General features: G+C 51.4%; 8 protein-coding genes across 35 annotated transcripts in view; 2 read left to right on the forward strand and 6 right to left on the reverse strand.

Annotated features, from left to right (window-relative positions):
- The window catches only part of Sh3gl1 (SH3 domain containing GRB2 like 1, endophilin A2), a 27,464-nt gene extending 14,152 nt beyond the window's left edge, over positions 1-13,312 (reverse strand). The window contains exon 1 of one of the 4 annotated variants that reach the window (XM_063267775.1): positions 13,095-13,312. In XM_063267775.1, coding sequence (XP_063123845.1) covers positions 13,095-13,139 — 45 coding nt within the window. In that variant the 5' untranslated portion in view covers positions 13,140-13,312. The remainder of the gene's footprint in view (positions 1-13,094) is intronic. The other 3 variants (XM_039084253.2, XM_039084254.2, NM_031239.3) reach the window with 3 other exon arrangements.
- Positions 13,313-17,614: 4,302 nt separating this feature from the next.
- Chaf1a (chromatin assembly factor 1 subunit A) lies at positions 17,615-44,215 on the forward strand. Its single transcript, NM_001427323.1, has 14 exons — positions 17,615-17,729; positions 21,114-21,164; positions 22,972-23,783; positions 33,077-33,133; positions 34,458-34,660; positions 35,706-35,766; positions 35,924-35,992; positions 38,823-39,049; positions 39,282-39,450; positions 39,536-39,616; positions 40,046-40,138; positions 40,675-40,930; positions 41,659-42,104; positions 43,598-44,215. The coding sequence occupies exons 1-14, from the start codon at positions 17,690-17,692 to the stop codon at positions 43,754-43,756; spliced, it is 2,724 nt and encodes a 907-aa protein (NP_001414252.1). The 5' UTR covers positions 17,615-17,689; the 3' UTR covers positions 43,757-44,215.
- A 225-nt stretch (positions 44,216-44,440) lies between these two features.
- Positions 44,441-49,611, reverse strand: Ubxn6 (UBX domain protein 6). 4 transcript variants are annotated; one of them, NM_001399141.1, is made up of 11 exons: positions 49,357-49,544; positions 47,975-48,138; positions 47,635-47,699; positions 47,343-47,471; positions 46,922-47,019; positions 46,686-46,761; positions 45,906-45,990; positions 45,611-45,827; positions 45,406-45,536; positions 45,182-45,330; positions 44,441-44,917 (listed from the first exon to the last, which is right to left on the reverse strand). In NM_001399141.1, exons 1-11 carry the CDS (start codon positions 49,437-49,439, stop codon positions 44,789-44,791), a joined length of 1,326 nt encoding a protein of 441 aa, NP_001386070.1. In that variant the 5' UTR covers positions 49,440-49,544; the 3' UTR covers positions 44,441-44,788. The 4 variants fall into 4 exon arrangements, with proteins under 4 accessions (NP_001386070.1, NP_001386069.1, XP_063123551.1 ...); NM_001399140.1 differs by having other exon boundaries at positions 46,922-47,058; XM_063267481.1 differs by lacking the exons at positions 44,441-44,917; positions 45,182-45,330; positions 45,406-45,536; positions 45,611-45,827; positions 45,906-45,990 and adding an exon at positions 46,288-46,460 and having other exon boundaries at positions 49,357-49,611.
- Positions 49,612-53,076: 3,465 nt separating this feature from the next.
- On the forward strand, positions 53,077-72,742 carry Hdgfl2 (HDGF like 2). Of its 8 annotated transcripts, none has more exons than XM_006244289.5 (16): positions 53,077-53,339; positions 55,585-55,661; positions 55,762-55,900; positions 66,483-66,683; positions 68,333-68,446; positions 68,518-68,589; positions 69,143-69,338; positions 69,412-69,487; positions 69,562-69,853; positions 70,186-70,289; positions 70,820-70,893; positions 71,018-71,088; positions 71,310-71,411; positions 71,540-71,750; positions 71,994-72,120; positions 72,482-72,742. In XM_006244289.5, exons 1-16 carry the CDS (start codon positions 53,268-53,270, stop codon positions 72,588-72,590), a joined length of 2,037 nt encoding a protein of 678 aa, XP_006244351.1. In that variant the 5' UTR covers positions 53,077-53,267; the 3' UTR covers positions 72,591-72,742.
- Positions 72,724-81,639, reverse strand: Plin4 (perilipin 4). 9 transcript variants are annotated; one of them, XM_063267952.1, is made up of 9 exons: positions 81,504-81,639; positions 81,311-81,378; positions 81,093-81,225; positions 80,289-80,347; positions 75,573-78,993; positions 75,213-75,326; positions 74,906-75,093; positions 74,512-74,586; positions 72,724-74,127 (listed from the first exon to the last, which is right to left on the reverse strand). In XM_063267952.1, the coding sequence occupies exons 2-9, from the start codon at positions 81,359-81,361 to the stop codon at positions 73,693-73,695; spliced, it is 4,476 nt and encodes a 1,491-aa protein (XP_063124022.1). In that variant the 5' UTR covers positions 81,362-81,378; positions 81,504-81,639; the 3' UTR covers positions 72,724-73,692. The 9 variants fall into 9 exon arrangements, with proteins under 9 accessions (XP_063124022.1, XP_063124023.1, XP_006244436.1 ...); XM_063267953.1 differs by having other exon boundaries at positions 74,512-74,583; positions 81,504-81,638; XM_006244374.5 differs by having other exon boundaries at positions 74,512-74,583; positions 81,462-81,619.
- Positions 81,640-83,299: 1,660 nt separating this feature from the next.
- Plin5 (perilipin 5) lies at positions 83,300-89,742 on the reverse strand. 4 transcript variants are annotated; one of them, XM_039084130.2, is made up of 9 exons: positions 89,633-89,742; positions 89,241-89,355; positions 89,000-89,060; positions 88,379-88,574; positions 87,671-87,753; positions 87,182-87,398; positions 86,137-86,336; positions 84,535-84,594; positions 83,300-84,210 (listed from the first exon to the last, which is right to left on the reverse strand). In XM_039084130.2, exons 2-9 carry the CDS (start codon positions 89,282-89,284, stop codon positions 83,698-83,700), a joined length of 1,374 nt encoding a protein of 457 aa, XP_038940058.1. In that variant the 5' UTR covers positions 89,285-89,355; positions 89,633-89,742; the 3' UTR covers positions 83,300-83,697. The 4 variants fall into 4 exon arrangements, with proteins under 4 accessions (XP_038940058.1, XP_038940059.1, XP_038940057.1 ...); NM_001134637.1 differs by having other exon boundaries at positions 83,302-84,210; positions 84,535-84,648; positions 89,633-89,674; XM_039084131.2 differs by lacking the exon at positions 84,535-84,594.
- Positions 89,743-91,080: 1,338 nt separating this feature from the next.
- Lrg1 (leucine-rich alpha-2-glycoprotein 1) lies at positions 91,081-93,327 on the reverse strand. 2 transcript variants are annotated; one of them, NM_001009717.1, is made up of 2 exons: positions 93,287-93,321; positions 91,081-92,343 (listed from the first exon to the last, which is right to left on the reverse strand). In NM_001009717.1, exons 1-2 carry the CDS (start codon positions 93,310-93,312, stop codon positions 91,371-91,373), a joined length of 999 nt encoding a protein of 332 aa, NP_001009717.1. In that variant the 5' UTR covers positions 93,313-93,321; the 3' UTR covers positions 91,081-91,370. The 2 variants fall into 2 exon arrangements, with proteins under 2 accessions (NP_001009717.1, XP_038939952.1); XM_039084024.2 differs by having other exon boundaries at positions 91,086-92,373; positions 93,287-93,327.
- A 1,165-nt stretch (positions 93,328-94,492) lies between these two features.
- Sema6b (semaphorin 6B) lies at positions 94,493-111,453 on the reverse strand. 3 transcript variants are annotated; one of them, XM_006244349.5, is made up of 17 exons: positions 111,309-111,453; positions 103,797-103,949; positions 103,570-103,693; positions 102,776-102,836; positions 102,578-102,640; positions 102,153-102,254; positions 101,756-101,846; positions 101,059-101,178; positions 100,495-100,583; positions 99,462-99,679; positions 98,699-98,830; positions 98,154-98,303; positions 97,667-97,849; positions 97,432-97,581; positions 96,967-97,044; positions 96,783-96,841; positions 94,494-96,383 (listed from the first exon to the last, which is right to left on the reverse strand). In XM_006244349.5, the coding sequence occupies exons 2-17, from the start codon at positions 103,918-103,920 to the stop codon at positions 95,464-95,466; spliced, it is 2,664 nt and encodes an 887-aa protein (XP_006244411.1). In that variant the 5' UTR covers positions 103,921-103,949; positions 111,309-111,453; the 3' UTR covers positions 94,494-95,463.
- Between the last annotated feature and the right edge of the window lie 10,443 nt (positions 111,454-121,896).

Below are 121,896 nucleotides of genomic sequence, written 5' to 3' on the forward strand. Positions count from 1 at the left end.
GTCACTTGTACCTTCCTACAGAGGCTACCCATCACTGGCCTTGTCAATCAGACAGCACTGTACATATTTGGGATGCTTGGGTATTTGTTAAGATACTGGCTAGTTAGATCCACCCTGTTTAGGTGTTGCTGGCCATACAATAACAATTATTTTTGTCTGTGAGATTCGAGAGGGAAAGGAGGTGACTGACCTAAGCACACACCAGCAGGTCCGTCCATAGGAGGTGCTAGGCAAGGCTGGGAGCCAGGAGCTGGCACCTGTGTGGAAAGAGCCAGACAAGAGGGACACCAGGAGCCAGTCAGAAGAGTGAGAGGAAGTCAGCATGGGACATAGTCCCATTAAAACTGCCAACGCGGGGTTGGGGATTTAGCTCAGTGGTAGAGCGCTTGCCTAGAAAGTGCAAGGCCCTGGGTTCGGTCCTCAGCTCCAAAACAAAACAAAACAAAAAAACCAAACTGCCAACGTGTTCCTCAGGAGAGTCCATGAAACCAGGCTCAGAGGTGCCTACCCTCCTGCAACCCATGCCCTTGGACACTGTGAGCTCCAGAGTCACTACAGGAAGGAATTACTGAGGGTTATGGGGTGTGGAACACCCACAGGGTTAACCTGATGAACTGCGTTTTGTGCTCAAACCTGAACACGTCACCAGCTTCCTGAATGAACACTCAGTAGTGCCTGTGACCCACAGTGATTTATCCTCAGTGTCCAGAAGTCCAGTGTACAGAGCTGAAGGTTGGATCTGCAGAGCATGGCATGAGCAGGGAATCTGAGGGATGAGCAGGGAGCCTTCAGTCAGTAACAAGGACAAGGGCTCAGAATACTGCTGGGATGGTTTGTATATGCTTGGCCCTATGTGTATATGACAGACACTATTAGAAGGTGTGCCCCTGGTGAAGTAGGTGTGTCACTTCTTAGCTTCCTGGAAGCCAGTCTTCCACTAGCAGCCTTCAGATGAAGATGTAGAACTCTCAGCTCCTCTTGTACCATGCCTGCCTGGACACTGCCATGACCTTGATGATCATGGACCGAACCTCTGACCTATAAGCCAGCAACAATTAAATGTTGTCTATGAGTTGTCTTGGTCCTGATGTCACTGCTGTGAACAGAGACAGAAGCTGGCACCAGGTACTGGGGTATTGCTGTGATGGGCCTGACCATCTTTTTGTTTGGAAAAATGTGGATTTGGCAACTTTGGGTTTGAAAAGCCATGGAATGTTTTAAGTGGGGCGTAATAAGCCAACCTGGTAGGAATATGAAAGATTTTGTTACTGAGAGGAATTTGAATTGTGCGGACATGACCCAAGAGATTTTAGTGGAAAATTTCAGTATGTGGCCTAGAGACTGTTTTTGTGGTCTTTGGTGAAGAATGTGGCTGCTTTCGCCCTTGTCTGAGAGTCTGCCTGAGGCTGAGGTGAAGGGATTTGTGATGATCGCATTGACAAGGGAGTCTCTGAAAAGCCCAGCAGAGACTTGGTTCTCTGGTTAGGTCTCATGAAGAACGTTTTGAACAAGTGTAGCAAACTTAGAAAGTTAAAATATAAAATATTTGGTTCAAGTTTGAACCTGGGGCACCAGGAAGTGAAATGGAACTGAATCCTATGTTCTAGGAGATAACAGACAAGGGATTTTGGGGAAAGATCCTACCCAGCTAAGTTTAGATTCAGGCATTGTGGTACACACCTGTAATCCCAGAAGACAAAGTCAAACAGATCTCTAAATTCAAGGTCAGCCTAGGACAAAGCAGGTTCTAGGTGAAGAAAAGCTTAAATTCAGGCATGGTGGTACATGCCCAGCACTCCAGGAGACAGAGCCACACAGATCTCTGGGTTCAAGGTCAATCTACAGAGCCAGTTCCAGAACAGCCATGCTTAGGCAGAAAGGGAGTCAGAAAACAGAAAGCTGGTGATAGAATAAGGGGGGCCATGTTCCAGCCCCAGCAAGCAGCAGAACACGGCTGCTTCAACTCTGTGGCTCTGGCTTTAGAGTCAAGAATAAGAGGGACTATTGGGACAACTGATGCTGGTTAGCTCAGTTAGGAAATTAGCAGTGACTACAAAGAGACCAGCATCGCTGAGGTGAAATCTTCTAGGAAGTGCTTTCTAAGAGCACAAAGATGTGTTCCAGAGATAGCCAAGGTTGTCTGTCCCTTGTGCTTCAGCTGTACTTGGTATTGTGTGAGAGTCACCCAGCGGTGCTAGTTTTGAAGGCATGAAGGGGTCATGAAGAGCAGCTGAGGCTTGGCACTGTGAGAGACCATGGAAGGCCACTGGTGAAGGTGCAGCCTCAGCTGCAGTTAATGGTCTAGGACTGAAGGCGTCATGCAAAGGATTTGAGGCTTGGCACCATGAAGAGAGCCTATGAGAGGCTATTGGTGAAGCCTAGTTGCAGTGGAACCTCAGGGTATTGTAGATGCCAGTACCATGGGATGATCACCAAGAACAGCAGCAGCAGTGGGGTGGATCAACCTGAGCTTAGAGTGCTATAGAGGGTAGAGGTGAAGAAGTGACCCAAGCCCTTTGGAGGAGCCCAGAAGATCATATGTGGATCCCAGACATTGAGACAAGAAGCTGTAACATTGAAGTTATCTTATAGACCCCGTGGGCTATCTGTTGAGGAAAGGTTGGAACCAGCCTAGGAGAAAATAGTTTGTTGCAGTTAACAAAGATAAAAAGGTGTTGAAATCGGAAGACTGCTTTGACATGGGCAATGGAGATGCAGAGTTTGGAGTGTGCCCAGTTAGTTTCCTGTCTTGCTTTGGAGATTACAGTCAAATGATTGGAAGGATCTCAGAGAGACTTTGAACTTTTAACATTGTTGAGACTGCTATAGATTATGGAGACTTTGGAGTAAATGTATTTTGCATTATACTATGTTTAGGTATGCCCCCTCCCCCCCATAGAATTATATGTTTGGACAAGCCTATGGAGGTCAGAGAGTGGAATGTGATGGTTTGTATGTTTGGCCCAGAGAGTGGCACTATTAGGAGGTGTGACCTTGGGGTAGCTGTGTCACTATGGGTGTAGGCTTAAGACCTTTATCCTACCAGGAAGCCAGTCTTCTAGCAGCCTTCAGATGCAGATGTAGAACTCACAGCTCCGCCTGCACCATGCCTGCCTGAATGCTCTTAAGTTCCTGCCTTGATGATATTAGAATGAACCTCTGAATCTGCAAGCCAGCCCCAATTAAGTGCTTTTCTTTATGAGTTGTCTTGGGCATGACATCTGTTCACAGCAGTAAAACCCTAAGACAACTGGCTTTTAGGATCCCCAAAGGAGGAGTTAGAGAAAGGACTGAAGGGATCTGCAACCCCATAAGAAGAACAACAATATCAACCAACCAGACCCCCCAGAGCTCCCAGGGACTAAACCACCATCCCAAGAGAACATAGGGATGGACCTATGCCTCCTGCTGCACATGTAGCAGAGCATGGCTCTGTTAGGCATCAATGGGAGGAGAGGCCCTTGGTCCTGACAAGGCTCGAAGCCCCAGTGTAGGGTGAATGTCAGAGCAGGGAGGTGGGAGAGAGTGGATAGATGGGTGGGGGAGCACCCTCATAGAAGCAGGGGGAGGGGAGATGGGATAGTGGGTTTCTAGAGGGGAAACTGGGAAAAGGGGGTAACATTTGAAATGTAAAAAAAAAAAATCCAATAAAAGGGGGAATAAAAAGACAACTGGCTTCCATTCTTTAAAGGCTTAAAAGCACAGGTACTGGGCCTGGTCCTCAGAGCAATGAATACACCCTTGTTGGGAACAGTAGGCTCCCTAAAGCAAAAAAGTCCCATGGCAGAGACTGGAACCTCCCAATTGAGCCAGAACAAACCTCTCTGGGCAAAACTGCCTCTCCCAGGCACGTGGTTACAGTAACTGAAAGCAGATGACGATGACTTTCAGAGGCCAGGTCACACTTAACATATCTCCCAAGCCACCAGTGCAGGGCCCTTAGTTTGGAATGACACTGGACCCCTTCAGTCATTGCCAACAGTAGCACACCAGCACCCCCAGCTCAGCTTCTCCAGCTTGTGAGGTTTATATTTCCTCATCCCGGGACACAAAAGTGCATGAGCACCATGCTCAGGGGTCAGCACATGCACTGACTGAAGCCTGCCAGTGGGGAGGCTATGAGGCTGCGGTGCCACTTGGTCGGAGGCTTAGGGAGCTGGTACCAGAAGCAGAGTAGCAGCCTTTGACCCCACTAGGAACACAGGTCCAGGTGCCAGCTCTGGCAGAGTGCCTATCCCAGAGATGCAGTAGAACACTACAGAAGGCAAAGGAGCTAGGAAATATAGAGGCTGGGTGACTAGAGTTCAAGTATGGTCATGGCCAAGCACAGGAGACAGATGGGTCTCTGTCTTCAAATTATGGTGATCCTCCTGCCTCTGTCTCCTGAGTGCTAGGACCCATTCTTGGGCCAGCAGCATGTGCTCTCAAAGCACAGGGCTGATCTTATACCTGGGAGCTTCCCAAGCTTTTTGTAGCCCACGGGCACGGACAACACAACAGGGTGGTTGAAATATCACCCTCCACAAGGGCTCAAACACACTGCACCTATGGCTCTGGGCCTGGATAGGGTCACACCGATGGAATAACCTGGCTATTTTCCAGGCTAGGATCACAGATACTGATATGGTCAGAGTAAGCAGGCAGGGCTCTCAGAGGGATCGGCCACATGATGACCATGTACTGCCACTCTGCTAGGACAAATGACAGATCAGATGGTGACAGCATCTGAGCTCACAGACAGCTCATTCACAAAGCAGGTTTCTATCCACCACATATGGACATCTGGGTCTACCTCCTGCCACCTCCTGCTAATATTGCCCCATGCCATCGTGAGGTCCATAACTAACAGGACTCATTCTAGATTTCATCAAAACAGCCTGTGCCTTACACTGAGGAAGGAAGGTGGCCACTGTATCCCACAGTCTTGGAGTACACAGGCCAAGTTGGTTCCTGCTGGCCATGCTGATGTCTGGACACTCCTTAAGGCAGTTGCCAGCAGAAGCTCCCTCCAGGCCCCTGCAACCTCACTGTCTCCAAATCCTCAGGTTTTCAATTGCCTTCAGACTTAATCCTAAACCTAAAGGACTCCAATTTCCCTGAGACCATGGGGCGAACTGTGACGCTGGACACCAGGAAGTTAAGATAAAACTACCAAGGGCCAGGTGATTCCCAGAGGTGATGTAGAGAGGACACTATTCCCATGATCAACTTTTTACAGCTATAGAAGGGCAAGAAAAACTTTTGGGCATGACCGAGTTTTGCATAGTTCTCAAACCTGCCACAATGTGGCACCTACTGTGGATCAGAGAATTTACTCTTCACTCTCTCCCTAGGGTATCTGAAACTCCACTTACCTAACCATGGCAAGCAAAAACACCAAGAATCCCCCTCCTGCCTTTTGTTCCACAGTTCTGGTGATGGAGCCAGGGCCCCTGCCCATACAGGGAGATTCTAAAGGCGGGGCCGCTTTACCCTTAGGTCACATCCCCAGTCCCTCACTGGGAACTTTGTGGGGTTGGGGATGGGGCTCTGCCACTATGTCACACCCTGGAAGAATCTAAAGGTAGATTTAAAATGGAGCTTTAGGCTAGACATGGTGGTGAACAGCTGTGATCTCAGGACTTGGGAAGCTGGAACAGGACCGTGAATTCAAGTTATGCTGGGTTAGATTAAGACTGAGAAGTAAATAACTAAAGCGCTCCTGTGAAGAGCAGTCAGGCTAGGCGTGGAGTGAACAGTCACAGCACAGGCAGCAGGTGAGGTTCCTGAGCTCCTGCAGAGGTCCATGTGAGTGCTGGTGGGCAAGCTAGGGAAAGGGAACTGGATCACACTCAGTGCTGAGATGGGGCGAGGGTGTGGGAGTGGTGGGTGCTGGGAGTAACTCACAGACAGAATGGGAGGTCAGGACCTAGAGGTCAAGGTGGCTGCAGATGCTTTGTAGGGAGCGGCAGGCAGTGTGAGCACAAGCAAGTACAGGAGATGCAGCCAGGCCATCTGGACCAAGGGATTAGGTCTCTGGGCTAGAGGTAGTCTCTAACTTATGGAGACCTGAGCTGGGGTGTGTGGAGACTGGTGTGTCCCAGCATATTGGCCTAGCCCCTCCTGGGAGAAAGGCGGCCTGGCTGATCCCAGGCTGCTCTGCCAGCTCTGGATCACAGTTGCTGCTGTGACACCCTGTAGCCTCCTATAGCCTAGCCTGGCAGGCCTCTCTCCTGGGTCCTGGAGATACATCCTAAGGCCAGAGGCCTATAGCCAGGCTAATTTGTCTGTAAGACCAGTTAGACCTGCTCCTGGCCAAGTTTCAAAGGACCCATGAGCTACCTAGTTCCCTCAAGTACTACCTGATCCCAAGAAGTCAGGCCAGGGAGACTATGGAAGGCCACAGAGCAGAAGCCCCATTCTTAGCTTTGAGCAGAAGGCCACCTTGGTGGTGCCTCTCAGCTGGTGCCAAAGCATGGCTTGGCATAGCCTGCCCCCAGGACCATGCTAGGCAATACCAGAGCACACTGGATGCCATGAGGGTGAGACTGAGGTGCCAGGTGCTCATGGGCAGAGGGCTGCCCTCCAGCAAGCACTGAGACACCACAGAGAGGTAGGGTAGAACATAGCACAGCCTGGGTAGGGTGTGGGCAGAACTGTGCGGACTGCTCTGGGCAGAGATTTGTGAGGTTCGATGCTAGGGGAAACCTAGGCTGGAGCCCAGAAGCCTTGGGACCAATCTGCTTTCTCACTGACATGTCCTTCACCCCAACCTGTTACACAGTTGGGCACATTTTCTGTTCAGCAGGGGAACAGTTTCCACTTGTGACCTAGGACAAGGCAGCAGAGCACCTGTTACTTGTGTCACCCTGAAATGCTGAGTAAGCATACTGGTCCTCAAGGGCCAGCCACCCTTTCCACACATGGGGGTTAGGGGGAGAAACACTCAGGGGTCACCTAACGGGGAAGGAACCCCAGCTATGGGGGTACTCCGGAAAGGTCTGCTGGCAGGTGCTGAGTCAGGGCCGGGGAGGAAGCCACAGCTGTGGTCCAGAAGTGCTTGGGAAGTGTCCCATGACCCCCTTTGCCCAAATCAGCAGGTTTTCTAGGAGCTGAACGGAAAAGGAAGATGAGGCATCCTGAGAGCTGCATGCAAGGCCTGCAGAGGGCAGGAAGAGGGAGCAGAGGCCCCTACCCAGGCAGCAGGGTTAGCACCCAGCAGAAGAGAGGCTGAACAGGGCAGCTGCAGTTTTCCAGGGAGAGCTCAAAAAGGGACCAGACTGTAGGATGTCATACAGGTGAAGGCAGGTACAAGATAGAATGAGGTCTGTCATCGGATGAGAAGGAAGGATGGCTGGAGAAAAGTTTGAGGGAAGAGAAGACTGGAACAGAAAGAGAGCATGGTGGCAGCCTGCCTTGGGAACTGGATGGGTAGAGAGATTGTTGCCAGGCTCAGAGAGAGGCCATTGGTAGTGTGATATGGGCTAGAGCAAAGCAGGTGAGAGGTTTTGCTGACTGAGATGAAGATGTCTACCAGATATCTTGGGGCACTGCGGTGCTGGGCTTAGTGGGGGTAAAAGAAAACTTTTTTTTTTTTAATAATTTTACAGCAACACCAGACGGTGGCAAGTCAGCCCATTATACATCCATACCTGTGATCCCAGCATTCAGAAAGCCAAGAGAGGCAGGAGGATGGCCCTGGCTTGGATTTGCTGTTAGTCTAGGTAATAGAATGAGACTCCATCTCATAAACAAAATCCTTAGAAAACTAAAAATAAGTAAACAGGGAATAGGAAGGCTCAGTTGGTATGGTGCCCACTACATTGATCCTTGGTTCCCATGTGAAAAGCTGGATATAAGCAGACAAGCAATCCCAGTGCTGCTGAACACAGGGGGACCCCTGGGCTACCAGGCTAGTCAAAGTGGTGAGATCCAGGTCCCAGTGTTGGATGGTACCTGAGGGACAACCCCTGAGGTTGACCCCCACAATAAATAAATAAAATGGCCTGCAGTTGGAGCTGGGGATGCCAAGCAGTCAAGCCTAAGCCTGGTTCTACACCCCACCGCCCATAATGCACTCCTGTGGCCTTTCAAATTCCACCAGGGAGATGGGCTATGGAGTGGCAGAGAGGGTGTAGCCGTGTCCTGGGTCCTGGGTCAAAGACTGTGCTTGGTGGAAGGGAATGGACACACATGCAGACACACACAGACATATGCAGGTGCACTGCATGCATGCATGTGAACCAGGGGCCTCTCTGGAAGAGTCCACACTAAAGCACAGAGAGAAGGGACAAAAGAGGTAGGACAACAGGACTATGGTGGCAGGGTTAAAAAAAAGATGTGATAATCTTCATGGACTGCTGTGAAGCCACAGGCTGTATTGTCTAGGTATGGGGTGATGGGATGGGTGTCCAGCATGATTAGTTTTAACTCAGGTGGACTTACAGATTAAGCATGGCCTCGTGTGGAGGAAATCAAAGTAGAGGCTGGGGTATACCCAGCTGTATCCATCTCCAGTGGAGAAGCACCAAACATATCCCCAAATCCACAGTCCCCAGTCTGCAGCGTCCCCACCCCCCCAGCCCTCAGGGCTTATGGGAAGTTAGAACTTCTCCAATAGGCTGGGACATAGGCAGCTTCAGCACAGCTGAAAGCCTTAGGCACTGCAGTGGGGACAGGGCACTCAACAAGCACTTGCCTGATACTTGGTAGGCACTGGGCAGTCTCTAGAAACACACACACACAGTCACTGGAAAATGCAGTTGGTAATTTTTTTTCCTAGTTCTAACCAAACAAACAATCTTTCTTTTCAAATTTTCCTTTTCTGTAAGGCAAAGGAGGCTAAAAAGGAGATGGGGTGGGGGTTGCTTTCCAGGCAGACATGAGCATCATTTTTAGTTATACTCCATCTCCAGGCTGCCACAGAATGATCAGAAAACCAGTCAGCTCAGGCTAGCAATCAAGACACCCAAATAAACTTCTGAGCCTCAGGTCACTTCCATCTGCACTCTGACTTCCTCAGAACCCACACATCAGGGCGAGGTGTCAGAGGGGAACCACAGTAAGAAGACCTGTGCTGCCTGAGCCACCATCCGTCTATTTCCCCACTGCAACAAGTCAAACTTCCAACTTTCCTCACAACCCAAGCTCATTTTATATAAGATTTGTAAAGCTGGGTAATGAGCTGGGGACCTGTGAAGATAGTACTGGGTCCAGGAGGGGGGTGGGGGGACGGGGAGCAGAATAAGTGTACCACAGCCTTACCTGTCGGAGCCCAGTTGCTCATCCAGCTCCATCCATACCTTGCCTTGGCACCCCTGAACCTCTTTCCAGTTCCTCTTTCAGAAATAACCAGTCATTCTGATTCTCGACAATGTGAACTGAGGATTATTTTGCCTTTTCTGAGTCAGGGTCTCATGTAACTCATGCTGGCCTCACACACCATGTAGCTCAACTCCTGATCTTCCTGTCTCTACCTCCAGATGACCAGTGTGTGTGGAGCTGAGGATGGAGCCCAGGGCTTCCTTACAGAATAGATGAGTGTTCTACCTACTGAGCCCCAGTCTCTCTCCTGCATTTTTTTTTAAAGATTTAATCATTTATTATATATAAGTACACTGTAGCTGTCTTCAGACACACCAGAAGAGGGCATCGGATCTCTTTACAGATGGTTGTGAGCCACCATGTGGTTGCTGGGAATTGAACTCAGAACCTCTGGAAGAGCAGTCAGTGCTCTTAACCGCTGAGCCATCTCTCCAGCCCCATTAAAGGGAAGCCACACATCCTCCGGCTGAATTTACCTTGAGCTGTGAATTAGCCCAAATGTAAATATTTTTTTCTTTCTTTCTTTCTTTTTTTTTTTTTTTTTTTCCCCTTGGAGCTGGGGATCGAACCCAGGGCCTTGCGCTTGCTAGGCAAGTGCTCTACCACTGAGCTAAATCCCCAACCCCGCATTTTTTTTTTAAAGACAAGCTTTCACAATGTAGCCCAGGCTGGCCTAGAACCCACAACCCTTCTGACTTTTACACAGGAATTCCAGGCATGCCCTGCCACACTGGCTTGTGGTTTCTCTTTCTTATGAAAAAAGATAATCTGGGGACTCAGGAACCTACCAGAGAGGTGTTTTTAGAGGAAATAAACACAGGAGAGACCCCGGGGAAAAGAGTAGAATGCTGAGAACCTGGAAAACTTCTGCAAGAGGCTGGGCCATTGGCCATCTATGTGCGAGTCTTGAGAGCTAGCTCAGAGTTCTTTGGGACAGGACCTTGGAATGTCCAAACAGTAAATTGATCCTCAGCTGAGCTGAGCTTTCCAGGTCTGTAAGCAGGTTGGATGAGTGGCCCTCCAGTGGACAAGAGTCTGGTGGCTGCCCAGTGAGTCCCTCCTACAGTGCCTGCAGGGAAATCAGCAGGGGAGGGACCTCTAGGAATTCCATTTGTGGTATCTTGGCCACAGGCATTGCGACAGAACCCAGGCTGGCATCACACCCTAAGGAGTTCAGGCACGTGAGGTCTCTTGCCTACTGCATAGGTCCAACCAGCTCTCAACTCCATGTGGGAGTGACTGCTGACAACATTCAACATTCCTGCACTTCCTTCTTTTAGTCCTCTCTACCCCAACTCGAGCCTCCTTCCAAGGTCCATAGACAGAGCTCAGATGTCTTTGTCTTTAGGCTGAGCCACTCCTTCAGCCCTTGGGTGACAGCACCAGCTGACTGCTCCTTCTGCCTGGGCCTCTTAAGACTGTAAGAAGAGCCTTTCTCACAGGCATGGCCCAAGCAATTTCTTACACTGCTGCTCATCTCTCTGTGGAATCTACTAGAGCCAGTTCCACACCCATGATTCTCAGACTGTACTGAACAGCCACAGGATTAGCACATCTGGGGCGTATTGGAACAGACACTGGGCAACAAGCTGCATATTCATAGACCTCCCTGCAGATTCATGGCTTGCATGAGTAAGTGGCAGGCTCTGAACTATTTCGTTTGAGTGGGGTTTTACTACATACCTTTGGAACTAACACTGTACACTAGGCTGGCCCTCAACTTGTAACAAAGCTAGAGCTTCCTGTGTGGTAGGCAAGCACTCTACCAAACTGAGCTACATATCCAGATCATCTGCCATTGTTTTGTGACATGAGAGTTCTTACTTTGAAGCCCAGGCTTGCTCTGAACTCACAGCTAAAATCCTGTCATAGCCTATCAGATAGTGGGGTATAGGCTAAGCCAGGAAGCCCAGGCCCTATTCTGTCCTCTGCATTTTGAGAGTTATTCAGGAGTTCTAGAAGGGGAGCGAAGCCACTCCAACACCCTGGACTTGGGTCTGGCCTGAGCTGAGAGCGGCATTGGAAGGGATACATAGACAGAAGATAGCCTTCTCCAGCATCACTAGCATCAACCCTGGTGATGCCTCTAGGGTATCATAGCAGCCAGGCTGTCTCCATAGGCTTCATTTTGAAACAACTCACAGTGGCTAAAACTCACTTGGCTTTTGATCCTCCTGCCTCAACTGCCAGAGAGTCTGGGGTTACAGGCCTGCCCAGCTTCCCTGTCCCATGTAAAATCCATGTCGAACTGGGGCCATAGCTCAGGGTAGAACTTTTGCTAGTGTGGGTGAGGTCCTGGGTTCCAACCCCAGCACACATCCTTCAAATCAGAGTGATAGGCAGATGGGGGCGGGGGAAGGGGGAAGCAAGCAAAACTGATCAAGCAATCTGAAGGAGGAAAAGGCAGAGAAAAGAAACCAAGATAGACAACAGAAAACTCGATCATGAACTTGGCAATCCACTTCTGGGGAATTTATCTTACAAAACTGATCCGACAGTGAGGCTTGGTGGTTAAGCGTCTGTAAATCAGCACCGGGAGGCAAAGACAGGAGAATAATGAATATGAGGCCACTCTGGCCTGATTGAGACAGAGAAGACAAATGAGAAAACAAGAATTTTCTCAAGTGGAAACCTGGGACAAATAACCTAGTCCCAGCACCAAAGTAGCTGAGGGAGCAGACACGCTTGAGCCCAGGAGTTCAAGGCAATATAAAACCTTCAACACAGGAAGGCATCCTGTTATCCCAGCACCTGAGAGGCATAGGCAGGAGGATGGAAAATTCTGGGCCAGCCTGGACTATGCAGCAAAACTTTTGTCTCAAAAAGCAAACCAAGAAGTTCCAGAGGGATATTACATTACAGGATGTCTGAAGACATCTGTTGTCAAGATGAATGGAGCTCCTGCCCAGGGTAGGGTTCTCAATGTTTATGCAACAGAGGCCAGGTTGCCCACCCTACAGAACTCCTGAATGTCAACACAGCCAGAATGGAGAATTTCAGTTCAGAGTCATGCTCCGATTAAGCACTAAACCCAAACCACTAAGTACCCGGGAGTCCACAGTACAGTATAGCTATATGAATGTACCTTTCAAAGGTTTCTAAATGTTTTAGAAACCTGTCACATTTTGTAACTGCAGAAGCCTGGAAAATTACTTTTCACTGTCTCTTTTCAACTTGGCAGTGTCTACCAAGAGAATTTTCTTTTTTCTTTCATTTTTGACACAGGGTCTCCGTATTACCCTGGCTGGCCTCAAACTCAGAGATCTGCTTACCTGACTCTGCCTCCGGAGTGCTGGGATTAATAATGTGTACCACCTAGTGAATGTTTATTTTTGTGTTTTAGGTTTGCTTTTTTTAATCCATCTTAGAGACACTGGAGGAAAAATGGAACACTGAATATTTTTCTAAGCCCTGTGCAGACTTGGTAAGTGTCCAACCAAGATTTTTTCTTTTTTGGATAACAACCTAGACAAACATTTTCTGTGGCCTGAGGTTATGTGGTGAAGAGTCTTGGACGCATAATCTGGAGACTTGGGGTCTCGCCTTCCATCCTGTAGTCTTGGGAATCCAACTCAGGTCGTAAAAGCCTGGCGGCAAGCCCCTCACGATAAAGCCCTCTCGCCGGCCCTCCAGAGCTTTTGGAGAGCCGCCTAGACGTGCACACCCAATGTCCCCCTTCAAAGCACGGCAACCCGGTCTCCCCTTCCCTGCCAGCCCAGGGGAAGCCAACTCGGCTCGTCCGCGGTCCCCCAAAACCAGGCCCGAGCCCAGATCGCCCGGCCTTGCCTCACCTGGCTCGCCTTGTAGAACTGCTTCTTCAGCCCCGCCACCGACATGCCGCCTGCCACTGTCAGGCTTCCCGCTCGAACTAAGGTTTCCGCCGGCGTCGCCGAACCGATTTCGTTCCTCCGCGCGGGGGTAGGCGCCGCCACCGCCAAATCAACTTGCCAGCTCTGCGCCCCCGCCCCAGAGCCACCTCGGCCCGCGAGCGCGCACGCGCAGCTGAGATATTACGCGGCGGCCGCACTTCCGGTGACGCCCCCATTTCCCCTCACCCCACCCTCCAACGCCGTCTGCGCGCGCTAGGCCTCTCTGCACATGCGCGCCCTCTGTAGGCCGGAGAAAGCATTGCCCCGGAGGAATGACGGAAACCCGCCCACACCAAAGATATGAGGGAGCGCCTAGAAAGGCTTGGAATGTGTGTGCGTGTTCGCTCGCGCGTTGCAGCTCTCTCTAGAGTCCTGGAGTGGATATAAAGTCAGAGTCAGTTTAATTAGTTAGTTATTTTTATTTGTGCGTGGGAAAGCGAAGCGGAATTTGTCAGTGATAGTGTAACAAAGACAAAGCAAGGTAAAATGAAGTATCTTAGGGGCTAGAGGAACGAATGGTTCTCCAGTTAAGAGCCCTTGCTGCCCTGGCGGAGATCCGGAGTTCAGTTTCTCGCACCCACATCAGGCGGTTTGCTCATAGCTGTTTATAACTCCAGCTCCGGGTCAGTCCTCTCCTGGCCTCCTTCAACTGCCCACACAGGGTACACAGGGTCACATATCTTAAAAGGCTCAGCAGTTAAGAGCACTGACTGCTCTTCCTGAGGTCCTGAGTTCAAATCCCAGCAACCACATGGTGACTCACAACCATCTGTAGTGGGATCCGATGCCCTCTTCCGGTGTGCTCATATGAAGACAGCTACAGTGTACTCATAAGAAACTCATAACTCATAAACAAATAATATTTTTTAGAAAAAAGTGAATATGAGGTAGGCCAGTAGTGGTGCTTGCACGCCTTTAATCCCAGCATTCGGGAGGTAGAAGCAGGTGGATCTCGGAGTTCAAGGCCAGCCTGGTCTACAGAATGAGTGCCAGGACAGCTAAAGCTACACAGAGAAACCCTGTCTCGAAAAATGCACACACAAACAAAATGCATATGAAATATTTTTAAAGATAAAAATAAAATAACATAAAAGTTCAATCTAGGGTTTCTCCAGTTCAGAAAGTGTCTTGATCTCTATTCCTGTTGCTTTGAGTAAATAAATGCTCTAAAGCAAAACAAAACAAAATGCTTGAAACAATGAGGGGTTTGTACTGTGGTTCTCCAAGGCTGGAAACTCACAGAGGCAGAAGGCTGAGGTTCAGTCAGGAAACAGAGGGGTGTCTGCTTGATGCTCAGCCCTTTCCTCCTCTTACAGGGAATTCTAGTCATGGGATGGGATGTCCACAGGGGGCAGGTCTACTCCAAGGCACACCCAGAGGCCCCTGCCCAACTGGTTGTAGATTCCATCAAGTTAACAGGTGACACATCACAGAGGTCAGGGAACAGTTAAAGCTGTATCTGACATTTCTGCAGGCACTGCCTGGCCTGGCTTTTGGTCACCCAGATCCTAACACTCCACCAGCCTTCTCTCTGGGGTCCTTCCTTCAGTGTCTCCCTTCTAATGCATCGATGAGGATACAGCCAGAAAGGCAGTCCTTCATTTCCTTCTTCATGCTTTGTTCCATAGCAGACATTGCGTAACACAGGCGTGGCCTCAAACTACTGTGTAGCCACGGGTGACACTGAACTCCTGTCCAAGCTCTTCCACCTCCCAAGTGCTAAATCACAGGTGTGCACTAATGAGCCCCACTAGAAACATATTCTGAGACTGTAGCTCAACCTGCAGCTGTCTCCTGATATCTCCAGTTCCATTGACTCATTCCTATTGTATGCCAGCTATAGGACATCATTGCTTTTTTTTTTTTTTGCACATTAGCCCTGCAGTGAGCTTCCTCTCATCCTTCAGACAGAAAGAGGACTCCAATTGGAATGATATCTATGATGGTTTGTATATGTTCAGCGCAGGAAGTGGCACTATTAGAAGGTGTGGCCCTGTTGGAGTAGGTGTGTCACTGTGGGCATGGGCTTTAAGACCCTCATGCCTGAGGATGTTCAGTCTGTTTCTGGCTTCCTTTGGGTAAAGATGTAAAACTCTCAGCTCCTCCTGCACCTTGCCTACCTGGATGCTGCCATGCTCCTACCTTGATGATAATGGACTGAACCTCTGAACCTGTAAGCCAGCCCCAATTAAATGTTGTTCTTCTAAGAGTTGGGGATTTAGCTCAGTGGTAGAGCGCTTGCCTAGCAAGCGCAAGGCCCTGGGTTCAGTCCCCAGCTCCAGAAAAAAAAAGAGTTGCCTTGGTCATGGTGTCTGTTCACAGCAGTAAAACCCTAACTAAGTCAATATCTCTTCAATGAAGCCTCCTCAGATTGACATATGGACCTTAACCCTTCTAGCAACTGTTACAGATTTCAAAAAGTATATAGACTATACCATATATGGCAGTGCACACAACTTTAACCCCAGCACGTTGAGAAGCAGAGCACATGGATCTCTGTGAGTTCACGGCCAGTCTGGATTATATAACCAGTTACAGACCAGGCTAGCATGACTTAATTATTATTGATAATAAACGGAGGTAATGAGTAAATAGATTTTAAAGCATAAACAGAAGAATGGTTAAGGTTGAAATTGGTGAAAAGTTGGGGTGATTTCATGAATCCAAAGATTTCTAGAAGGTTCCAAATGACTCAAAGGATTGCACTGCAGTAGATCAAAAATATGTATATGCCATCTTTACTGTTCCTGAATACAGGAGTTTTTATAGTTTGGGGTATGAGTAGTTTCTGTTTCATTTGGTTTTTTGGTTTTTTGAGACAGGGTCTCATGTAGCAGAAGCTGGCCTTACCTCTCTTAGTGCTGCAGTAACAGGCCTGGGACACCATGTCTCCTTTCAAAAACAGTACTGGTGGCTATAGCCAGGGATTTCTAGCATGCTCACAAGACTCATTCAAGGGTGTTCTTTATTACATATGTTGTGAGATGGCCAAGGCTGGCTTCAAACTTGGTACTTAGCTTATCATGGCCTTTAACGTCTAATCTTTCTGCCTTCACCTCCCAAATACAGGGCTGACAGGTGCTTGACAGCAAGATTGGCTCCAGGAGACCTACACAATTCAGTCAAATTATATTCTGCAGCAGGTCAAGGATTTGATGAGGTCCTTGACACTAGAGCATTCCTTACCTTTCTTGAGCCCCTGGCCCAAAGCAATTCATATAACTAATTCATTAGCCAAATAACCCACTTACTAGCCACAACTTTAAGAAAAGAACTGTTGCAGGCACCTGAGCTGTTTGCAGGTGAAGAAGGGAAAGGTTTCTTCCTCACCTTACAAAAGTTTTAGAAACTGGTGATTGTGTTCCAGGCCAGCAAGGCTACATAGTGAGATTCTGTCTCAAACAAAACAAAATAAAACAAACAAACAAAAAACAAAACAAATGAAAAACAACAATAACAACAACAAAAACAAAGCCAATTACTTTTTGATACATTGTATCACTGACTGTCTTGCAACTTGCTATGTAGACCAGGATGTCCTTGAACTCAGAGATCTACCTGCTTGTAAATCCCAAGTACTAGGATTAAAAGCACCAGAATCAATAATTTTTCAATTAATATTTCTTCAAAGTAATTCACATGAAAGGAATTTACAGTTCAAAACACTTATAATTTTACAATAGAAAATATTCCTAATTTAAAAATAAAGCAGGGGCTGGAGAGATGGCTCAGCGGTTAAGAGCACCCGACTGCTCTTCCAGAGGTTATGAGTTCAATTCCCAGCAACCACATGGTGGCTCACAACCATCTGTAAAGAGATCCGATGCCCTCTTCTGGTGTATCTGAAGACAGCTACAGTGTGTACTTATATATAATAAATAAATAAAATCTTTAAAAAAATAAAGCAAATCGTTAATTTATTAAAAAGTGGTTCATCATTTCAAAAAAGTAACTTATATTTAAAAGTCTATAGTTAAAAAGGGAATTAATGTAAGATTAAAGGAAGTGATCCTCAACTTTAATTACAGTAGCTACTTTTAACCCTTCACTAATTAGGATACCTTAGCTCCCATTACTCTTCTAATCCCTCATTCAAGTTGTCACTTCCATTCTAGACATAGCCGTCCCACCTCCTTGAACGCATATAGCCAATAAAAGGGGTGTGGGTGTGGCCAAACGCTGATTTTTAGATTGACATTTCTTAGAACCAATAGGAAATGCGGATCTTCTCGGCCACTCCTGAACCGCCGGAAAGGAGCCCTTCTCCATCCGCCTCCCGCGGGATTTTCAGACACAGAAGCCGAAGTTCTCGCGAGGACGTGCTGAGTGTTCCTCTTTTCCTGAGGCTTAACTGTCACGTGATGCAATCTCATCCAATGGGCGCGCGGGCCGCGGTGATTGCCGCGGTTCCCGCCAAATACGAGCGCGGCGGCCGCGGCGGCAGCAGAAGCGACACCGTCGGGAGGCGGAGTGTGCAGCTGGGCCGTCTGACTGAAGCCTGAGCCGCCGCCGCCGGGATGCTGGAGGAGCCGGAGGCCGCGACGCGGAGAGCCGCCGGTGGGTGAAGCTGCGGCCCAGCCGCAGCTTGAAGGAGCGGGCCACGTCCGGGTGGCCTCGGGACGGAGACCGGGAGAAGGGAGAACTCTTATAGAGGAAACTGAGGCCCCAGGGAGGGGGAAGAGTCAGCTTTGCAAGCTCCCAAAGGGATCTTGTGTCGCCTCAATAGCTAGGACTTGGAGCAAATGGGGAAACTGAGGCCCCGGGGGCGGCTTTGATGGGTTCTGAATGCATATGTCCTCTTGAAATCAATTGGATCTTGTAGCAGCAGGTGGGGAAACTGAGGGCAAGGAGAAGGAAAATTAGTTGTTAAGTGCGTTTGTGAGTACCAGAGCAACTCGGACCTTTGCAATGGGCGGAGAAATTGAGGCTAATGGTCACTGAGCTCTGGACATCAGGGTAGCCGACACTGTGCGGGGCAGGGCTAACCAAGGAAGGTCGGTTTGGGTGGTTAAGCATAGCCAGGAACCCTTTCTGGATCCTGAAAGGGGTCCTTTGTGAGTGTGATATGGACCAGTCTGGTATGTATTAGTCTTTGTAGCATGCGGCAGGCTTCCCTAGATGTGGGGTGCCCAGTCCCCACTGCTTGACAATGAATTGTACCCCCAGTGTTGGTTGAATGATTGAGGAACTGGAAGGGATGAGGACTAAGATTTCTCCAGCTGAGCACTACTGACGAGACAGACCTTCTGGGTACATTATACTAGTCTGCGGAGCTTGGATATGAGGAGGATTGGGGATGGCCAGCCTCAGGGACGGTGAGCAGCGTCCTCAGTCTCCATCCACTTCTGGAATAACTCTGGCCCCCTTTTACAATTCTGATCATCAAAGATATGCTCCTCAACACACACACACACTGTGTTGTTCTGACTGGCTTGAATTTTACATGGACATGATTAATATTCATACAACTGCCCGGACTGTCATGGAGAGTTTTTATTTAACCAACGTGGAACGTTTAAAACCAACACTATTTTTATTGCTCTGGCAATAAAGACAAGTTTGGTTTCGTAGTTCATACCTGCAGTTCAGCATCCTAGAAGCCGAGGCAGAAGGATGATGAAGTCCAGGTTGATCTGGCCTCTGACCACCTGAATTGTATCCTGGGTAGAAGAGAATCAATTCCACAAGCCTCTCCAATAAAGTAATTAAAGTAGAATATGAATTTTAAAGAAAAAAATGCCCTTCAGAAAGAAAAAAATACTTTTTTTTTCTTTTTTTCGGAGCTGGGGACCAAACCCAGGGCCTTGCGCTTGCTAGGCAAGCACTCTACCACAAAATACTTTTTTTAAATAGAAAACTGATGATGTTACCTTTCTTCCATTCAAATGAGAAGAAGGGATTGTGTTCTGGGGGTCCAAGTCTCTAAGCTGGTGTGCATGGGCTGTTTCCCCTCTGGGCAGCTGAGGTTGTAGGAAAGCTCAAGTTTGAATTCCATGTAACATTAGCAAAGTGTATGTGAATTCTCCCCAAATTACCAATGGACTTCTTGTCCATCCAAGTCAACTATTTAAAATCATTTACCTAATGACAGGTTCTAATCTGGGTGTGGTGTCACATGCCTTTAATCCCAGCATTCAGGGGCAGAGGCAAGTGGATGTTTGTGAGTTTGGGGCCAACCTGATATATAGATAGCAAGTTCAAGCAAGTTCAGTTCCGGATAGTCAAGGCTATGTAGGAAGCCACTGTCTCAAAACAAACAAAAAGATAGGCTCTATTTATGGTCCGATATATGTGAGTTTGATGTGCTTACATATTCCTGAGGCTTTAAATTTATTTTAGTGGGAAATATTCTCTCTCATGAGGTCTTTAATTTGTTTATTTTTTGTAGTTACTACTTTTAGACCAGGTCCCCATGTAGCCCAGGCAGGCCTCAACCGCCAAGTGTCCTCATGCCCTGGCTTATGCAGGGCTAGGGATGGAACTTAGATCTTCCTAACCCCAGGTTCTTTATTGTGTCTTGACAGAGTGTAGTTTCTGCTCCAAAATATGTTCATTTCATCTATTCAAGAGTATGACGCCTTCACTTAAAAAAAGTTTTTGTTTAAAGATTTATTTTATGTGTCTGTGTGTGTGCACGTGAACTAGGTGCCCATGGAGACCAGAAAGGGCACTGGATCCCTTGGAACTGGACTTTGAGTGGTTGTGAGCTGTTGGATCCAGATGCAGGGACCAGAACAGCAAGTGCTTTTACTTTCTAATCCATTTGTCCAGTCACACTCACTCTGTGTGTGTGTATGTGTGTGAGTGAGTGAGTGAGTGTTTGTGCGTGCGTGCGTGTAGAGAAAGTGGGGGATCACTTATGTGGATCCTGGGGATTGAGTGCAGGTGGTCAGTAGACTTGGAAAGTGCCCCTCCCTACCTACTGAACTATCTCGTCAGCCCTCACTTGACTTTTGGGACACTCTTGGGCAGTTGAGCCTTAACTGACCTAGAAGGGCCATAATTACGTAAGACATACTACAAGTTTTTGAGTGAGGTTCTCAGAGGAACTCAGGAGGGGCTGAACCTAGGGTAGTATTGCTCAGTGTTGCTATTTTAAGCCAAATATTTGTTGTGGGACTGGCTTGTTCACTGTGGACTGTTTATAGGGAGTACCTGTGTGTTAGCTGAAGGTTCCCTAAAGCCTTCCCCACTCATGAAAACTGCCTCTGGGGGCTGATGGGCGGGCACAAGGGTCAGGGCATTTGCTATTATGCCTGACCACTTGGGCTCTGTCATTAGAACCTGCAAGGAGACTGAGAGGACCGATTCCTGCGAGTCTTTCTGTTCTTTGACACACCATGTGTCGATGTGGACTGGCAGGTGTATACACAGCAAATACAAAAATGTAAAATCTGCGGGGAAGGAGAGCAGCTCAGCAGCTAAGAACACCCACTGCTTGTACAAAGGACCAGAGTTCCCATCCCAGCACCTACCTTCAGTGCCTCACAACCGCCTATACCTCCAGATTTGGGGGGAACTGATGCCTCCTGCCTCTGTACACACCATGCACACAAACACACAGGCATACACATAAATAAAAATAAATTGTAGCTGGGCATGGTGGCATATACCTTCATTCCCAACATTTGAGAGGCAGGGGCAAGCAGACCTTTTAAGTTTGGGTTCATCCCTGTTACATACTAACTAATACTTTTAAGTCTATAAAAGCAGGCTGTGGTACTTTGTGCCTGGGATGCTAGCATTTGAGAAGCAGAGTCAGGATTGCCATGAGGTTTTTTTCCTAGGTCAGCCTGTGCTGCATAATTTGACCCTGTCTCAAGCAAAGAGACAGTTCAGGTGGACTAGATAGGGCCACAGGAGCCTGCTTGTGTTTGAGTGCTGTGGACTTTAGCTAGCCAAAACCCTTTGTAACTTCTGCTCTTCTGTCTTTACCTACAGCCATGGATTGCAAAGACAGACCTGGGTTCCCAGTGAAGAGGTTGATACAAGGTAACTTAAGTTCTAAACCTAGTTCCTAAGTTGTTTCCATCGGCTTCTGTGGGGTCCTTAGAAGCCTGTGAGGGGCTGAGTGGAGGGCACTAAATGCTCCCTTCAAACTGTATAGTCTCTCCAAAGTATTGGCCACACAACACTGGAGGTCTGGTGTTTGTCATATCTTGTCTCTTTGGTTTTGGTGCTGGGAACCCAGCCCAGGACCTTATAGGACAGCCAAGCCCTGCACTACTGAGTTGGAACTATCCTGGAGTTTTCTTACTTTGTTAGTATGTGTGTGTGGTGAGATTACATAAACATGGGGCTCACTATGAGTGTGAAATTGAATTATGTTCCATGGATGCTTCGTGCACATGAGCTGAGGGCAATTGTCTTGTTTCCATTTGATGATAACTAGTATGTGCATATTTTAAGAGAAAATCTATTACATGTTTATTTACTGAGACATGTATATAGCCCCTCCTTGTCCCTGGGATGAAATTGTATGACCTGCAGAGGGACTAGGAGGCAGAGCTGCACCCTGGGGCAGGGTTTTCAACTCACTGCTTGATTTGTACACAAATAAATCAAATGCTGATTCGCATGTCTATACATAGGTTTGTATGTATTCTGTGGGTGCATGTGGCAATGAAAAGATAGTTAGGGTTTACTGCTGTGAACAGACACCATGACCAAGGCAAGTCTTATAAGGACAACATTTAATTGGGGCTGGCTTACAGGTTCAGAGGTTCAGTCCGTTATCATCAAGGTGGGAACATGGCAGCATCCAGGCAGATGTACAGCTAGTGGAAGACTGGTTCCAGGTAACTGGGATAAGGGTCTTAAACCCACGCCCACAGTGATACACCTACTCCAACAAGGTCACACTTCCTAATAGTGCCACTCCCTGGGCCAAGATATACAAACCATCACAATAACCTTCCTCCATGAGGGTCCTTGCGTCAGGTTTGGCAGCAAGTGTTTTTATTCACTGAACCATCTTGCCAACCCTTTGGTGTCTGTTCTGGGGTGATGTGCCCTGCAGCCCTGCATGCTGTCTCTGGGACACTGCCTGACTGCTTGAGGCAGGACCCAGATGGAGAGCGCTGCTGGGTAGTGCATGTGTCTCTTATGTCCCTACATTCACAAGCCATGTTCATACCCATAACCCAGGCAGGGTGATTTTGTCAAGGATCAAGGCTCCCATCAATCTGACTGACCCCAAGCAGTTCTCTCTCCATTCAGGACTCCATGGCTAAGCTGGTTTGGGTGGAAGGTATCTGTGGGCAGGAGAAATCAGCGTGAAACTCCAGGGCAGCCATGCTTCATGAGCTGACTGAGTTTGGGGAAAGGCTTGGTTTGGTTTTTGGATTATAAAGAATTAACCAATGGGCACTTTGGCATTTAAATGCATGGAATGGGCCCCTGAGGTCAGGTGAAAGTGCCTGCTGCCAATCCTCACTGTCTGAGTTTGATCTTCCCAAGCCCTCTTACTTTCCTGAGTGTGTTTTTCTTGCATGTATGTCAGTACATCATATGCATGTCTGGTGTCCTGGCAGGTCATGAGAGGGTATCCCCTGAAACTGGAGAAACAGCTGTTGTGAGCTATCATGTGGGTCCTGGGAATTGAACTCAAAATTCTCTGCAAGAATAACCAGTGCCTTTAACTGCTGAACCATCTCTCCAGCCTCCCACAGCTCCATTATTACTTGAAATTTTCATCCCAATCCCGAATAGGGCCAGTAATGCCCAGGCACTTAGAATTTGAGGATGGGTGACAATCCCCCTTTGCTGTCACTAAGGATGTTGCTTCTCTTCATTTCAGCCCGCTTGCCCTTCAAACGCCTGAACCTTGTTCCCAAGGAGAAAGTTGAGGAAGACACATCACCAAAAGCAGCTGTGGAAGGCAAAGTCCCGGATCTACAATTGTCTTTGGGCACTTTTGAAAGCCAGTGTCACACAGGCTCTCATATAGGCTTGAGTACGAAGCTGGTCAGTGGCCAGGGTCCCATTGATAGCTTCTTGAGGGCAACGATCAAGCCAGTACCGAGTATGGTCATTATCGACCTGACTGAGAGCTCCAGTGACGTTCCAGACAGCCCTCAGGGCCACAGTGAACTAAGTCCTGACACTGCCAGTGTGGTCACCACAGTGGAAGGAGCTGCCAAGCAGCAGGCGCACTCTGCAACAGAGCTGTGTCTCCTAGAGACCCCTTCAGACATTACTTGCCACGTGGAAGAGGAGCATGGGAGCCCAGGAGGTCCAAAGAGGATGGGTGACTGTCAGACTGGTTCAGTACAGAGCTGTCCTAAGCTGACCCCAGGTTCTAGGACATGCCCCACAAAGGAGTTATCAAACTGGAGCAAGGCAGGGGATCTCCTGTTTATAGAGAAAGTGCCTATGGTGGTGCTGGAGGACATCCTGGCCACTAAATCTTCCAATGCCTCTCTTCCCATGATGTCCTTGGATAGGAGTGTCACTTCAGAGAGTGAAATGCTGGAGTCCTGCCCCGAGGATGACTCCATACTGAGCCACTCCTCCATCAGCTCCTCTTCTCCAACCAGCTCTCCTGAAGGACTATCTGTACCCCCAGCACATCGAGGTGGGAGCAGTCCTCCCCCCACACCCATCTGCAGAGTGAGTACCCACCCCTCCAGAATCCCAGGGCACTGACAGGGCCTGGACACTTTCCCTTACCACCAGGTTACCATGTGGTTAGTGACATAGGAAGCAGGGCCTTGCACTGGGTAGAGCCCTAGTTTGGAACACTACGTTCCCTCTCAGATACCTAGAAACCTATTATCTCAGCACTGGGGAGGTAGAGACAGGACCCACAAGTCAGGGTGATCTTCAGTTACATAGTAAATTTGAGGCCAGCCGAGGCTGCATGAGACCCTGTCTCAAGTCAATCAAAAAAACCTTATATGTAATCATAGTGTTTGGGAGGCTGATGCAGGAGGATCTCGTATTCAAAGCCAGCCTGGACTGTGCAGGAAGAGTTAGAAAACTGAGGAAAGGTGTCTGGGGATAGTACTCAACAATAAAGTGCTTGCCTAACAGTGTGAAGCCCTGGGTTCAATCTCCATCACCAAAAACAAAACCGTGGAAAACCACCTTTGGTCTCTGTTCGGGAGTGGTGGGCCTGGCTGTGAGTTACTCCACACATCTTTGTCACCTGATTAGTAGTAGGACCTTAGGATGGCCTTGTTGATTGGAGAGGAATGTGAGCTCTGCTGAGCTCTGGTGGTCAGTGTAGGCTGCATCTGGAAAAATGTTCCAGGGCAGTCTGCAGCCAACTGGCTTGTGGCAACATACCACTCATCTTTAAATACTGTATTAAGGGTTGGGTTACATCCAAGCGGGGAGCACCTACCTATCAAGCAAGTCAAGTCTCCCCTCCAGCACCAGGAATTTTTAATTGGTTAATAGGTAAATAAGGAGAAACAGGAGAATGGCAAGCTCAACTTTGAAGACTAGGGGATATGAGCCTGGCCACAGCATGAAGGACCACATTATGGGACCTGGGGAGCCAGGCCTTCTCACACCTCAGCACCCCTTGTCCCAAATGCTCTCCCAGGAGCATTGTTTGTGCATTTTGGAATATTTTTGATATGACATGCAGGTTTTGACCTCTGGAGGAAGGGCCCAAGATTCAAATAATTATTCCCATTCTGTGGGCCTACTTTGGGGTTTGTTGTTTGAAATATAGATTTACTTATTCATGTATGTGAGTACACTGTCACTCTCTTCAGACACACCAAAGAGGGCATTGGAATTCATTACAGAGGGTTGTGAGCCACCCTGTAGTTGTAGGGAATGGAACTCAGGACCTCTGGAAGATCAGTTGGTGTTCTTCTTTTTTTCTTTTTTCTTTTTTTTTTTTTTTTTTTTTTTTCCCGGAGCTGGGGACCGAACCCAGGGCCTTGCGTTTGCTAGGCAAGCGCTCTACCACTGAGTTAAATCCCCAACCCCAGTTGGTGTTCTTAATAACTGAGCCATCTCTTCAGCTTCCTTATTTTGTTCTTTGAGACAGCGTTTCTGTGTAGCCCAGGCCAGTCCTGACCTTAGAGATCTGCCTGCCTTAGCCTCCCAAGTGCTAGGATTACACACCCAGCCTCCTGCATGCAGCCATTTATGCACCCTCAGACAGAACCTGAACTTAATTTCAACTCTTTCTTGGAGCGTTGGTGGCAGTCAAGTGAGTGAGGTCAGGGCTGGGCTTTTACACTGGTGATCATACCTTGGTGCTTAGGGGTCCTGTACTAGGGAGGCCTTGGGTTTCAAATGTGTCATGGGTATCGCTTTTTTTGGCTTCAAATCTGCACAATGGCGAATCTGTCACTTCTCAGCTGTCCTTAGGATCTCATATATATAAAAGCTCATCCAAGCCAGACATGCCTTTAATCCCAGCGTTTGGGATGAGGCAGGAAGATTATGAGTGAGGCCAGCCTGGAGTGTATAGTTGGATAAGAAGCCTTAAAACCAAAGTTGGTTTAGAATTCCAAAATATTCTGGTTGTGTGGCATTTTCATTTGTTTGCAGTAGATTTTTATTTGGTGTGGACCCCCAACAAGGGTGATTTGTTCAGCTGTTCATTTGAGACCATATTGCCAGCCTTGGTAGCTTTGTGACTTGATATATGGGATTACTTCACTTAACTGAGAGCACAGACATCCTGAGGGAACAAGGTGACCTGCTGCCTTGACAAACTGAACTTGGAACTGCCGCATGTCCTCCCTCCAGCCTTGCTACCTGTCCTGTCTGTACATCCCACTACCTTTGTCCAGCTTCATCATTTTGCAGAGCCTTTTTATCTTAAGATACATCAAGGTGAATTCCTGATCCTTGGGAGTCTAGAATTTGATGCCTCTCCACCATATCAGATCTATCTGGGTAGTTTTTGATTTGGGCAGGGGGGGTCTTGCTGTGTACACCATGCTGGCCATAAGCCAGGACATTCTTCCTGAGGTGACAGTTGATGCAGCTAGGCCTGGCTCCTGTCCCTAAATCTTGTCAGTCAAATTTGGTTCCTAAGTCCTACATGTCTAAGTGCTTGGTGGGGGGAGGGGGGGTCACAATAGAGGATCCATTACTTTCCCAGCCAGCCCCTTTCCTGATCAGGTGGTAGCCATTTTCCTAGCTTGCAGGATTGTTCTTGTCTCTTCATTTTTCTTAAATTATTTATTATTTTGCATGCGTTGGTATTTTGCCTGCATGTATGTCTGTGCAAGGGCATTGGATCCCCTGGAACTGGAGTTACAGGCAGCTACGAGCTGCCATGTAGGTGCTGGGAATTGAACCTGGGTCTTCTGGGAAAGTAGCCAATGCTCTTAACCACTGAACCATCTTATTTTGTTTTTTGAAGCTGGGTTCCCACATAACCCTGGCTGTCATGGAACATACAGAGCCCAGGCTGGCCTTGAATTCACAATAATCCACTTGCCTCTACCTCCCAAGTACTGGTACCTGTCTGTTTTGTTGTTGAGAATTATATACACACTTATGATGTTTGGGTCAAATTCACCCCTTTCCAATTCCCTGACCTCCAAATTCTCTACACAAACCCCCTCCTTAACCTTTCCTGTTAACTTTATGAGCTCTTGTTTAAGTAGGGTGGTGGTATCTGTAATATCAGTACTTGGGAGCCAGAAGCAGGCGGATCTCTAAAGTCAGGCCAGTTTGTTCTGCAGAGTGAGTTCCAGGACAGCCAGAGTTACACAAAGAAACTGTCTCCAAAGAAAGAAAAAGTTTTTGATTGAAATAGGATTTTATTTTACATGTCCTACAACCTCAAGTTGATAGTCTCTATGGTTACATACATATATGTTTATGCACAAAGATATGTCTAAATACATCCTGCAGAGTTCGTTTTTGCTGAAGTGAGAGTGGTCTGAGAGCTGACCACTCTTCATTAGACAACAAATAAGGGTCTCACCCCTGGAAGAGCCTATTCCCCTTCTACCAGCAGTCAGTATTTGCCTGTAGTTCCTTTCTAGGATGGGACCATGTGAAAATATCCCCCTTCCATGATCACATGTTCATGTCTTGTTTATGCAGCTGGTGTTGGGGTTAGAATTATTTATTTTGTGTGTATATATGCTGTAGCTGTCTTCAGACACACCAGAGAGGAGCATCCGATTCCATTACAGAGGGCTGTGAGCCACTATGTAGTTGCTGGGGATTGAACTCAGGAGCTCTGGAAGAGCACTTGGTGGCTTTACTTGCTGAGCCGTCTCTCCATGCCTACGTAGCTGTTTCTAGGAAACAGTCTCAACAGACTTCTGATCGAGTATCTCTTACAGTCTTTCTACCCACTCACTCTCTGCCATGTTCCCCGAGGCATAGATGTAGGAACTAGGCTGTAGGTGTGTCCCTGCTGTTAGACTCCCCGTGATCCGATGGTGTCTTCATTGTGTCCAGATGCGTTTGCTCTAAGGATTGGCATCTGTAAGGGAAGGAAGCTGTGCATACCCAGGAAAGGAGGCTTATGCACAGACACTGGCGTTTCCACATCTGGCACTAGGTTTATGGGTTTCCAGGTGGAGCAGGATTGCCTGCTCTTGTTTCTACATCTGCTGTGTTTACTTCATGCTCCTACATGTGCAGGACAGGGACCATCCACTGGGCATGATCCCTGTAGGAAGCTGAGGGATCCTTCCCACTCCTACCAGCCATCCTTCCTCAGTGCTTCCTCAGCTACAGTGGGCATTCATGAGTGTTCCCCATGAATGGATGCAATTATAGCTACTGAGAGTCATATGCAGTGCCAAATATACCACTATTTTACTTGAATGTAGATTTTTATGGAGTTTTCTCTGTTGATGTCTCAAGAAAGAGGCCTCTCTTAGGTTGAGAACTGATTCATTTATGGATGTAAAGCCAAGAACACAGGACACTGGAGAGATGCCTCAGACCTGGAGAATGCCTGCTTGCTTTTTCAGAAGACCCAAGTGCAATTCCCAATACTACAAACATACATGGTGACAGATATGCATGCATGCATACAAAACATGCACACAAGTAAAAGTGCCTTTAAAAGAAACCTGAAGGGAGTGTATTACTATCACCAGTCAGGGCAGTTCTGTTTAAATTTCATGCATGCTTTTGTGTGCTAGGATGCTTCTGTAGTAGTAAATTTGTGTACGACTTTGTCAGAGGCCTTTTTAGTGTTATTTATTCTGCCACATACTCCTGCCTCTCCATCCTGGCCCCACTCCTTTTGACCTTTCTCATCTTGATCATTTATCCCTTCCCTTGAGATGCTCCTTTCTCCAAGGCCCCTTACTGTTTTCCTGCCTTCGGTGGATGTAGACCACATCTTTCTGGACCTGGCTTTCCTCACCCAGGTTAAGTTTCCAAGCTGCTCGCATTTTCCTGCATTTTTTTTTTTTTTGTTTGTTTTTGTTTTTTGTTTTTTTTTTTTTTTTTTTTTTCCCCTTGATTGTTCTAGAGCTCAGAGATCCATCCACTCGTCTCGGCATCATAGTTTCATTTTTCTTAGCAACTGAGTAATACTCCATTAGTTGATGAACAGCTAAGCTGACTCCGTTTCTTTCTGGTATCCTAACCCAGGGTGCAGGATTGCAGCAGAGCTGAAGAGCAGGTGTTTGAGGCCCTAGGTGGGTGTGAACACCTCAGTCATTTTCTTGGGCCTCTACCGTCCATCCCGAGAGGCCTATTATTAACCTTTTTCCATATAACACTTATGTTTTTTTTTTTTTTTTTTTGGTTCTTTTTTTTTTTGGTTCTTTTTTTCGGAGCTGGGGACCGAACCCAGGGCCTTGCGCTTCCTAGGTAAGCGCTCTACCACTGAGCTAAATCCCCAGCCCCTAACACTTATGTTTTTTTAAAGACTTATTTATTATGTATAGCAGTGTTCTGCCTGCATATACGCCTGCACACCGGAAGAGGGTGCCAGATCCTATTACAGGTGGTTGCGAGCCATCAAGTGGTTGCTGGGAATTGAACTCAGGACCTCTGGCAGAGCAGTCAGTGCTCTCACCCTTTGAGCCATCTCTCCAGCCCCTATTAGCTTTTTTGAAAAATGTATTGTGTGTGCCTATACATGCACATGCCAGGCACAATGTGTGCAGAAATAAGAGGACAGAGTTGGGGAGTCAGTTTTCTTGACTGAACTCTGAACTCTTGGTTACAAGTATTTTGACCTGCTGAATTATATCTCCTTGGACCCATTTTATTGATTATTTTTGTTATATAAACCTATCCTTCCTTGACTTCTGTGGCCTAGGTGCTATACCTCAGTATACTTGAAGTCCTCCACTCCGTATGCATGTCTGTGCTTGTGCATGTGTCTTTCTATCTACATTGAAAATATTGGGGGTTGGGGATTTGGCTCAGTGGCAGAGCACTTGCCTAGGAAGCGCAAGGCCCTGGGTTCGGTCCCCAGCTCCGAAAAAAAGAACCAAAAAAAAAAAAAAAAGAAAATATTGTTGACTGTGTATCCCAGACTATAGTGGCAATTGCAGAGCCCTCTTTTGTCTCTTCATTTAAGAGGTCCCACAGTTTTCACAGAAGAACTTGGTGTGCCTTAGTTGCTTGGTGTCCTGGGCTTCCCCTGGAGAAGTCTCTGTAGAGGAATACAACTCCTACATGTTCTATCCCCTCAGAGCCTTGCCACATCACCTCGGGTGCTGTGAGTGGGTAGATTCTCTGGGTAGAATTAACAGGTCAGCCTTGCCTGTCTCTTGACAACATCTCTCTGAAGCCCTGGTTGGCCTCAAACCCAATGGAGATCTGAAAAGCTTGTTGATACTGCCTGGAGCTATGGTGACATGATCATCTCACTCGTTGAAGACAGAACAGCCCATGGTCATTTGTAGGTCTGCAAATGGAGGGCCTGGCCTACCCATGCCCCTATAACCAATGCTGTATCACACTGCCTCTGCCCTGGTCTTTTCAACTAAGGCTTAGCTGCCTGAGTTCTGTCCACCATTGAACTTCTCTCCCAGTCTAAAAGGAACTTGCAGAGTTATTTCTACCCTGCTTGTGTGTATAAACTAGAACCTTGCATGTGCAAGGCTAGCACTGTACTATGAGCCAGGAACCCAGCTCCTAGTTGGTTAGTCTCCACTAAGTTGCAGCCTTACAGAAGGGGAGGGTTCATGGGCCCAGCCAATAAGGGACTCAGTTCTGATGACATGCCTGGAAGGTGCAGGCCCAGGCTTCAGCTCTAGCACCATAAAGAACTCAGGCTCATTTGAACCAGGAAGGACTTCATTTGGACTTTTGCTTAAAAGACTGAATCAAGGGGCCAGCCTGTGAATGTGGTAGAGTAGGATTGGGAGGGGCTAGCTCCCTGCACAGCAGGGCCCTATTCTCCACCCTGTAGGCCCAGTACTTCCCACTTGCTGGCTTCTCTGTTCACAGGCATTCTTTTCTGTGCCCAACTTATCCTGAGTAAGGCCTTTGCACTCTACTTGAAACCTCTGGGGCGGGCTGTCTGCTGGAGAAGACTTCAGTTTCTTGTTTTTGCAACAATGTTTCTGCTTTGTCTCAACACAGAAGGGGAGATTCTGGGTGGGCTCTACCTCACCTGGGGATTCCAAGTGTGGCTTTCATCCTTAAATATATGGGGGGGGGAGATCCATACCCCGCTCCCTTACTAAGGGGAGGGGAGTCTAGGCAGAGGCTCTAAAGATATATAGATATGATATATATCTTATATATAACATATATATATATATACACACTGTCCTCAGAGATGTGAGCCACCATGTGGTTGCTGGAAATTGAACTCAGGACCTCTGGAATAACAATCAGTGTTCTTAACCGCTGAGTCATCTCTCCAGCCCCAGAAGACACTCTTGATTATTGGTCTATAGGCATTGTGCCCCCTTTTCGGGGGCCAGAGCAGTGGGTTTCACTGTTTCTTCCTGGTTGGCCTGGATCTTGCTATATAACCAGGCTGCCTGCCTCTGCCTCCAGTGCTGAAAATAAAGGCATGGCCACATTGGGGCTTCTTGTTCCCCTTTTTGTGTTTGTGTCTGTTGGATATTAAAGGGTCCCAAGGACAGCATCGAAGGGTTTTATCTTCGGCAAATCTTCTGTTTATAACTGTTTGCTATTCTAAGGTGAAAAACCATTGGCTTCTGGTAATTAGTTCTAGCTGGCAGCAGCAGGGTATTAAGAAAAAAAGGCTTAATTGCTAGGGATCTTTTCTCTCTGGCTCAAGAACCTCTATGCTGGCCAGACTTGGAACTCATTAACTTTTGTGAACCAGAAATAAAATCTTTTATACAAACAACACACACACACACACACACACACACACACACACACACACACACACACACTCTCTGCTCTGGCCCAACCACCTGTCCTATCCAGTCCATGAGTATTTGTGCATATTTACATCCATATACCTATAGACATAAGTATATGCATCTGGTGGGTGGAGCAGAGCCCCCCAAGCCACACTTTATTTCTTCTCTCTGGCTTTCTTATACCTTCTTAGACAAAAGTTTTTTGGAAAATTACCTCAGAATTACACTTTACACAGAAGGGCAGTGACAGAAGGATGTGTGAGTTCAAAGCAGGGTTTCATTCCGTAAGCTCATTGTGAGGTCAAAGCAGCAGTTTCCCACGGCCTTGCCTTTGCTTTATCATGGTGCATGCACGCCTCTGGCCTCATCCTGGGACTTGACCTAGGATGAATGTTTTTCCTTGATCACAAATCTGTCCCAAGCCTATTTCTCCTTTTAGTGTAGTCATGAAAACTCTTTGTAATCCTTATTATGCAGCCTTTACTCATGATGAGGGGGCACGTTCTATTACTCCCTCCCCCCTGCCCCGCAAGCTGGGGACTGAACCCAGGGCCTTGCGCTTGCTAGGCAAACGCTCTACCACTGAGCCAAATCCCCAACCCCTACTTTTTTTTTTTTAACTCTATTTAATTTATTTCTTTTTATGTGTGTGAGTTCACTGTCCCTTTCTTCATATACACCAGAAGAGGACATCGAATCCCATTACAGATGGTTGTGAGCCACCATGTGGTCTCTGGGAATTGAACTCAGGACCTCCAGGAGAACAGTCAGTGCTCCTAACCACTGAGCCATCTTTCCAGCCCCCACATTCTATTCTTTTTTTTTTTTTTTTTTTTTTTTTTTTTTTTTTTTTTTTGGTTCTTTTTTTCGGAGCTGGGGACCGAACCCAGGGCCTTGTGCTTCCTAGGCAAGCGCTCTACCACTGAGCTAAATCCTCAACCCCCCCCCCCCCCACATTCTATTCTTGATTCTAAATTTATTACATCTTTTTGGCAACAGAACTAAAACCGTCTTCTAAAACTTTCTTCCTAAAATTATTTGAATCAGATCAGGATTTCTGTAAAGTCACTAATTCATCTAAACGGCATAAATTCATAGAAGTTCATCTTCATGTTGACCTGCAGGGAATCTGCTCACTAGGGTAGGCTGGTGCTCAGGAATCATCCGGCTGCATAATAGTGGCAGGGAAGGCACAGCAGCAGCAAGAAGCAGTCCTGGAACAAAGTCTGGTGTCCTTGCATTTCACAGTTCACCCATTGCAGGCCATGCAAGACAGTGGACTATCTCCAGAAAATCTACCTGCATACCTTAGCCTTTCCTAGGTGACTTCTGACGTATCTGCACCACTTGGGCCTGGGCCAGCTAGTTGGTAGACTGCTAACCAGGGAGCCCTCAGGGATCCTGTTATCTCGTTCCCAATACTGGAATTAAAACTGTCTATCATTACACCTGGCTTTTTTCTGTGTTTGCAGCCTAATCGTGTCCTTGTGCTTCAAGGTAAATAGTCAACTGCTATTGGTGCTTTGGTGGAGCTTATAGACTGCATTCACAATGTCCCCTACAGGTTCCAGGTCCTGTTACCCTTTGTGCAGGGTGGGATGGGGTCCCTGAGAAATGTGACTTATGTTCTTTTGTCTTTCCTTTCAGGTTGACAAGAATCTTGTCAAAGGCTCCACAGAGAAGGGCAAGAGCAAACTACACAGAGTAAGGCCCCCTTCCTCCTAGCTCACCGAATCTCTGCTCCTCTGGGGTATCCTGAGTGCATGAGCCCTGCTTGGGCCTCACCTACCACAAATGGAGGTGGTGGGAAAGCTCCCTTCAAAGGGACATTGAATTCACAGGCAGGTTTACATAGTAAAACCCTATCTCTTTTCTCCTTTTCTTACATTTTTATCATTTTGTTTTGTTTTTGAGATGGGTTTCTCTAGACCTGGCCATACTGAAACTCACCCTATAAACCAGGCTGGCCTTGAACTCAGAGATTTACTTGCCTCGATATCCCAAGTGCTGAGATTAAAGGCATACATCACCATCAGCTGGTGAGACCCTTTCTCAAACAAAACAAAGCCAAACAAAATAGCTTTGTCATAGTGTCACTCTCCTTGGATGGGTGTGAGTTAGACTCATATGGAAGTGGTTTCAGATAGTGCAGAGATGACAGATGCTTGTGACTTCTTACTATGTGACTCACAGTGGGGACATTGTTTCTTAGTGTGGAGAAGTCTAGGCCCTGCTGTGCCTGCTGGATCACATGGCCACTTTGGAGTTAGGAAAGGGTGCCATGGCAGTTGGGATTCCTTAGGCATTCAGTATTGAAGGGTTGAGTGTTTGCATGCTGAACATACTGGTCCTCTACAGCGCACCCCAGTCCTATCTGTTGTATCTGTTTGTTTAGACAGAGGTTCACTGCGTTGCCCAGACTGGCCTAGGTCTCTCTGGTGACAGAATGGCATGCCTGCACCTCCAAATAAGCTCAGTCTGGGTGAGCAGCACATGTGCAAGTACAGTGGCCAGCCTGTTTTCAGGGCTCTGTCTCCTTAGTAACAACCTGGAACAGACGAATCTCTGCAGTACTGTCCAGCCTGTGCCTTCTGCTCAGTTCAGACTGCCTCTTTTTGCCAGAAAGTAGCACTTGAGAGCTATGGCTCAGCACACGTTTGAAAGATATATGCTAGGCTCCCCAGTACCAAGACCTACCACAGGCTTGCTGCAGCAGCTGCCCACATCCTCAGGCTCTAAGTGTGGATGGACCTGCTGGACATTGATTGAGTCTAACCTAAGACTCTGTATAACACTTTCCCACCAGCTCCTGTGCCTCATCCCAGTCAACCACTTCAAAAGAAATCAAGTCACTCGTGTGTATGCTAGAAATCTTGAGTCAACCTTGGCTATATGGAGAACTGTCGCCTGGCAGCCACCACTGACCTACCATTTGTGTCTTAAGTGCTGGGCTAAGCCCTGGGCTCTATGTTCTTGGCAGTTCTTGTCATTGGTCATCTGTGAGGTGCTTTTGCCACTGTCTTCACAGGATAAGGAACAGCAGAGGGAGGAGAAGGAGAAGCTGAGGGAAGAGATCCGACGAGCCAAGGAGGAGGCACGGAGGAAGAAGGAGGAGGAGAAGGAGCTGAAGGAGAAGGAGCGGAGGGAAAAGCGTGAGAAAGATGAGAAAGAGAAGGCGGAGAAGCAGCGGCTCAAGGAGGAAAGACGAAAGGAGCGACAGGAAGCTCTGGAGTGAGTGGCCAGCCCCTATGGGCATTCCACAGCTGTGTTCCCTGATGAGTCCTTTCTGTTTCTCATTCTCACTCTCTGGAGCTTGATTAGAGAGGTGTAGTTGGCTTCTGGCCTATGTTCTGTGGGGCTGTGGGCTTTGGCTGGCTGGTGGCTACCAGGCTGATTGGGATTTTGGTTTTAAATGCTCTAGTCACATCAGGATTTCTTCTTCAGTTTCCTAACTGGACCATTGCCTCAGTGGATAACCACTGTGTCCCGTGAGGTTTTGACTCTGAAAGAAGTTCACAGGAGCTCTGTATCTCATGAGACATTCTCATTTCTATCCAGATAGTACTGTTCATTTGTTTTTCTCTTTTTGGTTTCATTTCATTTGGTTTTCTGAGACAGGTTTTCTCTGTAGCCATGGCTGTCCTGGAACTCACTCTGTAGACTAGGCTGACCTCATACTCAGAGATCAGCCTGCCTCTGCTGGGATTAAAAGCATATGCCACTATGCCCACCAAAAACAACAACAACAACAAAAAATTCTTTGTTCCTTGCAAGTAGGTAGTTGAGATTAATAAATGGCAAGTGATTTTTGAGCAAGTTTGTTGTATTGCTGCAAATTACTTCGGGCTTTTGATCCTCCTGCCTCCATCTGAGTGCTGAGTGTTGACATGTTGGGAATGGACAACAGCCTGGTGCATGACTAGCCACCACTCTACTCATAGAACCCCAGCCCATCAAGAATTTTATATTGATGGGCAGATGTGATGCATGCCTTTAATCCTCACTCTAGCTAATGCATTCTGTGAGTTGGAGCCTAGTCTACATAGTGAGACCCTCTCTCAAAATAATTTTATTTGGAGTCTTGGGATACCAATAACGTTGGCACATTGGCAGAAGCAGGAGGCCTTGGGTTGCCTAACAAGACTGTCTCAGAAGCAAAAAGAAGAACTTTGAGGTTGTGCATTTTCCTTTGTTAGTCCCAGTGCCAGAGCCTTGTAGAAGATCGGATTTGGGAGGGGCTGATTCCCTGGGCTTACAACTCACTTCTGTCTCCCAGGGCTAAACTGGAAGAGAAGAGGAGGAAAGAGGAGGAGAAGCGATTACGGGAAGAAGAAAAGGTAGCCTGGCTCCCTGCCCTCCATACACCCTCAGATCTTATCTGGGCTGCAGTGCCAGAACTGCTTCCTTACTGTGTGGGTCCCTCATCAGTTGGGAGCAGTATGCCTTCTCAGAATGCTTTGGGTAAGTGCCTGTCTGGTCTCCTTCCCACCACAGCGCATTAAGGCAGAGAAGGCAGAGATCACCAGGTTCTTTCAGAAACCGAAGACTCCGCAGGCTCCCAAGGTGAGCGCCGCCTCAGCTCTCTCTGCTCTAGGCCCAGTTGACTCTTGCTGGGTGTTTACTGCTGTGAGTTTGCTCCATCCACTCTGGTTTTTGAGATCATCTCTTGGAGCTTCATACCTACAAATTGTCTGTAGATTGGCTGGCCAGCAAGCAGGAAGAGGGCTCCCTGCTCCCGCTCCAGTGCCAGATCCCCGTGCCGCGCTCCAGGTTTCATGTGGTTGTTATCTTGGATGGCAGCATTGTACTGACAACACACCTCCTTAGCCTTGCTTTAGGACCACTGAATACATTCCTGTCAGGGTTCAAGTCTGAGCTTTTTCTTTGCCATTAGAAGGCCATGGAGCCCAGCAATGCTGCTCTGGGAGCTGACCTGTGGCTGGCATGGCAGCCATAGGAACAGAGAGGCTTGAGGTGCAATAGAAAGTGTGTGGCCTGAGGCTGCCCTTTCACCTAGCCAGCTTCCCTCACTGCCCACTCTCATTTTTCTCTCCTGACATGGTGTGTTGCTCAAATGCTGGTCCCACAGTGGCTTTGGTGGCTTGGGGTATCTTCGATCCTGGCCCTGGCATGTTAGGATCTAGCTCTGTAGGCTTAGGATTATGGCTGTGTAGGCTGAGGTAGTCTTGAGCTCACCATCTTTCTTCAGCCCCTGAATGCTGTAATTTCAGAACTAAGCACATGCCAGGGTCTGAACATGGTCTCAATGTTTGCACAAAATATTTTATTCTCATCACCTGGCCAGTGTGAGACATGCCATAGTGCTGTGGATTCCAGTGGCAATTCTGAGGTTCCCTGTAGAGCCTTGTTTGTGGGGAAGGAAAGCTGTGGTGACCCTGGCCAGCACCACCATGTGGGAACTGAGGTGTTAGGTGGCCCCTCCTAACCTCTGCCACCTCGGCCTGCAGGTGAGTGAAGAAATGACGCTCGCATCAGCTCAGTGAAGGAGTCTGTTTACATGTAGGAATTTGTTCTGTTCCTCCATCAAGTCCCCAGCTAATCACCCTGTGAAGCTGGAAGTTCATCAGCTACAGCCACTTGACCTGTGACCAATACCAGAGCCAGAGCCAGTGACAAGACCCACTTACCTTACAGTGGGAAGAAACACTGGGGAAGGGCTTGGAGTGCCCTGACGATAGCTTGCTGTAGCCTGCACTGTGTATGGTAGCTTGCCACCTCCTGCGCTTTGTCCCTTCCTGTTCTGCTGGCTGTTTTGGTTTTTGCTTGGGAAGTCTTTTTTTTTTTTTTTTTTTCCTTTTCTATTTTTCGGAGCTGGGGACCGAACCCAGGGCCTTGTGCTTGCTAGGCAAGTGCTCTACCACTGAGCTAAATCCCCAACCCCTTGCTTGGGAAGTCTTATGTTCTGTGGCTTTGACTGCAGAATTAGGGAGGGTTGGGGTTTTGAGCTGTGGGATGTGGCATCCAAACTCAGGTCCTCTGAAAGAGCATGAAGTGAATGGTTATAGAGTGAGGGGGTGACTACACATGATGCACATGTGTAGTTAAGAATGAAACTTAAAGGAGTTAGTTCTTACAATGTGTGGGCTCTGTGTGTGGAATCCAGGTCCTTAGGTTTGGCAGCAAGCAACTGAGTGTCTTTTTCTTTATGATTTTTTTCTTGTATCTGTGTATGCAGAGGTCAGAGGACATTTTCTGTAGTCAATGTTTTTCCTCCCATCGCAGACAGGTTCTTAGAGTTGGACTCAGGATACTAGGCATGGGTGATGAGCTTTTGACCTGCTGAGCCACCCTGTTAGCCCTTGTATATTAGATCTGATTCTGCCTGCCTGTCTGGCCTGTACCTTGGTAAAGCACTAGGGATTCAAGTGGTCAGCTGGGCTATGACTATCTTGTATATTCCTAATGCTACAGGAGGCCCAAGCTGCTGCTTCTCTGACTCAGAGCTTCAGAAAGCCCAGGGCATGCTCTGGGATGTACTGGTTGCTCTCCAAGAAGCCCTGAGGCCAGGCTTTGGTAGCATGGTTTTTAGGAGTTGGCAGCCTCTGGTGTGGCCACTAGAGAGAGCACCAGCCAAGCAGCCTGGCTGGATACAAAGTGCAGCCCTAGTGCACACTGACATAGCTGTCAGAGAGAACAACTGGAGAATACACGGCCAATGGTGGGATGAGTGGCCCAGCCGACAGGGCATATGGTTGGACACAATCCCTGTTGGGCACTCTTTATTGTGTTTTCACCCAGAACAAAGGAACTGGCTCTGAACTCTGCCACATGCTGTCCCTGGGGCCTGAGCTGTTCCTTGTCCCTTGTTTCACCCATCCCAGTCAATTCACTAACCATTCAATTCACTCCAGAGCTCAGTGAGTTTGACAAACATTTCTGAAAATGTGGGGACCAAGAGGCACAACACATACACATAACAAAATGAATGGAGGTATTCCTCTTTTCTATAAGATTTTTGATTTTATTGGTATGACTGTTTTGCCTGTGTCCTCTGGAAGAGCAGCATTGCTTCTTAACTACTGAGCCATCTTTCCAGTCCCTAAGTAAATAAACTGTAAAAAAGGAAAAAATAAAAATCTGGAAGACAACTGTGTCAGCCCATGCCTGTCATCTCAGCAGGCTTAGATTTTCTGAGTTTGAGGCTGACCCAGGCTATACATAAGGCTGGGTCTCCATAAATAAGGTTAAAGCTATCAAGGTGGAGGTGGTTCTCAAGTGGCTTTGTTTGGAATGCATTCCTATCACTCCGAAGAAGGAAGACTCTGGAGTCTTCCAGCTTCCACGCAGCTCCCTTTGGCCACCAGGCAGCAGTGCACCTGAGCTAGCATGGCTTCTCACCTACTGGCAGTGCATTAAGTTCTTCCTATTGCAGACCCTGGCTGGCTCCTGTGGTAAGTTTGCCCCCTTTGAAATCAAAGAACACATGGTGTTGGCTCCACGGTGCCGGGCTACCTTGGATCAAGATCTGTGCGATCAGCTGGACCGGCTCCTACACCAGCAGAACGTGGCAAGCTCCTTCCTCAGTGACCTAAAGGGCCGACTGCCCCTGAGATCTGGGCCCACCCAGGTCTGTGGCCATGACACAGACATCATGAACAGGTGAGAGCTGGCACACCAGACCATAGAAGAGTCTGGCATGGAGCCCCATGCTGCCCTATGCTGCTGAGTCCTAGAGTCACCATCTCCCAGAGTGTCTCTCTTTACACGTTCTGGGGCTCTGGGGCACACCTTCCTGCACACCCAGGGTGCAGCAGGAGGAACAGGCCTGAGTAGTTCTGAACAGACAGGTCATGTGCAGCCAGCCATGAACACAGTATGGTCTGATTACCAGGGATGTGGTCATCGTGGAGAGCAGCAAGGTGGATGGTGTGCCTGAAAGGAAGAAGTTTGGCCGAATGAAGCTCCTGCAGTTCTCAGAGAACCACCGGCCAGCATACTGGGGGACATGGAATAAGAAGACAGCAGTCATCCGCCCCCGTAACCCCTGGGTCCAGGACAAAGTGAGCCTTGGGATTGGGGTTCCTCATGGGGGTGGGCTGTTCTGTGCTGTTTCACCATGATGCTCATGCCTTATTCTCTCTCCAGAAGCTTTTAGACTATGAGGTAGACAGTGACGATGAGTGGGAAGAGGAGGAGCCTGGGGAGTCTTTGTCCCACAGTGAGGGGGTAAGTAAACCCATTGAGTATGAATAGCAGCAACTACAGCAACTGCAGGAGAAGCCATCGTACACTCTTATATGGGGTGGGCTGTTGACCCGGTTGTTTTGCTCCTGCTTAGCCTAGTGACTGCTTGCCATCCCGGCGCCCCCAGGCAACATGGCTGTTGGAGCCACACTGAGTCCTACTAGTCCCTGCTTCCTCTGCCCACATGTACTGTTTCTGCCTTGCTCCCCAGCTGCTGACACCAGTGTAGATGCACACAGATTTACTGTGACGCGGAGGCTAAGCTAGGGGACATCCTGAGCCAATGTTGGGCACTAGGCAGGCTCTGTAGCCCCCTTAGCATCTGCATGGATGTATGTGTTTATATGTGGGACTGGACTGGCCTTCAACTCTGATATCTGTGTGCTGTAAGCTCTTGTCTTTCTCTTCAAGGATGAAGATGACGATGTGGGGGAAGATGAAGATGAGGACGATGGGTTCTTTGTGCCCCATGGGTACCTGTCTGAAGATGAAGGCGTAACTGAGGTGAGGGCTCCATTCTGAACTGATTATAGGGTGTTGAGGTGATCAGCTGCTTTGATTTAGGCTCTGGGTGAGCAGGCATGGGCTTTCTCTGCTGCATGGTCTGTAGATTTCCCCTAGAGTTCTAACAAACCACCACAGTTCCAGAAGGTCCTGTGCCCCTGTGAGCTCTCCCATAAGGGGCTGTGGAGAGCTTGAGTGGTATCCGTAGGTCCCAAGCTCCTAGTTGCAGGTTTAGGGAACCTGCATAGGATGACTGAGGTCAGACTGTCTGACCATGATGTTGGGCAGCTCAGGCCCTGCTGGAAGCCACATTGATCGGGGTGTTTCTGGGGTTGGGGATTTGGTCGCCTATTAACCAGGTCAAGAGGCTGTGAGGCTGGACAAAGCAAAACCACTGAAATATCCTGCCTTATCATATGATTAAAGATGTGAACTGACTTCTCAGAGTTGTCCTTCACTGCCACATCCTCTGTAGCTCATGCCACGGTGCCAGGGAGCGTGGGCATTAAACAAGGGTCTGTTCCATATCCTGCCAGGAGTGTGCGGATCCAGAGAACCACAAAGTACGCCAGAAGCTGAAGGCCAAGGAGTGGGATGAGCTCCTAGCCAAGAGCAAGCGCTTTCGCGTGCTGCAGCCTGTGCAGGTGGGATGTGTTTGGGCGGCAGAGGCAGCCAACTGCACAGGTTCCGACTTGAAGCTGCTGCAGCAGTTCACTGCATGCCTGCTGGATGTGACATCCCCTGATGAGCCAGAGCCCAGGGCCTCCAGGAGGGAAAAGAGGGACCAGCATAGTAAGTAGGGTACGGGAGTGTCCGGGAACAGCTCCTATCAGGGTGTCCTTGATGAGGTCACAAGTATGCAGAGCCTGTGTGTGGGTATCCGTCCACATGCAGCTTGTCTGCATGTAAAACTGACAGGGCCTTGGGTGCTGGGTACAAACTCAGGTTGTACATGAACCTGCCAAGTGCTTACCACTCAGCCATACCCCAGTCTTGCTATCCTACCCTTGACTTTTTGGGTTTTGTTGTTGTTGGTTTGGTTTTGGTTTTGGTTTTGGTTTTTTTGAGTCAGTGTCATTGTGACACAAGACAGGTCTTGGTTACCAGATGGCTTGCACTTTTCTTGAACTCATGGTGATTTTTTTGCTTCCAGCTCCTAAGAGCTTGACTTCCAGGTATAAGCCCCTAGGCATGGCTCCCTTGGAAATTTTAGTAGGACCCACAGCAGAATGATATAGTCAGTTTTGAGACCTGGACCAGAGTGCAATGCCACTCCCTCCCTGTCCTAAACCTGGGGACACTGGTGGCTCAGAGTGAGCAGCGACTGCTTAGGAGGAACATGAGGGCACACACAGCTGACCACGGGCATGGCCCAGGGCCACTGGGAAGTAGGCGTGTGGCTTCTTAGCCAACCGATGCCAAGTAGCTTTCTTTGAAGTGTGCCTTGCCAACCTTCCTTGGCAACAGTGAGGATGGATGGGGCCCTCTCATGGCTTCATCTAGCCCATCTCATCCTACAGTCCTGGCCCAGTTGCTTCCTCTGCTACATGGCAATGTGAACGGGAGCAAGGTGATCATCCGTGAATTCCAGGAGCAATGCCGCCGTGGCCTGCTGAGCCTGCCAAGTCCCACCCCACACCTGCAGGTGCCCAACTCAGAAGATGCTGTTACTGTGCCATCCAAGGCCAGGCTGAAGCGCCTTATCTCCGAGAACTCTGCCTATGAGAAGCGTCCCGACTTCCGGATGTGCTGGTATGTGCACCCACAGGTGCTCAGGAGCTTTGGCCAGGAGTGCCTGCCAGTGCCCTGCCAGTGGACCTATGTCACCACCATGCCCTCAGCACCCAGGGAAGACAGTGTTTCCATTGAGGGACCTGGCCAGAGCACACCTATGCCACTCAAGCGGAAGCCAGCGGCCACCATGTGCATCACACAGTTTATGAAGAAGCGGCGCTATGATGGACAGGTAAGCTGAAGAGGGGCATGGGCTCACCTGTGCCTAGAGCAGGCTGTGGACCTGCCACAGTTTATGCCAGGTCAGAGGACAGGTAGGACATTGGTTTCCTCCCACTTTCACATGGGTTTCTGGTGTATAACTGGGATTGCCAGGCTCGTGCAGCAATCACCTTTACCCATTGGACTGTCTACTGCCCGCTGCATCAGATTTAGAGTCACAGCACTGAACAGATGGTTGCATCTGCATGCACATCTTCCTCCAGATGCCGCAGTTAACTGAGGGACTGGCTCTTAGTAACCTAGCTGTCTTGGTAGGTGACCTACCATCATGGTCACCTGGAGTTTCTTACTTCCCCAAGAACTTATGCTCCACCCGTCCTCTCATGCCAGCAGCCATGAATCTATCCATGTCTCTGAATGTCAGTCAGGGTCATAGAACAGCCCCTCAGCCTCCTTGCTCCACAGCTCCTTCCTAGGTCTGAGTGGCACTTTAGGTCTGGAGTGGTACTGGGTTGCATTGGCACAAATGTATGTGACACATCAGAGCCCTGTGCAACCCTGCCCAGTTAGGTGGGGTCAGCATCATTTATTTTTCCCATTGAGATGTTCTTTCTGTTCCTGGAAGCCCAGCTTACTCGTGTGTGCTGTTGTCTCTGGTCGTCTGCCATTTAGACTGGTTTAGGACACTGACTTCAAGTGTTACCTGGTGCTGGCTACCACTGTGGACTTTGTATCCATAACCCTTGGAGAGGCCAGCTGTGGTCTTGAGCATTCTGGATTCATTTAAAGCACAGAGTAGTTCAGCCAATAGGTGAAAGTTATGATCATCCCAGACTATGTATTGTGCAAGGTTTTGAGCCTTGACTTTCCATAGTTTAAGGATTTATCCTGTTTTTATGGGTGTGTATGGATGTGTGCGCATGTGAAGTCTGTGAGAGGGCATCAGATTGTCTGCAGCTGGAGTCAAAAGCAGTTGAGAACTGCCATGTGGGTGCTGGGAACCAAGTCAGTCCTCTGCTAGAGCAGCCAGGGGTTCTTAACCACTAAGCAGCAGCCCAGGCTGGCCACAACTCTTTATCCTGCTTCAGCCTCCATGCATAGACCTAGACAGACATCTATACAAGAGGCATCGAAACTCTGGTATAACAGCTGCCTTCCCCAGTCACAGACCACCAGACTGTTTGCTCACCATTTAGTGTCACCCTAGCTGCATCTGTCTCTTCCCCCAGAAACCCATGAACTGTCCAGGGATTCCAGTAGCAGTCCCAGCTACAGGAGCTGCTGAGACTTAGCCAGTCAAAAGAAATGCCAAGAAAGTGCACATTCAGTTTGTTCTCTGAGTCCAAAGTCCAAAAGCCATTCATGTAGCTGTGGGGTTACTGCTGTTGGCAGCTTTGAGATTGAACATAGCTCAGGGTAGACATTGTCACCAGGAATTATTGTCCAGGACAGTGTGTTCAGAGGTGCATGGCTCAACATGCTGACAGGCTGTATTTTGTGCAGGTTGGGTCTGGGGACATGGACGGCTTCCAGGCAGACACAGAAGAGGATGAAGAGGATGACACAGACTGTATGATCATAGATGTGCCAGATGTTGGGAGTAACATGTCAGAAGCGCCCATACCTGCGCCCACACTTTGCAAGCGACAGGTGTCGAGTTGAAAGACCTGTGGGAAGTTGACCTGGGTGACAGGGAGTTGTCGAGTGTAGGCACCTGAAGTGCAAGGCTGGGAGTAGGCATGTTCTGGGCAGTGGAGGCTATGCTTCCCCTTCAGCCTTGTAGAGCTGCTGAGGGAGATGGAAATGGAGACCAGCAACGACGTGCTCCCTGCAGCACCTGATTATCAACCACCAGACTGAGCCTCTGCTAACTCCCATGAGAGCACTTTGTCCTACGCTCCTAGGTCTGGAGTCTGGACAGCTACTTCCAAATTGTAAAGACCCCAGGTCTGCATGCTAATCTGCCCTTAGTTAAGCATTACCTGATTGACAGATGCCTGCTTGGGCCTTAATCACAGCGCTTGCTGTGGGCAAACACCTGCTATGAATTATGCCAGGGATGATGTGGCTGCTGTGCAGGCCCTGGGCAAATGTAGACATGTATAAACATACTCTACCTAAGCCCTGTATGTCTTGTCTCAACTATACTATTTATTCCACTGGTACATGTCCTTTCATCTGTTCTGGGTCCAGTCCAAGCTTGCTAGGGTACAGGTAGGAAAGGAACACCCAGGGGACTCAGAATGATACTAAACCTAGAGTTGGTTGGTTGACTTGTAGGACAGGATTTATTCTGCCAGCCTTTCAATAGCCATGGTGCTGTGGCTCTGATGAAACACTGGAGGCTGAGTTTAAATAGCCGGTTTATTTAGGGTGTATAACTTAGGAATTATAGCTCCATCCTGCTGGCCACCTCTATCCACACCTGTGAGACTCATGCCCGTACTATACACCTATTCTGCACAGAGGTGTCCATCCCACCTGTAATGCACTCCAAGATGGCACAAGGCTCCACATACCTCAGGCAAGTACAAGCCTTTCCCTTGCAGCCCACAGAGAACTCAGCTCCCGAGATGGGATCTTGTTCCAAACCCTACTACTAGTGCCTCTCCTATTGCTGGGGGCTCAAAGGGAAAGGAACGGGTTTGGGAACAGCATGAAACTGGAGCCACAATGGGCCAAGACTGCATTTATTCAGGAGAGTTGCTCAATGGCTGCAAGCAGCTCAGGCCTCAAGACAGATTTTGCTGGCTCAGCTCCTGCTGCCCTTATATCCTCCAACACTGAAGCATCCCAGGAGAAGGTCAGCAGGGCAGAGGGTACCTGCAAGGGAAGGCAGAATGTCACCTGGGATGTAATACTTCCTATGATGACCTGTCCCCATCCCACCTTCACCACCATACAAATCCCTTCAGTTAGCTCTTTAAAGGTATCCTCCCCATCTTACAGGATGAAAACCGAGGCACAGAAACCAAAGGTGACAGCACCTCCACAAATAACCCTGACAGCCGGAATTCAGTCCAAAATGCTGGACCCTGCCAGGGGCCTTTCTAAGGGAGTGATCCCATGAGCACAGCCCCAGCTCACCAGCCCGCATTCATTCAGGGCCAGGGCCTCGTTCTCCTCCAGCTTCTGCCCACCCGAGGCCCTCAGTTCAAAGGGCAGCCAGTCGTTCTGTAGCGCCTCTCGCACAAACTGGAAGAGCACAGATAGCTTCTCCCGGGCATAGAAGGTCCCTGCAGGGCACAGGGCATGAACTAGAGGTGGTATGGCCAGATCTCTACCCACCCTAGGCTAGGGTAGTCATGCACCTTGCAGTAGACAGCCATCCGGCAGGCGCACACGCAGAAGGGCATAGGTATACTTGCGCAGCTCCCGCTGCTCCTCCTTCTCTCGCATGGCTTTGGTCCTGAGTGAACTCAGCCGTTCTACCGCTTCTGTTCTGTGTGGGGAAGGGCATAGTCAGGCCGCCCAAGCTATCGTCCCACTAACTGCCCCCTCTTCATATGGGCCTACCTGAGCCTTTGCTCACGCTTCACCTCCTCAGCTGTGAGGCTAAAGAAATCTGAGGGGAGCTCAAAATGTGAGGCCAGGGCTGAGGGGCGGAAGACTCGGAGCTGCCGATCCAGAGTGGCCCGCACAGGCTCTGCGCCCAACAGTTGCTGCTTGTGCCGCTCCAAGTTCTGCGGCTGCGCCCGCGCATCCTCACCCAGGACGTAGAACTCCTGACCCTCTGAAAAGGCGTCACAGCTGTCTCCAGGTCCCGCGTGCCACCCTTGCCCCTTCCCTACCTGCCTGGCTGCCTTCTCACCTTGATCTGGCACAGGTAGGGTCACCTTCTTGAAGCCAATGGCTTCAAAGAACTCGTGGCTTCCCTCGAGGCAGTTGATTCGTTCCTGGGGATGAGGACACACAGGTCACAGGAACAGGGCCCACCACCACTGAGGTTGATGCCAAGCATCCCCCACTGGCACCCATTGGTCTTCAACAGGATGAAGGTGAATGGTTCTGGGAATGGTGTCCTCCCATAATGGTTTTGTGGTTGGGAGGCTGCACCCACAAGGCTCATGTCTGCATTTGTAGGATAAAGGTGGAGGGTGACTTCCCAAAAATATTCAAATTAAAGAGAGGCCACTCCAGGGAGCCAGGTCTCCAATTCCAGTGAGTTTCAATCATAGACACAACATGTGGTCTTGAAGGTCAAGATCCTTTACTCAAAAAATTTGAAGAACAGGGCTGGTAAAACGGTTAGGTAAGTAAAGGTGTGCCACCAAGTGTGATGCCTGTTCCAGGACCCACGTGATGGAAGGAGAGCCTACTCCCCAGGTTTCCTTTCCTCCACACAAGCCGTGGCTCACGCACCCACCTGTAAATTCAAGTAGGAAAAGAAAGATGGGTAATGAGTTCCGTGCCTGTGTCTTAGCACTTTGGAAGCTGGGTCACAACTCAGCTGACTCCCAGTACTGGGTCAGGTTGGACTACATAGTGAGACCTGGTCTCAACAACAACCAAAGTAAACCACAAAAATCCAAGCAACACTGCATTACACCCACCCCATGCCCAGTGACCCGAGGACAGCCATTGCAGCTACCTGGAACACCTTGTTCTGCAGTTTGATTTTCTGGTACTTTTCTTCCTCTGGATGCAAATGGATATTGTCCAGGTACCTGGGAGGGAGAAGGGAGAGAGTAACCCAGGGGACCTTACTTCACTGTTTTTACACTCAGATCCTCACATAGCCAGGCTGAGCCTGGTGCACAAAGCACACGGAGCCTACACCATAGCCGCCTCAGTGCTCAGATCTCTTGGGTAAACAGGCTCACTCACTTGGCGATGGTATCCACACCCAGCTTCACTCGATCCCGGTCTCTATTGAATGTATGTATCTTCATGATGGAGGCAGCCACAGGGTCTGTGGAAAAGTGCTGGGGGAGAAGAGGCATGCTGAGGACCCCATAAAACTGCTGAGGAATGGGAAGAGAGACAGCAACTGCAGCCATGTCAGAACCATAGCACCTGGCTGAGGTCCCCATGACTGCCAGTCGTTCAACTCCCAGGTGCTGGGTGAAGCTAAGGCCAAGGTAGCCACAACAGACTAACCCCCTGAAACTAAGCTAGCTCCAATTAAATACTTTCTTTTGTAAGAACTGCCTTGACCATGGTTTCTCTTCATTGTAATAGCAGAATAGTGAATAAGACACCAGGCTTGATGGAAATGCGTCCAGTAGCTAGGGCATAGGCCACTTACTGACAGGATGGCCTGCTTGATGTGGGCATCCCGCTGGTCCCTCCTCAGGGTGACACCTGTGAGCGGACAGATGAAGAACACACCAGGCACTGCCAAATGGGGAGAGATTTCATCTTTGGTCTCAGGTACCTGAAGATAGAAGACAAGAGGCTCTTATAGCTGGACATATAGGCCCATAGCTCTCATCCACACTACCACAGGTATGGCTCATATGTATAAAGCTCTCCCTTCCTAGGCTTCAGCTGCTTCCATACTGGCCCAGAACATTGGGCAGTCCCCAGCAGATCCTTACCGAGTTGGTCCCAGGAGCTCCTGGATTGTTGCTGGAGGTGGCTTCGGCCTGAAGTTCCTTTCTCACTGAGTGTAGGAAGGTGTAATATGAACAGAGTAAGGACTCCAGCCATAACCCAGAGGCTCAGCCATACCCATCATCCTCCAAGGAGTGGGGTGTGTGAGGTGTGTCCGAGAGCTAGCAACCCTCCCTGCCAATGCTCCAGGAAGTAAAGTCTAGTCTCTGTCTTCTCCAGGTCTCCAAGCAAGAACCAATGGTGTCTCCTTCCACATGGGACCCACAGCCACCCTCTGTGGACCCTTTTCAGCCTACCCCAGGTTCCACCTAGAGCAGAACTCACCCTGGTTCCGAATGGAGTCCTGAGATGTAGGGCCCCGGGCTCGGGGTTGCTTCTGTTCCAGCCGGGCCAGGGCAGCAGCGGCAGCCATCTGTGCCTCATCAGTGGGGCCCTGACGGGGCTGCCGGAGGGCCAGCTGTGGTGACTTTCCTTTGGAGGTCTTCTCCCTGGACAGACATGGAGACCCAAATATGCAAAAAGGTGTATAGAGGAATTTTAATCAAGAAACATGGTCACTCTGGCAAGGGATCACATCTGATGATATGTAGGAGGAATGCAGACATGCTACAAATCTTTGATCTCTGGCTAGAATACAGACAGGCCCTTAGTATGTATCTTTAATCCCTAACAGTGTAGGTAAGGTTAGTTTGTAGAAGGAAGAAGTCATGTTTGAAAGTAGAATCTAGGGGTTGGGGATTTAGCTCAGCGGTAGAGCGCTTGCCTAGCGAGCGCAAGGCCCTGGGTTCGGTCCCCAGCTCCGAAAAAAAAAAAGAAAAAAAAAGATTAAAGAAAATGCATTTAAAAAAAAAAGTAGAATCTACCTGAGGGGCAGACAAAATGACAAATCAAGAGAAAGATTTGACAGAATGAGTCAGTCTGAGGACAGGAAAGAGAGGACTTAAGAGGCAGCACAGAGAGTGAGTTGAAGCAGTTCAGTCAGTACAGTTTGGAGGTAGGTTGCTGCTAGAGAATGAGAAGGAACCAGAAGATTAGAAGAGATTGCCAGACTTAGTTTGAGCCCAAGCAGAGCAATTCAGTGAGAAGTTGAGAGAAGCCAGATTGAATTAGTCAGCTTGGTAAATTATACTGTGCTAGAAGCCTCCTGGGATAGTTGTTAGAACATGGGAGGAAATGCTCTGGGCTCAGCCCAAGCAGTGTAATCACACAACTCTCATCTCATCACTTCATCTGAGGAAATAAAAGTGAAATTTACTTTTACAGAGGTGCACAGATCATAGACATTGTACCTCCAGACATTATCCCTTCCAGTACCAGCTCCTGGCCTAAGGATCCTTTGAACCTCCATTTTCCTCATCATGGAAGTTGTCCCACTATTTGTAGCTGTACCCAGGACTAGGAGTCTTATGGCCTTAAACAACGCGGCTTGGACACCACCGCCCATCGGGTCCGCCTATCCGTAATGCCCCGCCCACCCGCTCTAGGCCACCCACTGCCCTCCCTTTCTGCCACGCCCACCGCAGCTACAACGCCCCGCCCTCCTCTTAGGCTCCGCCCTCCTGATTTACACTCTTCGGCCCCGCCCATCTCCACATCCCGCCCTCTCATCTGCTCCGGCTCTGTATAGCTTGGAGAGATCCCTGACACCCAGCGGAAGGCCCTGCCTGGCCCTCGCCCTTTTCCGTCGCCCAACCAGCGTCACACACCCTGCGGAGTCCGTAAGCTTCTGGCCGGGCCCCGCGCTTTTGAACTTGATGTCAGCCTTGATCTCCTGGAAGAACTTCTTCATGGCGGCGGCCCGGCGGCGTGGGCCGCGGGGCGGAGGGCGCAGGGCCCGGGTGGGTGAGGAGCAGGCGGCCAACCACCGGAAAGAAAATATCTCGGCGACGGAAGTCCCGCCCGGCACACGTGACAATCGCCTTGCGGCACCTCGCGGGCGGGGCGCCATCTTCCTGTCTGCGGACGCCGTTGCCAGGACGACAGGCTCTCCCTCAGGACCGCGGCAACCGCCGGGGGGGGGGGGGGGGCAAGAGAGCATCCAGACACCGAACAGCCCTGAAGTGTCTCCAGAGCTACTGGAACCTGGGTTGATGTCAGGCTTTCGAGGCTAGCCTGTACTACAGAGAAAATTAATATGGATATGCTGTGCAGGAGCCTGAAATCCGCTCTGGGAGGGACAAGCCAGAAAGGAGCCGACAGAGATTGGTGCAGGCATGGTCAAAGTTGGCCTGGACTACAATACAGTCCCACAGGACCACAGTTGGTACAGAGCTTTCTCAGCATGCACAAAGCTGAGTTTATTCTCCTGCAACACTTCCATCTCATGTGGTGTGTACACTCAACAAAAAGATGGATGCTTTGGACACGGGCATAGTAGAGCACTATTGTTCATGTGAAAAACAGCCATCATCTACATCAGGGCCACTGTGTCTGTGCAAGAGACGCCCCCAAATCATATACTTCACTATTGATGGTCATTCATTAGGAAGGGGCATCGGATGCTCACCTGAGATTCCAGGAGCTCTCTCCATCACCTCCTGCCTCTGTGCATGTAATTCTGCCCTAATTGCACATTGCATTTTGGTCTTGCTGGACTATGGACAAGTTTTCATCTGTGCTGGTGTGAAATTGTCAGGGATGCAGCAGCTTTGGGGGCTACCCAGGCTGTTAGTAATCTTACTATTTTTTCCAACCATTAGACCCAAGATGCACCAAGCTGAAGGACAGAAGCCCTGGTGACTTCCAAGCCCCATAGCTGAAGGGGAGCAGGGGAGGCATTTGATGAGAACTGTGGAAGACTGGTTTCCAAGAGCTACAGTGAGAGGAGTGGAGCACCATAAGGAAGGCAGTCAGGAAGTGCTCAGTAAATGTTTTGGGACATGATGTTTTAGTCCTTTGGGAAAAAAATTGAGCCAGGCATTGGTGGCACATTCCTTTAATCCCATCACTCAGGAGGTAGAGGCAGGCAGAACCTGGTCTATAGATTGAGTTCCAGGACAGCCAGGACTACAAAAAGAAACCTGCCTGGAAAAGGAAGGGAAAGAGAGATTGTAGATATATGGAGTCAGAGTTTGACTATGGAGACCAAGATGGCCTTGAACTCACAGAGATCTACCTATCTGTCTCTACCTCCTGAGTACCGAGATTAGGTGTGCACCACCAAGTTCCCCAATATATATGTCAATGGGGAGGCAGGCAGAGAACAAAGGAGGAGCTTTATTCCCACGAGGCAGAGTCTCTCCCTGAACCTAGAACTAGGCAGGTAACAAACCCCAGCTAGCCATCCTCCCATCTCCACCTCCCACAAGTCTGGGCAATTCTCCTGCTTCCCCTCCTGAATACAGGATGACAGGCTTGAGTGAGCCAGTTCTCTGTCAACTTTTTAGGTCCTAAGATGTCCCTACATCATAGCCAGCCTCTCCTTTATTAGTTTTCCTTTGAAATCATATATAGATTAAAAAAAGAAGGGGCTGGGGATTTAGCTCAGTGGTAGAGCACTTACCTAGGAAGCGCAAGGCCCTGGGTTCGGTCCCCAGCTCAAAAAAAAAAAAAAAACAAAAAAAAAACAAAAAAAAAAAAACAAAAACAAAAACAAAAAAAAAGAAAGAAAACCACAGGACTACAAACGGTTCTTTATGGTGTGAGTCAGGATTCTAGTGTGGAAGCTCCAGGAGTCCCAAGGACCAGACACAGGTCAAGATAGGGAAATCACTACCCCTCCCTAACCCCATTGGACATATTATATTGTAGACCCTGTTTTACAGCTAGAGAAACTGAGGCACTTGGTATCCAGTGTAATTTTTACTCAGCATGGAACAGTTTGTGACACTAAGTAGAGTAGGTGTTCAATCAACACTTTGTAAATAAGCATGGTGGGAATGGGATCAGAGGGTGAAGAGCTAACCTACTCTAATATGCAAAACACCCAGATTCCATACCCAGGACCCAATAAGCCCTTGGGAAATAGAGTCAGGAGATCAGAAGTTCAAAGTCAGCCTTGGGTACATAGCTATTCAGAAAGTAGCCTAGGCTAAGATCCAGTCATAAAAAAAACAATGATTAAAACTAAGATACAGTATAAAATTAAGTAAATAAAAATGGCTAGTCAAGGATGGCACATCGAATGAATTACTTTCCCCATAAGCCTCAGGTGAGGGAAGAGGACTGGCGAGCTCCACAAAGCTGTCCTCTGACTTCTATACGTACACGGTAGCATGAGCGTGCATGCCCACACATAGCACACAAAGATTTTAAGGCTGGGCCAGGTGGCATACATATTTCATCCAGGACTGGGGAGGCAGAGGCAAGAATACATCTGTTAGTTCGAGGACTGCCTGGTCTATATAGTGCACCCAGTGAGGAGAGGCAGTGGGATCCTGTCTCCAAATAATAAAGTAAGAATAATAAAAATACAAAATGTCGGGCTGGAGAGTTGGCTCAGCGGTTAAGAGCACTGTCTGGGGGTTGGGGATTTAGCTCAGTGGTAGAGCGCTTGCCTAGCAAGCGCAAGGTCCTGGGTTCGGTCCCCAGCTCCAAAAAAGAAAAGGAAAAAAAAAAAAAAAAAGAGCACTGTCTGCTCTTGCAGAGGTCCTGAGTTCAATTCCCAGCAACCACATGGTGGCTCATAACCATCTGAAATGGGATCCGATGCCCTCTTCTGTGTGTCTGAAGACAGCTACAGTGTAGTCATATAAATAAAATAAATCTTTAAAAAAATACAAAATGTCAAAGTATAAAGGTGCTGTGAGTATGAAATGAAAATATGTATTATAGACAGCAAAAAAGAAAAACAACATTTTTAAATAATGGACGTAAACAAGTGAGCTCTGCCCCACCCGTTTCTCAGCCCTGCCCTCTCTTGAGCCCTGCCCCTTCCTCCATCAGCTCCAGGCGGGAGTTTGCTGAATTCTGTTGAACTTGTCTTCATGTCAGCCATTGGTCGAGCTGTAGCCAATGGGCTCCAGTTTCTGTCGTTACTCCGTCTTCTACGCTGATTGGTTATATTTCGTCTGGATAACTCCAATGACCTGTTCTGTACTGTTATGTATCTCCCGCCCTCCGTAGGCCCAGCCCCATCGAGGCTTGGTATTGGTTTCAGTCTTCCTTTCACCCACAGGCTCGGCCTCAAACCGCTCTTAAGCCACACCCTCTTTCTATCTAAACTTTTTCCTGGTTTCTGCGCCTAATTCAGCTAATCCCCTTCACCCCGCCCCATATCCTGACTGCGAGCCACGCCCCCGAACGGTCCCCAACCTAAGCTCCTCCCCTCATTCCTCTCTAGGCTCCGCCCTGTAGCCGCTTAAACCTTTCGTCTTTTACATCCGACAGCCTCTGTCCACGGCCTTGGCTTCTGCTCCGTTATCCAATCCCGTTAACTAGCTCTGATCCAACCCCTCCCTTTATTGGTCCGCGCGCAGCTCTGTGGTCGTGAGCGACAGCGACGACGGCCCATAGAGAAGGGAGGGCGGGACTTCCGGCCGTGCTAAACCCAATAAGTAGACGCCGGCCGGCGGCCCCTGCGGACGCCTCCGCCCCTCAGGCGTCCGACTCCCGCTTTTGGATTTGCTTCACTACGCCGCCGTTGCTGCTTCTCGCGGCCTGGGCCTCTGCCGACAGCATGCCACACGCCTTCAAGCCCGGGGACTTAGTGTTTGCCAAGATGAAGGGCTACCCGCACTGGCCGGCCCGGGTGAGGCCGCGCGTGGAGTGGACGGGCCCAGCGGAGTTGGCGGCCGGGAGCGGAGGGGCCGCGGGCGGGCGGGCGTACGTAGGAAGGCTGGAATGGAGGCCGAAGGCAGGCTGAGGAGAGGTTGCGGGCTGAGGTGGTTGCACTGTAGCTGTCTGGGAATTGAGGAATCTCCTTCCTCCGGGACCACAGTGCCTGGGGGCCTGGAGCGTCTTCGGGAAGGTCCTGGTCTGAGGGACTTGTGTTCCGGATCCTGGCTCTGAGACCCATGGTCCTTTGGCGCTGAGGTGTGGCAGTGTTTTGGTCTGAGTAACCTGCATGGTGAGGTCCTGAGTCTCAGAGACCCACAGTCCTGCAAAGACGGCTATGGTGACCTCCTCCGGGACCTATGTCACTTGGTTTGGTGTCCAGGGCCTGAGAGACCAGTGTACCAGAGTTCAAAAATGTGTTTAGGGGATCCCAGGATCGTGGAATCTGAGGGTTGTAGTGGTGCTCTAAGGGTGCATAGGCACCTTGGGTTTGGAGTGGAAGGGTCAAATGATGGGAAGAGTCTCAGCCAGAGAGGCTGCGTGTGATGGATGGGGGAGCACTATGAAGCCCCAGAGAAAGGGACCTTATCTCCGTGACCGAAGTGAGGGCAAGGGTTGGAAGAAAGCTTTACTGGGGACCTGGAGTCCGGCCCTTAAAGGGACTCAGTGGTCTGTATATAGCTCACCTGGGAACAGGCAGCTTCGGGCTGGGGATAGAAGGCTTTAGGGTTTCCTGTTTGAGGAAGCCGGGTCATGTGTGTTTGGAGACTGGATGCACAAGTGGTAGAATTCTGGCCCTGGCAAAAGATGACACATACACAGGGACCCAAAGACTTCAGTTGCCCCCAGGATTTAGGACAGAGGTCACTCTAGGGCTGAAGTTAGCTACATCCATGTGTCAGGACTGAAGGAATTTTTGTTCGTGCAGATGGTGGCAGGTGTTGCAAGTCCTAGTGCAAATGTTCAGTTGCATAGAAACAGTTTTTGTTGCCTCTAGGTCTTAGTGCAGAGGCTAGATTGGCTGTGTCTGCATGGGGGTGGGAGTGGAAGGCCATAAAGTTGCCACTGAACAGGAACCAGCCCAGGAGATCAGGACCAGAGGAGCCCATAGGCTCCTGAGGTGTGGGACCATTGGGAGAAGCAGCCAGGCAGTCTTCAGCCAGGCAGATTTGAGGATGCTTGTGCATCTAGTATCCTGCATCCAGCCACCAGGGACCAGAGTATGCGCTAGTAGGACCAAAGAGACTTGAGGACTGATGCTGGGGAGCATGCCGGGAGGATCCGGCAATCCCCCAGGAGTGGGTAAGGTGGGTAGGTAAGCCCTGGGAATCCTACTGTAAGTGGAGAGACTGAGGAGGAAAACTTTACAGTGACCACTGCCCTCCCTAGTCTACCTCTGCTCTCTATGAAGCTCTTGTTCCTTCCCCCTCCCCCCTCCCCCCTCCCCCTTCCCCCTTTCTCAGCCTTCTCTAGCACAGAGAGAACAGTTCCAAGCACTTGATTGGAGGGGAAGGGGCTGCTAGCATCCTGTGGGAAGGTGACTGACAGCTCCTGGAGCCCATGGGCTTTCACAAAGAGGGTGGGACTTCCGGGATGCTCTGGGCCTGGTTCCTTCAGCCCAACCCCCATCTTCTCCATCCCTAGAGCTGCCAGATTCATCTGTGGGACAAGAGCAGACCGGGCCTTTTTTCCAGGAGGGGCAGTCATTGGCGAGTCCCGGGAGTGGGGTTGAACCTGGACCCTCCGGGGGGAGGGGGGCTTCAGGGAACTATGCTGGGCCTGGCTTGGCTTAAGTACCTGTATGGGGGCCCTGCTTTCTTCTTGGTGGAAAGAACTGTGGGTGGCAGATGGGTTAGCAGGGTGCACATAGGGTGCAAGTTTCATAGCTAGGCATGGTTATGCTCACCTTCAATCCCAATGCCCAATCTCCAATACTTAGGAGACAGGCTACCTTTGTGTATATAGTTTGAGGACAGCCAGGCTATATAGTGAGACTGTCTAACAAAAAAAAAAAAATTAGTTCCAAATTGAAGGGCCAAGGAGATAGCTTATAACTTAGTGGACCTGAGTTCAGATCTCCAGACTTCTGTTTGGAAGGTGCTGTGCCTCCCCATGGTGTCGCCTTCAGCCCTTAAGAAAATGGATGGTTTTCTGGGTCTGGATAAAACTGCCACCTGGCCTTCACCTGAACCCTCTAACCAGCCTGCCTCTCACTACAGATCGATGACATTGCTGATGGTGCTGTGAAGCCGCCACCTAACAAATACCCCATCTTCTTCTTTGGAACGCATGAAACGTAAGTGTTCCCTTCAGGTTTTTGGTGTTCACCCACAGACTGGCCTCTTTCACAGGGTGGCCTGGCTCACCTGGAACTGGTCTATGGTTCTTACCTCTAGGGCCTTTTTGGGACCCAAGGACCTGTTCCCTTATGACAAGTGCAAGGACAAGTACGGAAAGCCCAACAAGAGGAAAGGCTTCAATGAGGGGCTCTGGGAGATCCAGAACAACCCCCACGCCAGCTACAGTGCGCCTCTGGTGAGTGCCTGGGCACAAGTGAGCAGTAGAGCATCAGGAGGCTGCTGGGGCAGGGCTTCTCAAAAAGTTCCAGGATGGCTTCTCTTTTCTTCAGTCCTGCAGATCGAATCTTTCTTTGGGGTGTATTGCTGGGCCCTACAGAATGCTTAGCAGAATCATAGGTCTGCTTATTCCACTCCAGGGACTCCACATATGTCTAGCTACTACCCAGTGTCCACTATGGGGACCACTATCTAAGGATGAGCCTGGATTCTGAACAGGGTGTTGCAAGTCTGGTAGATGCTTCTCAAAGGTGAAAGGCTTCCTGTAACTAGTGCCCTCCTTTATCCTGAACACTCGGCTGTGGCTTGGGTAGAGTAAGCAGTTGTTCGTGAACGTGATAACTACTGGTCGGTCAGAGAGGAGAAATAATGTCAAGAGCCTATCTGGAAATTTCTGGGGAGAGAAGAAATTTAGAAAAATTGAAGAGAGGGGCTGGTGAGACTCTATGCCTGATGTGACCTGAGCACCTTCCCCAATACCCACATGGTAGGAAGAGAACTATCTCTTGTATGTTACTCTCAGGCCTCCCTCCACACACGCCCACACTAAACAAATAAAATTTCTAAAATTTAAAATTGGAATTGAAATCAATAGATAGCCACTGTGAAAGGCTGGAGAAGGTTGCCTATATGGTTGTTCTGGAGTGAGATGAGAGTGAAGGGTATTGGGCTGCTTTGACTTTTGCTTTGGGGTGCTAGTGGGGTTTCTTGGCATGTTTATAGTGTATGCATATCTTTGCAGGCTGGAGATTGACATCAGTGTCTTCCTTGATTCCTCTCCACCTTACATATTGAGCCACGGTCTCTCATGAACCCCTAGCTCACTCAGTTGGCTGAATTAGCTCAGAAGATACCCTATTTGTATACTGTGCACCTAGGCTCACAAGTGGCATCTCTGGGAATGCCAGGAACCTTAATCCTGTGTACAATAGGTACTTTGCTGGGTAAGCTATTACCTCAATCCCTGCTCTAGAGGTTTTAATGAGAAGTGAGTGGCAAAGTAGCACCAGCTTGGGAAGGATGGTCATCCAGTTAGGAGGTAGTCAAAGGGAGCACCATCACAGCAAGCCAAAAGGTCACCTGGGTTTGCTGATGGTGAGCAAAGCAGGAGTTGATGAGCATTAGTCCCAACCCTGGCTTTACTGGTAGAAATTGGAGTCTTCTTTTAGAATCTGGTCATGATTGGACCTTGAAATCTTGAGCTAGTCGGGTACCTCTCTTTCCCTAACTGGCTCATGCTGAAAGAAGTCTCCTTGGGGAGCAGCAGACACGGTTGAGTTGACACCTGCCAAGACCAGAATCAGGCACTGATGTGAACCCAGTCCTGGCCTTGAGTACGCAGTCAGCAATTGTTCACACAGCAGGTTTCTCCCAAGCATTTCTTGTTTGGTCACCTTTGTTGAGAAGCTAGGGACATGCACTGTGTGCCAGTGACAGTTTTTGTCTGTCATCTGTACCATTTGGGGAGAGTGGAGTAGTTCTTTGGGCGTCTCTCCTGAGCTCTTCTTGGGCATGGAATCTTGAAGAAGATCATGTCATGATTTCTTCTGGCACTAGTTTGAACGTTCTCTGGTTTCACAGCCTGAGCCCATTGCCTGCTAATAAATCATCACTATATTTAATATTTCTTGGATACTCATGGCTTGTGGGCACCATGCAAACAAATGCAGCCCTCAAGGAAACAAGACTCAAACATCAAGTGCTAGTACCAGCCATCCATCCACATGCCTCCTGAGACAGAGTGGCTGGAAGCTCTTAGAGTCTCTGACTACCCTGGGGTTCCATGACCTAGAAGGCATGAGTATGGAAGGTAGATGGGCCTGTCATGCCAGCATTTAGAGATGCTGAGACAGAAGACTCTCATTATAGAGTACAGGGTCAGCCTGGGCTGTACATAGTGTCATACCTTGAGTCGAACAAAAAGGTCCTGTGCCACCCTAGAGTGGTCCTTCCAAACATTGTCAAGATAGATACTTTTGACAGTGTGTACACAGGCCTTCAGAAGCATGATTTTATGGGAAACTGAGTGTAGTGACAATTCTGGAACTTTGGTTTCTGTTAAAAAAAAAAAAATGGTTTCACCAGCAGCAGATAGATAATCTCTGTGATTGTGTGGTATTTGGAATTCTGGGACCTTTTCAGAGATTATATATAAATGCTAGGGTCCCAAGAGGTGGGGTTGGTGGTTGGTGGTCGCTCAGTGGAGTTGACTGCAGTTTTTAGTAGTCTTGCTCAAAAGAAGAAATAAGAAGAAAGTAAGTAGATTCAGGGATCGCGATCTCTTGTTTCTCTCCTATCTAGCAATAGGGGATGAAACTGGGGGGATAAAGGGTGGAAAAAAGAAGAACCCACAAAGTAGTAAAAGACTGGCTACAATTGAGCTATCTCTTCCCTAAAAAAAATTTTTTTTTTTTTTTGGTTCTTTTTTTCGGAGCTGGGGACCGAACCCAGGGCCTTGCGCTTCCTAGGTAAGCGCTCTACCACTGAGCTAAATCCCCAGCCCCTTCCCTAAAAATTTTAGCTTAATTTTATAAGTCAGACAGAAATATAGACTTCACATTCAGAAAGAGCATTGTTCTGTGGGGAACCATCCTGCTGCAGTGCCTTTCTACCTCACTAAAAACTACACAAAACTTTCTATTTTATGTGTATGGTTGTTTTGCTTGCATGTATGTATATAAGTGTACTGTGTGCATGCCTGGTGCCTGAGGAGGCCAAAAGAGGCTGCCACATCCCCTGGCACTGGAGTCATCAGACAGCATGTGAGTGCTAGTTTTGTTTTGATGTGAGTTTTGTTTTGTTTTGGTTTTGGTTTCTCACTTTTCTATTTGACAAATTTTCCCCAATTTAAGAAGTTCTTTGAGAATATGTTATCAGCCTTAGTCGGAGAATAGACAGATCTGATTCACCTGTCCTGTGATTGGCCCTGCAGATAGCATATGTTTTAAACTGGTTGTTAAACCTACCTCTGACCTTGTCTCAGCCACATTCATTTACATGCACGCATGGTTCTTGGCACCAATGATGTGTTGCTCACAGAGTGTTCCATGGGATGTATGGTCCACAAACTCACTAGAATTGTTCTGAATGTTGAAGTCTTCATGCCCGCTCCAGGTCCAGTGAGAGCACAGAACAAAGGGGCAGCAGTACTGGGCCAAGTGCTGGGACTGAACCAAGGTTCTGTGCAAGAGCAGCCAGTGTTCATAACCCCTCGGCAGTCTCCAACTCCAGCTTTCTGTTAATTCTAAGCTTTGCTCACTCAGCAGGGATCTTGGCTGTTGGTTCTTACTAACAGTAACCAGCCTCAGCTTTTTGGGGGAGTTGTTTGTGTGTATGATGTATGCACATGCAGAGGAAGCCAGAGAAGAATGTGAGTATCTTCCTTTGTGACTCTCTACTACTGCTGAAGCAGGGCTGTCTGCACTAGAAGCTTGTAGTCTTTGCTAGGCTAACTGCTTGGTAAGCTCTTGTGTCTTGGTCACAAACCCTTACAGTTATGACACTCATGTCCTCCTGGTTCCTGAGAAAGGGGGGTTTTATCCACATAACCCTCTCTTTGAACCATTTTGGGTAGTTTGGTTTGGTTTTGAGACAGGTCTTATTATGTAGTCCAGGCTAACCTCAAACTCACTAGTAGAGGATGTCTTTGAAATCCTGATCCTCCTGCCTCCACTTTCCAAGGACTGAGATGACCCCTAGCTTTAATCTGTTTCTTCCTTCTCACAGTCAGGATGTCGGATGGCCACAGCACCTTTGAGATGTTTCTTTCAGCCCTGCTGTGGTCCTCAGTGGGGAGTACTTCATTATATGGCTAGATCCCCAGACTGTTTGTGCTCTGACACCACTCAGACTTAAACTAAGCCACTCAACTGTAGTGCTGTTTGTTTGTTTACATGCATGTTTTTTAGTTATATGCATGTGTGTCTGGGTGTACTTCTGAAGAGAACAACTGTGGAAGTTTATATTCTTCCACATGTGGGTTCTAGAGATCAAACTCAGCTCAGGCTTGACAGCCAGCATCTTTACTCATGAGCCCTTTCACTGGCTCAGTGTTTTTGCAGGTGGGACAGGCTAGCTCTCTGATAAGGTGGACTTTTTTTTTTTACCAGAAGAGCTCAAGCAGTGCTCTGGCTGGTGCCAAGCTTGTGCCTACCCTGCCTCACTCTCCCAAGCATAAGGTTAGAGGTGTGAGACCCACAGTCACTCATGACTGTAAGTGTGACCATAAAGGGGTCCAAAGGGGTCCTACTGATCTAGAGAGATGGCTCAATTGGTAAAATGGTTGTCATGAAGTCAGGAGGACCCAAGGCCAGCACCAACATAAAGCCAGATATGGTGTGGGCTTGATCTCTGCACTGGGGAGACAGAGATAGGGGATCCTTTGAGCTCCTGGCCAGCCAGCTTCATTTCAGTGAGCCTCAGTGAGCTCCAGGCACTTTAGCCTTGCCTCAGAAAGCAAGGTGACCCACTCCTAAGTGACAACAGTTGAGCTTGGCGCATTCTAGGCACACCTATTTTTCATCATTGCTGTTCAGTTACTTTTTGGTTATGATTTATATAAACACACACATGTATATTGATGTCAGAGGACAACTTGCAGTGATTGGTTCTTTCTACAATGTGGAGCTTAAGAATCAAACTTCAGGTGATCAGACTTGGTGACAAGTACCTTTACCCAATGAGCCATATCACCAATCCTGTAATATTTTTGTTTTCTTACCATGCATCCCAGGCTGAACTCAGTTCAGCCTCTCAGATGCTGGGATGAGGAACGGGAATCCCAGGCTTGGCTTCTGTCCAGAACTCTCAAGCTAGTTAGCAAGTAAGCTGGATGCAGAAGGTAGACTCCTGATGCTAGGCATCCTTCCCTTCCAACTAGTACGTAAGCCCACAGACTGCTGGAAAAGAGAAACCTGGTGTAGAGGCACCACTGCTGATGGGGAGTCCCATCAAGCCCTGGGTCTCTACCACACCTACATGGTGTTTGCCTCTAATTTCCTGCCAGACCCCCCAGGGTTATGGCAGTGTGCAGTCAGTACTCAGTGAAAACTGGGCATAGCCACTGTCTTAGGGTTTCTATTGCTGTGATAAGACACCATAACCAAAAGCAACTTGGAGAGAAAGGGTTTAATTCAGCTTATACTTCAAAAAGGGCAGGATCCTGGAGGTAGAGGCCATGGAGGGTGCTGCTTACTGGCTTGCTCAGCCTGCTTTCTTACAGAACCCAGGACCACCAGCCCAGGGATGGTACCACCCACAGAAGGCTGGGCCCTCCCACATCAATCACTGATTAAGAAAATGCCCCACAGGCTCCCTACAGTTAGATCTTATGGAGGCAGTTTCTCAGTTGAGGCTCATATATCATAAAATTAGCTATCACAGTGTTCTCCAGGGTACACAGGTGGGCTGGACTGTGCTGGTGTGGTCTCTTCTTGTCCAGACAGACACTGAACTGCTGTCTATTTTTATTTCTGAGTTTTTGAAACAAGGTTTCATTATGTAGCCCAGGCTGGCCTGGAACTTACAATTCTCCTGCTCCAGCCTCCTGTGTACAAGAATAACAGTACTAGGATGCCATGAGGCTCCACTTTGAGGAATAATGCTGCTAGTGGTGTCCTGTTGTATTGGAGACAGAGTCTTGTGTCACATGCATACCATTGTGCAAATGTAGAGGTGAGAGGACAGCCTCTGTGTCAGCCCTCCCCTTCCACCTTACTTGAGGCATGGTCTTTTGTTCTGTGTAGGCCAGGTTGTCTGCCAGCTCCCAGAGATTTTCCTATCTTGGTAGGCATGCCTTGATTTGCTGTGTGCAATATGTTTTGCTTTCGTATGGGTTCTGAGGGTTTGAACTCCAGTTCTCATACTTGAACAGCAAACACTTCTCCCCAACCCCCATCCCACTATGGCATCTGTCCATTGTCCAGACTTCAAGGCCACAGTGGGCCTGGACCTGTGCTACAGGTCTTTCTGACCTACTGAGTTATGTAGTTGATGCACAACCTCTCTGGCTTGTGTGCTTGTCCTGCAAGATCCGAATGCCCCTGACTGTGTTATCTATGAACAGTGGTTGTCCATGGTGTGATGTTGCCCTGTTCTTTCTTTTTTTTTTTTTTTTTTTTTTTTTGGTTCTTTTTTTCGGAGCTGGGGACCGAACCCAGGGCCTTGCGCTTCCTAGGTAAGCGCTCTACCACTGAGCTAAATCCCCAGCCCCTGCCCTGTTCTTTCATGAAAACCACTTGGCATTGTCTTCTTGGAAAACAATCATGCTGTCGTTGTTTGGGAGGATGAGAGAAAGGGAGAGAGAATAGAGTCAGGGCCCTGTGCCTACCTTGGGAAGGTGGTGTCTCGGTCCACCCAGCCCATTATTTTTCCCGTTCAGTACGTTTGCTTTAGGATTCACCTACTTAAGTATCACACAGTTCAAAATGGTTCAGGCAGGGTTGTGGCACAGCCCTTTGGCCACACAAGCACTGTGAAGACAAAGGTTCTCTTCATGGAGAAGCCGGGCTGGGCCAGCACCTGGTTTTCATTTGATGGGGTCTTTAGCCTGGGCTAGGGTCTGTACTGAGGACTCAGTCTCTACTGTCAGTTAGAAAAGATGCAGGACTTTCTTTTTTTCCTTCTCCCCACCCAAGATTCAGGACTTTATGAAGGAGGCTGGAGAGCTTCTGCCAGCCCTGCTGCCCACCCTCTTTGCCTCTCTCCCTTCTCTTCCTTCCATTGCTTTTGAGACAGGATATCTCAGGGACAGGCATATCCCAGGCTAGCCTGAAATTCCCTTTATAGCTGAAGGTGACTTCAGACTGTAGATCCTACTGTCTCTGCCTCCTACATGCTAGATAATGAATAGGTCTGGCCTGTGTTTCTGTGATGCAGCGTGAGTTTATGTGCCTGGGCAAGCACCTGGGAGACCTGGACTTCTTCATCTCTCTGTTCTGGTCTCCTGTCTCTAGCTGCAGCTCATTTCTGTTCTCATCCATGCTCTGGGGATCTGCTCCATAGCTTTTTTTTCTCAGCCTCTGCAGGCCCCCATCCCCGGTCCATCATGCTCACTGCAGTCACCCCAAGGAAGTATCTCTTCAAACACCCAAATTCTTTTTTTTTTTTTTTTTTATAGAAAATATCTTTTTTTTTTTTCTTTTTTTCGGAGCTTGGGACTGAACCCAGGGCCTTGCGCTTGCTAGGCAAGCGCTCTACCACTGAGCTAAATCCCCAGCCCCAAAATACCTTTTTTTTTTTCTATTTTTTATTATGTATATGTCATGCAGCTTTTCTGCCTGCATGTGCACCTACAGGCCAGAAGAGGGCATCAGATCTCATTACAGATGGTTGTGAGCCACCATGTGGTTGCTGGGAATTGAACTCAGGACCTCTGGAAGAGCAGTCGGGTGCTCTTAACCGCTGAGCCATCCATCTCTCCAGCCCCCAAACACCACGTTCTTAAGATTTACATCTATATCTATGTATGGTTTTTGTCAGCCTGACATGGTAGAGTCATTTGGGAAGAGCCTCACTTGCAAAGATATCCCCAACAGATTGGCTTGTAGGCATTTTATTGATTGATGATTGATATGGGAAGGCCCAGCTCACCGTGGGTGATGTCACCCTTTGGCTAGTGGTCCTGGATACAATAAGAAAGCAAGCTGAGCAAACCAATAAATAACACTCCTCTATGAACCCTGCATCAGCTCATGCCTTAAATTCCTGTCCTGACTTCCTGGATGATGAGCTGTAAGCTTAAATAAATCCTTCCCTCTCCAAGTTCATGACTTTTTAAATCATAGCAATAGAAATCCAAAATAAGACACATTGGTATCAGGAGTGGAGTATTGATGACAGACATGACCATATGTTTTAGGGAGGATTGTGCTAGCATTTGAACTTTGGGAGCTTTGGGCTGAGAAGTCCATTGCGTGCGGGCACAGAGCTCAGTTGGCTGCTCTGTGGGCACCTGGAATAGAACAATGTTGAAAGCAGTACAGGTGGTGGACCTGCCTCTGCCTCTGAGGTTAACACTTTGGAAACCACACCTGCTAAAGCTAAACTTTTAAAGACTGGTACTTATAAAGTTATTTGGTTTTATATTGTGATATTAATACTAACATATTGTGGGAAAGAAAGTTAAATAGTGATGTGTTTATATGACAAGTTAACAAGAGGTCAGTTATGCTGGGCGTTTATGTCAACCTAACACAAGATACAGTCATTTGGGAAGAGGAACCTACTTCAATTGAGAAAATCTCCCCAACCAGATTAGCCTGTGGGCATGTCTTTATGCCATTCTCTTGGTTGGTGATTTATGTGGGAGAGCCTACCTACTAGGCTCTTGGCCCTGGGTTCCATAAGAAAGCAGGCTGAGCAAGCCATGGGGAATAAGCCAGTAAAAAGCATCCTCCATAGCCTCTGCATTGACTTCTGCCTCGCTCCCTGGAGTTTCTGCTCTAGCTTCCCTGGATAGTAAACAAGCTATAACAAAAATAAATAAATAAACCTTTTCCCCCAAGTTCATTTTTGTCCTTTTTAAAATCACACCAATAGAATGTATTTGGGGATGGGGGCTGCTGCATGCCATAATGCCTGTAGAGGTCAGGTGACAGCTTGTGAAGTTCGTCTCCTTCTACCATATGCATTGTGAGGCTTGAATTAGGTCACCAGGCTTGACAAGTGCCTTTACCAACTGAGTCCTCTCCCTGACCCTAAAGACTAGGTTCGTGGGCATATAAGAATGATCAGCACTCTAGAAGCAGAGGCAGGTAGATTTCTGTGAGTTCAAGGCCAGCCTATCCTGGTCTACATAGTGGTTCCAGCACAACCAAGGCTACATAGAGAGACTCTGCCTCAAACAAGCAAAAAACAGAATAGTCAGAGCCGCACATAAGGTCCAGGCCTGCAATCCTAGCAGCAGGTAGCAGGAGAACAACACTTAGCCACCCCTAAAGCATAAGGTAAACTGTACACTCTGTAGTTCCTGTTTAACAGTGTAGGTACATTTGCGGCTGGTGCAGCTTTTACCACACTGACTGCAGCACTCTTCATCCCACAGTGCCACAGTCTGAATGCCTGCCCTTTGGCATTCTGCTTTTCCACCCAGATTCACCTGCGGTAGACAGGCCCACATCATCTTGTGTAACCCATGCTGCCCTAGAACAACCAAATATCCAGGGAAGGCTTTGATTTTTGCCCCCACTTGCCACACACTGGGATTTTTGGCCTACACAGTCACAGCAGTGGCCACACTGGCCATGCTCACTATCTCTGACTGTACCACATCTTTTTCACTCCTTACTTGATGGAAGTTTGAGTTCTTTCCAGACATGGTCCTTGAAAAATGAACAACTGCCCCACTCTACCCCTACCCTCAGGTCACAGTTATGTGGAATTACAGTGACAGGTTCTGGGTGTGGCTGTGCTGGTAGAGGTCCACTATTGTCATGGCTTTTACCTGTCATAGTAGGTGCCCTATAGTGTGTGTTGGATGAGTGAGGGGGAGCGCAACATGTTTGGGGCTCACACATTCTCCCTTCATCCTGAGACTTCTTGAGGCACCTGCTCAATAGTTGCAGTGCCTCAGTAAGTTAGTGTGTGAGTTGGCCACAGCCGTCCTCAGTCTCTTCACCATACTTTCCATCTCTCTATATACAACCTGGCCCTCCCAGCATTTTTCTTTTGCTGAGGGAGCGTTCATTCCCTTGTAACACTTGTAAGTTACATCTTGCCCACCCTGCTTTACCAACTCTGACCAGCCTTTCTGAGGCCTTAATACAAATCCTTCACCTCACAGTCCTCACAGCAGCTCCTCATTTCTCAGTCTTCACTGTCTTTCTAGTCCCTGTGTTTAGGAGCCTGTCCCTAGGTCCTCAGCTCTTGGATTGGACAGGAGACCAATTGCAGTCAATTCATACGTAGCTTGTGGTGTGGCTGGACTGGCTGCTGCCTGAGTAGGCATTGTGAGGGTGGCAAGTTCAGCAGTGCCTCTGGGGCCAGCTTTCTTCTCACAGTTGTAGAACACCTTGAAATAGAGCCAAGCCAGGCCTGTTCAGGCAGACCTGTCTTCCCAACACAACTTGAAGGCCAGCACAGGCTGTACAAAGTGAATCCCAGACCAGCCAGGCTTCATAGTGCCCTATCTGACATAGAAAGTAAAGAAGGAGCCAGGGTTGTAGCTCAGTGGGAGAATGCTTGCCTAACATGCCTGAAACCCTGTATTCAGTTCTCAGTAGCACACACACAAAGTAAAGAAACCCCACAGTTTTTATTATTACTTGCTATGGTCTGCATGCTGCCTTGTTCACTTTGCTACCTGCAACATCCTCATGAGGCCAAAAGCTGTGACTCCCCTTGCTCAGATAGAAACTGAGGCACTGAGCCAAGCACTTGCCCCTCTATCTTCCTACACCATTCAACTGTCTCAGTTTCCCAACTCATAAGGTAGCCAAACCCTGAGTTTGGATTCCCAGCATTGGATGCTGTCTGCCCAGTTAACATGGGGCTAGGAAGTCTATCCTGGCCCCTTGGTGACATATCTGTCACCCCAACACCAGCCTGTGAGCTCCTCTGACAGTGAGGCCCCTGAAGCCGACCTGGGTGGTGGCAGTGACGCAGACAAGGAAAAAGAAGCCCGGAGGGTCATGACTGTGACAGCTGTGACCACCACAGCCACCAGTGGCAGGACGGAGAGCGACTCCGACTCTGACAAGAACAGTGATCACAGTGGCCTGAAGCGGAAGACGCCAGTCTTGAAGGTAGTGTGAAGAGGGTGGCTATTCCAGACCTGTCTCCTTGGTGGCCCCTTGCTATCTCCAGCCCCTCTCAATAGGAATTGTTTTTGTTGTTTGAGACAGGGCCTCCTCACTGTATTAGTATATAGTCAGGCCCAGTCAGGCCTGAGACTTATAATCTTCCTGCCTCAGCCTCTTGGAGTGCCGAGGTCATGAGTATGCACCACCACGCCTACCTCTCTACTCATTTATAACAAGAATTGAGGTAGAATTCAGATACCTTGAAGTGAATTTCTTCAAGGGGTATGACTCTCAGTGGCATTTTTAATCTGTGAATATGTGATTATGTCCACATGTCTATTTCTGTGTGTAGAGATTGACATGAGACATCTTCCTCAATTGCTTTACATCTTGTATTTTGAGTCAGTCTTTCCTTACCTGCATTTGAGAGCTCACCAGTTTTACTAGGTGGCCAGTGAGCCTGGGGACCCTTTGTCTCTGCCTCCCTGGTTCTGGGTTACAGATATGGGTTTGCTTTTTGTTTGGATTTAGGGGGAACGGAGCAGTTCTTACTCTATTTTCTACACCTGGGTGTTTTAACTGCACACCATTTATGTCTGTACACCTCATTCATTCTATGTCTGATACCCAAAGCCAGAGATGGCATCAGATCTCCTGGGACAAAGTTTGTTTGTTTGTTTGTTTGTTTGTTTGTTTGTTTGTTTGTTTGTTTGTTTGAGGCAGGTCTCACTAGGTAGCCCTGGTTATCCTGGAACTCACTATGTGGATCAGGCCTGCCTCAAACTTTTATACTAGCCTCCTCTTCCTCCTTAGTGCTGTGATTAAAGGTATGTGTAACCACTCCTGGGTTTGTAGTTACTGATGGATATGAGCAGCCTTGTGCTAGCTGGGAACCAAGCCTGGATCCTCTTGACAGCAGCCAGTGATCTTAAGTGCTGAGTCATTGCTCAAGCCCCGGCCCCTTTTTAAAATGTGTTTTTCATCATGGGTATGTATTTGAGCCTTGGGAGAGGGTGCACATGAGTGCAGGTGCCTGTGGAAACAAGAGGCATCAGATCCATAGAACTGGAGTTACAGACAGTTGTGAACTACCATGTTGGTGCTTGGAACCACGGAGCCTGTGTAAGAGCAACCAGTGCTGTAACCATGGAGCCGCTGCTCTCACCCATGATGTAGGTTTTCCACAAGGGTTCCTGATGGTGGGACACAGGTCCTCAGGCTTGCACAGTCGATGCTTTTGCTATTGACCCCTATTCTTCACAGACTGTTTGACCATGTCGATGAGTACCTTCCAACCATAGTAAGCTGCGCTGCCTCTTCATGGTTCCTTCTGTGGGCCTGTCAGTCCTACAGTCTACTCTCTCTGTGTGTCAGTCCTACTGAGATCTGTCTGTCTGTCTGTTTGTATCACTGTTTTCTTTTTGACCTAGAGTTTATAACATAGAATGAGGCATTCTGGGGTACAGTTCTCACCATTAAAGTTCCAGCCCCATCATACACTATCCTCCCCAGACCCCTAGCGCTTGCCCCCCAACTTTAATTCTGAAAACTCAAAGGATAGGGAACCCCTAGTAGTGGGATCTGTGGTTGTGTGTGACTCATGTCCCATGTGGGCTGTCTAGCTACTGACTCAGCCTGACCCTGTCTTCCAGATGTCAGTCTCTAAACGAGCTAGAAAGGCCTCCAGCGACCTGGATCAGGCCAGTGTTTCCCCATCGGAAGAGGACTCTGAGAGCCCATCTGAGTCAGAGAAGACCAGTGACCAGGTGAGCAAACACCAGCCGCCAGGGCAGCCTGGCATGGCAGCAGCACCCCTGACACTCCTGTCTCCACCCAGGATTTTACCCCAGAGAAGAAGACAATAGCCCGGGCTCCACGGCGGGCTCCTCTGGGAGGACGCAAAAAGAAGGTAAGGGTGCTGCCCTGGGTCCTAAGCAGCTATTGGCATCAAGAGGGGCCTTTTATGGCAGTGATACCTGGATACCCAGGTATGTGGTGGTGTCCTTGTGGCCTGTGGGTCACTGCTGCTCCTCCCAGGGGACCTCATTACCACAATTGGAAACTCGAATCCTATTTGCTGGAATGTTGTGGCATAAAGGATCATGTGTACTGTGTGTACACGTTGGGAGTGTGAGGATTTGTGTTTACAAGGTTGCTTATGCATGTGCAGGTGAGTTTGTGTATCTGTGGCTGGCTGTGTATGTGATGTGGACTGTGAATGTTGTACTGTGGCTTGCTGTGGGAGAGCATAGCAGCCCAGGCCTTCTATGCGGTTTTCAGTGTCCACCTGCCATGGAAAACCCCTGGGCTTGGCCCTGGTCCTATTCCTCGGGAGCCCCCAGGGTGCCAGGACCCATGTTTCTGCTGTGGATGAGTCACAGAACTGTATTCCTTGGGGACTGCAGCTACTTCTGCCATTACCCTCCCACCCTGTATGGTTCCTCTTCCATTTTGGGCTCTAGCAACCTACTGGCTCTGCCTGTCCCCAGAAGGTGCCGTCAGCCTCAGATTCAGACTCCAGAGCCGACTCAGATGGGGCCAAGGAGGAGCCTGTGGTTACAGCACAGCCGTCTCCGTCGTCGTCCTCCTCCTCATCCTCCTCATCCGCCTCAGATTCAGATGTGTCCATCAAGAAACCCCCTCGAGGCAGAAAGCCAGGTAAGGCCTGAGCCTGCCTCGATATAGCCCTGGGAGGCCATGGAGAGAGAAGGTCAACCCTCCTTTTCCACAGCTGAGAAGCCACCCCCCAAACCCCGAGGGCGGAGATCAAAGCCAGAACGACCACCTTCCACCTCCAGCAGTGACAGGTGGGTATCAGCCAGTGATGTGGGGGCCCCTGCAGAGGGTGCTGGGATTCCCACTGATAGACTCTCCATCCCAGTGACAGTGACAGTGGTGAGGTGGACCGAATCAGTGAATGGAAGAGGCGTGATGAGGAGCGAAGGCGAGAGCTAGAGGCTCGGAGGCGACGGGAGCAGGAGGAAGAGCTCCGGAGACTTCGAGAGCAGGAGAGGGAAGAGAAGGAGCGGCGCAAGGAGCGGGCAGAGCGTGGGGGCAGCAGTGGGGAGGAGCTGGAGGACGAGGAGCCTGTGAAGAAGCGTAGCCGCAAGGCTCGGGGCCGGGGCACACCATCCTCCTCTGACTCAGAGCCCGAAGGGGAGCTTGGGAAAGAGGTGTGTGGTGCCCCCTCTTCACCCGAGGCCCCAGATACTGACCCTGGGCCCTACTCTATTGAACACCTGGGTACTGGGCTTCATCCCGGGTGTTGGAGATAACGATAGGACCCTAGGCCTAGAAAGTAGGGATAGCCAATTGAGGGTTCTTCCAGAGTATAGGGCTTGTCTCTCACATGGAGATCTGCCTTTCACACCTCCTAAAGGCCAGGAAAGCCATTGTCCAAATATGCTGGATGGGGGTGGCAGGGCCCACAGCTCTGTAGAATAAATGATGGGAGTAGGGGGCAAACTTCTGAGGCAACAACCTATCCTTTGGCTGTTCACTGTAGGGGAAGAAGTTGGCCAAGAAGTCCCAACTGCAAGGCTCAGAGTCTGCAAGGAAGCCTGGGCAGAAGGAGAAGAGAGGGCGGCCAGACGAGAAGCCAAGAGCCAGGTCAGCATCTGTCCTGAGCCCTGGACCTATGAATTTAGCCTCAGAACCACACTCATCCAAGGGTTTCAAACCTTGAGGTTGCAGCCTCAGGACTTTCCTCACCCCTGATTTACTGTAGGAGTCTCTCCTGGGCCATGTGTAGCTGTCAGACTAGGAGATGCTGGCCTGTAGTGGGTGGAGGTCAGTAATAATGTCCAGAACCTCTAAGAGCAATCCAACAAGTATCTTCAGCACCCAGAGGACACCATGCCCCAACCCAGTGGCTTTAACTTAGCCTGCAAGTAGTGAATGCAGCTCATATTTTTTCCCTAAGTACATTCCCAACTATTGCCAATCAGAGTTGCCCATGGGCATCAGCAGTGTGCCATAGTGGCCACACAGCAGAGACTGTGATATGTTCAATGGATTTCTTATGGTCAGCCAGGTGTTCCTCATCTGCACAGAAGCAGAGGAGGGCCCCAGGCCCCTGGCCTGACTGTCCTCACCTTGGGCCTCCCAAGATAGCCTGTCTGATGGGAGCCTCTCCATAGGCCTGTGAAGGTGGAACGGACACGGAAGCGGTCAGAGGGTCTCTCACTGGACAGGAAGGGGGAAAAGAAGAAAGGTGAGCACTAGCAATGGTGCTGGGTTTCAAGGTTCCAATGTAGACCTGTGGTGGTGAGAGGGACTGGGCCACCTTGTACCTGGAGCCAGAGCATCCTGCTCAAGCCAGTATCTCTCCTGCTCAGAACCTTCCGTAGAGGAGAGACTGCAAAAGCTACACAGCGAGATCAAATTTGCACTGAAGGTTGACAACCCAGTAAGATGCCTGCTACACTGCCCCACGCTGTCCTGAGATGGGTGCTTTCCTCAGCCACCTCCTTACTGACTCCTTGGAAGTCTTGGGAAACTAAGGCAGGGTACCCTGGGTGGAGGAATGGGTTTCATAGTATTCCAGGGATTCCCTTGCAATCTCCCCTGGGAACAGCAGGCAACATTCTAGGAGACAGCCAGGGCTGCCTCTCTATTCTTGCCTTGCAGGATGTGAGGAGGTGTCTGAGTGCACTGGAAGAACTGGGAACCCTGCAGGTAACCTCTCAGATCCTTCAGAAGAACACAGATGTGGTAGCAACGCTCAAGAAGGTATAGCATGGGACACCAGGGCAAGGCATCTAGGAGATGGTGGTGGTGTCTAAGGGGAGGTGGAAGGGGGTGAGAAAGGGATGGAGCACAACCATTGGCCCTGCTAAGCCTGGCCTCCTGCTGGCCAGATTCGCCGGTACAAGGCCAACAAAGATGTGATGGCGAAGGCAGCAGAGGTCTACACCCGGCTCAAGTCGAGGGTCCTGGGGCCGAAAGTTGAGGCTCTCCAGAAGGTGAACAAAGCTGGAGCCGAGAAGGAACGGGCCGATGGCGAGAAGGTGGAGGAACAGCCTGGGGAGCAGGCTCCCAGAGAGCTGGCGGAGGATGAGCCCAGCACTGGTGAGGGCCGCCTGCACCAGAGGGCAGGGGAACAGTGCCATGTTTGTCCCCGGCAAGCTTGCCAGACTCCTCTGGGTCAGCTGTGTTCAAGCTCCACTGGGTGCTAGAAATGGGGTGCTGGAAGTGCTCTTTGGGTCATAGCGCCTACATGCACTTGAACTGCTTGTAAATTTGGCCACAGCTGGGTGAGGAAGGTTCTAATGAAAGGTAAGCTATGTGTTCATAATGAACCTCTGTCTCTAGATCGGTCAGCACCTGTGAATGGTGAAGCCGCATCCCAGAAGGGAGAGAACACAGAAGATGGAGCACAGGAAGACGGGCAGGACTTGGAGGATGGCCCCAGGGGTGGCTCCTCAGAAGAGCTGCATGAGTGAGTCCCTGGGCCATCAGGTGCATTCCCTGCACTAGAGCCCTCACCCTACCCCTAACACATGCTGGGGCTGGCTGGCCCACACTATGACCTTGGCCCACATCAGGCCACCCCAGGCTGCCAGCTGCCGGTGCTCTGGGAAAGAACTTCCTGCTGACTGTCTAGGATTGGCCCTTCAGAAACCAACACGAGCACTGGCCACCAGACTGAGCTACAGTTGGACTGGGGAGGGTCAGGAAGGCCACACAAGGCACAGGTGCCTTTGACACAGGTGTCACCCTTGCTTGGCTGTCCACCCACCCAATGGCCCCATGGCAACACCAGGCAACTGCATGCTTACCAACCTTCATTATGCCCCCAGCAGCCCACAGGACAGCTCTGACCCCGCCAGGCCTGGGAATGAGCATCAGGACCATGAGAGGATGCAGTTGGCCTCTGAGTCTGCCGATGATGATGATGAGGACAGCTGAGCTCCAGCCACTGTGGCCATGGTGCCATGTCTGTCCCCAGCCTCCCAGGGAAGTGCTGCGCTGTTTGTATTTGTGGCCTGGGCTTTTCTGCCTAGTTCTGTGATTTCAATTGACATGAAATGGCTATAAAGAATTTTGTAATGAAAAAGAAACAGCTTTTATTGGCTCGGTGTCCTGATGTGAAATACACAAGGCTAGGGCCAGGGCACTGTGCCTGACATAGGGCTTAGGTGCTGGCCACCTCATGGGAGAGCGCTTCCTACGGTAAGTAGCCTGTTCTACCAGCATGAGTGAAGCAGACACTAAGGACCACCCAACAGGAGAGGTCACCAGCCGTGTAGGGACCCCCAAGTGGCACCAGCATAGTGCCTCTGGTGCAGCCCAGCCTCTGGTCTGGAGTGTTGCAGTCAGCACCATCCCAGCCTCCTTCACTGTGTGGTTTTGAGCAGGGGCTTCCCCGCTCTTCTGTGTTCCCAGTGGGCTCAGGAGTTGGGTACATGCCTTCCAGTGTATCCACCTGCATCAATAGCCACCGATAACCAGGCATGATGTGATGAGGCTCAGCTGTAGGCTCTGAGCCCAGTGTTTGCCAGTGACCGAGTATAGTGTCACCCCGATGCTGACAGCAGGACAGGGAAAGGCTCCTTGCCGTCTCTGTCATGGCATTCCTTGGCCACAGCTGGCCCTGCCCTGAAGCTTGTGGACATTGTTATTTTCGAAGAGTGCAGATAAAGGAACTGGAAGGTTGGGGTCACTAGCACTGCTGGGGTTCAGGGAAGGCTGTGCTGTGGCCTTGACCTGGCAGTGAGGCAGTGCCTTGTGCCCTAGCATTTAGCTAAGTCTAGTGCCTAGCTATTAGCTAAGATCTGTGGTTGTGCTGCCCAGAGTGGGGCCTGGGCTGGAGTGGCACTACCCATAGGGGGAGCTATAGGCCCTGGAGAGAGGCTCAGAGCACCAAGGATGGCAGTGGGGATGGGTGGTGCTTCTTCACTCTGCCAGTGTGGGGGGTCTGTGTGGCCTGTATCTGAACAGACTTGGTGGCTAGTTTGGAAGAGGGACCATGGCTTCTTGGAAACAGCAGGAGCCATGACTAGTTTCAAATTCACTTTCTGAGGACCCTCTGGTCCTGCTCAATCCAGAGCTTTGGGGAAGTACAGTCATCTGTGGTCATAGCATGGTCCCTAGGCACCCCACCCACCCAGCCCTCAGGTGCCTGCAGCTGGCCACAAGGCATCAAGGTAAAGGGTCCAACCAGCCAGTCAAGTGGAGGGTTTTGCTGCAGCTTATCTAGCAATACCTCCAGGCCCTGCCAGGCCTGCACAACACCAGCACTGCTCTGGGCCAGCTGTTCTGTCTGCAGCTCACTGCCTGCCTCCGAAGTCACAAGGCCATACAACTTGCAGAGGCTGTGCCGTGCCTGCCCTGCCTGTTGCTGCACCTCTGGCAGGCCCTGCAGGCTGGTTGCCAGGCTGCTGTAAGCTGCGTGGAGCTGATGGACAAGGGCGCACAACCTGTCCTGAGCCACGGAAGCCCGCATCTGCAGAGGTGGAAAAAGGTAAGGAGGGACAGGGCTTTCACTAGAGGCAGTGAGTGGGAAGGAAGGCCCGTACCACACCCACCTCACGACTACCAATAGCCTCCACCGTGGTGCTCAAGCTCTGGTTCCTGCACAGCTACCCATCTGTAGCTGTGATCATGTATGTCTGGAAAAAGAGCCACAGGAAAGGTGGTGGGCCCAGAATGGGTGGGGACACTCAGTGCAGTACCTGGATCTTAAGTCTAAACCTCCATATGTGGTGCAGCCAAAACATAGTCCTCATGAGGGCATCTGGAAGGCCAGGTGGTGGCCCCTCTGTCCACTCATATCCCACCCGACTGCCCTCTGCATGTCCACAGATTCCTTTCTGTCCCAACCACTCACCATGCTCTTTCCCCAGGAATCTGCCACCTTGCATCCCACAATGTCTCTGTCTTTTCCAAATTCCGTGGGTATCTGCTTAGAGGACACAGGGGGTGCTTTGTGACCAGGGAGGAGGTGGGCAGATGACAGAGACACAGAATATCAGGCTTTTGTGTCCATAATGCCCAGCATAACTCTGGAGGTGGGCTATTGGGGAAAGAACCCCTGCTAGAGCCTGGTCAACCATACTACCCTCTCCCTTGGGTTCACAGATCGCAACCACACACCTAGCTCACTAGATGATGCCAGAACACCCATGCCTCAGCTCTGTCTGCATGCAGGTGGCTTAGTTCACTGGGCACTTGGCTGGTGACCAGTTGGAGGTGTCTAGAGTGGGGACCAGAGATTCTCTTACCATCTGGAAGGCCTCCTGGAGCTGGGCCAGTGCGGCCCTGGCTTGGAATTGGTTGTGCTGTATGTGGCTCAGGGCATGTTCAAAAGCCCGCTGGCGGAAGCTCGGGGCCAGATCACCCAGGCAGATGTAGTAGCTTCCCCGGTTGGCAGAGAGTACTCGGGACCCTGACTCTGAGGCTGCCAGCTGAGCTGGAGGAAAGCAATGAGACGATATATCTGAAAGGTGCCTTGAGACCCCCAAAATGGGGATGGGGTCTCACCAAAGCCCAGACCCCAGGGACCTGTGATGGGGAAGGGCAGGCACTCACCTTGTTCCTCAGCTGTCATGGGCTGGAAGAAATCACCCAGGCCTTTCAACTCATCAGGAAGTGTAGCAAAGTGTGTGGCAGCAGGATGACCACACTCTTCCATAGACCTGATAGCTGTGTGGGGAGATGAAGTCATACCAGACACAAGGTTTTTGATGGGAGCTGTGGGCTCTGTGACATGCCCCAAGCCATATGTGTCTAAGAAGCTGCTGGTCTCACAGGACAGGAACTTTGTGGAAGTCAGAGTGGCCGGTCCTACCCCTGGGTTGATAGACTCATGATATATTGGGGGGTGAGAGCCAGAGAGTGAACTCGGGACTATGTGAGCACCTGTGTGGATGGCATTGGTGGGTACATTACCTGAATGAGCCAGCATGGTGGACAGTCTGTCTCTGGTGGTGTCCATGTTCTTCTGACTATCTTTAGCCGTGTCCATGATGCTGGTAACCCCAGCACAGACCATGTCCTCCGTGCCTGTAAGTATATGCTTGCTGGGGTGCAGGCCTGTCTGCGCCGTACCCCTGGCCATGTCCATTGCGCCTGCGAAGCCAGCTAACATTGCAGACTTTGTGCCTGGGAATGCAGAATTTGAAGTATCCAGGCCTCCTTGGGCAGCCCCTTTGACCACATTAATGGCTCCTGGGGCTCCAGCACAAACAGTGTTCTTTGGGCCCATCAGAACAGATTTGCTGGTGTCCAGGCCTCCCTGGGCAACCCCCTTAACCACATTCACAGCCCCAGTGAGCCCTGTGGTCACCGTGTCCTTGGTGCCCATGAGCACAGACTTGCTGGTGTCCAGGCCCGTCTGCACAGTTCCTTTAGCCAAATTCATAGTCCCTGTGAGCCCTGTGGTCACCGTGTCCTTGGTGCCCATGAGGACACTCTTGCTGGTGTCCAGGCCCGTCTGCACAGTTCCTTTAGCCATGTTCACAGCCCCAGTGAGCCCTGTGGCCACCGTGTCCTTGGTGCCCATGAGCACAGACTTGCTGGTGTCCAGGCCCATCTGCACAGTTCCTTTAGCCATGTTCACGGCCCCTGTGAGTCCTGTGGCCACCGTGTCCTTGGTGCCCATGAGTACACTCTTGCTGGTGTCCAGGCCCGTCTGCACAGTTCCTTTAGCCAAATTCATAGTCCCTGTGAGCCCTGTGGCCACCGTGTCCTTGGTGCCCATGAGTACACTCTTGCTGGTGTCCAGGCCCATCTGCACAGTTCCTTTAGCCAAATTCATAGTCCCTGTGAGTCCTGTGGTCACCGTGTCCTTGGTGCCCATGAGCACAGACTTGCTGGTGTCCAGGCCCATCTGCACAGTTCCTTTAGCCATGTTCACGGCCCCTGTGAGCCCTGTGGTCACCGTGTCCTTGGTGCCCATGAGCACAGACTTGCTGGTGTCCAGGCCCATCTGCACAGTTCCTTTAGCCAAATTCATAGTCCCTGTGAGTCCTGTGGCCACCGTGTCCTTGGTGCCCATGAGCACAGACTTGCTGGTGTCCAGGCCCGTCTGCACACTTCCTTTAGCCAAATTCACGGCCCCTGTGAGCCCTGTGGTCACCGTGTCCTTGGTGCCCATGAGCACAGACTTGCTGGTGTCCAGGCCCATCTGCACAGTTCCTTTAGCCATGTTCACGGCCCCTGTGAGTCCTGTGGCCACCGTGTCCTTGGTGCCCATGAGTACACTCTTGCTGGTGTCCAGGCCCGTCTGCACAGTTCCTTTAGCCAAATTCATAGTCCCTGTGAGCCCTGTGGTCACCGTGTCCTTGGTGCCCATGAGTACACTCTTGCTGGTGTCCAGGCCCGTCTGCACAGTTCCTTTAGCCATGTTCACGGCCCCTGTGAGCCCTGTGGTCACCGTGTCCTTGGTGCCCATGAGCACAGACTTGCTGGTGTCCAGGCCCATCTGCACAGTTCCTTTAGCCAAATTCATAGTCCCTGTGAGTCCTGTGGTCACCGTGTCCTTGGTGCCCATGAGCACAGACTTGCTGGTGTCCAGGCCCGTCTGCACAGTTCCTTTAGCCATGTTCACGGCCCCTGTGAGCCCTGTGGCCACCGTGTCCTTGGTGCCCATGAGCACAGACTTGCTGGTGTCCAGGCCCGTCTGCACACTTCCTTTAGCCAAATTCATAGTCCCTGTGAGCCCTGTGGTCACCGTGTCCTTGGTGCCCATGAGCACAGACTTGCTGGTGTCCAGGCCCGTCTGCACACTTCCTTTAGCCAAGTTCACGGCCCCTGTGAGCCCTGTGGTCACCATGTCCTTGGTGCCCATGAGCACAGACTTGCTGGTGTCCAGGCCGGTCTGCACAGTTCCTTTAGCCATGTTCACGGCCCCTGTGAGCCCTGTGGCCACCGTGTCCTTGGTGCCCATGAGTACACTCTTGCTGGTGTCCAGGCCCGTCTGCACACTTCCTTTAGCCAAATTCATAGTCCCTGTGAGCCCTGTGGTCACCGTGTCCTTGGTGCCCATGAGCACAGACTTGCTGGTGTCCAGGCCCGTCTGCACACTTCCTTTAGCCAAGTTCACGGCCCCTGTGAGCCCTGTGGTCACCATGTCCTTGGTGCCCATGAGCACAGACTTGCTGGTGTCCAGGCCCGTCTGCACACTTCCTTTAGCCAAATTCATAGTCCCTGTGAGTCCTGTGGTCACCGTGTCCTTGGTGCCCATGAGCACAGACTTGCTGGTGTCCAGGCCCGTCTGCACAGTTCCTTTAGCCATGTTCACGGCCCCTGTGAGTCCTGTGGTCACCGTGTCCTTGGTGCCCATGAGCACAGACTTGCTGGTGTCCAGGCCCGTCTGCACACTTCCTTTAGCCAAGTTCACGGCCCCTGTGAGCCCTGTGGTCACCATGTCCTTGGTGCCCATGAGCACAGACTTGCTGGTGTCCAGGCCGGTCTGCACAGTTCCTTTAGCCATGTTCACGGCCCCTGTGAGCCCTGTGGCCACCGTGTCCTTGGTGCCCATGAGTACACTCTTGCTGGTGTCCAGGCCCGTCTGCACACTTCCTTTAGCCAAATTCATAGTCCCTGTGAGCCCTGTGGTCACCGTGTCCTTGGTGCCCATGAGCACAGACTTGCTGGTGTCCAGGCCCGTCTGCACACTTCCTTTAGCCAAGTTCACGGCCCCTGTGAGCCCTGTGGTCACCATGTCCTTGGTGCCCATGAGCACAGACTTGCTGGTGTCCAGGCCCGTCTGCACACTTCCTTTAGCCAAATTCATAGTCCCTGTGAGTCCTGTGGTCACCGTGTCCTTGGTGCCCATGAGCACAGACTTGCTGGTGTCCAGGCCCGTCTGCACAGTTCCTTTAGCCATGTTCACGGCCCCTGTGAGTCCTGTGGTCACCGTGTCCTTGGTGCCCATGAGCACAGACTTGCTGGTGTCCAGGCCCGTCTGCACAGTTCCTTTAGCCAAATTCATAGTCCCTGTGAGCCCTGTGGTCACCGTGTCCTTGGTGCCCATGAGTACACTCTTGCTGGTGTCCAGGCCTGTCTGCACAGTTCCTTTAGCCATGTTCACGGCCCCAGTGAGCCCTGTGGTCACCGTGTCCTTGGTGCCCATGAGTACACTCTTGCTGGTGTCCAGGCCTCCCTTGACAAGACCTTTGGCCATGTCCACTGCTCCCATGACACCTCCAGACACTGTCTCCTTAGTGCCCACAAGAGCCAACTGGGTGGCACTCAGGCTACCCTGAACTTTTCCTTTTGCAGCATCCATGATCCCAGCCACCCCAGAGTAGAAGGCATCTTGGCTGCTGGTCGCACCAATGCTTCCCATGTTCTTGTCCCCAGCTGTCTAATGAGGAAAGGCACAGGTCACACCTCACAAAAATCCCTCTATGCTATCCACACCTTCTGTACACCCAGTCCTCGGGGTCCCTAGGACCTCCCTCTGCACCCACCCTGACCAAATACAGCCTCATCCAGCTGTAGAGTAATGTCTGGGGACCTAGAACACACATTCTGTCTTGCTGAAATGATTTCTTTCTAGCTAGGCATGTGATCTTCCCAGCACTATGAAGCTGAGGCAAGAGGATTTTCACGAGTCTGCCTGGGCTATGCAGTAAAACACCCCATCAGTGTCTGCTGGGCTTTGACACGTCTCATACTGTTGCCAAAGGCCCACAGGGTCAGAGGCCGCACTCTGCTGTCAGCTGGTTGCTTGATACAAGGTCTCATGTAGCCAAAGAGGACTTGCTGGGATGACAGATGTGCTGCCACTGAGTGGCTCCAGGCAAATGCTTCTTCCCTAGGGGATATTGAACATACCTGCAGATACTAAAGTCCCAATGGGAGAGCCACAGGCACTGAGAGGGTGGAAGCTGGGCCCAGCATTTGCATCCCACAGTGTCTGTCTCTGTGCTTTCTGCATTGACGTGGGCTAGTGTCCCCAGTTCTTCCCTACTTCTGAATCATGTAAGGTGCGTAAGGTGTCTTCCCTCCCCAAAAGCCTACCTAGAAAATACACCCATGCCTTCTGGGGTCAGCGCTGCCGCTTGGGTTGGAGCTGTATGCATGTATCAAGTCCTAGGATTCATTCATCTCCCAGCAGCCCATAAATCAGGTGCAGAGGCACACACACCTGGCAACCCAGCATTTGGGAAGCTGAGGCAGGAGAATCAGATGGTCAAGGTCAGCCTCAGCTGTATAATGAAGTACAGGCCAACTGGGCACATGAGACCCTTTATCAGATGCAAGAAAACCCCACTTCCTTCAAGGTCAGGAGGGTGAATGAAAGGGATTCAATGAATGCTTAGTTGTTGCCGAAATAGAGGAACAAGCAGGGCTGCCAGGGTTGTGATTTGACTTGAATCTATAGGGTATGGGCCTACCACTGCTGGCCCTTTGCTAGTGTGAGTGGTACTTTGGGGCACAGTCCCTGTGTCCCAGGGGCAGGGGAGCGCAAGTGCTGAGCACAGAGCCTTATATAGGATTGCTGAAAGGTTGTGCCCATTTCTCAGATGTGAAAACTGAGGCCCAAGGTAGAGAATGTACCCAAGGTAAAGAGAGGGAACCCCACCTCATGAAAGGAACTTGAACCTCCCAGACAATGCCCAGGTTTCCTATCCAGGATCTTCTAATCCAGCTCACCTGTTCAGAAAGCTGGAGCAGCCCTGATGCATCTCTTGCCATCTGTGGGTTGGTAGCCACTGCAGAGACAGAGCCAGACAGGGAATGAGGGGCAGGCCTCTTGGCTAGAGCCTGTTGCTGTTGTGCAATTACCAGACCTGGCCTTAGAAGACAGGAATGTCCCAGCCACTGGCAAAGGACAGCAGAAGCCAGGCCCAGCCTCCCCTCCTGCTCCCTGCCAAGGGTAGCCCTGGCCCATGTGACACAGGCCCCAGCAGCTGCAGGAGGACATTCTGTTTCGGACTCTGGGTCCTGGACACCCACCTTGCACACTTGGGACTTCCAGAGTCTGCAGTGGGGGGAGTGGTGCCACCTTGCCCCGGCCACCAGCTGCCAGAAGCCTACTGCAGACACCCCAACTGAGTCCCAGAATGCTGTGTGACCCCAGGGCAGCTGCTGGCCCACTCTGAGTACCCTTGACAAGCTCAGACAAGCACAACATTGAGCCTGGCATCCCATACAACAAGCAAAGGGCTATAGCAGGGTTTTAAACACCCACTTTCCCTGGCTGTAATATTGCCAGTGTCTGCCTCAGTTTCATCTAAGAAGATAACACAGACACAAGGTCACCAGAATTGTCTCGGCTCAGGGTTGGGGATTTAGCTCAGTGGTAGAGCACTTGCCTAGCAAGCTCAAGGCCCTGGGTTCGGTCCCCAGCTCCGGGAAAAAAAAAAAAAAAAAAAAAAAAAGAATTGTCTCGGCTCCTTCCTGGGCAGTTGCTCTGCCAGACTACTCAGTTTCCACCACTTCTCTTTTGCCACTCACCTGGAGATGGAGGGACAGGAGTCCCTGAGGGGTCTACTGCTGTTTGTACATCCTTTGTGGAGCACTTAGTGTGGGACACCGGGTTCCAGGCAGAGCTGAAGCCAGGCAGGGACCCGAAGAAACTTCTCAGGGTCTGCATGGGGTGGGTGAGGTAGTGTGAGTGGACACTGGGGTTATGTTCCCAGGATCCCTGGCAGGGTAGCCCTCTGTTCTCTTACCTTGCCTTTTGATTTGGGGGAACCTCTAGTCCCATCTCCTGAAGCCGACATGATGGCAGCCCACGGGGCTAGGAGGCAGAAAGTGCCACATGTTGAAGGCCCCTCCTGTCTCATCCCCACCCTGCTTTCCCCCAGCACCCACTTCACCCACCTGGAGGTGGCAGTCGCTGGGTGACACAGCAGTTGGACTCACCTGGACCATTCGGGGTCCCTCAGAGCAGGGCGGCTGCTGGCAGCGCCTGGGCTCCCAATTCCCAGGCCTTATAGGGTCTGGGGAGGGTGTGGGCCTGGCTGGCCCAGGCAGGCGGCCCAGAGAATGGGGGGAGGGGTGTCACATGCCTGCCCGCCCAGGCCAGTGTGGATGTGGCCCAGCACCTTTCCCCTGCTCTCCACTGTGGGCCAAGCAGCCTCTGCTTATGGTGCTGGCTGAAGGCCTGGTGACTCACGGACTAGCTGTGCTCCCCAAGGGGCTTCCTGCTCTCTGCCCCTACTTTTCTGAGGCCTCCTTCCTTACCAGGCACCACCTTACCTTTGGGTCTTAGTTTCCCCTTCTAGACTCATCAGCTGACTACTCCAGTCACAGACGCCACCTCCAACATTCAGGACCCTTTCTCCCTCCCCCAGAACCTTTGCACAGCTGTGTTCTCTGCCCCAGGTCCTTTGCACAGGCCACACCTCTGCCTGCTATACCTTCCTCTAAATTCCCACACAGCCTCACCTCTGTCATCCTGTTTATATAGTGCACCCAGAATAGTGCTTGCCATACATAAGACACTTAGGAAACGTTTGTCTAAATTAGGACAGGTAAAGGTGCATGAGAGTTTTTTTTTTCTTTTCTTTCTTTCTTTCTTTTTTTTTTTTTTTTTTTTTTTTTTTTTGGAACTTGTGTTTGCTTGGCAAGCGCTCTATCACTGAGCTAAATCCCAACCCTGCATGAGAGTTTGAAATGAGGTTGTATGTGATCAGTAGTCACTCAACAAACAGTATGTTAGCATTCCCTGGGCAGAAACAGGGTCTCCAAGAGAAGAGTGTGTGTCCTGTGGAGGGCAGTTACATGTTCTACTGAAAGGGACATAGACTGACTGATGTGTGAGAACCCAAGCTTGATGGGTCTGGCTTAACCAGTGTGTGAGAGGGCGGGAGCAGTAGCATCCTGGGCCTGAGGTCCCACAGACAGCATTCAGACATCCCCAGAACTCACTGTATGCCAAGCAGGCCATCAGTGAAGTGACTGCAGAGTAACTGCCACCCCCATTCTGGCCTCTATCCTAGGATTGTACCCCTGGAATGGATGTGCCAACTTCAGCAATGGAGCACTTAATTCTGGCACTGGAACTAGGGGAAGAGGCAGGGGCCTGGTGTCCCTGGGTTGGTCTCTTTGAACTCTTGGTTGTGTTGGGTGACAGTTCTGGAGCAGAAGAGGGTGCTCCTGAAGGGTTGGGGTGGGAGCACTGCAACAAGGCAACCTGGAGGAGGAGGCATTGAGTCTGGAGGAGGGTTGTGCCCTGTTTCAAGACACTGGTCTGAGCACTAGGGAGTTATAGGGGTTCTGGATACCCAGAAGTGCTATCTAGACCAGGCTCTGGGGAAGCCAGGGACTACCCTGACCTCCCCAAGCTAGAGAGTGGTTTCTCAACTGCCCAGACCTGGGAGTCAGAGGGGCAGCCAAGACTGTGGAGAGAGATCAGGGACCCCAGGGGACCCACCCTGGCCTTTGCCCTGCCTGTCTTCTGCAGCCCTCATCAATGCAGCCAGGCAAGCTGCAGGTCCAGTGAGAAGAAGCCACCCCTTGGGTCCCCCATTCCTCTTTTGATCCCAAGAGGTTCCAAGAACTAATTTGTACTAAAGTAAGAATGGCTTTCATTTATGTGTATTCGAAGTTTAACCTATGCTACGCCATGCAGCTCATTAAGAAATGCACCATCCTTGAATGCTGGCTCAAAATTCCATCCCCACATCCCTAAAGTCACACCCTGAAAACTCGCAGCACCTTAGACCACACCAAACATGTTTATTCTGGACCACAAACAGCAAAGCAATTGAGTCTCTCTGGCCCAGCAAGGGTGGCTGGGCACTAACCAAAATCATTTGATTTGAGGAGTCCCAAGCCCCCAGGTACTGTGGGTACCAGGTCTTCCTCCCAGCCACCTTTGTCTTTCTTTTTTTTTTTTTTTTTTTTTTTTTTTGAGACATTCTTGATAAGGCAGCTCAAGCTGGCCGTCAACTTTGGGGGTAAGGACATGATCATAAGGAAGGGTCTCCTGTGAGGGGTTGAAATTTGTCTGCTGAAGTCCACTTAGACCTCAAAATCTAGGGAAGGGAGCAGAAGCCCTGACTAGCTTGAGTGCTGTCATAGGACCACCAGGGGGCAGTAGGGACCTCGATGGTCAGAAGTCTAGCTCTGGCATCATTGTGTGCTTGACCTGGCCCAGTGGGGGCTCAGCCTCTTGTCCCCCAGGGTCTGCAGGCTCAGCCTCCCAGGCCCTCTGCTGGGCTGGCCAGTCCATGTGTGCCCAGCGGGGGTCAGGGTCACCCACCACCTCATCCACACAGGTGGCCAGGTTGATCAGGGGCTCTGACCGCTCCACCAAGATGGGCGCAAAGGGCCCCACAAGCCAGGCCAGTGGCATGGCTCGAAGGACCAAATCCAGGAACTCATCCACACAGGCATGTGCCTGGGCCACGCTGTCCTGGCCCTCAGCCAGAGCAGTGGGTGCCACGTCACCAAGGCAGTGTGCATCAGCAAAGGTGGCCTGTAGAGCATCCACACTGCGCTGCACTTCAGCCACCTTGGCCTGGGCACTAGGGGGCAGGCCCCGAACACAGCCTGCAAGGGCATCCACTGCACTCTGCAGCTCCAGGGTCAGACTTCTCGACAGAGCCAGTGTCTCCAGCTCCACCTGCAAGGCAGGCCTCAGTTTTCTCATACATCTAACAGGAACCGTGGCCTCTCTTAGTTTTCTCATGCATTTATTGGGAGCTTTGGCCTGCCTTGATTTCCCCACAAAATCTAATGTGAAGGCCTTGTCTTGTTTCAGTTTGCCATGAGAACACAGTATTTTGAGCTAATTTCTCACATGGACACCTAACAGGATTGACCTGTTTCCCTTATGGCACACAATGGGGAGGATGACCTAATGACTGAGAGCACTTGGGCCTGGGCTTAGCACACAAGGTCTCCATCCCAGGTCCAGGGTGGGTCTTGCCTTCCCTTGGCCCCTTACCTGGCTGTGGCGGTAGCCATTCTCCAGACATGGGCTCCAGTCCCCGCAAAGCTCCTGGACCTTTGGGTGATGGAAAGTAGGGGTGGGGCTTGCCCTACTCTGCATATGCTGGATCTGTGGGATGGGGACACCAGGGGTTAGGCAGTCTTGGGGTGGGCCTACCCTAAGCGGCTGCAGGCCTCCAGCAGCCCTTAAAGAGTGCAGACTGAATGCAGTCAGCTTTGCCCTCTGTTGGCCAGCCCGACCCTTCTCCCTTCTGCCCCTCTAGATGCTCACTATCATAGCCCTGTCCACATGGGTCCCTGCTCTGCCTAGCACAGAGCCCTCCCTGCCCCTTGTGCCTGAGGAAGATGAATGGATATATAATGTGGACTATCCGTGGGAAAGAATAGTATTCAGCCAGGAAAAGGGGGGAAACTGATGACTAACTGCTATCCGCGGTCCTTGAAACAAAGCTCAGTGGGCAACAAAATAGGACACACAGAGCACAGATTGGCTCCCAGGATGCCTCAGCCTCATCTGCAGAACCAGGATGGGGAGGGGGCTCACTGGAGATGGAATTACTGCTGGATGAGGACAAAACCATGGCATAGGGAGGTGATGGTGGGTGTGGTGGCTGCCCAGGTCCCTGAGGGCTGGGAGGCCTGTACCACCATGCCCCAGCCACCCATTAGATACTACAAGATCCTGTTGCCTCACACAGCTGGTAAACCATGCAGCTCTGGCCAGACACACAGTGAACTTTCTCAATAAGCATTTAGTAATCAGACTGTGTGCAAAGTGTGACCCATCAGCCACAAGAGACAGGCCACCGATGGGCCAGCTATGCAGTAAGTGCTCAATAGCCAGGTGCCGGGAGAACTGGGGTATGGCTCAGTGCTGAGCACCTACCCAGCATATGTAAAGTCCCCATGCCATCACTACTGGGAATGGGGAAAGTCTGGAAGCTTCTGACACGCAGGAAATTAACTAAAGGTCACACAGGCGAAGGATGTGATAAGGCATAGGCACACTGCAAAGGCACCGTGGCAGAACAAGCTGAATGGGCATAAATATGTATAATGTGTGTTGTGGAGTACTATCCGGCCAGGAAATGGAGGGAGACACTAACACCTGTAGCCACATGAATGCAAAAGCACACACTTCAGGATCTCCCAGAAGAGCCTAGACAAAGACGCTAGGCACAGTAGCCTGGTGGGATGCAGTGGGGGCAGGGAGGGAGGAGGACACGATGTAATGGGGATAGGAGAGGAAGGATGCAGATTGTGTTCACAGGCACTCTCTGGTGTCCGCTGTGGAGAGGACCACGTGAGTGAAGCTGGGTGGGTGGAGGGTGAGTGTGTGAGGAGGTGAATGAAGCAGTGGACTGGGCAAGGGATTTGAAGGCAGAGGGCACTGTTAACCACCAGGTAGGTGGGAAAGCAGGGATAGGGTTTCTTCCTCCCCTCTGTAGACTCAGAATTCTGGGAGCCCAACCTCCAGTGAGAGCCCCGCCCCCTCCCCTAACACGAGCCCCTCCCATATCCTCCCAGGAAATGCCCCGCCCCCAGCTATAGCCCTGCTCATACTCCCAAAGACTGACCACAAAGACAGGTTGCTCACCAGCTCCAGAGTTTTCTGCAGCTGGGCCAGCATCTCCTGGGTGCGGTGTTTGCTCTCCCTCAGTTTCCCCAAAGAGTGTTGATAGGCAAGATGGCGGAGGCGTGCCGATAGGGATCCCAGACGCACAAAGTAGCCCTGTTTCTGCCTCTGCTCCTCCACTGAGCCCACTTCTGGGCCCTGGGACTCAGTCGCCAGGGCCACTAAGGATGAGAAAACCAGGGGTTCGGCATGGCCACAGCCTGCACTTCTGTCATTCATCATCCCTGAACTGCACCCAGGTCCCAGATATACAACATCGGCCCCTTTAAACTTCCCCAGATCCTATGGAATATAGTTTACTTTTGTTAACCTTGTTTTGAAACATGTAACCTCCAACTCCAATTGTGGAGATTGACCTTGAACTCCTGATCACCCTGTCTCTACCTCTGAGTGCTAGGGTGACAGGCATGTGTTGGGTATGGGACCCAGGGCTTTGTGCATGCTAGGCAAGTAGCCCCAGACCTGCACAGATAAGGGAAACAGGTAGGGAGTGCTGGCATCAGGCCAGCACTTAACTCAAGTTCAGTGTCATAGTGAAAGGAAAGAACCCACTCCAAAGATATCATCTTAAGTCCCGTGCCTGCTGTGGCACATATGTGTGCACACAATCACACACACACACACACACACACACACACACACACTTTTTTTTTTTAACTTAAATATCTTAGCATGCCAGAAGCAGACCAGGATTCAGCACACAAGAAGCTGAGACAGGAGGATGGCCATGAGTTTGGGGCCAGCCTGGGCTACAGAGGGAAACTCTGTTTCAAAACAATGAAATTACATGAAATGAATAGACACATCCCCAAGCCTAATAAAGCAGTTTTCAGGGCCGCCGGTTTGAGACTGCTTCATCACATGTATCTTTAGAGTTGAGTGTCTGACTTTCTAGGATGTATAGTGGAGGAGAAATTTGACATGGGTTTGAGTTCCAGGTTTCCCTGTTCCATGCTGTGCTGTGCTGTGCGGCCTTGGGCAAGCCCCAGACCTCTCTGATCAGTACCTAGCTCAGCTTCAGTCATGGGCAGGAAATGGTCCACCAGCTCCTCTGATTTGCCCAGCACAGTGTCCATGGCTTGGCTCACGGAGCGCCTCAGCACAGTGTCCATGGCTTGGCTCACGGAGCGCCTCAGCTCCCCGCTCCAACGCCGGCCCCTTTGGGCCAGGTCCACCACGCCTGTGACACTTTTGGCCACTGCATCCTTGGCTGAGGTGACCACCTGCAGGAAAGGGTGATGCTGTGACCTAGTGGCTCTGTTCATCCCTAACATAGTCCTTGAGCAGAGGACCTGAAAGACCTCTGGGCTTCCTCTTAGTCCTGTGCCTCAGTTTCCCTTATTGAATAGGCAGCCCTGAAGTATGCCCCCTCTGGCCAGCCAGGGCCAATGCCCGACCTACTCAGTCCATCATACATACCTGATTCCCCCCAGCTTCTCTCCCTCCCTAGCTCTTCACCCTAAGGGGTACCCCGAGGCCTGGTCATCTCTAGTACCGTGTCCGATGGCTGCTGCAGGAAGGGCAGCTTCTCTTCCAATTTGTCTAGTCCCCTGCAGGCAAGATCATTCACTGTGGCCACTGAAGAGAGAGGGAGAGTGACGGACAGGTGTGAAGTGCTCCGACAGGAGGGACATGGCAGAGAAGGTGAGACCACAGGGGACCTGTGGCATTCCAGCAATTGAGCCCATTTTCTTCCATCCCCTGCTGGGTCCCTCAGTTTAACCAGGCTCACAGTCTTGGGGACAACAGAAGAGTTGAGGGCCCCTGCGCAGGGACCCTCTTCTTCAGTCACACAGTTGGCCCTGTTTCTCTTGTCCCCTGGTCAGGTGAGAGCCCTGAGCCAGTGACCTGACCTTAGGAGACAAGGATTATGCCCGAAGGTTGGAAAGGGGAGGGGGGACAGAATTAGGGACCTAGAGAGGACCCAAGAAGAATCCCTTCTTGGGCTCACTACGTGTGGTTTTGATCCCAGCACTACATAAACCGAGTGTGGTGGTGCAGAGCCATCATCCCAGCACTCAGGAGGCCGAAGCAAGAGGATGGCTGAGCATCTTAGGCCAATCTGGGCTACAGAGCAAAACCCTGACTCAGAAAAATTTTCAAAAGAGATGATTCGGGGAGCAGCCTTGAATGGCCTGGGAGGGACACCTGGCTCTGGGAATGGTAGAGACAGACCACAGACCAAGCAGGGACTCAGACTCACACTTGGGCTGCAGGTGCTCCAGCAGTGGCTGTGCGTGGTCCAGGGCACAGGTAGCCACACTACACACACAGTGTTCAGCAAAGCGGCAGGCAGAGCCCAGCAGCGGGTGCCTGTCCTTGGCTGAGTTGTAGGCACCAGACACAGCAGTGCACGTGGCCCTGACCAGGGGCAAGGCCACCACTCGCTTCACCACGTTCTGCAGAAAACAGTTACATTAGGGCACAGCCACACCCCCATTCCCTTTTCTAGTCCAGGCTGGGGGACAGAAGGCAGGTCGCCCTGCCAATGGCTGCAGCTTGCAGCACACACACAGAGCATCAGGCATCAGGGCAACATCTGGTCCTCCAGATGAGGCCACCCTGATGGGATCTGGTTGGGTGATAACCCCTTGGAGAAAGACCTGGCTGCTCTCGGGGCCTTAGTTTCCCCACAGGTGTAATTGTGAATGATGTATACCGTAAGTTTGGTGCTATCACTGTAGTGTCTACTATGGTTGACAACAGTCACCTGGAGCTGTGAGAAGGGACTGGACCTTGGTCGTGCAGGGACCCAACTATGAAGCTTCCTCAGACTCCCCTTCCCTCCCCCTCAGCCCTTGCTGTCACTCTTCCAGCCCCTTACGTGCTGGTCCAGTTCCCCCAGGCTGGATCCAGGGTCCTGAGCTGTCTGATCACCGGACATCCTAGGGGGTAGGACACAGAGAGAGGGAACCCCTGAGTCAGCCCTGTGGGGTATTCTGGGGTCCATAGGCAAGGCATGCACAAGGCCCAGCACACAGAAGGTATATAATGAAAAACTTATGGCTTTGTTGGAGAGGCGTGGGCTCTGGTGGAACGAGGATGAGTTTAAATTTCATTATTACCTGCTGTGTAGAGCTAGGGTGGTGTCTTTGCCTCTCTGGTCCATTTCCAGTAGGGACAGACAGGAACACCAGCCCCACTTACAGAGGTGGAGGCAGCAGCCGGAAAATCAGATCCCTTTGACAGGCAAGAAAGTTGAGGCAGAGGGTGACAGGGACGCTGACCTCAAGGCTCATGTCCTAAGTGTCCCCACCATGGCTGTCCCACTGTCCTCTGCGCCTGGTCCCCGCCCAACTGGGTCCTGGACCCCTGCCCACTGGGACAAGGGTCCTACCACCTGCTGTGCCTGTGGCTCTGCACATGCGCCCTCGCCACTTCTGCGCCCTCGCCACTTCTACCCCCTGCCAAGTTAGGGTCAGGGCCATCCCTACCCCACCCGCTTCCGAGCCCTCACCTGAGTGCAGAGCTCAGACTCTGCGGGTATTTCGGGCGATCCCACCAGAGTCAACCCGCCGTCCTTATAGCAGGTCTGGGTGGGGCCTCCGCACGCGGGCCAATGAGGCACTGGGGGTGTGTCTTGGCCCGCCCCCGCCCTCTGGTTGCCATAGCGGCCCAGGGACGCCGAGTCCAGATCCAGTCACCAAGGCTGACCTCAGACTAAGGCGGAGGACTTTCTTTTTCTTCAGTCTTTTCCGTTGGTTTTGTTTTGATTCCGAGTCCCTCTCTGTAGTCAAGGCTTGACCGGAACTCATTATGTAGCCCAGTATAGCCTCAAAGTAATCACATAGTCAAGGATGACTTTGAACTCACTGCCCAGTGGCTAAGACAACAGATGTACCACAGCACACCGGGTTCCACGGGGCTCGGCATGGACACATAACCATAGGTATCCCGACGCCCAGTCAGGCCCAGCTTCCTTTATTATTACATTTATGTGTCCTGGTGTTTTGTTGACATGTTCATCTGTCTGTGTGCCACAGATGCTTGATACCTGCAGAGGCCAGAGAAGTTGACAGACCCCCTGTGACTGGAGTAACATGTGACTAACTATCATGTGGATGCTGAGACTCGAACCCCAGCTGGAGATGTTAACCACTAAGGGGTTAACTTCTGACCTCTAGTTTATTTTTAATCTGCTGTTTAATTCTGGGAGCTCTGACCCCATTTTATAGATCAGTTAATAGAGGCCCAAGGTTTAACCCCCTTTCCCCAGCTCCCTCTGCAGCACTGGGGTGAGAAGCCTGGGTTTTGCTGAGTCATATGCTTGGTACCCAGAGCCACAGGGAGGCAGAAGAACCATGAGCTCAAATTATCCTAGGCTGTATAGTAAGTTTGAGGCCAGCCTGGACAATATGACACCTTGACACCCTCCCCCAGAGTTCACACCCCTGCCTCTCAATGGGCAGAGTCCCTCTGTCTTGGGGTGAAAACTAAAGCTAGACTGTGTTAACGCCATTAATCCCAACACTCAGGAGGTAGAGGCAGGAGGATCTCTGAGTTTGCCTCCAGCCTGGTCTCCGGGACAGCCAAGGCTATACAGTGGGAAGGATTTAGAAAGCAGCCTCAGTCAGTAAAGTGCTTGCCCTATAAGCCTGAACACCTGAGTTTGATACAGTGGCTCATGTGGGTGACACCCCAGCTCTGGGAGGCAGAGGCAGAAGAAGAGGCAGGAAGATCCTGAGGCTCTCAGCTGGCCAGTCAGAGACCTGTCTTAAAACATAAGGCAGAGGGTGGGCAAGATGGCTCTGTGGGTGAAGGAGTTTGCTGCCAAGCCTGAGGACCTGAGTTTGAATCCCTAGTTGCCACATTGTGGACACCTGGAACCCACTCTGCAAGTAGCCCTCTGACCGCCACAGAGGTGCATGCGCACAAAACAAATGTACAACAAAAGGAAGCTACAAAGACGCTGAGCGGCTCAGCCAGCCGGGAGCTGTTTTATTAACTGCTTTGGTGACCCTGAAACATATGAGGCAAAGCTAGATAAACACATGGTAGCCTGGGGGCCAGCACAGGAACAGTGAGAGGTGGAAGAGTTGGGGCAAATGGAGAGGAGCCTGAGGGAGAGTCAGGGAATAGCATTCCTGGCTGAGGGAATGGGGAATGGCAGATGCTGGGAATCTGCATTCTGACATGGGACCAAATTGCTTCAGTGGCAAGCGGGGTACCCTTGGCTCGCACCCCAGTTGCCATCCTCACAAGGTCCCCAGCTCTGCCACGTCCAGCAGTCGCTGTCCCCTCACGGCCTCGGGCCCCGCACAGAGTGTGTCGTTCTGCGAGAACATCTTATGTCGGTTGGCGGCCAGCCAGCGGCACAGGTCCACGAGGTCCTTGTCACAGACCCAGGGGTTGTGGGAGACATCGAAACCATCCTGCATATCGCGGGTCGGTCTCCCCAGGAACGCCCACAGACCCGGGGGAGTGCTGGACAGAGAGTTATTGGACAGATCCAACATATCCAGCTGCTTTAGGCCCCGAAAGGAGTCGGCCGCCACTGCGGTTAGCTGGTTGTCATTCAGGAACAGGACGCCCAGGAACGGCTGGGGCGCAAGTAAGCCAGCCTCCAGCCTTTGCAGCCGGTTCCCTTCCAGGTGCAGGCGCTGTAGCCGCCTGGGGCCCCTCAGGAATCCCTCGGGCAGCGACTCAAGCAGGTTGTGCCCAAGGTCGAGGGTGTGCAGGGCGCCTAGGTTGGCAAGGAGCCTAGCGGGCAGCGAGCGCAGCCGGTTCTCCGCCAGGTCCAAGTAGCCCAGGGCGTCCAGGCCCTGCAGCCAGCGCGCGCTCGCCTCCTGCAGCTGGTTCTCCCTCAGGACCAGGGTGTTCAGGGCGGCCGAGCTGCGGAACAAACCGGGGGGCAGGCTGCGGAGAGCATTGCGAGTCAGATCCAGGACGCGCAGCCGGGGCACGGGCGCCAGCAGCCCGGGGGACAGTTCCTGCAGGCGGTTGCTGGAGAGGTGCAGTTCCTGCAGACCGGGACACCCTTGCAGGGCGGCGGCGGGCAGCTGAGTCAGGCTGGAGAATTCCACCGACAGATGGACAGTGTCGGCCGGGAGGGAGCTCGGGAACTCAGTGGGACCGTGGCAGGAGACCGTGCTTCCCTTAACCGACTGCAGTATCAAGCATTCCCTGAGGCCCGACACCCCGCCCAAGAGGGCCAGGAGGAACAGGGTTCTGGGAAGGCAGGTATTGAGATCCGGGAGGCTGAGGTTAGTGAACCATGGTGAAAATTATATCCTTTTCTTCCCATCCCCGTGGCCACCACACTGAACTGTACCAAGTCCTTCCTTACCAGGGCTGGAACGATGTGAGCCTCATGGTTTCTTTCCTGAGTCTATATTTGTCTCCTTAGCTGGATGGGTGGGTGGCAGAGCCAGTGAGTTACTTGTTATTCTGTAAAGCCTTAAGCACACTATACCCTGGGTCTCATTCTCACCTGCTGCTTCCCCTCAAGCTTCCAGAAGCAGCCCCGGTTCCACAGCAAATCTTACCTCTAAGGCTCTTAATTTCCTGCGTCTGACCCCTACACACTTCCTCCCCTACTACCAGCTCTCAGAGGTGACCAGTTATTAATTATTCCCAGTCCAAGTATCTAGTTACTTCTAACCTGGTTTGAATCCTGGCTCTACCCCATCTCCCCAGTTATGTGTTCAGAAGGGAGAGTCAGTGGACTCCTGTTCATTCTGCAAAGCTTCAGCCATAATGCCTGGCTTTCATTATCCTTTCTCTGCCCTTCTCAGGAAGGCAGAAACTTCCAAACGGAGCTTATCCTTTCTCTGTCCAGCTCTGGTGTGGGTTGCATGGTTACTGCTGGGTGTTCAAGGAGAACTCATCATCAGGGTGAACATGAATCCCTCTGTAGGCCGATAGGTCTACAGATATGGTCCCTACAACAGCCCCCGGAGGCTTGTCCGGGGCTTCCCTATTCAGTGGGTGTGATCATGGCCTCAAGCCCCTGGTCAAGAGGCCCCTAGCAGACTGTCCGGGAGTAAGCCTGTTTGTACAGTCTGCAGGCCTGAATCTATCCCTAGCAACCTCAATGGGTCAGACTAATGTCCTCATAGCTGTGCTTGACCTAGTGCCAGGTTTGCCCAGAACTGGTCAGGTGAAGACCTACCTCCCTTGATGCTGCCAAGAGGCCATGGCTGCTCCTCTATGTTTGTCCTCAGCACCCCAGGAAGGTGTCTTTATATAGTCCCCACCCCAACTCTGCTCTGCAACAAAACAGGAAGAGCCTGGGGCCAGGTCAACATTGCTACATCCCTTCCTAGCAGTGACTTGCTTCCTGCCCACCCTTTCCCAGACTTTCGCCAGCTTTTACTTCCTTGTTAGGGATGGGGGTAGGGGTTTCCCAACCGGTGTCTCCTGGACTGAGTCCCCACCTCTCCCACCCAGGATTCAGGGACTGAGCTTGCAATGAGATCAGGAGCCTGGCTGCTCTTTGAGCAGGGGACAGGAAATGTGTTAAAGACATCTCAGGTCTTGAGTACCTGGTGTGCTGCTGTTTGCTTTCCCACTGAACAAGGAACAATGCCTGGTTCTAGATTTAAGGTCTTCCACAAGGAACCAAAGCAGGTCTGGCTTAGGTTCTCTGGGACTCGATTTCTCTGCCTGCACAGCTGAACTTGAACTTCAAGAGATTCTTTGGTGATTACATTTATCTGAAGTTCAGTGTGTGCATACATGTGTTGTGAAGTACACCGTGGTACCTCACATGTCATCTCATCACAGCCTAGGGTTAGAGTACAGAGACTATTTTGACACCAGACTAGACTACATACTGAGACTGTCCAACAACAACCCACAATTGCAAAGATGCATTTCAAGGCTATGAATTTGCCTTTGAGGACACCTTTGGCTGTCTGAGTATATGTGATTGCACATGACTTGCATAGGTCATAGGTTGATTCTAGGTGTCTTCCTCAACAGTTCTCCATATCGTTCACCAAGGCAGGGCCTCTCATTGATTGGGCTAGGCTGGTCTGCAAGAGGTCAGGGACCTTCTTGTCTCTGTCTTCCCAGTGTTAAAATTACAGGCATGCACCACCACACTGGCTCTTTCTGAGTGCTAAGGGATTCTAACTCAGGTCTTCTTGCTTGCCCAAGAAATGTTTTCCTCACTGAGCCATTTCCCCTACACCCAGCTAGTTCCTCTTTGTTGGCATCTCAGTGTTATTAAAGTTTTCTTGCCATGACCTCTCCTTCCAGCCTGGGATTTTAAGAGGCTAAACCCCCATTTGCCTGTGAATGTGACTAAAAGCAGGTTTTGTCCCCCAAATATTCCTAATCACCCCAGGAAACAGAGCTGACCCAGAGTCAAGGGGGCCGGTGGATGTAAACAAGAGTTTTATTGACAGGGATAGGGCTGAGGAGGGTCCTGGACTCAGCTGGCCACGTGGCATGCATGGTCAGTTGGCAGTCAGAGGGCATGTCACAAGTGGGGACAGGTGGCATGGGCCTCTCTGACCACCCCAGGGCTGTATTTACAGGGGTGTCTGCCCACTTCCACCCTCCCAAAACCCCCCACAAGCCCTTTAGAAGTAGGTTCCCCCATCTCCCAGCCTGGATCCCCAGATTCCCTCTGCAGGAGCAGGATTTGAACTCCAACCGGCACCTCAGAGGCTCCATCCCCTGGGTTTCTTTCCAGAAGTACCAACATTGGCTCAGCCAATGCCAGGGTCTCTGAGGGCACCACCACCCACATTCTGAGTCGCACACACACACACACACACACACACACACACACACACACACACACGGCAGCCCTGTCTCACACGCACGCACACATACTTCTGCCTCGGGCCTTTGCACACAAACAGGCCATGCACACGGACACACACACACACACACACACACACACGCGCGCGCGCGCGCGCGCGCGCAGGAGCCCAGGAAAGGGGAGGGGGTCCCTTCTAGGGAGGATGTGTTGAGGCAGGAAGGCTCGTGTCTGCAGCTCTGCCTCCCGTTACCCCATATCCTCACCTCCCACCCCGGCCGACACCCCAAGTAAGAATGGGGCTGTGCAATTTCTTAGAAAAAAAAAAAAACCAAACTCAAAATAAACAAAAATCAAAGTCTATGCTCAGGTAAAAGGTCAGCCTCTTCCCGCCCACCCCGGGGCTTCATGTTCTGCATCTTCCGGGATGGAGGGGGCTCTTGTGCTTCCCTGTGGCGAGGAGATCCCCACCCGCGAGGGTGGGGAACGAACGCGTCCCACTCGGCGCCAGTAGGGCTCGGTGACCTGGGCTGACGCCCGGGTCGCTGTGGTTGGCACCGTCGAGGCATCCGCCCGGCCTAGGGTACCGGGGGTGCAGTCCGCTCGCCCGTCCCGCAGGGCAGCAAGTGTGTAGAGTCCGCGGGTGCGTGGCGGCGAGGACGGTGACCCCCGGGCCTCGCCTCGCCGCTGTTGAATGTGTGTGTGCGCCGCAGGGCGGCTGTTGGGGGCCCATGGGGGCCCGGCCTCCGCAGGCTGCTGGTTGCAGGTGGGCTCCATGGCCCTGGAAGGTCGTCGCCCACCGAAGAAGAGTCCAAGGGGCCCGTGGGTGCGGACACAACCCGCCGGCGGTCCGGGCTGGCGTGAGGCGTGAGTGGGAAGTCGCCTGGGTGAGAGGCCCGGCAGGATCTTGGGGCGCAGAGGCGAGATTCCGGGCCTGACTCAGTCGGCACTGGGGGCTGCTCAGGGGCGCGGGTGTGCGCCAGCAGGAGCAAGGATGTGGAGGCAGAGGCCGACAGCAGCGCGTGGCTGTGGTCCCAGGCTCGCGGTCCTAGGGCGTGGGCGTGTGGGTGTGTTGTGGGCAGGCGTTTCTGGGGCAGAGGCGTCTGCTCAGGGGTGGGCAGCAGCCCCGAATCCAGGTCGTGAGGACCACCATGCAGCAGTGCCGCCTTTGTCCAGCCATTCTGCATAAGCGGGGCCAGCAGGGCCTCCGGGGGACCCCCGGGACCGCCGCCGGCTCCCCCACGACCCCCAGTCCCGGTTCCCCTGCGCTCGCCCAGTCGGCTCACGCTCAGCACTGCCTCGCTGCCGCCATGCGCCAGGATGGCTTCCTTGTCCTTGCGCCGGGCCAGCTCCCGCCGCTCGCGGAGACCCACGAACCAGCCCACGCTGAAACCGGACACCACGGCACCCACCACGAACGCTGCCACCGAGGACGTCACCAGCAGGTTCACCGATACCAGCCCTGCGCGGTCATCTGAGAGGCTGGCGCGCAAGAGTCCTGGGGACAAAGAAGGTGGCAATACAAAAAAAAAAAAAAAAGAAGAAGGTGGCAATACAGTCCCTACACTGAGCTACGCTCCATTCTAGGCGGGGTTCCATCCATGACCACGCCCCAGGCCTCTCACAAGGGCATTCTAGGCAAGGGCTCTACGCCTGAGCCATGACCCTTTGTGCCTATTTTTTCTGGAATCAGTATCTTTCATCTCCCTATTAGATGGTCTCATTTTCACCCTTCATCGCAGCGGCCACCAGAGGGCGACCGTGAACACTGGGTGAACTTAGCTTTTCATGGCTCCCAGCTCACTAAGGAAGTCTGCCATGTGTCCACCCTCCATTCCCAGGACTGAGTGTCTCTGGCTGTGTCACAGCACACAAGGGAGTCCCTTTCTCAGCTTACCAGTGCAGTCACCTAAGCCAGAGGTGCTGGCCCCGGACACATCTTGCTCAAACGTGGCACTGAGATGGGGAGAAGGGGACAGAAGTAGACTCAACACAGAGCTCTGTATACCCAGCCTGGCACAGAAAAGGGAACACAGGCAGTGGGTTGCTAGATATGCCCCACATGTCCCCCTTCCCTATACCTGGTTCCTGGTCTGAGGAAGATGCAGGAGCCATCGGGGGCCCACCCGCAGTATGGATCTTGGCTGCCAATGCAGTTCCTAGGACAGAACACGGAACAGCCAGCTGCTTAGAAAACCTGGCCACGTAGCTTCTAGTCACCGCAACTGCGACTGACTCAGAGTGAGTTTTGGAGGCCCAGGATACTTTCTCTCAAATTTTTACACAAGAAAATGGATGCTCAGTTCAGAAGCATTGCCACGAGACTGGGCTGGAACCTGAGCCCAGACAGTCTATCCTCCCTGAAGCAGCCCCCAGCCTCCCCATTGCTCCTCCAATACAGGCTGCATCCTGCCCCAGGGACTTTGCACAGCCGTGTCCTCTGCCTTTGTTTACCTCTGGTGCATCAAAGCTTTCCAACAACACATAGCTCTCCTCATTCCATATGCTTCCCCTGACCCTGTACCAGCCTTGTGGGGGGTACTCACTTCATGCACCCCGAGTACAGCTGGCAGCGGGCAACAGGAACACGAACCACACAGCGGGGGAAGGCTGCCAGCAGGCCACCTGAGGCAGCATCTAGCTCCAGGCTCAGAAGTCGTTGTCCCCACTCACCAGCACTGCTGGATCGTCCACACCTGGGCACACGGGGTGAACCATGAGGCTGGTATGCCCACCCCATGGTTCAGCCAGTCACTCCCACCTCCCTGCTTATCCTCAGACCTGTCTGGCCGGTAGGTCTCAAACTCCTCCAAAAAGATGCTGGGCCCTGTGGTCCCTGAGACACTGGCATTGGGCTTCACAAGGAATTTGAGGACTGTGCCAACCTCAGAGCCAAGGAAGACTATTGTCTGATTGCCCCATGGGCCTGCACCCACATCCACAGCCACTCGGGTCAGCTGGTGCCTGGAATACAAGATGGAGGTCAGGTTTACCCTGAAGTTTCCTCAGGCCTCCCAGCCCAGGTATCACACACATCCTTTGACCTGTGGGATACAGGAGTAGTTAGAAAGGTGCATACTATCAGATAAACACTGATAGACAGTGACATGAAAAAGTGATGCTATGTTCTGCCTCAGGCCCTTTCTAAGGATGGTGGGCCCTACCCACAGCGTCCTTGCCCAGCATACCCCACAATAATGAAGGCCCTTGACTGGGCTCTATTACCCCCACCATGAAGGACTGGACTACCCCCCTCCCCAGCACTGACCGTATCAGAGTTCTCACAATCCAAGGCGAGTGGCCCAGGGAGGGCACCGCTTCGTCCATCAGTGGGTGGGTCTTTACAAAGTTGAGAATCTCGTCAGGAAGGGCATTGGATGCGTTGTACTGCATACCGGGCGCTGCACAGCACCCGGGCCTGGGTGAAGACAGTGAGTCAGGGAGGATGCCAGGATACCACAATGACGCCCTGATTCCCTGGGGCATCTTGGGGCTCCCCACTTTTATGGTTTCCCTGATCTGATTCTCTGTAGCCTCAGCACCTCTTTACATTCTGATCTGATTTGCCTGGGCCTCACACAGGCCACGCCCCCTAGTCCAGGGCCTTTGTGCACATTTTCACCCTCTGCCCAGCTTATCCCTCAACAAATGAAGATCCTTGAGTGCCTGGCCCTTTGTGCCAGCCTCCTAGTGTCGCTTCCTCCACAAGCTTCTTTGTTTCCCTCCATTGCTCTCCTTATCTGACACAGTGACCAGCCATTGTAGGGGCAGAACACTCCTTGACTACCCTGTGAAGATGGAAGTCACTGTCACCTGGGCCGTGGTACTTGGTCCTCAGGCACTGGGGTCCAGATTGACTCAGGTGACTTCTGCTCCCGGAAGCGGCCTTCAAACACAGCAGCCACTTGGTTCATGTCAAAGGCACAGACAGCTGAGCCAGGGATGCTGTGGGGGTGGGGTGGGGGGGAGAGTGCTGAGCTGGGTGGGGATGGTGCCATCTCTGGGTCCCATGCACTGCCTGAGTCCCCTGCTCCTCCTCTCATCTGAGCAACACAAGCCACTCCACCTCAGAACATCCCCAGGTTGGACCACTGTGCAGCTTTCTTAGACCCTCTCTGATGTACTCAGTTACCACTGAGGATTTAGTCAGTTCCCAGAGGCTATGCTAGCCGGCCTCTCTATTGATCCTCATTTGTCTATGACTTCCTTGTGCACTCAGACCCAAGTCTAGGCCCTGCCCCATGGTTCAATCCTCCATAATTCTAACACATTCCCTGATTTCATTGTCTCCCTCCACACCTCCACATAAGCCTCCTTCCTCTGACCATCACAGAGTCTTGGAACCATTGCATGCACTATGCCCTCTTCCACACCCCAGTGTCACTCTTCAGGAGCCCTTCCTGACACGCCCCACAGGATGAGAGGACTCCAGGTGTTTCTTTCATTCTTTGGCCCCAGATTGGCATGGAGGGCTCCTAGGACCAATGCTGCCCAACACAGGACACAGAAAATATTTGCTGAGTGAATGTGTGAACACTAGGATTCTGGCCAACAAACACCCCCAGTGGACACCTGCCTGTTGCTAGGAGTTGAGAAGACAGCAAGAATCACTGGACGGCCGCCAAGGCTCACCACACCAGTCACAGCCTGCAGTACATTGAAGTAGAAGTGTGAGTCCCCAGGCACGGAGCAGTTGAGCCGGGCCTTCAGGAAGGAAGTCCACTGCTTCTCCAGCACCCGTGGGGAGCCGCCCACATCATTCTTGCATACACGGGCCACACGGGACACCACCACCTGGGCAAGAAGTAGGCACCGGGAACACCCTGAGTTAGCATGATGTAGAAATGGCTACTGCCTGTCATGCCAGACAGGGAACTTCTCTTACAAAGGACTAAGGGGGGACCTGCTACCCACAGCACTCTGGATGCCAGGCAGCAAGGACAGGGGTGGCACAGGCGACAGTGCAAAACATAAATGTGTGGGAGGCTGGATGGGTGAGTGGATGAGTTTCTGGATGGATGGATGGATGGATGGATGGATGGATGGATGGATGGATGGATGAATGGATGGATGGATGAGTTTCTGGATGGATGGATGGATGGATGGATGGGTGGATGGGTTTATGGATTTATGGATAGATGGGTGTATTTATAGATAGATGGGTGGGTGGGTGAATGGATGGATGGGTTTATGGATAGATGGATGTATTTATTTATAGATAGATGGTTGGGTGGGTAGATGGATGGATAGGTGGGTGGATTGTGACTAGACTCAGGTTAATGATTCTGGGAAGGGCTGAAGAATAAATAGTTGGGCTTTTGGTCATGTGTCAGTGAGACAGATTGAGGGAAGGATGATAGACAGGAACTGTGGGACCACATGACATCAATGTCTCCAACACTGTTCTATACAAAGCCTTCAAGCTCCTCAGTTCCTCCTTAAATGTCTTTCAGCCTCATAGACCTGGTCCTCATTGGAGGGGACACTATGTGAAGACTGGTTCCTCTGATCCAGGTGGATTTAATGGATTAGACCTTCTGTCTACTTTCCCTGCCTGAGCCTCTCAGCTAATGTCCTGGGCCCAAGCATCACAGAAGTTGCAATGAAACCTTTTCCAGATAGTTAAACTCCATGGCGATCTCCCGGAAGAAGAAGTAGACGTGGCTTCCCCACTCCACCGCATGCACAAAGTATGGCTCTGTTGAGAGAAGGTGTTGGGATACAACCTTACTCATCATGAAGGGATCTCTGAATGTCACTAGAGCACACTTGAGCTGTGCCTCTTTTTGGAAAGAAGAAACTTAGAATGGTCACTTAGCCAAAATGAACTGAGCCTAGTTCAGCTTTTTTTGGAGGGGGGTGAGTGGGGTCATAAATTAAAAAGAAGACCACTATCCTACCATTCCCATGCAATCTATGCTGTTTTGTGACACCTTCCTCCCTATTTGGTGGAGACCTCAATTCCGCAGTTTCCTACCCTGTCCTTCTATTTCAGGTTCCTCAGCTACCTGCTACCTGCAGGCACTATTTTACACCAAAATCTTCCATCTAGTTTCACCTTTAAAAAGATCAAGAGATTCCAAAGACAAGGTCCCAGACTCTTTTCTCCTGATCTCTGGGACTCTTGTTTTGTTGGGGGTGTCAGGTAAATGTCACCTCTACAAGAACCTCACCTTTAAACCACTTGGAGTCATGCTTTACTGTGCGCAGTGTGGGCCGGTCCCCAAGGCTACGGTAGATAACAGCGTCGATGGCTAGGAAGTCAGTTACTGTGGCTGTGAAGAGCATCCCATCTGGACATCAGGGAACAAGGTGTGAGGGAAGCAGATTGAGATTAAACTGGGAAGGCCCAGAGAGAAGCCAGGCACAGTAGCACAGGCCTGAATCCCAGCACTAAGGAGGCAGAGGTGGTGGATCTCTGTGAGCTTGAGGCCAGCCTGGTCTACAGAGTGAGTTCCTGGACAGTCAGGGCTACACAGGGAAACCCTGTCTCAGAAAATCATAATGACAACAACAACAATAATAATAATCATAATAGAAAGACCAGAGGAGGCAGGAGTGAAAATTAGAATCTCAGCCCAGTATGGACTGTCAATAGGTTGAGCCTGGTTCCCATCAGGATCCTGTTACTGAATGAGCCTGAATCCCAGGCTGAGTCCTCACACAGGATGAGACTAAATCCAGTTGAACCTTGGTCCCAGGCTAAATTTCTTCCTCTGGCTCAGCCTCACGTCTTCCTGAACATGACCCTGACCTGACTATGTCCCCTTAGATTCTGCTCATTTCCCAGCTGCCTCTGAGCAACCAGGATTTTAGGAATGAAAAACGCCTTTCTTGGAACTGGACATGCCAACAGCAGAAATCACTCACCTGAGAAGAGGGCGACATTGGCATGCTTGGGGTCGTAGGGGCAGCGGGCCATACCACTGATGTTGTCTCCAAGAAGCTGCAGTGTGTCCATCTGCAGGGAGGACAGAATCTAAGAATACGTCTCACTCTGCCTGGTAGCTCCAGCCTTCCCCAGTCCTCCACTCCAAGCAGAACCCTAGCTTCATACTGTATTGCTGTGTGATTCTGGCCAGGCAATTAACCTCTCAGGGCCTCAGTTTTCTGGTCTGTGAATGGGCCCGAGTTTATTGTAATCAGACTTGGAAGACAAGGGAGATAAGCCTGAAAAACCTCGTATAGGGGTGTGTGTGGCTGAGAGGAAGCACAGGATAGATGGAGGGCGAAGAAGATTCTTGGGGTCTTGAGAGCTGAGACTCACACTGTAATTGGCACAGATGGGATTGAATGCATTGGAGCCGCACACGAAGAGCGTGGATTCGTCACGAAGCAGGAGCACCTTGACAAAGTTCCGACACTCACCCTGGGGTGGGGAAGAAGGAAGGAGTTGCAGAGGGTGTTGCCTGGTCCCTGTGCACAGGGCTCGGACTGGGAGCTCAATCAAGGCTGACCCAAGAGACGGGGCTATTCCCAAGGGATGAAGGAGATTGGGCGTGACCTGAGTAGATTGGGCGTGACCTGAGTAGATTGGGTGTGGCAATCGAGGCACCTGTCCTTGAACATAACAGTAACAGCTCTGAGAGGAAGAATCACTCCGAGGCTGCAGGGAAGTTTGAGGCCCAACTAGAAACATGGCCAGGGAGGGTAGGATGGGGATAAGCCTGGACAAGGACAGGTTCCTCTTACCTCTTGCTTGCCCTTCATCCGACACACATCGATGTCACTGGGGTTGGAGCGCCAGGTAAGCTTCTGTCAGAAAAAAAGTGTGGTGAGGGGAGTGTGCCTCTCAGCATCCGGCAGATCCCTTCTCCCAGCCAAGTCCATCTTGGACTCCAGCTCCCCTTGAAGAGCTCTGCCCCACTGCAAGCAGTCCCTCTTCCTCACCCGCTGATACCGCAGCTCCGTGGATGTGGATGGCTCCAGTTCTACTTGGTACAGGTTGTCTCTGCAGGAGAGCAGGAGAGCATGGTACAAGAGATGGAGGGAGAAGGACCCTATCACTTCAGTCCAATAACAGTAAACATGATGTCCATCTGCCATCCACATCATTCCTGGTCTGTATTGTGATTTCTGCCTTTGAAATCTATCCCATGCCCACCCTTTTCTCAGTCTGCATGCTGCCACCATGTCCAGCCTCAAACCTCACAGCTTGGACACATTCAGGCCTCGGCACTGACTCAGCCTTGGGAAACTGCCAGCAGGAGGCGCCTGTGAGCATCTAGTAAACTTGCCTAGAGCCCGAGTTCTCTTTTGCATTCCCCTCCATTACTCTGTATAGGCACTCAGTAAATTATGTCTTAGACATTGCCCCTAACAGTACACATGCATCACGCAGCGTCCAACGCCCTTAAGACTCAGGCATAAGCTGGGTGGTGGGCGCATGCCTTTAATCCCAGCACTCAGGAATAGAGGGAGGGGGATCTCTGTGACTTAGAGATGCCAGCCTGGTCTACAGAATGAATTCCAGGACAGCCAGGACTACACAGAGAAATTTTGCCTCAAACAAACAAACACCACCCAACAGCACCTTTAAACGGAGTGCTCAATAGCCTTAAAAAAGGTGCTGAATACCTTGAAACGCAGCATTCAGCCCCATGGGGTTACACTTTCCAGCCAAGCAATAGGCCTATCATGGACCCCTCAAATTCGCTCTTCTGGGCACCTTAACATTTGCATACCTGTCCCCGATGAACAGTGTCCTGTTAACACGTAGCACTCTCTGGATGTTGAGGTCCTCAGCACCCTCTGCAGGGGTCAGACGACCAGGCCCGCTGCCCACGAACACGGGGTAGTGGCTCAGGTCTAGGGGAGGGAGTGGAGGGAGAATTCGTTTGGGAACAAGATCCTGTCCACCCGAGACCCTGACACACCCCTGCCCATCACCCCGCCCCCCGCCCAGACTCACAGTCCCTGGGAGCCACACTGAGTGGAGGTGGTTCATCTGGGAAAAGGCCATGGGTGACCCTCAGAAGCAACAGCAGGAGGAACAGCAGGGCCGGGCGTGGAGGGGGCGCTCGCGGGGTCCACATGGTGAGGACCAGGTGACCACAGGTAACACCTACAAGCCAGAAGGCCAGTGAGTGGAGCTTCCTGCAGTTCCATAAGAGGCCATTAGGGGGCGCGCGAGTCCCTCTCTTCCTCCAGAATAAAAATAATAACATTGATAATAATAATGACGCTCAGAGGTTGTTTAATTAACAAGCGACTTTAAGACCACATGTGCATAAAATTCTCAGGAAATAGCTGCAACCAAAATGCATTAGGTAATTAAAAATTAATCACGAGAATTACAATAATGGATATTATCTTAAAACGTGTGTTTAAAAATCCAATCTCAAAAAGCATTTTAAAAAAATCCTTTGGGAGCTGGAAAGATGGCTCAGTGGTTAAGAGCACTGACTGTTCTTCCAGAGGTCCTGAGTTCAAATCCCAGCAACCACATGGTGGTTTACAACCATCTGTAATGAGATCTGATGCCTTCTTCTGGTGTGTCTGAAGAGAGCTACAGTGTACTTATATATAAATAAATAAGTCTTTTTTAAAAATCCTTCAAATTAAAGCGGGAAAAACTTTAGAGCTTGGCATCATGGCATAGGCCTGTCATCTCAGCCATGGACAGGCTGAGGCAGGAGCATCATTAGTTCTAGGACAGCCTGGTCTACATAGCAAGACCCCCACGATAAAACCAAATGGCCACAAAATTAGAACAAACACACAAAGAGAAACCGTATTTCCAATTCAAAGGCTGAACAAAACATAACAGAATTAAAAGTCCTTGGTATTTTATAAACCACAACATAAGCGATGGGAGTCGTAGAACATTGCAGTGTACAGAGGCCTTGGTGTCGTTGGTGGGTTTGACTTCCTGTCCCCTTGGACCGCTTCCTTCTGCTCTCATTCATAACTGAGGAATCCCGAGTGTGTGAAAACACGTGGGACCCCAGCCCTCCAAACCTGGGGACCCGGGGCAGGGCAGCACCTCCCTACCAGAAAGGAGTACAGTCCAATTTGAAACACTCCACATGGGATTCTCAGCAGCTTCGTCAGTCTCCAACAAATTCTGGGCCTCAGTTTCCCCTTCCAGGCAGCAGAGATGTCCCCCAGCCATCCCCTGACTTTGTGTCTTGGCGATCCTAAGCCACAGTGGGTGGGGTGATGGAGGGAACATCAGCCCCAAGTTAACATCAGCGCCTATTCTAACGGTCAGGGCCAAAAAACAGGAAGACCTTGCACAGCTTCCTCTGCCTGACCCGGGCTTCCAGGATTTGTGACTCAGAGTACTCGTGTTCTAGGACATGAGCCTACTTCCTTACGAGCTTCCTAAACTGGCTCCTCGCCTGTGCTGTCCTTCTGTACCCGTCCGATGACCCCAAATTCCAGGAGACTGACCTCTGCTCTATGGCCATCCTAACCCTCTGGTACCAGCCCCAGACCCTCAGTAGGGATTCTAGGCAAGGCTCCCTAGAGCCCTGGGGGATTTGAGGGGGAGGAACAGCTTAACTCACAAGCCACGCCCCCAGCTCTTTGACTTTGCTTCCTGGGACAAGGTCTGATTCTGTAGCTCCAGACTCAGCAACCACAGGAGCTGCTTTGAGAAGCTCTGGGTTCAACGAGAACCTCTACCCGCTTCTCCCAAATAAGATAGAATAATAAATATAAAATGTTTTGAGACAGAATCTTACTATGTAGACCAGGCTGACCTCAACTTTCCAGAGATCCACCCCAGAGCCATGAATCATCCTACATGATCTCCAGATCCTCGGCCGTGCCCCCCGGCTATGGCGGGCTGAGTCTTCGGGCGTCACCACTGAACTCGGGGTTCTAACCCGTCTCAGACACGCTGCAGCATCCCTGCATGCCAAAGCCCCTCCATGGCACCGCACAAGAAGTCTCCGTCACGCCCTCTCTCTGTCACGAAGCCTAACTTCCTCGCCCCACCACCCCACAGCCCCAGGTTTATGCCATAGTGGTAACTCATTTTCGACTCCACCACAAAGTTCTCTAGCACACAGTAAATGGAAGGAAACCATTGGCCTTTCTCCTCCATCAGCGCCCAGGCTGTCTCCGCCACCACGTCCTCTCTGCCCTCACGCTCTGGACACGAGGGGGCGCCTGCGAGCAACCGGCCCGCCGTTAGTCCTCCGCGCTGCCATCCCATCGAACCTCCCTCCCTTTCTTTCCGACCCTTGCTTTCCCCCTCCCCAACCTTCTCACGGCGCTCTGACTCGCCCAAGGGCTTTTGCACAAGCTTGACACCTTGGGGGACAGCAGGCAGGCCCGCATGGTTTTCCTAGGGCCAAGTAGACTTTTGGTGCTCAGTAATCACTTGTTGTATATGAATAAATAATCAACACTTAGTATTGCGCCCCCACCCACCTCAGTGTTCTTCAGTCCTCTGGCACACACCCAATGTCTGGCTTAGACCAGTCCCTCCCTGTGAGTCCCCAGGAAGTCAGACCACCTACATATTCCCAAGTGTGCTTTCACCCCAGGCAAATGTCCCAGCTGTGAGAGGGGCACCCACACGTGTGTTCACACCTGTCTCAGGGTGCACACCCAGAACCTGCCTGTGAACCTCCCCCACGAGTGGCTTCCAGGGACAGCCCAATTCATTGGCTGTGTGGGGAAACTGAGGCCCAGGATGTGGGATGGAATAGCCAGTGCCTGTGGTTCTCATGCAAACCCTAACTAAGCTCTGCGACCAGTGACTGAACCGGCACTTCCTGGACTTTGACTGCCCCTCTCTGTGTGCCAGGCTCCTGTGACAACTGTAAATGTCCTAAGCATCAAAAGCACCCCCTGAGGGGCAGAACATCCCCTAGTCGATAGTTGTTCTACAATCTTCTTTAGCCACTCAGATTCCCCAAGGGCCAGGGCACCCTCCACCCCATCACCAGGCCTCTTTAAGTAAGTTCTATTTTGAATCTAACGTGGGTCTTTCTTGCTTCCATGAGGGTTGTGTAAGGGCTCTTCCACACCATTCCACTGACACCAAGCAAATCACAGCATACCTTCCATGCCCTGCCTCACCTGGCCTGTGACTCCAGGCCCTGATGCCACTTTCCTGGACTTCTCTGGACTCCACAGGGAACACAGAGACCAAGGGCTCTCTGCCGATTGCAATCCCCTGCCACCACCTCCTCTGTAGTTGTGCTCCCTGCAGGCCACTGCCTCAGGGTTCCGGCTGTGCTGCTGGTGTCCCCAGGGGGAATCAAGTGACTGTGGGGCAGCCGGGCCCCTGTGCTGGCCTGGTCTGGTTACCAGCTCTCCTTACAGCTGCCCTCCAGCTGCCTCTCTGGCCCCACTTAGCATAGCCTCATGTCCCCCTCAGCACAAACCTCTTCCGGACTCATTACTGCTGCTTCAGTTTCCTCACCCACAAGACAAGCCCGTAGCACACACCCACCTCAGTAAGTTATCAAAGTGTATATGAGCAGTGCACGGTAGTTGATTAGCAGAAGGATATCTCTGAGCTTGCTGAGTCCTTCAGTGCCCTGGTGGTCACTGCTGTGTCCCTGAGCCTAACATAGGGCCGGAATAGAGTAGTCACTGATAAATATCAGGTGAAAAAAGAACCCTGGCAAAGGCATGCGTACCCAGACTCCCTGAGTCCAACTGCAGGCCAACATGGCCATAGATGCCCAGGCCTTGGAACTACAGCAGGTATACAGAAGGTAGTCAATAAATGATGTACAAAGCTCCCCATAGGTGTGAATCCACTTTATGCCCACACCAGTCTTGAGACCATGGAAAGTACAGAGCTCAGAGAGGTTGAACTATTTGGCTGAAGTCACACAGCACACCCCAGTGGATGGTGGGGAGAGGAGTGAGGTGACTTTGAACCACACCTACCTAACATGTGACTGTTCAATGTTTACCTACATCTGACATGAGGACACCTAAGATATGACAGGCAGCTGGGGCCTCACTAAGGACTGCTGGGAACAAGAAGTGTCAGCAAAGAGCCTGAAGAAGACAAAGGTGGAAAATAGGTCCCCGAGGAAAGATCATGGTGTCAGAGTGGACCAGGGGTGCCATTTAAGTCAGGACTCAGTAATGGCGGACACACAGGTAGAATGGATGTAGAACCACACACTGGTAAAAGTCAAGCCCTGTCACGGAGAGGGTGACCTCAGGGGAACGTGTCTTCTCAGAACCTTTAAGATGACCCCCAGCACACACTTAGGAGCACCTGTGTTCCCAGCTCAGATCTGGAGCGTCCACTGTGCAGAACTCTGTGGTAGCATGTCAGAGGACATCTACCTCAGTACCAGGGATAGTGACTGCTCTGACTTTTCACAGGTGGCAATACTGAAGCCACCCATAGGGACCCACCTAGAGATGAAGAGGCCCCCAACTCCTGCAGGCACCAGTACCCATAGTCACTGCAGCCACAGCCCTCCAGCCCAGAGCCATGGTCACTGCTCCCTGTTCCCAGCCACAGGGGCCTCCTCCACCGTACCAGGCTGCATCCTGCAACTGGGGCCTTTGCACAGCTGTGTCCCCTACCCCGGGGTCTTCGCATGGCTGTATGTCTGCTGCAGGGTTATTCCTCTCAACCATTCCACCCCTGTTCCACCTCTTCTTCCAGCCCCTGGATCTAAAACCACCTCTAAAACCTCAGCTGCAGCACCCATGTTCTGTCTTTAAGGTGTTCAGCGCTGGTATACTTGGTTTGCACGGTTGTGAATTCAACAGCCATGTGGGTAGGGGACTGGCCCTATCAACACTGGCCATTGGCTTTGTTTTACACATGTAGAAACTGAGGCTCAGAGAAGGGCAGGCTTGATCCAAGGGTGGCTCCTGCTGCCAGGCGAAGAGCCACATCCTGGCAAGGGCTCTCTGCTACCTCTTGTATCAGAGAATACGTGACCACCCAACACAGCCTTCACAGCTCTAGCTGTAGTGCCCCTTCTCCGTGCACCTTTCCTGAGTTGCAGTGCAGAATCAAACATTCCCTAGCTTCAGTTTGCTTCCTCCACTCCAGTCCCAGCTATAAACAGCAGAGTAAACTAGGATCTGCCTCTGTTCCCCTTCCATGGTCTGAAAGAGTCTTGAGGAACAAATAGAAAAGTTAGGCTTACTGTCTGAGCCAGACACAGACCACGGCACACAGGAGCCACTGGGAATGCTTGTTTACTGACTGACTGACTGACTGACTGACTGACTGACTGACTGACTGACTGACTTCCCTAATCACCTAAGGCCCTCCTAGAAACCTATAATCCCCCTTAGGGCTCTTGAAGCATTCAAGAAGTTCCTTGGGGCTGAGCCAAGAGCATCCTGGGAAATGTAGTCTTCAGCCGGTCTGGCCTCTCAACTGAGTTAAAAGTCACCTACCCACTCTGGTTCCAGAAAGTCGCAGTCTCGTGCCAGTGCTCCGGCTCCCAGCAGCCCTTCCTTGAGGCCCGCAAGCCCGGAGGCCTCGTCATCTCCTCTCTCCTCTACCACCCTCCCTGGCTCCTTGTGCCCCTGGGGATGAAGCTCCTGCTCCAGCTTTCTCGTCTCACCCCACTTCAGAAAGTTCAGCCACCCTGGAAAGTCCTCCCATTCCCCAGTTCAGTGGCAGAGTCTGTCCTCCCAGCTGCCACCTCCAGGGCCACACCCAGGGTCAGCTCAGGACACCCGCCTTCCCAGGAGAAGCCAGTCACCTTTTCTGTCCGGCTCACCTGTCCGCAGGCTGACGTCACCTCCTCCAAGGGCAGCTGCCTGCCTGCCCTCTGCCAATGGATAGACAGACAGATGGACAGGACTAGGGCTGAAAGCCCCGGAGAATGGAGGACCAGGAGGCACCGGGACACACGCAGCTGAGTGAGGAGCCGGCAGAGCCTGTCCTGAGGAGGCCGCACAGAGACTGACTACCTGCCCCAGAACACACAGAGAAGCTAAAGTTCCAATCCACTTCCTGCCAGTGACTGAGACATCAGGGCCACCCTTGGAAGGGACAGGGACTCGCGAGCACTAGGTTTTCAGTTAATGGAAAGAGCGGGGTTCCCCCTCTTGCTGTGGAACTCAGGGCCTCACAATATGGGGAAGCCTCAATTGCCGCTCAGTGCCTCAGTTTCCCCATCTCCTCTTGGCCACCCTACTATTGCTGACAGACACGATACAGATACAAGATGCCCCCAGGCTGCCATCTACCAAGCAGGGAGCAGTGGCCACCCAGTCAGAGGGCCAGACAGGATTAGGCTATGTCCAGATCCAGGCCCTGAACCTTAGATCTCCCCCACTTCTAACCTCTCTAAATAGCCTGAAGGCAATCGTGAACCCTGAAAACCCGCTAGAAAATCCGAGTCCAAGACACACAGAGTATAAAGACGTGTTGTAACCAGGCAGAGGCGCTCTGGCCAGTCCCTTCAGCCATTCTGTCCCCAGGGCCATCCTCCTCCTCCCAGAGCTTACTGGCCTGCAATATTGGGGTTCCCAACTCCATTGCGGTTTGGGGTGGGTGTCAGGCAGGTAGAAAAAATAAGAAGTCGGGGGTGACACAGATGTCAGGTAGAGTGACACAGACCTCTGCAAGGGTGCCGGAGATCTAGAGAGCAACACAGACCTCAGGCAGGTGACAGAGACCTGGGAATCCCAGATGGGAGTGACATAGACCTTAGGCTGGGGTGACAGACCACGGGCAGAGAGGGCCTGGGATCCTAGAGTCCCTCCCGACCTCAGGGCTGTCGTAGGCCTAGAATTCTCCATCTGAGGCCGAGGTGGGGGGTTTGGCCTGGCAGCAGCCCTGGGGAGGCGCCCCAAAGTCGGCAGTGGAGAGCAGAATGGGGCACGTGACCCCCGCCCCAGGGACCAATCAGCGCCGCGGTCGGCCTGGGGGCCACGGTGGCACCCACCCCGCGCCGCTGCCAGAGACGCTCCTTTGTCCCATTGTCAGGCTTTGGGGGGGGGGGCTTGGCAGCCCAGTTTCGGGCTGTGCTGCAGCGGGGGCGTTGGCCGCGGCCTGTGTTGGGGGCCCTGTGTTCATGCCAGTTGCGGGGCCAGCAGAGACCAGCGGGGACCCGAGAGCCTGGGGTGCAGTTGGTGCACAGGGCCGCGTGGGGACCCACAGGAGGTCGCGCTATGTGTCCCGCCCCCTCCCCCGCTCCCACCAGTAGGCCGTCACCCCAATAAGCCACTGTCGATGCCACGGCGTGGTGAGCCCCGGCTTTGGCTGCAATCCCCGCCCGCTGCGCAGCCCGTTAGCCCCGCCCAAGGCGCTGGAGCTGCGACCGCACGCGGGGGGCCCCCCAGGCCAGTGCCGTTGCACGAGGCGCCCGCGCCCTGCGCGCGCCTGGTGCGTGCATGTCCACTGCATCTGTCCCTGAATCTGTTCCTGCATCTGTCCCTGCGTCTGTCCCTGCGTCCGTCACCGCATCTGTCCCCGGTGCATCTGTCCAAGGTGCGTCCCCGCGTCCGTCCCTGCACTCACCTCCAGCGCAGGCCGAGCACCTGCCCGGCTCCGCCCCGGCCCCGCAGCGCCTCAGCCCAGTCTCCCACGCGCGGGCGGCTCCCGCGGGGGCGCAGCGCGGTGTCCCGGACGCGGCCGCATCTCTGCCGCCGCCGCTGCGACTCGCAGCTCCGCCACCTCCGCCCCCCCCCCGCGCCCAAGCTCGGAGCTCCGCAAAACCCGGCACAGATCATCAAGGAGCGGAGCACAGACGGGAGAGGGCGCCTCCACCATCTCCGGCCTCAGTTTCCCTTTCTCTGTCTCTCCTCGGGAGTGGCTCTAAAGATCACCCGCTCCCGCACTGAGCTGCGCTCTGTTCTGACTCTGGACATCTCCAGTATACCATAGGCACTCCATAGACGTTTTGCTATTGTATATTCCAGTGAATTTCCAATTCATCTGACCGGTCACCCACACACAGGAACCACATGGATATGGAGAGAGGTCCCACGGTCCTGGTGGCTCATGACATCATTGAGTCAAACCATCAAGGTCTCCTTTATTAATTTATAATGATGATTGACTAAGGCCTGCCCCAGCACGCCGGCAACACTCACTTTCTGAGGGACATTGGGACAGCAAGATATCTCTTTCCATGCCTCAGTTTCCCACTATCTAAAGCCCCAACCCATCTCGGTCATGACGCTGAATGAAAACCTCTCTCGGATTGGCCTCACCTCCTGGCATCTCCCAGATACAGCAAGCACTCCACAACTGCTTTTGTAATTGTCTGTGGAGTTGAGTCCTGCTCACATAGCTGTCCCGCAGCTCATCCAGCTGAGGACTCTCAACCAGAGGTTGGGACTCTGAGCTGCCTGGGACAGCCAAGTCTGTGGGTGTCAGGATTTGAATTCTGGCTTGTGGGCACCCTGAGGGGTTGGAGCAGACTCCCTGGTATCACCACTGTGGTGACAGGCTGAGACTTCACTTAGTCCATCAGCTTTTCTGTCCCCTGTATATCAGCCAAGACACCGCTTCTGTGGAGAAACTGAGGCAGGCGATGAAGCCAGTTCTCAGCCTACTCAACTTGGCCCAGGATCGAGTTTATCTGACAAGCATTTATTGAGCGCACCAACAGTGTCTTTCGACACGGGGGTCTGCCAACATGACCGACCAGTGGCTGCAGAATTCAAGGTGCAGAGGGCTCAGGGGTCTCCTGGGGCAACAGATAGGGAAGAGGGGACATCGGGCTCCTGAAGGATCACGAGTGGATTTGGCAGGGAACGCAGAGTAGGGGTGTAGGGGTGGCCTGTCCCCAGGAGACCTGTCTGAACAAAGGTGTTATGGTCATGAATGATGCCTCTTTCATCAGGGAGGTCAAGTCACCCTCCCCCAGCAGGCTCCAGCGGGTCTCCGTCATGGAGAGTCAAGGAGGAAGGAACTTGCCTGAGGCCTCCAGAGTTATCTTGAGGGCCCCTTCCCTAAGCTGTGATGCTCCAGGAAGGCCCCGCCCCCTGGGCCTCAGTTTCCCTAGCTTCCGCAGCGTTACTCTCCCGCCCTGCTCCAGGCGGCAGCGATTCCAGTACGGATTTTGTGAACGCCCGAGGCTACAGACACCTTCTACCCAGTCGGGTTGCGGCCCAGGGGTGCAAGGGGGCCTAGGGAGACCGCAGGAGGGATAGTCGGCCTCAAAGACCCCAGACGGGGAGGTTGGGCCCGGGCACAGCGGAGATTCGCTCCGGCCACCTCGCGCTCCCGCGCGTCCCTCTTCTTCCCTGCTTGCTGTGTGACGCCAGGCAGCTCCCTGACGCTCTCTGGGCCCACCTGGAGCCCAGCAAGGGAACGGGCCAACTCGCAATGGGCCACCTGGGTCCCTATCCGGGCAGTCCCCTGCCTCTGTTTCCTTCTCCATAACAGGCAGTCGTGGGGTCCAAGCTTGAGATGGTGGGAGGGTCATCTTTACTCCGCGGTTGTACTCAGTATCACTCCGGTTCGGGACCTGACCAGGGAATCCCCAGGGGCTGCTCAAAGGGCAGCTGCGATTGGCTGAGGCCTCCTGTGACGTCAGACACTCCTGAAGCCCCTTCCCCAAGAGAGGCTCGGGGCGGGGGTGGGGGGGGACGACGGCCTCTGGAGAGGTGCTCAGGGTCCGGTGAATTGGGATGTTCTCCCAGCCCGAGGTGGCAGCTGAGAAGCGCAGAATTTGCGCGTCCCCCAGTCCCTCACCGCCAGCACCCCGGGGGCTGCAGCTGCTCAGTCCACCCAGCTGGTCTCCGGAGCTGCCTGACATGGGGGAGGGATGCAGCGGGCTCCGACCCTTTCTCGCCCCTGTCCTTTGACCCCTGGGTCGGGGGAGTCCTCCCTTAAACCCCAGGCCCCTCCTGGGGCTTTTCTCAGTGTTGGGAGAGTGGCCGGGGTGTGATGCTGTAGGATCACATGTCCCCAACTCAAGACCAGGAGCAACCTTCAGGAAACGTAGGAAACGCAACCAACATTAACGAAACAATCCCCTCTGGGGTGCAGACTCCTAAGGATGCGAGGGGCCTATAATAGGCACCTGCTGTATGCAGTTCCTGGATTCCTGAACATAGCTACTGCTACCCTCTCAGTGAGGAAATCTAGGCCCTGGGGACCTAGATTAGCTGATGAGTCCACCAGGGAGTGGAGTGTCAACCTCAGCCTTAAAGCATAGTGAACTTGCGGGATGGCCCTTCATCCCCGGAGGCTCCAGCTCCTGCCTCCCCTTCTCTGTCTCTCTGCTGGTTTTGTTTGTTTGTTTGTTTGTTTTTTTCAAGAGTCTATTCCCACCCAAGGACAGGGCCCAGGTCTGCCCTGCCCACTACTGTGCCAGCACAGCAGTGGAGCGATGAATGCTGTCAGGGCCTGTTTCCTTGAATTGAGAAAACTGAGGCTCAGCTGGAGGTGGGGTGAGCCCGATGCCACTCACTTTCCCCACCAGTAAGGCAAGGCAGCAATGGGGACCTTCTTGCCAAAAGAGAGAATTCCAGTGAGACAATGACTTCTGGAACACATATTGAACACCTACTGTGTGCATAACAACAGGTGCTTTGCACATCTAAATAACTCTGAAAACAACTTTATTGAGCACCTGTGCTGTATACCGTAGTCCAGGTACTTTGCTCATTCAGATAACCACAGAAGCACTATTGTCTGTGGTGTGCACTGTGACTAAGGTACTTTGTAGGTTTGGATAACCTTGCGCGTTCCTCCTGAACACCTACTATGGTACCACAGCTAGGGCATTCTGCACACTGGGATGGGTAACCTCAGGAGAGCACTTGCTGTATCGACTCTGGGCACTTTGCACTTCTGTGACCAAGCAGAATTCAAACCCAGGACAGAGGGCTGTGGGGTTGGTCTGAGTCCTCCCCTGTGGAAAGAGGATTCCTGTGAGGCTGAGCTGTGTGTGGTGGCTGGGACTGCCCTGCACCTTCCAGTGAGCGCTGCCCAGCTGAAACCCCCAGACACCCCCTCTCCCACTGGCCTCAGCAGATCTCCTCGGAGGTCTGAGCAATTACAACATTTGCACTCTAACCAGCAAAATCCCCCAAAAAGCTCAGTCATCTTCATCCTCCAAGCCATTATTTGCATATGCAAATAAGGCAACTGCATACTGGTCCCCAGAGCTGGAAGGGAGGAGGGATATCCTGATAAAGCCACCATCACACTTGCCTGGGCCCTGAGAAGGAAGAAGGAAGGCTCTAATTCAGCCTCAGGGCCTTTGCACACACAGGGCAGCACTGGAGTGGTTAGAGGTAAGCACAGTGGAGACTGCAGCTCATGGAGGTTGCAATCCAAACCTTGTCTTTGACTTCAGAAGCAGGTTGATTTACAAAAGGTCATTGCTGAAGATGTCCAGCACATAGTAGGCACTCAATCTCATATTCAGTTTCCTCCCACCACTATATTCCTTAGAAGCTGGGGGAGGAGCCAGTGTCCCCGTAGGTGTCTAGGGTAGTGTCCACAAAAATCAGTCCCATAGTAGGACAGCATTCAGGGCAGCAGCCTGGAAAGAGCCATACAGATTGGCCCAGCTGAACACTGAACTATTACACAGTTATGTAATCCATGTTGGTCCTGACACAGATGTCCTGCTGGGTCGCCACACTCAGGGAAATAGCCACATGCAAAAGAACATGCACTGCATAGTCCCTGGAGTCCTCACAGCTAGAGACAGGAAGTGGGAAGGTGATGGCAGCAGCTTGGAGAAGGGTAAGGTGTAGAGGGATGGAGAGTTCTGGAGATGACAATGGAGACAGCGCAAAGGTGTGTGAGTGAGCTTTACACTGACAAGCTGGGTAAATTCCGTGTGATGGACATATTCCCATAATTAAAAAAGAAAGGTGGAGAGACTGAGCTAGTGAGAAGAGGACTCAGGTGCAAATGACCTCACTGTGTGGCACCTGCCACCATGGGCCATGGGTCACACTGACATCAGTGTGTGTTGGGGACACTTGCAGCTCTGAGCTCAGGCTCACATGCTTCATGCCCCACCTGAACCAGCTCCACTCCTCTACAAACCCTACTTACCCAGCTAACTTGAGAGTGTGTGCACCTACTATGCGTGAGTGTTCACCTACTGTATGCTGGGCACACACTGTTCTGACAGAGCTTAGGCACCAGGCACCACCTATTCTGTATACAGTTATTGAGCACCTTCTGCATGAAACAAAAACACAGGGCAAACACTCTCTCTTCAAGGTCCTATCATTCCAGGGAGACAGACACAAAGAAGAAAAAAGAGGTCTATCCTTGTCTTTGTTGCAAAGCAGGGACAGACATTAAAGGAGGGGAGAGGATGGGGGCGGGGAAACCTTAGATGTCTGGTCCCAGCAGGTCTCACTGAGGGAACAAACAAATAGAGACCAAAAAGAACTGAGAGAAAGCGGTTGTGCAAAGGCCCTGGGGCAAGAGAAGCCTGAAATAGAATGGAGCATAGTGGGAAGGGGTGAAGAATATGAGGGGCAAGAGTGAGTCACTCTGATTCCTCTTGGGCCTGTGCTCCACTAAGGCCTCCACCGAGTGCCAACTCCACCACCCTGGGCTGGCTTGTTCTTGGTCTAGCACATAGTAGGACCAGATGGGGTGTGAGGTCACACTGTGCAGTGGGGTGGGGACAAACCTTGCCCAAGCTCCAGATCCTACCCCTACCCTTACTCTGGAGTCTGGAGAATACCCCCATTGGGGCAGATTCTGGGCCCGTATGAATGAGGGGGAGAAGCCCATGTCCTCGGCACTTCCACAGTCACCCCCATAACCAAGATGGGTCCCCAAGGCCCCCAGCCTGCTACCCACAGAGGCTTGGTGGGCCCTGGGTCCCTTAAGCACTGAGGGAGTGGCTATAACTACATGTGACTCATTTACATAAATGCTGCATCAATTAGCATATCCATTACCAGCAGCCACGGGAGGGGAGGAGCCTATGCACCCACGTGATTTTGCAGATGAGGAAACTGAAGCCCATGATGAGGAGAAATATGCAGTACATAACAGAAAGACTAGTGAGAACGATTTCTTCTGGAGGCCAAGGAGAAAGTAGACAGCTAGTCTGACAACAGGGACATGTCTGAGGAGATGACAGGAGACAGAATATCCAGAGAAACCCCAAGTGAGGTGGGGAAGGTGGAGGCATGGGGGTGGGGAAGCAAGGTATTTCAGGCAGAAGGCTCTGCCCAAGCAAAGGGGCCGGGCAGCAGTCGCCAGTGCAAAGGTTCACAGCTCTGCATAGACGTTCCTGAGAGAAGATTACAGAGAACTGAAGATTTTACAAGGCAATATCTCCTATTACAGGTACCCAGCTGGAGAAGGAAGAGGAGAGGGGAGAGATGTGCTCTTAGGGGAAACTGAGGCACTGTCCTTTCTCTGTCTTCCAATAATGATCCCCTGGGGCAAGGATGCAAGCTAGCAGCCCAGGCCAGAGATGAGCCCTGAAGCCAGGGAGGGGCAGGAGGCGGCTCTCCTCCAAAGTTGTATTTATAGATTCTGTTTGATGTCCCCACCGTTCAGAGGCTGACCTGGTTCTTGGCAGCTGCGGAAGGAGAGAAGGAGGAGGGTTCTAGGAGCTGTAGCAGAGAAGAGGAGACTGGAGATGGGGGAGGAGGCCAGGTACACTCAGGGGCAGACCTTAGGCTCAGGAGAGCGGCAGGGAGCTAGCCTCAGCTTTTGCTTTTACAATATGACTTCAACACTCTATTTTAACAATGTTTTGTGTGTGCATGTGTGTATGTGTGTATGCCACAGCTTGTGGCCGTCAGTAGACAGCACCTGGGAGGGAACTGGTTCCCCCTTTCCACTCTCTCTCTCTCTGAAGTAGGTCCAGGGAAGTAAATTCAAGTCACGGGTTCCTTTAACTGCTGAGCCCTCTCATAGGCCCTGATACACAGATTCTAAGAATCAGTATCTCAGGATGCACTCTGCTTCCCTATGTAGCCAAAGCTGGCCGATCCTCCAGCCTTCTGCTTCCCAGTGCTGGCGCTACAGGCATGCATCACCATGGCTTTACATTTTAGCCCAGTGACATCAGCCTTTGATGTCATCATAAGAGATGGCATTACCACCAGGAAGCATGCCGTTGATCCCAGGTGGTCCCTGTGCTATCCCTGAAAGGCTGTGTGACTGTGGGTCAATTGCTCAACCTTTCTGGGCCTGTATGTATAAAGAGGGACTTTCCTCTCTGTCCCTTGAACTCAGTGGTCTGTAGAGTGGTGATCCAAGACATGCCAGCCATAGGTTCACAGCACTTGGCGAGTGGAGGCAGGAGGATAGCCAGGTTAAGTGAGCTTCAGAGTGAGACTGTGTCTCAAGAGACTAAACACAGAGGCTGTGGATGCAGCTAACTGGCAGTGCTCTCTGGGGACACTTGAGGCCCTGGCTTTCCTCCTCAACTCAGTATGACCCAGAGGGACTCACTTCTGGGATCCCAGCCCTGGGATCCTGGAGTCAGGATGGTGGTGTTGCTGCCCCCCACCCCCATCCCTGTGCTTCAGTAGCTGTGGTGGATGTTACTGGGGAGTGGGGAGCCCTATCCTTACCTGTCTCTGATGGCACATGGTGACTAGCACGATAGTGGGTGACCAGAGAGACCAAGCCAGTCAGCATCACACAGTCAGGCAGGCCTGAAGGCTAGGAGCTGAAGCTGAGGTCCTGTGAACTAGGTTTGGAAGTGAAGTAAGGCTCTCTGTGGGGTCAAGTGGGCCAGCGTCAGGCTTCTGAGGGCCTGGCTGGCGCCAGGCTCCAGGGTTAAGCCCCTGTGGCAGCTGAACTTCCGTGGACTTGCAACTCCCAAATCCCTGGAAGCACAGTACCAGGTGTTCCGGAACAGATGCTGGGGTTTGACAGGCCACTACACATGAAGAGGGACAGCTGCTGGGCCGGGTGGCCCCAGGGAGGGGCCAGGGTAGGGGAAGTGTTGGCCAGAAAGCCAGACCATAAGTCCCCTTGAACACCTGCCCTGAACATCTTATCCCTAGTCATGGGCGGGAAGTCAACTCCAGTCTCAAGCTTTGGGGACCATTTATGGAGCACCTGGTGTGCACCTGGTGCCCAGCAGAGCTCACCCTTTCCTAAAGCATGACTGAGAGGGTGCATGTGCCTGAGCATGGTCACCAGGAGTGACGTTCTCTTCCTGGCTTGGAACTCACCATGTAAGCCAGGACTGGGTTGTGTCTACCTCCAGAACTGAGATCCTCGGCTCTGCCTCACCCAAGTATGTGTTCTGGGTCCTCACACTTGCTACCCAGACCCCCGGTGGACATTTTTGCTGGACACTGTGTTGAACCCTCGTTTGCATGTGGAGCCTTAGGCCCAGAAATGCACAGCAAATCCAGAACCAATAGCCCAGGTTCTTCTTACCCCAGGACTTTGCTATTTTCTGCAAGTCACTGATACCTTGAGTCCTCAGGTTATGTAGGAAGACCAACTTCCCAATGTGCCTGCCTAGGCCTCCGTACTGTGATCTCAGTTGCCACGTGCCCCCATCACTACATATGTACTGGAGGCTCCATCATTGTGCACCTGTTCTGCCAGTTCCTCCATGTATCCTCCAACCCCAACAGGAGGCACAGACTTGTATGTGTATGAGGTAAAGAAGTCTCCGCAGGCATTGGGCTTTGGACCCCTCTGCAGAAGCGGTGGTGTAGGGACACCCCAAAACTTTGACTGTTCATGACACCGAATACTCAACTGCTGAAGGGTGAGGTGGGAGGGGCTGCAGCAAGAGGCGGTGCGGGTGGTACTGGTCTGATAAGGAGGCGTGGTCTGGGAGGGACTATGGGAGGCGGGGTCGAGAACGTAAAGGGTTCCGAGAAGGAGTGGCTAGGGTGAGGGAGGGGCTCGGAGTTTGTGTGCTGGGAGTCGGGGAGGAGTGGAAGTCTTTGGAGGAGGGCTGGAAAGGGGACTGGAGGGAAGGCCTGGTGTCTGGGGGATTCAAGACTTTGGCTGGAGTCACAGCAGTTTTAGTGAACCGCGTCACCCCTCCTGGTATCCTTACAGAAACAGGACAACGCCCGGGGTTTCAAGGTCTCCCCAGCCCGTGCCCCCTTCCCACCGCGCGAGTCAGCTGTGGCCGTATTTATAACTTGTGTCCCATGCCACTTCCCTTCCATATGGGATCGGCCGGATCACCCAGAATCCAAAACACCTGTCCCTGCTCAAGCTGGGGGAGGTGTAGACCGGGCTCCTCCCGCTCCTCACCCTCTCGCATCATCCCTGGGTCCTTTCCAAGGCCCCTTGAGGCCCCTAGTGTCGCCAGTCCTCACTCCCCTTCCAGATCTGACTCATTGTCCCCAACCTTGGGTCCGAACGGTTGGGCAAGGTGGGGGCTGTAGCCCGAGGTGAGGGGCTGCCTGCTGCTCACGGTCTCTGGGCAACGCTGGCTCACAGACAGCCTGGATACAGAGGCTGCGCTGTTCCCAGGGTGGGGCAGAAAGCTGGAGGTAACCTGGGGTGACAGCCTGGGAGGGGGTGTCTCATTCAGGGGATGCCAGAGCAAGGTCTGAGTGCTCCAGGTTACAGTGATGAGGCAGTGGGAATCCTTTCCCCTGCCTAGCTGTCCCCATTGAGTTCCCGGCTCTGGGAGCTTCACGAATTCTCCAGGACTGCCTTGTGCTCAGAGCTACCGTCAAGGAGTCTGCATCTTAACTCATTTTATGGGTCTGAAAACCAAGGCTTGGGAAAGGTTGCACAGGCCTGTCATCACAAGCTCTATGGAGCCAGAAGCAGGGAGATTGAATTGGAAGCCACCCTGGGCTGCATCCATACTGAGGGAGTAAGAAGCCACATTTTGGACTCTGGTTGGACATTGATCTCTGACACTTTCTTATGGGATCGTCCATTAGGCTCTGAGCCTTGGTTTTCCTCTGTAGTATAATGGGCTCCCACAGGAGGTGTGTTCAAGAGATTCTGGTTAGACTGGGTTAGAGGTCTCTCATCCAGCACCCAGAAAGCCCTGGGTTCTATCCTCTAGCTCCACAGATAGGCATGGTGTTGCAAGCCTGTCATCCCAGTGCTCTGAAGGGAGAGGCAGAAGGATTCAAAATTCAAGACCACCCCAACTGCAGAGTGAGTTCAAGACCTAAGACAGCCACAGGGATATGGAAGAGACTAGGGTGTCAGACTCTGCGTTCCATCTGCGCGGCTGGCCAGGCCACTCTGCCTCAGTTTCCCCAGCATTAAAATGCATGCTAGAACTGTCCCCATTTGGACAGGCCATTGTGGTAATGGAGGAGTGAATTCTCTAGCTGTTCTCCACGTGCATGGCTGGGCAGTCTCCCCAAACCACCTGCTTCTACTTTTGCCAGTGTTGTGCACTGGGTACCCAAGGTTCCAGGGCCTCCCAGGCCTCCAGGACAAGTCAGGGACAGGAGCTGGGAGACAGCTTCCTGACATCTGCTTGAGGACCCCATTTCTGAGAGTGACACAGTCCTTACCTGTCCCAGCTCTTGTATTTTCACTACGCAGACCACCGCAAAGTCAGTTGATGAGGACTCTAGACCATCACTCCTAGGGGACACATAGAAAACCTCTATAATCACTTAATCCACACAGTGAGCTCCCAGAGAGTCTGTCACCTCTCCCAGCTCACACAAGGGAGTAACAGTAGGGTTTGAACTTCAGGTTGGACTCTAGATGTCAGTTCTTTTTAGCGTTGAAACAGCAAATGGTTAACAGGATATTGAGCTTTGATCAGTACCTGTGGGAACTAGGAGTGTTGGGAATGGACAGAGTGAAAGACACACAACAAACAAGAAAACGATGGTCAGGGGCTGGGGATTTAGCTCAGTGGTAGAGCGCTTACCTAGGAAGCCCAAGGCCCTGGGTTCGGTCCCCAGCTCCGGAAAAAAAAAGAACCAAAAAAAAAAAAAAAAAAAAAAGAAAACGATGGTCATGGAGTCATTTGCATCTGAGGGAATAAACACAAAGGGAAAACAAAAAAAACCTTGTGGGTGAACAGACAAATGAATGGATGGGGGATGGGTGTGGATGGGTGTGGATGGGGGGGATGTGTGTGGATGGGTGTGGATGGGTGTGAATGGGTGTGGATGGGTGTGGATAGGGGATGGGTGTGGATGGGTGTGGATGGGGGGATGGGTGTGGATGGGTGTGAATGGGT

This window comes from Rattus norvegicus, chromosome 9 (genome assembly GCF_036323735.1).
Source record: "Rattus norvegicus strain BN/NHsdMcwi chromosome 9, GRCr8, whole genome shotgun sequence".
Classification (NCBI taxonomy): Eukaryota; Metazoa; Chordata; class Mammalia; order Rodentia; family Muridae; genus Rattus; species Rattus norvegicus.

Bases quoted from the DNA above. Each gene is read 5' to 3' on its own strand.
- Chaf1a (NM_001427323.1), top strand. From the start codon at position 17,690: ATGCTGGAGGAGCCGGAGGCCGCGACGCGGAGAGCCGCCG. The intron at 21,165-22,971 runs GTAACTTAAGTT...TCTTCATTTCAG, and splicing joins AGTGAAGAGGTTGATACAAG to CCCGCTTGCCCTTCAAACGC. The intron at 35,993-38,822 runs GTGAGCGCCGCC...TTCCTATTGCAG, and splicing joins AGACTCCGCAGGCTCCCAAG to ACCCTGGCTGGCTCCTGTGG.
- Ubxn6 (NM_001399140.1), bottom strand. From the start codon at position 49,439: ATGAAGAAGTTCTTCCAGGAGATCAAGGCTGACATCAAGTTCAAAAGC. The intron at 46,762-46,921 runs GTGAGTGAGCCT...TCTCCCTCCCAG, and splicing joins GGTGTGGATACCATCGCCAA to GTACCTGGACAATATCCATT. The intron at 44,918-45,181 runs GTGAGCTGGGGC...CTTCCCTTGCAG, and splicing joins CCCTGAATGAATGCGGGCTG to GTACCCTCTGCCCTGCTGAC.
- Hdgfl2 (XM_006244289.5), top strand. From the start codon at position 53,268: ATGCCACACGCCTTCAAGCCCGGGGACTTAGTGTTTGCCAAGATGAAG. The intron at 69,339-69,411 runs GTAAGGCCTGAG...CCTTTTCCACAG, and splicing joins CCCTCGAGGCAGAAAGCCAG to CTGAGAAGCCACCCCCCAAA. The intron at 69,488-69,561 runs GTGGGTATCAGC...TCTCCATCCCAG, and splicing joins TCCACCTCCAGCAGTGACAG to TGACAGTGACAGTGGTGAGG.
- Plin4 (XM_063267952.1), bottom strand. From the start codon at position 81,361: ATGTCGGCTTCAGGAGATGGGACTAGAGGTTCCCCCAAATCAAAAGGC. The intron at 80,348-81,092 runs GTGAGTGGCAAA...CTGTCTCTGCAG, and splicing joins TCCTGTCCCTCCATCTCCAG to TGGCTACCAACCCACAGATG. The intron at 78,994-80,288 runs GTGAGCTGGATT...TTTCCTCATTAG, and splicing joins TGCTCCAGCTTTCTGAACAG to ACAGCTGGGGACAAGAACAT.
- Plin5 (XM_039084129.2), bottom strand. From the start codon at position 89,284: ATGGACCAGAGAGGCAAAGACACCACCCTAGCTCTACACAGCAG. The intron at 89,061-89,240 runs GTAATAATGAAA...CCTACCCCCTAG, and splicing joins ACCCTAGCTCTACACAGCAG to GATGTCCGGTGATCAGACAG. The intron at 86,337-87,181 runs GTACTGATCAGA...TCTCATCCTTAG, and splicing joins CATGACTGAAGCTGAGCTAG to TGGCCCTGGCGACTGAGTCC.
- Lrg1 (XM_039084024.2), bottom strand. From the start codon at position 93,312: ATGGCCTCTTGGCAGCATCAAGGGAG. The intron at 92,374-93,286 runs GTAGGTCTTCAC...CACTAACCTCAG, and splicing joins TCTTGGCAGCATCAAGGGAG to CCTCCCGGATCTCAATACCT.
- Sema6b (XM_006244348.5), bottom strand. From the start codon at position 105,059: ATGTTCCCTCCATCACCCCACCCACTGTGGCTTAGGATCGCCAAGACA. The intron at 99,680-100,494 runs GTTTCATTGCAA...CTTCTTGCCCAG, and splicing joins AGTTTAACTATCTGGAAAAG to GTGGTGGTGTCCCGTGTGGC. The intron at 96,384-96,782 runs GTAAGCTGAGAA...CTTTGTCCCCAG, and splicing joins TGGCTTAGGTGACTGCACTG to GACTCTTGCGCGCCAGCCTC.